The sequence below is a fragment of the Lissotriton helveticus genome, chromosome 3_1, assembly GCF_964261635.1.
Source record: "Lissotriton helveticus chromosome 3_1, aLisHel1.1, whole genome shotgun sequence".
In the NCBI taxonomy this organism is placed as follows: Eukaryota; Metazoa; Chordata; class Amphibia; order Caudata; family Salamandridae; genus Lissotriton; species Lissotriton helveticus.
In genome coordinates, this window is record NC_136061.1 from 1759792655 (window position 1) to 1759936833 (window position 144179).

The 144179-nt window shown below is 43.7% G+C and overlaps 1 pseudogene; it reads right to left on the bottom strand.

The window, feature by feature from the left end:
• Positions 1 to 44062: 44062 nt before the first annotated feature.
• Positions 44063 to 87218, bottom strand: LOC144824312 (protein ABHD15 pseudogene; annotated as a pseudogene).
• Between the last annotated feature and the right edge of the window lie 56961 nt (positions 87219 to 144179).

Here is a 144179-nt window from a genome sequence, read left to right on the forward strand (position 1 = left end):
ATTCCAAGATTCTGGCGAGAAGGTTAGCGGATGTAATAGAGGGGTTAGTAAGTCACACCCAGCATGGGTTTATCCCTGGTAAAAGTACCACACAACACATTAGACAGGTAGTTACAATGTTTGATGCGGCAGGAATCCTGGGAGACCCAATGGCGGCGCTTTTTTTGGATGCCGAGAAGGCGTTTAATAGGGTCTCCTGGGACTATCTCTGGCACACGCTAAGGTGGTGTGGTATCGGGAAAGGCTTTATAACAGCAATGCAGACACTCTATAAAAATCCGTCAGGAAGGATTAGAGTTAATAGGGGATATTCAACACCAGTTAACATTAGAAGCGGGACCAGGCAGGGGTGCCCGTCATCTCCACTCCTATTTGCTCTTTATCTAGATCCATTGATACGCAAGCTGGAGGGTAACTACAAGATCCCATCTATAAGGGTCAACGGCTATGAGGCAAAGACGTTGGCCTATGCAGATGATGTGGCCATTTTGACATCAAACCCCACCGAGGCGATAAGGGAAATTGAGACTGAGACATACAAATTTGGACAGGTGGCGGGATATAGCCTAAATAATTCTAAGACACAAATTGTTTGTAACCAATATGTCATTTGTAATGATCTAAGGGTGGTGGATTCAGCAATATATTTAGGGGTGGCAATAACAGCTGATCTAGATTTAGTAGTCCAGAAGAATCTTGCACCCCTGATGATTAGGGTAAAAACAGAGTTAGACCGAATGAACAATCTACATCTCTCACTAGTGGGATGTACTAATGTCATAAAGATGCTGGTACTGCCCAAATTTCTATATTTCTTTAGGGCAATACCTCTGTTTTTCGAGGCAAAATGGTTTAATGCATTAGAGAATATGTTGAATAGGTTCATCTGGGCTCACGGCAAGACACGCAGGGCCTATAGATTTATGTCACTATCGAGAGAAAGAGGAGTGGGGGGGGCGCCCGATTTTAAGCTATACTATTGGGCAGCTGTATTGCAGCACATGAGGAGTCTAATTGGAGCGGGTGTATTAGATCAGATAACCATCAATGATTCAGCTAGGATATACTCTGTGGTGTTGGGGCCAGAGGTGGATAACTGCTTCCTTAATTGTACCGACTTGGGATATTTTAAAAGGACACGGTTCAAAACAGTCCAAGCCGCAGTTAAGGTCTGGAATGCCGTTATGAAGAAGCTTGGAATTGGCCGATATAATTATTATACTAGGATGTATAAAAATGTTTCTTTTCCATCACAGATTTTTGGGGATACGACAATGGCGGGGTGGGCAGATAAGGGGATAATCAAAATTGGGGATCTAAGGAATACGGAGGGTGTGATGCAATTCTCAGATTTAACGTGTAAATATGGTTTGGATAGGAGGGATTTTTTTAAATTTTTGCAAATAAGAAGTATTCTTGGGGGTAAGCAGGGGGGGTCAGCGGGCTTCAGTAAGGTAGAAATTATGGAGAAGATAAGATTAGGCAGAGACTGCACTATCCGAAGCTTTTATGCATCCCTTGCAGCTGCAAAACCAGATGATTTAGACAAACATAGCGCCAAGTGGGCAGTGAAACTGAGCGGGGAAGTTAGCTAGTTTCAAGAGTCACTGGATCTAGGACGCACCCTATTATGCTCAGCACCACTACAGTCTCAACAATATAAAACCTTGTACTCGGTGTATTTTACACCTGCGAAGATAGCAAAGTGGGGAGGCAGTACAGGTATTACATGTCCAAGGTGCAGCTCGACTGATGCTGATTTGATACACATATTTGCTGTATGTCCACAGTTGCATACCTTATTGAAAGATATCGAGAACTTTTTGGATTCTTCTTTAGGTATCCAAATCACTTTAAACCCACCCCAAATATTACTAGGGCTAGTCGTAGATGGCAGCACTATTTATAGCGAATTTATTTTTGTGGCTATGGCAGTTTATATACTTTGCATTGCCAGAGCTTGGTTAGATAAGTACCCGCCAGTAATGCATGCTTGGTTGGCTAACCTTTTGGCAACGTATAATCTGGAAAAGAACATATACGCGCGAAAAGGCTGGAAAGGAAAGCGCTTAGGTTTAAGAATTTGGGACCCGGTTAGAAGATGGAGAGATGGCTTGGGGTTATCGTGAACAGGGGGAAGTAGGCTTTGATGAAGATAATATATGGGTTGAAACGAAATGTATTGCATTAGCTGAATGAAATTCAGGGTATGAAGTAATATGAAGTATTATTTTCATGAATTTATTATATATGTTGATTGATTTAAGCCGCTAGGAAAAGTACTGTTAAATGGATTTGAATATACTTGATGAAGTACGCTGTAATGTGTTAACTGTGCAAATGTAAGAACAAAATAAAAAAAGAAATAGAAAAAAAAAAAGAAATATAATATAGGAATTATTGCTGGTTAAGCTGATTTTTTTGTCTGCAGACCTCTGGTTGAGCCACTCAAGAAACAAATTCAAAGTATTGTCCTGACAATTCCAAACACAGAGTATATCATCAATAAATTGAAACCATTTCACGATCTGATAAGCGAAAGGGTTATTTTGATAAACACATTTTTCTCAACTTTGGCCATAAATAATACAGCCACCTACAGAGCAAAGGGACAACCCGAGGTTGTCCCTTTGATTTGCATAAATAACTCATCCTCAAATTTAAAAAAGTTTTTTCTCAGAGAAAATCGTGCCAGTTCCAGAATAAAAACTGGTAGGGACACGGTGTGACCTTTCCTGTTCATCCAAGAATGATTCAATTGCCTCGAGTATATCATCCTACTGTATTTGGGTATAAAGAGATGTCACATCCAATGTGACCAATCTTTGTTTGTAAGAGTCAAATTCCAAGTTCTCAACCTTATTTATAAAATCCATAGTATCCCTTAAAAAGGATGGTACTTGGTGCACCAAAAGTTTTAGGAATACATCCACATATTTTGCAATTGGTACCAGAACCGAGTCACAGCTTGAAACTATCCGGTGGCCTGGAGGGGCCACTGGATCTTTATGTAGTTTTGGTAATAAATAGAGGACCGGTATTCTAGGGATAGCTTTTTTTTACTCAGATTCATGTGGTCCAAAATAGCCTTCATCAAATGACTGTTTGATAATTCTTGCAATTTCATTTTGGATCTCTTTTGTGGGATCACTGGGGATTTTATGATAACATTCATCATTATATACTTGCCTCTCACTTTTCTTTTTGTAATCATCTGCTGCCCAGATAACAATCGCACTACCTTTGTCTGCCCGCTTGATTACGATTGTTTCATCCTTTCGTAGGTGTGCCAAAGCCACTCTCTGCTCTTTTGTGATATTGTTTTTAATGTGTTCTCTTTTAGTTCCCATCTGGTCAATAGCAGATAACACTGTTTGTTCAAAAGTGAGAATTTATTTGGGCATATTATTGGGGTATGGGCAAAAGGTGGATTTATTTCTTAATCCAGACATTTCCTTTAGTTGTGAGGATTCATGATTAAGGAAGAAGTCCTTGAGGCTGACTTTTCAACAAAACTCCAATGCTTCAGTTTTGAGCCTAACTAAATTAGTGTGTTTCACAGAGACAAAGGACATCCCTTTTTCCAAAACGCTCTGCTCAATTTTTGTCAAAGACCTTGTAGACAAATTGAAAATGGGAGATTTCATTGAAACTTGTAAAACTGGAGACAGGTTGGTATTTCCCATGGTTGACCCTGGAGCTTGTTTCGGGTTCTGTCTCTTTGTTGGCCTCTCCCTAAACAATGCTCTGGTTGATTTTTTGATTGTGGGTTTAGATTAGATGGTCCCTTCACCAGAGTTCGAATCCCTTGTAGAAGATAATGAAGTATCAGAAAAAGAAATAAACTTTCTTTTTGATCTATCTTGAAATTCCTGTAAATATCTCTGTGACTCTGGGCATGAATAAAAATTGTTTTGTAGATATGGGTAAACTGTTTCCACCTTGAATTATTTTTGACCTTCTCAAATTTGGTATTTTTTTTATTTATCATGAAGTCTTCTGCAAGTGTCTTAGCAGCCGTAATTGTTTGATTGTCCTTAATTACCTGTTCCAATACTGCAATCTCCTCAACTTTTTTTTGACAGTCTACAAGCTGTTTCAATAGTGAAAACCATTAGGTCTCTGCTGCATTTTGTACCAATGCAGCTGAAAGTGGGCATTTCTATGTGCTTATGACTCTTTGTGTTTTGCAACCTGACTCCAATCAGCATCTGGTTTAGACTAACAGAGGGTTGTTTGTGCATTCACTCTAGACATTCACACACAGGGAGCTGAGGTGTACCCTGCATATCCTGATGGCCAATCACCAGGCTGATGGCTCTTCCGGAGCTAGTCTGGTGGGAGGAGTTATCACTGACACCTGAATAGGGCTCTGCCTGTCCTCTTGCAATTTTGTCTCCACCTCCCTGTGGTGTGTCTGGAGCCACTGATAGGATTGAATGGGGGTGTTGTGTACTTCTAAAGTTCTTTCTTAATTTACCTTCACATCAAAGACATTTTTAGTATAATTACTGGGACTCTGACCCCATGATTTTAGACACTGCATGGGACTTGTAACCAGATACTGCTGACTCTACATATTGCACCAGAGGATTGCTATGTTGCCAGGAAGACCACCACTTGGACTTTGCTTTGTTGTGCTGACCTGCTTGGCTGCTAAATACACTACCACTTTGCTGAGCAAATCAGTTTGCTGGCCTGGGGCCTACTCTTGCTCCCCAGTGTTCTTACAAGACTGGGGCTGCCTCCCTACTTCAGTGGGGTCAGGAAGAATTCCAGTGGCAGCCCCGAACTGGCCATGGGACGCCGAGTCTGGCCGTCGACAACCTTTCTCCCCAGCACGTGTTGAGCATTGTGGCTCTGGTTCGGGGGTGCAAAGCATGGGGGATTTGCTGTTACCCTGAAGGCGAGTGCATTGTGAGCACCCCTCTTTTAAGGCAGCACGTCCGGAGGCACTATATTGCTGCCCAAAATTCTAATCGGAGATGTGTAGGCAGTGTTCTGAGGAAGTCCTTCACCAGCGCAGGGTGAGCGCAACTCATCTCCCCCAGTAGCGTGAATCCAAGCATGCTGATACCGGGAGAAGGAGGGCGTTGTTCATTCTTGGTGTGACCCCCCTCTGCAGGGGACCGCGACATACAGGGCACAAGAGAGCCACTGGGCAGGCAGCCCCAACCCGCCTCTTCCCCAAGGAGGAGCAATGCCACTTGGAAGCTGCCATGCCCCCAAAGCCATATTCTACTTGTGTGTGCAGCCCAAACAACAAGCATCTCCCCTGGACTGCCCCTCCTACAGCTGGGAGGAAATCCCTTTACCAGGACCCGCTCCTGATAGCTGGTATCTGCAGCAGGTGCGTCGCATGCTCACGGAACGTTGCCTTGGATTCCCCTGCACACGAGAGACCCAACGTGGTCTCCCAACTCAATTTTGGGGTGTGTATCACCCTTGTGTTGGGGCACTTTGGGGGAGGGCACTAGTTCTTAGTTGAAGAGCATTCTGGGAACCTTGATTGGGGCCCCTGTGGTTTAGATCCAGGAGCCATCAACCATTACCGTATTGTCCCCAATAGGAGTGCAGATGTTCCTGCACTCTACGTTAGGAATCTGGGATTACCACATACAACGAAATAAGATCACAACTCGATAGTGAAACTATCGGTATTCACGTGTATCTGATGATGCTTTGGTGACTCACTACGCGCGCCATCTAACTACTGCCTTTTCATGTTCTGATTTAATGATGTGTATTTGGATGGTTGCATTTTTAGTGCATCCACATTGGGGATAATTAATGTTTCATTACATGCTGCACTTCATGTTCACATGGATATGGTGTTTTATGCCTCGCATAGTCAGGATAAAGAGCAACATATAATGTGATTGTATGATATACCCCGTAATGGTGCCTTTCGCAATACTTTTATGACATGTGCAATATATAAATCTTTATCTTATTACACTAACTGTAATGTATGACAAATTCCTAGTTGGCAAGTGATTATTGGTTTATGTTGTTTTGGTCTATGTTTATATGTAATACAATTACGTATTTTTATATACTACTTTGTGGAGTCTCTTTTGTGGTGTATTTATTGTGTCACTGGTGTGTGGGTGTATGTGTTGTACAAATGATTTACACATTGCCTCTGGGATAAACTTGACTTCTCTACCAAGCTACCAATGGGGTGAGCAGGGGTTATTTTGGGTGTGTAAATCCCTTACCGTGACTAAAGTGGTGGGCTCTGCCTGGCTTAGGTGTATACCCTAGCCACCAGGAAACCCCATTTCTCAAAGCAGCCAAGTGCCAAACAAAGTCACCCTTGCACTATGGTTCAAGGGGACCTGCATTACAGGCAGAAATGTTTTTGTGCAGGAAGGGACACCTTCCTGCACAAAAACAATCCATAGAGGCATTTTTCTCTTTCTAAGCATGCTGCAGAATGCAGCACACATAGAAAGAGAAAATAACTGACGAGAAATAAAGATATTTCTCCTTGTTTCGTCTCACCTGGGAAGGTGTACAATTTTGAAGAATTCCCAGGTTTACAGATCCTTGTAAATTTGGGAGTGTGTCAAAAACCATGGAGTTGCATGGGAACTCCCACTGCAATGCCCATGGAACGCCTCCCACGTGCAGAGTAAGGCAACACAGAGATCTGCCCTGCTTGGAATTACTCCATATTTTTAAAGACCTTCAAAGTCACGCAAAGTGGCTTTGCTTGGCTTCATACATATGACTGAGAGGTTTGCATCATGCATCTACCACTTTGCGTGGTGCAAGTTTAACGCACTACCCTCTGAAATATGCCCCCTAGGCTTTTACAATACTTTTCATAGGGCATAAATCCTATTTTCACTAAACAATTGTGCTCACAATGGAAAAATACCACATATAGCCTTTTTGGTGACATAGAAATCATGCTGTGAAAGGTTTCAAATACCACCACAGTGAACATATGGTTGTTGGACTGATTGCCTCATGCCTATCTGATGCAATGTCATGTTCAGCTGTGCCTACCATCGCATAAGCCACTGGCCTCATTCTCCAAAGGCTTGTCTGTGTGAACTGTATGGTGTCTATTTACACCTGAAACACTGCATTTCACGATGTTATGATTATGGCTTGATGTGCTCTGCCTGTTTAAGGCAGAAACACTATGGGCCTCATTTACAACATTTTGAAGCAGGGCAGCACTACACGTCACTTTGCTGTGCTGGCCCTGAGTCTAAAGAAAAGAGAAGGAATGGCAATATCTATGAGATATGGCACATTCCTGTCCTCTTCCACTGCGCTGGTGCACAAATTGTGCCCGTCTCAGCAGTAGTATCCCCATCCTCTCACACCCTGAGGATGATTAGGACGATGTTGCCATACATTCTGGATAAGTCCAGAAAAACACGATAACAGCATTAGTCCTCTCAAAGATGGACTACTGCAATGGCCTCTACATGAACGTTCAGGAAAAGCTTGCTAGTAGACTTCAAATAGTTCAGAACTCTCTGTTGTTCCTCTTTTAGCTCTTTGATTTGCTTAAACTGCTTCACAAGAGGTTTGGATGGCCTGCAGGATCTTGTCAACCTCTGGGGAGCCCAGGTGTCTGGGGGCATGTCGATGCTTGTCGCTTTCAGGGTTCCAAGGAAATAGTGCTGTACTTGTCTATATTCAAATGAGTGTGTGTTTGGGGTACTTTGTCTTTGCCATTTCGGCCCCAGACAGGGCTGATGTTACTGGCATTCTGCCGAAGCCCCTAGGTCTGTAGTCGGGCAGTGGCCAGTCGAGCTCGTGTTGCAGTGCTGAAGTGAAACTCGTCCTCGTGGTGCCCCTTCAGCCTGCTTGCAAGCTAATCTGTCAGCAGTGAGGAATACGATGCTGAGGTTCAGGCGATGGGGAGTCTGCTGGGACAGCACTCTTCACATGCTCCCCATGCTGAAAGCAACATGTGGGCTCCCTTCGGACTGCTTACCTCAGAGAAGTACATGAGGTAGCATGAGAAGCCAAGGACACTGTTTGCTGCCACAGTTTCCATGTAGACAGTCATGCGATTTGCCCCAAGAGGTGTGGGACAGATTATTACCCCAGTGATATTGTCTCTCAGGAGAGTAACTGCTCCGGAAGGGCCGCACTGGTCAGGGGGCCTGGTTGGGGTCAGGCCCACTCAGGTTTGCCATGGACTCCCCCGACAAATCCATCCTCATTGTGGGTGGGCGTGGAGGTCCCTAGTGGTCTGGGTGGGGAGGCCCCTTGGCATCTGGGTCGCATCACAGGCCATTTACAGGTAGTCTTAGGGGTAGGGAGAGAGCAGCTGGTGCCCCCAGGCCCACCATCCCCAGGTGCTGGAGGGAGGTGGTAGAAGGAGCAGGCGGGGGCCTTTACTCGCAAGTAGCTGTCACCCCCATTTCTGCGGGTCTGCCACAACAGTTTTAGGTAGGACAGGCCTCCATTGTTTGTCCCCGCTACCTCCAGAGGTATCAAGTCCTCAAGGAAGGGCTGCACTCAGCCCCAAGAGTGGGGTGGGAGGTGGCATTAGGGTACCTGAGGGGAGCTTGGCATTAGCCGGTTCTCCCTCTCGGTGGCTTTGTGCAGGTGGCACATGGCACAAAACTTGTAGGGATAGGTCAGTGTCAAAAGGGGTGGGGTTAGGGAGTAAGGATTATTTAGACGAGGGGGAGAGGGTTTTATCTCCTCTTATGGCAGCAATTATTTGGAGGGCAGATTATTCCGGAGTGGGGGGTTTGTCTTTGTGAGGGTGAGCGCTCTAAGGTATACCCCCTTTCAGGATTTGGCAATATGGAGGGAACACCAAGACCAGGCCACAAGTCTTAAAAAAAAGAAGTTGGGGGACTAACCTAGTTAATCAGTATGCAAGTGGCATCGCAGCACGTGCCTTTGCAGCGTGTGACATCACAGCGTGTGATATCACAGCACGTGACATCACAGGAACTGGCATCACACGAAGTGATCTCAGATCTTAAGCCCTCACATATATGTTTAGCAGGTATATCATGAGTAAATTTGAGCACATTTCGAGTATACTTGCAAACCCTCCTGATTTAGGCAGAAGATCCACACTTTTGTACGCTACACATAAAACAATGTTACCTTTTGCCAGCGTTAAGCTTTCTATAGCCATAGTGCTTTAAAAGAAATAGTGATATTTAAATTATTACAACGCCTCTTCAAGGGTAGTAAGCATATATAAATGCTATTTATTTTGTGCAAATACTGGGAAAGATCAACACATCTGATGTTCTAACAGGGCATGCATATCTCCAAACAGAGAATGAACAAACTGAAAAGCTGCCTTTCTTAAGTATGTGTGAAGTGCTAACAAAGTGCGAGCCTTTGTTTCCCCTCTGCTGCATTTGCATCAGATGTGAGGCTCCTGACTGCTGCCAGCCAGGAAACTCCAACAAAAGGAGGCCTAATGACCCCGAAGACTCAGCATTTGTTAAGGGCCAGCAGGAGTCAGAAATAAGAGAACCCTGTCCCCGCCTGCACGTTGTTGTGATCGAAAGCAGACAACAACATGTAGGCGCTGCTGAATGTGTCCCGGTGTTTGGAAATTACACTGTGACAAATTCAGCATCTTTTTTAGTGGGGCCAACTTTTTGGCAGGGTGGATGGCATCCACCCTGTGAAATAAGTGGGGGGATGCCATCCACCAGCGTGGACTCCCGACTCGTGCCCTGTCCAAGACTTCCTTTGTGGTGAGAGCCAGCTACCTAGCGAGGGCAGTCTCTGGGGAGGAGGCGGACCCCTTCTGGTGCTCTGAGATGTGTGTAGACGGTACTGCGTTGTCGAAGTAGACAGTCCCGTCACATCAGGGGAGGTTTCTAATACTGGCTGAATCAGCCTGCGGACAAAGGCTCAGAGCGTTGGCGTGATGGCTGCGGTGACACCTCCTGCGCGCCAGGTGGAGATGCTATGCAGCGTGCAGACCTTTACAAGCCTAGATCAGCAGGGATTCTTAGGGCAAGTAGTTTCCCTCTGTGCTGGGAGATACTGCATTCAGGCAGTTATTCGGGCAAGGAGTATGAGTGAGTTTACGGAGCCTTTCGTGTTCAGCTGCTGGGGATATCTATGAAGTGTAGAGACCTGGCTAGGTAGGTTTGGATGTCCTTATTGAGTTCAGTATTCAGGATTAGTTAGGTGGAACAGTAGTGTGGGTCTGTTGGATATAGGGGCAGGGAGGTGGGTGCGTGCATCAGTTAAGGACACCATTTTTTGAGGGGGTGTCGGGGGCTAGGACGGCCAAGCAAGAACAGGGGGCGCAGTTTTCCTGTGACTTTTTGTGAGTCATGGAGGGCTGCCAGAAGCTATTCAGCCCCAAGGACTGTCACCAGGATGCAGTTCCCAACGTAGCAGAGGTGCGGCTCCTAGCCATTGGTTTGAAGATGTGGGAGAGTCTGTCACAACTTTTCCACCTCCAAGGGAGCAGCTTTCATTTTCTCAACAAACAAATGATGGACAGAATGCTGACAATCCAAACAATTTCCCCTGTCAAAAGATCAGGGTTAAATCCATCATTCTGTTGCCCACTATGCCACCCCAGTTTGGACCCAGTCCTATGCAAATCAGTCATGACCCTGTGCCTCATAAGAACAGTCCAGACCGAACTGCAGGCCAGGGCCTCCCTGGACCGGAAACGAGCATCCTGGGAATGGTTTCAGGGTATGTCATCCTTCTTCAGCCAGGCTAGCTTGAATCCAGTGGCACAGTGAGCAAGGGACACGCGTCTGGGCATACCCATCCCACTTAGGTCGAAAAGTTTTACAGCAAACAAATGATGGAAGGAATGCTGACAATTCAAACATTCTCCCCTAGTTAAAAGATCTGGATTAAATCCATTGTTCTTTTGCCCCCTACGCCACCCCAGCTTGGACCCAGCCATATGCAAATCAGTCTTGACCCTGTGCCTCACGGGAACAATCCAGACCGAACTGCCATGCCAGGTCCTCCCTGGACTGGAAACAAGCATCCTGGGACCAGATCTCTGTACTGGGGTGAATGTATGACATTGTTCCGCATTCTGTCCATCAAGTGTTCTTTTTGCATTTGTCATCCTGAGGGGACGGGTATGCCCAGATGTGGGTCCCATTCTCTCCATGCCACTGGAGTCAAGCTATCCTAGCTGAGGGGGGTTGAAAGCCCGAAACCGGTCCTAGAATGCTTGTTTCCAGTCCAGGGAGGACCTGGCCTGGCAGTTTGGGCTGGACTGTTCCCATTGGGTACAGGGTCAAGACTGATATGCGTATGGCTGGGTCTAAACTGGAATGGCATGATGAGCAAAAAAACTATAGATTTAGGCCCAGATCTCTTTACTGGCGTGAATGTATGACAGTGACCTTCATTCTGTCCATCAAGTGTTCTTTTTGCATTTGTCATCCCGAGGGGACGGGTATGCCCAGATGTGGGTCCCATTCTCTCCATGCCACTGGAGTCAAGCTATCCTGGCTGAGGAGGGTTGAAAGCCCGAAACCGGTCCTAGAATGCTTGTTTCCAGTCCAAGGAGGACCTGGCCTGGCAGTTTGGGCTGGACTGTTCCCATTGGTTACAGGGTCAAGACTGATATGCATATGGCTGGGTCCAAACTGGAATGGCATGATGAGCAAAAAAACTATAGATTTAGGCCCAGATCTCTTTACTGGCGTGAATGTATGACAGTGACCTTCATTCTGTCCATCAAGTGTTCTTTTTGCATTTGTCACCCCGAGTGGGACGGCTATGCCCAGACGTGGGTCTCGTGCTCTCCATGCCACTGGAGTCAAGCTATCCTGCCTGAGGAGGGCTGAAAGCCTGAAACGGTTCTAGTATGCTTGTTTCCCGTCCAGGAAGGACCTGGCCTGGCAGTTCGTGCTGGACTGTTCCCCTTGGGCGCTGGGTCAAGACTGATTTGCATATGGCTGGGTCCAAACTGGAATGTCATGGTGAGCAAAATAACTTTGGATTTAGACCCTGATCTCTGTACTGGGGTGAATGTATGACATTGTTCTGCATTCTGTCCATCAAGTGTTCTGTTTGCATTTGTCACCCCGAGGAGGAAGCGTATGCCCAGACGTTGGTCCAGTGCTCTCCATGCCTCTGGAGTCAAGCTATCCTGGCTGAGGTAGGCTGAAAGCTAGAAACCACTCCTAGGATGCTTGTTTCCAATCCAGGGAGGACCTGACCTGGCAGTTTGGGCTGGACTGTTCCCATTGGGCGCAGGGTCAAGACTGATTTGCATATGGCTGGGTCCAAACTGGAATGGCATGGTGAACAAAAAAACGATGGATTTAGGCCCAGATCTCTGTACTGGGGTGAATGTATGACATATTTCTGCATTCTGTCCATCAAGTGTTCTGTTTGCATTTGTCACCCCGAGTGGGACGGGTATGGCCAGATGTGAGTCCCGTGCTCTCCATGCCACTGGAGTCAAGCTATCCTGGCTGAGGAGGGCTGAAACCTGACACCGGTCCTAGGATGCTTTTTTCCAGTCCAGAGAGGACCTGGTCTGGCAGTTCGGGCCGGACTGTTCCCATTGGGCTCACGGTCAAGACTGATTTGCATATGGGTCCAAACTAGAATGGCATGGTGAGCAAAAAAACAATGGATTTTGGCCAAGATCTCTGTACTGGGGTGAATGTATGACATTGTTCTGCATTCTGTCCATCAAGTGTTCTTTTTTGCATTTGTCACCCCGAGTAGGACAGGTATGCCCAGACGTAGGTCCCGTGCTCTCCATGCCTCTGGAGTAAAGGTATCCTAGGCTGAGGAGAGCTGAATGTCCAAAACCGGTACTAGGATGCTTGTTTCCAGTCCAGGGAGGACCTGGCCTGGCAGTTCGGGCTGGACTGTTCTCATTGGGTGCAGGGTCAAGACTGATTTGCATATGGCTGGGTCACTACTGGAATGGCATGGTGAGCAAAAAAACGATGGATTTAGGCCCAGATGTCCTTACTGGGGTGAATGTAATACATTATTCTGCATTCTGTCCATCAAGTGTTCTTTTTGCATTTGTCACCCCAAGTGGGACGGGTATGCCCAGCCGTGGGTCTCGGGCTCTCCATGCCACTGGAGTCAAGCTATCCTGCCTGAGGAGGGCTGAAAGCCCGAATTGGTTCAAGGATGCTTGTTTCCAGTCCAGGGAGGACATGGCCTGGCCATTCGTGCTGGACTGTTCCCATTGGGCGCAGGGTCAAGACTGATTTGCATATGGCTGGGTCCAAACTGTAATGTCATAGTGAGCAAAAAAACGATGGATTTAGGCCCAGATCTCTGTACTTGGGTGAATGTATAACATTGTTCTGCATTCTGTCCATCAAGTGTTCTGTTTGCATTTGTCACCCCGAGAAGGAAGGGTATGCGCAGACGTGGGTCCCGTGCTCTCCATGCCTCTGGAGTAAAGCTATCCTAGGCTGAGGAGAGCTGAATGCCCAAAACCGGTCCTAGGATGCTTGTTTCCAATCCAGGGAGTGCCTGGCCTGACAGTTCGGGCTGGACTGATCCCATTGGGCGCAGGGTCAAGACTGATTTGCATATGTCTGGGTCCAAACTGGATTGGCATGGTGAACAAAAAAACGATGGATTTAGGCCCAGATTACTGTACTGGGGTGAATGTATGACATTTTTCTGCATTCTGTCCATCAAGTGTTCTTTTTGCATTTGTCACCCCGAGTGGGACGGGTATGGCCAGATGTGGGTCCCGTGCTCTCCATGCCACTGGAGTCAAGCTATCCTGGCTGAGGAGGGCTGAAAGCCAAAAACCGGTCCTAGGATGCTTTTTTCCAGTCCAGAGAGGACCTGGTCTGGAAGTTCAGGCTGGACTGTTCCCATTGGGCTCAGGGTCAAGACTGATTTGCATATGGGTCCAAACTGGAATGGCATGGTGAGCAATAAACGATGGATTTAGTCCCAGATCTCTGTACTGGGGTGAATGTATGACATTGTTCTGCATTCTGTCCATCAAGTGTGCTTTTTGCATTTGTCACTCCGAGTAGCACGGGTATGCCCAGACGTAGGTCCCGTGCTCTCCATGCCTCTGGAGTAAAGCTATACTAGGCTGAGGAGAGCTGAATGCCCAAAACCGTTCCTAGGAGGCTTGTTTCCAGTCCAGAGAGGACCTGGCCTGGCAGTTCGGGCTGGACTGTTCCCATTGAGTGCAGGGTCAAGACTGATTTGCATATGGCTGGGTCCAAACTGGAATGGCATGGTGAGCAAAAAAACAATGGATTTAGGGCCAGATCTCTGTACTGGGGTGAATGTAAGACATTATTCTGCATTCTGTCCATCAAGTGTTCTCTTTGCATTCGTCACCCCGAGTCGGACAGGTATGCCCAGATGTTTGTCTGTGCTCTCCATGCCATTGGAGTCAAGCTATCCTGGCTGAGGGGGGCAGAAAGCCAGAAACCGGTCTTAGGATGCTTGTTTCCAGTCCAGGGAGGACCTGGCCTGGCAGTTCGGGCTGGACTGTTCGAATTGGGCGCAGGGTCAATACTGATTTGCATATGGCTGGGACAAAACTGGAATGGCATGGTGAACAAAAAAACGATGGATATAGGCCCAGATCTCTGTACTGGGGTGAATGTATGACATTTTTCTGCATTCCGTACATCAAGTGTTCTTTTTGCATTTGTCACCCCGAGTGGGACGGGTATGGCCAGATGTGGGTCCCGTGCTCTCCATGCCACTGGATTCAAGCTATCCTGGCTGAGGAGGGCTGTAAGCCCGAAACCGGTCCTAGGATGCTTTTTTCCAGTCCAGAGAGGACCTGGTCTCGCAGTTCGGGCTGGATTCTTCCCATTGGGGTCAGGGTCAAGACTGATTTGCATATGGGTCCAAACTGGAATGGCATGGTGAGCAAAAAAACGATGGATTTAGGCCCAGATCTCTGTACTGGGGTGAATGTAAGACATTATTCTGCATTCTGTCCATCAAGTGTTCTTTTGGCATTCGTCACCACGAGTGGGACGTGTATGCCCAGATGTGGGTCTGTGCTCTCCATGCCACTGGGGTCAAGCTATCCTGGCTGAGGAGGGCGGAAAGCCCGAAACCGGTCTTAGGATGCTTGTTTCCAGTCCAGGGAGGACCTGGCCTGGCAGTTCGGGCTGGACTGTTTCCATTGGGCGCAGGGTCAAGACTGATTTGCATATGGCTGGGTCCAAACTGGAATGTCATATTGAGCAAAAAAACGATGGATTTAGGCCCCGATCTCTGTACTGGGGTGAATGTATGACATTGTTCTGCATTCTGTCCATCAGGTGTTCTGTTTTAATTTGTCACCCCGAGTAGGACGGGTATGCCCAGACGTGGGTCTCGTGCTCTCCATGCTTCTGGAGTCTAGCTATCCTGGCTGAGGAGGGCTGAAAACCCAAAACCACTCCTAGGATGCTTGTTTCCAATCCAGGGAGGACCTGGCCTGGCAGTTCGAGCTGGACTGTTCCCATTGGGCGCAGGGTCAAGACTGATTTGCATATGGCTGGATCCAAACTGGAATGGCATGGTGAGCAAAAAAACGATGGATTTAGGCCCAAATCTCTGTACTGGGGTGAATGTATGACATTGTTCTGCATTCTGTCCATCAAGTGTTCTTTTTGCATTTGTCACCCCGAGTAGGACGGGTATGCCCAGACGTGGGATGAGGAGAGCTGAATGCCCAAAACCATTCCTAGGATGTTTGTTTCCAGTCCAGGGAGGACCTGGCCTGGCAGTTCGGGCTGGACTGTTCCCATTGGGTGCAGGGTCAAGACTGATTTGCATACGGCTGGGTTCCAAATGGAATGTCATGGTGAGAAAAAAAACGATTTATTTAGGCCCAGATCTCTGTACTGGGGTTAATGTATGACATTGTTCTGCATTCTGGCCATCAAGTGTTCTTTTTGCATTTGTCACCCCGAGTGTGACGGATATGGCCAGATGTGGGTCCCGTGCTCTCCATACCTCTGGAGTCAAGCTATCCTGGCTGACATTGCTGTTTTTGATATTCCTACGAGTTTGGTCTGACCACTAGAGTGCAGCAGTGACCTGCTTTCCGGGACGCCAGAGCGCCATTTCCAGTGGTCTGCTGTAAGGGCTACTGTTGCTGCAGTGACGGGGCTGGGCTGCTTTCAGCTTAATTATACATCAACCGCCGCGGCCGTCCCGCAGCCCGCAGCCATCAAGCCGTTGCTACCACCTGGCCCCCCTTGCCGTCCAGCCGTCCACCCGTGCTGTGCTGTGCCTTGCTCGTGCTCCGGTGGGTCCGGGTCTGCCCTGCTTTGGAGTGAAGCACTGAGCTACGGAGCACTGAGCTACGGCGGAGCTGAGGCGGCAGTGGAGCGGCAGTCCCCGGCAGCCCTCGGCAGGGGGCGTAAAGCGGGCAAAGGATAGAGACAGCGACGGCCCATAGGACGGTCCATAGGGGAATCTGCAGGTGCTCCTGCCCTGCCCATGAGCAGGTGAGCTGGGCAGGTGAGCTGGCCGAGAAACGCTGTGTTCCTGCGGGGCTCCCCCCTCCCCCCGAGCAGAGAAAAATGGAGCAGTGAAGGAGCAGTGAAAGGAGCAAGTAAGGAGAGAAGAGTGGATTGGAGTGGAGGCTGTGGGGGTTATAGTGGCTGTTGTGGCTGTGACTGCGGATCCTGGGTCCTGCCTAGGTCAGTGGGTTAGTGGTTACGCCGCCCACCCCTTTTTACAACTGGACATTGGGGTCTTGTTGGTCCTCCTGTGCATTATAGGAAGGACAATAAAGGACAATAAATAAGCACAACAAACGCAAAACGCATCAGAATCAGTCTACGTATTTCGGCTCCTGCACCCTCAAAAAACCCCCCAAAGGACCTGGTTAACCCCCCGATAAAAGGAGCTCCTGCTGCCCCTGCGTGCGACTAATGACATAGAAGCGTGCTGAGTACAAGCGTGCTTGATAGTTGTAATCACCCTTTCGCCGTGAGATGTTTAACTGGCAGTGAAGGAGTAGCGACTCTCAACAAGTCGCAGACACGGTGCGGAGCGGCGGAGGGAGCAGAGCAGTGTGAGAAGAGGGTGTTGAAGTGACAACCGAGGTGCTAGTGGTGGTGGTAGTGGTGGTAGAAGCTGGTAGAACGGGTGCCTGACAGCAAGGGAGACGCAAATTATTTCTGACTTTTCACACTGATCAACTTGGAACCATATCCAAGCAACCATCGCCTGCAGAAGCCTCGAAATTAAGCCAGTTGGAATAATGAGGTCGGGGAGGACACGGAGGAACCCCCCAGTGATCACAAAACGGAAATCCAAAACTAAAAACATCACAGGCCCCTCCGAAGACATCGTAGTCAATCCTCCAACCACCCCACTGTTACCACCCATTTTTTCTATCTTCGGCCCATCGAAACCTACTGGAAAATTCACTTTTTTGAAAGATCCTGTAGCAGCAATCTACAAAATGCCGATATTATCAAATGGTCTTCAAAAACCCCTGACGCCGAGTAAAGCACCTGCACAACTAGCAGTGCCACAAATGTCCTTGTTTGGATTAAACACCACTTCATCAAAGGGAATAGAAATAGACGAACAAATCGAATGCGCGCAATTAGCGCAAGGAAACAGTAAATACAAGATCCAAACGCAAGCCCAAGTACATATGGAAAACAAAAGCTTTGACCAGGCTCAAGAACAAGAACAAAAGAAATATTCAGGGTGTTTAAGTATCAACAATAGGACAACGGATACCCTCAGTGAAAAATCCTCAGAAAAGAGTACACCAAAAAGCCAACAAAGAACCATAAGGCCATTAGTACTGGACATAGTCGACGACGAGGGTGGTCACAATATCAGTATCGCAGACCTTGCCTATAAGGAACAGCCAGCCAACGACTCGACTCCAAGAATGCAGTCATGTTTAAATCAGATCAAGCAAAAACCTAGTAATGGGAGTGAGAGGTGGCACTCCAGGCTGGAGTCTAAAACATTCCCAGAAGGGGGACAAGATAAAAGGTCCAGCGATGAAAAACGGGACAAAAAAACAGAAGTACCTGGCCCTAAGCAAAAGACACCACTTAACAAAATGGGAGAATTCGCAAAAGAGGCGCATAAAGGAAGTTTAAAAGCATGGCACCCAAGTAACTCAACGAACTTAATAAATCAGGAATCATCAAGCAATAACTTAATTGAGATATCCAGTGGGTCGAATGGTAAAGTGGAAATTTACGGTCACATAGATTTGTCCAACGGCTCTAATGTTGACCATCGCCAGGAACCTCTAATAATAGAAATCTCAAGTGTGTCAATACCAAATAATCAAACACTCATAAAAACCGTCGGAAACATTAGTCCTCCGAACCAATACAACGTTGATCGTCGAAATTCCGTGTTCCTCGATGAATATTCAAAATGCGAATCCAACACAAACATCAAAAAAGTAGATAAAAGCCAGCAAGTAGGAATGTCCGGCCTTAATGAAAATCTGGAATCCATAATCACTCTGCATAGTGCATTAGGCAATATACTGGAAACCTCAATCAAAACTTTGAATATGCAATCTGACAAACTCGATATTCAAATACATTTGATGAGCACAATTTCAGAACATATTTCCAGTATAAATGAAAAATTGGGTGTCATGGCAAATAAGTATGATACCCTACAAGGGCTATGTGTACAGCCCCCAAAATGCACATGTAGTCATATACTAGATAAATTAAAGGATTTGCCCTTGATTCTCAAAGACATTCTTCAGGTATGCAAACATGCAAACCATGGCCTCGATAGTACACTAAATGAAAGAGACCTCATTACCTTTGCCAACCACAAAGACAAGGACAAAGTAGAAATAGTTATATGTGATAAGAGCAATGAAGTTAAGACAGAATACAATGACCCATTGGCTGAATCAAACCAAACAAAGGGAAACATCTACGAACCCTTGGAATATGAACAGTTCGAACAGGGCGGCGAGAAAAATTCATACAATAAACAACCGCTCACTAAACGACAGAAAAAACGTGCGAGGAAAAATAGAAAACAGCGACTAAGCACCATACCAGCAATTAAGCAGCCTGTGACCAACTTCCCAATTTTCAATGGTCCAAACAAGCGATCAAAACCCAAAGTAGACATTAAAGAGGGGATACATCAGTCACCAATAACATCAAAACATCAAGGAAAACCTCTGAAGCACAGCTTAAAAGAAGAAGGGCAACAGTTCACAGCAATTGAAGCAAGCGCCAATGAATTAGCCCAAATTAAAAGGCAAAAAACAACAACGCACACAGAGGAGACCCTCCATGCAACAAGCACAGGTACGGAGAACTCAAACAAGGACGATTCAGCGACCTCATCTTTAACATCAAGTAACGCAGATTGGATTCTGGAAAGCACTGATGGTGATCGTTCACAATTGAATATAATAGAAGGGAAACAAACGGCTGAATGGAAAAATAATGGGAACAAGCTACGACAAAAACCTTGGCACATTGAGCAAGGGATTAATACCGACATAAGGACACAGGAGCGCAGCAGGCACGAACTAAATAGGCACGATGGCCAAAGGGTAGTGATGAAAGGTATGGATAACAAACAGAAAGTAATTCTAATCCCGGATATAACCATGAATGTTGATGTTACTCCTAACAAGTACAACAAAAACATAAGACAAGTTACAGCAAAAGCAGATAAGACCAAGCAGGATCGGATACAAGTAAAGATATTTACAGAGCACCATGTTGAACAACGAAGCATAGGACTGAAAAAAGATGTACGGTCTGATCTTGCTACTGCTAATGACCACACATTTCAAACTGAATTACGCGGTCAAAAAAGAGTAGGATTGAAAGTAAAAATTAATGCAGGGCAGACTGTGAACGATGATGATCGAAACCAGCAGAAAAGAAATACAAAAGACAGTGCAACGGCTAATGGAAGTAACAAATCAACGAGAATTGGGTCGTTTGACAACTCACAGCTCATTCTGGAGACGCCAAACATTACAAACCCCACAGTAATGGGAAAGTTACTCTTTATACCCAATTACGAAACACAAGGCGGTCAAGACTATCTAAACCGAGGAAACATTTTACATCTGATATCGGTAAATCGGAGTCTCACCCACATAACATCTACTGACCTAATAGCAATTGCATTTATTAACCTTGGCGATAACACAAACAAGGAAGGTACCCTCACAACTTGGAGGAATCCGGAAATCGTCAAGGACATACTGAATGAAATTACAAAATTTGAAGAGTGGGGGATTTCGCTCAAGGAAAAGGAAACCTTAGGTTATCCTTCGCCCCTGTTAAGAAAGCGGACAAAAAGAGACGATCATATTAGGACAAGTCGAACAACATACTCGGTCCTGCAAGGTGTCAGGGGTGCGGAAACCGAAAAAATTGAACAGCTGAACAGACAAAAACACAGTCTAAACGACCACTGAATCCATAGTTGTACGGGCAAAACAGAACGAAATATCGTAAAAGTTCTTTCCTGGAACATTGCCGGTGCTAGAGAAATACTAAATGACAATAGTAAAATGCAAATCTGGGGGTCCTACGACATCATAGCCCTACAAGAAACATGGCTAACAGAACCAATTGATGTTCCAGGCAGAATAAGTTTTTATGTCAACGCTACCCGCACACAGCGCTATGGTCGAGCTAAGGGGGGTCTGGCCGTCCATATAACAACTGCATTAAACATCAAGGTCTCGCAGTTGGCTGCCACCACAGAAGAGATGCAAGTTATTAAATTCGAGAGAACAACACACACCAGCATCAGCACTATTATTTTAATAAATGTTTACGCTCACCCAAAAATGAAAGCAAAAAAAGTCCTATTCCAACATATCAACAATATTATATCTGGGATTCGTCTTGATCAGCCTGCATGGGAGATAATCCTTACAGGTGACTTCAACACAAACCTAATACAGTTACCAGAAGATGAGGAGTATATTATTACGGCCAACGAACTCTGGGGAGTTGAAGAACAGGAGATTCCCCCAGCTAAGAAGACCGATAAAGCCGGCAGGCAGCTGATGTGGGACCTCGAGAATCAAGGGTTAAGAGTTTTAAATGGAAGAATTAAACAGGATAAACCCCCTTCAAGTACCTACATAGGCCCTAGTACAAGTACAATCTTGGACTACACAATAGTGTCGCTCCCCCTGTTGGGATTGATAAAAAGCTTTAAAATTATAGGTACTGCAGATAGCGACCACTCAATGCAGCATATTGAGATCAATTTGACACTGCGCCAACATTTAGAGGCCCCATTAAATGTGGGGGAAATATCAACAATTAATCTCAAACGTTTAAGGTGGACGAGTACCACACTTCCACAAATAGCACAGGAGGCAAAGCAACTAATGCAAACCATGAGCGAGGAAAACGAAATGTCTATAGAAAAATGGTCTGCCTTTGTAAAAAAATTACCTAAGACTAGCATCAACCTGAGTGAGAAGGCTAATCAAAAGAAATACGGTCATTTCAACAAGACCACACTTGTAAAAGAAGACGATTGAGGAAATCAATGAGAGCAGCGCGAGGCCATAGTTCAAATTCTCACGCCTGGCAAACAGTCCGACTAATAAGGAAACAATATAAGAAACAACTTTGGACAGAAAAAAAAGATCGAACTAATGATTTCTGGACCAAAATGCTATACAACATAAAAAAATCTGACTCCAGAGCATTTTGGGCACAGGTTAACTCATTAAGCAGACCAGTGCAAGTAATAAACATAACCTGTGTTACATCAAAGGCTTGGGTCCAACATATAATTGATTCTTTTTCGATAAACAGAGTGATGCCTCCACTCGTAACAGAAAACAAAGTACACTGCACATCTAATATGGAGAATCAGGAGAGTTTCGATCCTGAACACCCAAATAACTCAAGTACCGAACAGCAAGGCACTGATCACACATCTGGCTCACATGTGGAACAAGAAATATTAAGAATAATAAAGAAAAGCAAGCAAGACAGTACTCCAGGACCGAATGGAGTCCCTCAGGCCATCTATAAGGAGGATCCTCAGTTTTGGGCCTGTAAGTTCAATAGCTTGTTCTACACAATAAACAACACAAGTCGGCTCCCGGAAAGCTGGAGAGGGGCGATTATAAACCCGATCTATAAAGGGGGAGACCGTAAAAATCCAGCCAACTACCGCCTGATAGCACTTATAGACGCTGAAGCAAAATACTATGCGTCATTGGTGCTAATTGATCTCATAAAATGGTCCGAAGTCAAAAATAAAATTCCAGCCAATCAGACGGGATTTCGTTGTGGTACAGGCACCATGGCCAATGCAATGGCGATAAGTATGATCGCCGAAAAAAGCATACAAAGCCATCAAGCTCTCTATTCCTGCTTTGTCGACTTTAAGGCAGCCTTTGACCGGGTTAGCAGACAGCTACTCTGGTCAAAGCTAAAGCAGCAGGGTCTGCCAGACACAATACTGAATCCTATAATGGCTCTGTACACGGATACTTGGATGCAGGTCAAGATCGATAATGGGCGCCGGTTAACCAGGAAGATCACCACTTATGATGGACTAAAGCAAGGCTGCGTCTTAGCCCCGCATCTTTTCAATCTATTTATGGCTGACCTGACCACGAGGCTAGATGGGATTAATGCCCACCCACCCCGGCTAGGAATCTTACGGTTAACACATCTTTCTTACGCCGATGATGTTGTCCTTCTCAGCCAGACCAAAGTAGGCCTGCAACGCCTTCTGCACGAACTAGTGGCATATACAAAACAGAACCTTCTTGAAATAAATACCAAGAAAACAAAGATCATGGTAATAACTCGCCGCCGTAAAGCATTGCCACTCTTTATAATAGATAATAAAAAATTGGAAGTGGTTGATAGCTATAAATATTTGGGAATACAACAGGACAGGCGCCTTAACTTCTCTATGCATTTTAAGGACATTGAAAAGAAGGGAACTGCACTGCTGTATGCTTTAAACAGTTTATCGAAGCAACTAAAAGGTCCGTTACTCAGTCCCTTATTGACAGTGATTAAGGCCAAGCTGCTTCCAACAATATCCTATGGCAGTGTGTTACAGCACGGCAGAAGCGCCAAGCTTCTAGACAAAATTCAAACAAGTGTCTACAAGCGAATCTTTAATTTACCCTGTAATGCTTCACCGGCACAGGTTCGGCTTGAGTTCGGTCTGCAGTCTCAAGAACTGCAAAAAAAATATGAGACTGTCAAGTTTTGGTATGACATCTGGATGCACAGGGAAAAAGAAATTAACTCTGCAATGTGGGAAGCAATGCAAAACAGCCCCGATTCTCTATACACTAAGTTTTTAAAAACGTCCCTTGAAACCACCGAACTAACATCCCTGTGGCACACCATGCTACCTGTATCATCTTTCAAGTTGGTAGCTAAAAAAGCGGCAAACAGTCACTCTATGATTAATGATAAGTCAATACTCAGCCACCGCTCACATGCCTGGATGATTCTTCAATCATACAACAAGCCGAAACCAGTGGCCTATTTAGGACTCGCCATTCCATTATACATCAAATTAAAATATCTTAGTATAAGGATGGGCAGCCTTCCAACCAACGCTGAACGACCGGACTGGAGGACCTCTGGCACCAAGGAGTGCGACCTATGTGGTGCCAGAAAACAAGACTTTATGCATCTGATTTGCATCTGCCCGGCTTTGGACCAGGAACGTCGGAGCTGGTTAAAGGCCAAGTTAAATGAGCACGGAATACGTACTTGCCGCTCTGCTATAATATATGTCCTGTGTACAGCGGACCCACAATTGATCTGTAGAACAGTCAAATTCATTAAGAAGTTTGAGCATAAAAGAACATTTAATGTACAGAGCCAAGAAATAATTTCAAACTATACATGAACTTGATACTGATTTTAATTTCCAATCAAGCATGTAAACTGATCAATTTTAAATGATGTATTTTAACTTTGTAATGGTTTTTATTAACTACACAATAAATGTTTAATCAATTAATCAATCTATCCTGGCTGAGAAGAGCGGAAAGCCCGAAACCGGTCTTAGGATGCTTGTTTCCAGTCCAGGGAGGACCTGGCCTGGCAGTTCAGGCTGGACTGTTCGAATTGGGCACAGGGTCAAGACTGATTTCATATGGCTGGGTCCAAACTGGAATGGCATAGTGAGCAAAAAAACGATGGATTTAGGTCCCGATCTCTGTACTGGGGTGAATGTATGACATTGTTCTGCATTCTGGCCATCAAGTGTTCTTTTTGCATTTGTCACCCCGAGTGTGACGGGTATGGCCAGATGTGGGTCCCGTGCTCTCCATGCCACTGGAGTCAGGCTATCCTGGCTGAGGAGGGCTGAAAGCCAGAAACCGGTCCTAGGATGCTTTTTTCCAGTCCAGAGAGGACCTGGTCTGGCAGATCGGGCTGGACTTTTCCCATTGGGCTCAGGGTCAAGACTGGTTTGCATATGGGTCCAAACTGGAATGGCATGGTGAGCAAAGAAACAATGGATTTAGGCCCAAATCTCTGTACTGGGTTGAATGTATGACATTGTTCTGCATTCTGTCCATCAAGTGTTCTTTTTTCATTTTCTCAACATTGCCCTCCCAGGGCGTGGCATAGTTAAGATGATGATTTAAGTGATGGAGTCTGCCCAGGTGTGAGAGGTCTGTCTAGGGGTTTAAGGGATGCATTGGTTTTGATTTATAGTGGAGACAATGATGAATTTGAAAGGAGGTGGGTTAGTGTTAGAATTGTCCCTTTTTGCAGGGTTATCCCCAAACATTTTGCTTTTGCCTCCTATTTTTTTCGGACCGGATTTTGTTGGCTTTAGGACTGTAAGCACTTTACCACTGCTGATCAGTGCTAAAGTGCACATGCTCTCGGTGCAAATTGTGATTTTGATTGGTTATCCATGATTGGCATGTTTGATTTACTAGTAAGTCCCTAGTAAAGTGTAACGAGTGTGCCAGGACCTGAAATCAAATGCTACTAGTGGGCCTGCAACACTGATTATGCCACCCATATAAGTAGCCAATAAATGTATCTCAGACCTGCTACTGCAGTGTCTGTGCGTAGTTTTTACTGCCATGTCAACCTGGCAAGTGCACCCACTTGCCAGCTCTAACCTTCCCTTTTCTCACATATAAGACACCCCTAAGGAAAGTACCCCTGTAGGCAGGTACCCAAGGTACCCCTGTGGGCAGGGTGCAGAGTGAGGGAAAGGTAGTACATGTACTGGTGTTTGTGACATGTCCTGATAGTGAAATACTAAGCATTTTGCTTTTCACAATTGAAAAGCTATCTGTGCTATAGGGTAACATGGCAGTTTATTTGTAACATCTTACAAGTATAAATATCCATTGGGACAAGATAGAGAGATGGAATGTAGGCTCCTTAAACTCAGAATTTAATAACACATCTTTTAGTAAAGATGGTGTTCAAACTGTGTGTTTGAAAATGGCACTTTTTGAAAGTGGGCATTTTCTTGCTTAGCCATCTGCCGGGTTGTTTATTGACTGTCTGGGTTTAGAGTGATGGGAGTTGGAGATGTGCATTCACTGTAGACAGCTTCTGGGGGGTTGAGGTGTGCCTTGCCTTTCCTGGATCACTCAGAGCTGAGATTAATAGACCTGGGCTGCATTTATAGTAGTGGAATGAGTTCTACTTGCACCTAAATAGGCCCTGTCTCCTGTGCACAATGCTGTCTCCACCTCCTTCCAAGAAGCTGGACCAGAGAGGACAGAAATGGTGTGGACTGAGCTGAGAGACATTTTGCCACAAGAGAACAAAGGAAAATGTGGTATAAATATTGGGGCCCAGAACTTTAGAATACTTCTGGACTCAAGAGGAACCTCTGCCAAGGAGAAGAGCTGTAGAAGCTGAAGGAGGAGTACTGCCCTATTGCTGTATGGATGCTTTACTGGGTTAGCCTGCAGTGGATGCTTCTGCCAAGGAGAGGATGAAGGAATGGACTGTGCTATATATCCAGCTTGTGAGGTTTCTACGAGGACTTGTGTGTGCTTGCCTTCAGTTAAGAAGTCTCCGGGACACAAAAGAATTGCTGCAACTCTGCTGGTGCTGCTGAACTCTGCCATCTGTGAGTCCTACCCTTGCCTGAGGTGCCTCCCTCCAGTCAAAGGGCCTCAGAAGTGGCGTTTGCAGCTTATCTCTGTAAGAACCAGAGCGAAGCAATGCAAAGCCTTGCTGAGTCCTACCACACAGCTGCGCACTCCTCGGAATCGACTCCATATGACGTGAAGTGTCATCGAGTCTGGCTGCGCACGTCTTGAAGTAGATGCCAGATTTTGCAAAGCCCTGTGAATCCTCGCTGTGCAGGCCCTATCACCAACTTCAGATGACGCGAAGCCTCGGAAAGCAATGCCTCAACTCTGGGGCAAAACGCATCGCACCTGGGTGCCAAATCTACCACATCGCTGGGGATGCAGTAAGAAACGGACGCATCACCTCCCCACACAGTAAGAAACCGATGCATCACCTCCTCTCCAGTAAGAAACCAACGCATCACCTCCCCTGCATGACAGGAAGGAACCGACGCATCACCTCCCCTTCAGTAAGGAACCAATGCATCACCTTCTCTGCACGTAAGAAACTGACGCATCACCTTCCCTGTGGTTGTTTTTGCTTGTGATTTTTGATGCATCTCGGGTACTTTGCGTTGAAAGTGATGCATCCATAGTTCGTTATGGACAGAACTGTTTTTACCTTTTAAAAGTCATATTTTGATGAATGTATGGTGGATTTTTGTCGTTTTGGTCTTATTTGGTCTAGATAAAGATGTCCTATTTTTCTAAACTGGTGTGGTGTCCATTTGTAGTGTTTTCACTGTGTTACGGTATGTGTGCACAAATGCTTTACACAGTGCCTCTGAGATTAGCCTGCCTGCTCGTGCCAAGCTACCAAGGCGGTGAGCAGGGGTTGTAAAAGGGCTTAACTCCCTTACCCTGACTAGAAGCAAGGGTCCCTACTTGGACAAAGGTGCAAACCATTGCCAGCTAGAGATTCCCATGTATAACAGTTACATGAGGGGAACACATTGTCTTGCACGCAGGGTCACATTGGGGAAGATCTGTGAGGTAAGTAACAGGAAGGAGCGAGGCAGTTGGTGCTTTTCAGGTCAAGTGCGGACTTGAGGTGGACAGCCGTGACATCACAACGTTTCCAAGGGAGTTGCTTGGTAGGAAGATGTACAGTGGGAGATCACTGACTTTGCAAGGTATGAGCTCATAGGGTCAGTAGAGGATGTGGGGGGGCATAGAGGGGCTGCTTTCCTTATTTTTCAGTGGTTTGGGAATGGGGGTGAGGCCTGGGTGGTTACGGCAGCAGCCCAGAGTCATCAAGCAGGGAGATGGGGACTCTCGATAAAAAGATTAAACAGGGGTCACCATGGAGGGGTGATAAAAAAATATAATGGGATAACCAATCGGTAATGACCTAAGGAGGGACAAGAGGGCAGTGGGGGAGAGTGCTGAACAGCTTAAGACTAAATTGCTGTATTTGCACTTTACAATGACAATGGGGTCTCATTTATCACAAATATCATGCAACAGGTTTTTAGAACGTGAGCATATTGATGTTTTTAACCTTCTGGATAATGACATTCAGTCTAAGAAATGGGATAAATAAAAGGGAATGGGATGTGACACCCATATTGAGGGGTCTTTTTCACCCGAGATAAGTGGCCGTTTAATTTTTCTTATTTATGGGGAGAGGGCGGTGCTGTTTTCAAGTACATGGACAATATTTGCAAGCATGAATGCATTTTGGGGTTATACTTTGCTTGGCTGCGGTACAATGAGGAGTTCACACCTAGATTACGTATTAATATGGACAAGGCGTGGGATGACGTGGATCGGGAGTTTTGGCTTTAAAGGTTGCCCTTTAATCAATGCCAGCTACCCCTCATGGGCCTGTTTGGGTGTCAACATGGGATTCATTGGGGGGCACGATTGTCGATATCTAAAGGCAGGGGTCGGCTAGAACACCCTTTACCTAAGATCACCTACTCTGGTTAATGTATGTTGGGTTTTTCTGGTTAGATTTTCCTTGCAATGGTCAAGTAAAGCTGCCACGCTTTTTTTCCTAGTGTGGTATGTTTCGGTACCTGTTGCGACGGGCGTTGGCCCGTTTTGGCGTACACTGGCAGACTTGCCTTTATATGGGTCTTTTTTCTCTGTGATGGCTCGGGGGTGTGACCAGCGCGGGAATTTAGGTGCTGATGGTGGCGTTGCGGACGGTACAGACTCGGGGCAGATTTACAAGCTCCTTGGGACACATTTACGCCACCTTTGCATCACTTCTGTGATGCAGCGACGGCGTAGACTATGCACGACGTTGCGACTTATTTACAATGTGACGCAACTTGGGAGATGCGTCACGCTGTAATGCCCTGTACCACATTAAACCTGCATCACGTTTAATGTATGCAGGGTGGGCGTTATTTCGGAAGAAGCCTCATAGAAGTGAGACAGTGAAATCTTCAAGATTTCACTGAATAACTTTTCAGAGGGCGCTGCGACAAAACCTTACGCCTGCTCGAAGCAGGCGTAAGGAGTGGCGCATCATGTTAGCTATGGGTGGTCCCTGAACATTGCTGGAGTTGCGTTGTGCTTGCGACATGACTCCAGCAATGCGCCACCCTTACGCCATCAGATGTGACACACATCTGTCTATCCCTGTGCCACGGTGCGCCGCATTGTAAATGTGAAGCATCCGTGGTGATGCAAGGGTAGAATTGCGTGTCACATCTGTACTGGCGCATTTCTGCTAATATGCAGGGATGCGCCAGTCCTTGTAAATCTGCCCCTCAGTGGGGGTGGGTTCCTCTATTTTCAATATATTATTGTCAGTGTTGTCCAGTTCCTTATCGTTCCTGAATGTTCCCCTGTTTTTTTCACCAATACGTACCTTACTCTCTGCCTTGTCCACAGTGGCAGCAGTTTCTGTGTTTTAGCTCCGGGATAAAACGAGAACACTACTCCAGTGCCATATCATAGCTGGGTGTAGAGGGTAGGATGACAGTGGTATTGGTTGGTTTCAGCATCTACTCATAGGTCGTTTAACGTGTTTGGATTAGAGTGTTTTGCTTAGGTCATGTTCGGGTGCTGTTTCTGTTTGTCGGGATGCTGGGATGCGAAGGGGCTTTGTTGATTGCTTTATTTTGTACAAACATGAGTGGTTCTATGGCTTACCCGATTTCGGAGATTTTGCCGTGCTTGCTTTTTTGTGGAGCAATGTGTGGGGATAAACATCCAGCCGGTGGTATTCTGGGGTGGGGACTTTTATTCTCTTAGGAGTCAGGTGTTCCTGTGGGCTTAGGGGAAGTGGTTGTCCAAAGGGCTTTTTTTGCTGCAGCGCATGGGTGTTGATTAGACTTTGGAGTTACAATTGGATCCTGAGGGTGGGAGAATATGGTTTTGGCTGAGTACAGTGATAGAGGGGGGTGTGATGTGTTATGTTGGGGCCTGGAAGGCCACTGTTAGTGGTGACAGTGGAGTTGGTGTTTTTTTTTGTAATGCAGTCGATTCTCTTATAATGAGCTGGTTGGTAGTGTATGTTTGTGATTGGCTGTGGTCATCACGGTTCTACCCGAATCCCTATGAATTTCAATTGCAAAGCAGATTTGACTTGGAGGGAGGTTGGGTGTTCTTTGGTAGTGGGTTCTCATATATTTTTAGGGCGGAATTATTTCCAGAAATGGGTTTAGGGTGGGTAGGTGGATAACCAGTGGCCATTGTTTCTGGTAATGCCTTTTTTCCCTCTTTTGCAGGTTGCCTTCCTGGCTCTACTGAGCACTTTGTTATTGGCTGACTATCATTGGTATGGAAGATGACTGGCCTTGCCTTTCAGTCTACATTAAATGTTCTAGCAGAGCATGAGGATATTCTTGGGTGGGAAAATGTCAGTCTTTTTTTCTGGGTTAGTGGTCATCCAAAGGGGGGTCGTCATAATTTTACCACTCATTTATCTGGGGTTAAATGATCCAGGGCATCATGCGGCCTGAAACTACTACAGCAGAAGACAGTGGGATTGCAATTGCTCTGATGTATGGACTAAGTTCGTGCTTCACACACAAATACAAAAGATATTGACGGGGCTAAAGGGGGTATGTTGACATTTATGGCGTTCTTATGGTGTTGGCTCCTTCACTCATGGAGGACGATAAAGGGGTACGTTTTCTTGGTTTTGTCCAGTTCAATGTGTCTAAATTTGGGCCTGCATTTTGATGGAATTTAGGGAATTGTTGGCGGGGGTGCGATGAACTGCCTTGGGGCAGATGATTTGCTGTGTATCCGTGTTTGATCAGGGTGGGGCAGGAAAACACCTTGCATGGTTTTCCTGGGTGGTGGTAATTTGGGGGGTGGAGAGTCAGGTGCAGGCACATCCATCCCTCGGGGGGGACAGACCCAGGGGACTGGGAGAGGTGATTGGAGGACATGAAGCAATACATAGGGGAGTGATTTTGGTGACAAGGGTTTGGGGTGGGTGAGAGAAAGATTGGTTAATGTGAAGGAGGGGTGTAAGCAGAATGAATGACCTAGCGGGTTATGGGGTATTAGATTGGGGATCTTGCATAAGTTGGGTTTTCAATTGGGTCATTCATTAATTAACTTATTGTTGTGTAGAATAAAACACTGTTTATCTACAAGCCTGTCCTAATAAAGTGGCCTTTTCTGCTACAACAGACTTGTGGGTGTTGTCATTATTGTACAATGCTGCAGTGCCTTCACCAGTCCCTCCAGGCCTGAATCCCTGCCCCACCACTTCTCCCCTCACCTGTGGCCTCATGCTGCAGCGGTTTCAGTCCTCAGATGCTCTGGTGAGATCTGCATCCCACCTATAAGGCTCAGCCGCACAGCCACACAGATCCAGCTGTATTGAGGTCACCGGAGTGAAGCTTAACCTCAGCAATCGGGGGTCTCCATTTTGTCAAGTGCCCCGGGCAGTACCGTGGTCTCTCGCTCCAATGGCCAAATGCAGACGCGGCTGTTTTTCAGTAGAGCGGTCTCGTAAGTGGTATGCAGTCACAGACTAGTAGGGCCACAGGGCAGTTTGGTGAACAATAGCTTCAGGATGGCGATGGATGTTGGAGGAGGTCCGGGAGCGTCTGCCATCTTGGCCTCTGCGGACACGCCCCTTTTACCTCTTTAATTTACTTGCTAGTATGTAAGATCTGATAGCCAGCAAAAGGCTTTGCACAGCCAATCTTGCAGCACTCATTGTTAATGGTCAAAGCTGCTTTCTCCAAATACGAACAGTCGGTCAAAGACATGGCAAGTGTTATCCATGAGTGACAGTGAAGAAAACAAGTCCAGCAAGATTTCAGGTTACTAGGCTATGAGCCACGGTGATGAGAATCTTCGTATCCATTGATGTCAAGGAATTTCACCTTTCTCAAAAAAGAAAACACTGCAGAGACCCCAGAAATTGCAGATAAATTAAGGAAAATATCTGTAGTCAATTGAAGGCCCGTCCCTGGGTCACCAATAACCTCAGTAGCAGCTAGTCCAGTACAAAAAAGTGTCAATTGCAATTTTTTTTGCCCGTGGACTCTCAGAGGGGCCTGCCATGCACATGTATGTAACATCAGATCCTCCTGCAACGATCACAAAAAAATATAATACAAAAAGAGAATCACATATTGTTGCTGCCTCTTAAGCCTCAAATATAAACCAAGCAAGCAAAAATACCTCCTAACTAATCCAGTACCTTTCCGTAATAATGAAGGTGATGCGGGACACAAAGGATGAAGGGGCGAATCAACGGGGGTCAGAAGCAACACAGGGCATGGCAGGACTTTAAGTAGGATGAAAAAACTGAAGGGTCTCCCAAAGGGCCGTGTCCACTGCAATTAAGGGCGTGGCTTAAAACACATAAGCTAAACATCTGTGCTTAGCATAGTGTCCCGCCCGACTTGTATTTTGCTGTTTCTGTCATTGCATCCAGATGTATGATACAACAAGTGACATCATACCTATAACACAAAATGACTATTTGCTTTGTCAATGGTAGTTAGTTGTATAAGATAATAAGTAGCAACTATGGCTTGTATATAATATTGAAAAAGCTTCCACATAAAGCCCTGGTGACACCACGACAATGTTGCTGTTCCTGAGTTTCAAAAAGAGAAGGGAAATCCAGAGAGAAAATTACTCTTTAAAGGATTTCTCTTCCCCTACAACCTCACCTGGCAGGACGTCATGCCGTAACTTCTTCATTAGTGAGATGTGAAGAGTGTGAACACATGCACATCCATGTGCCTGCTGGTACTGCAGTCTGGGAAAAAAGAACCACCTGTGCCAGGGCACAAAACATAGGCCCCCTTTAACAAACTGCCGGTGCTCAGCACCTGTGAGACCAGGCCCACTTAAAGCCCTGGGGCAGGGGATATGCAGGAACCATGAGAAAGGGTCAGGGACATGGAAGCAACCGGTGATGGCTCCTCCACTAAAGCAGAGGAGCATCACCCAACTGCTTAGCAGCAGTGAAAGAAAGGAAAAATAAAATGATAAATTAATGTTATTATAATTTTATTTGTTCCGGCTATGGTGTCTTTGCTGGGCGGGGCGTGTCTGTTCTGCTCACATAGCAGTGGAGGTTCTCCACCCAGGCTGTATTACAGCCTGAATAGAGAACATGCCCAGGCCCCATTCCCTGGCTGAGCACCGAACCACGGCGCTTAGACCAATCACAACTCTGCATTACAGTGTTGTGTATGGCTCAGGGGAGCCTGGGTGCTTCCTGCTTCCTGTTGGTCCCAGACGCGGAGGAGAGACAACATGGAAGACATGCGGCGCATAGGTAATTTTTTTTTACTCCCCGTTTTTCCCTCCCCTCGCAACCTTCAATCCGTGCCAGCCACCACTGGAAGCAACAGGGGGAGGGCCAGTCTGGCAGTTGTGGGCACCAGGCGCTTTCCTGGGGGGCTGGTTTTGGAGCAGTGGGACTGCTTTTGTTAGAAGGGGCCACTTTTGAAGGAGTGCTGCAATATCGGCCCCCTGTAACAAAAAGCGGCAGCAGTGCCACACACTGGCGCCCACCCACACCCCTTACTAGCACCACCATTCCCCTCTCCTGCCCCACCCCCACCACAGGGCGGTCCGGATGATTTGCAAAGGGCTGGTTTGAGCTCCCAGTCCTGTTCTGCAAGGAAGAGGAGAGTGAGAGATGGGGAGCAACACAGGGAAGGCAGAGGTACACAGAAGTAACACAAGGGAGAGCAGATGCAGCACGGAGAAGTACACGGTTGAACGCAATGGAGCGGAGCAGGAAGCACCACATGTGGCCAGGTGACAGAACAAGGAGAGAGAGTAGTACATGAGGAAGACAGCTCAAAAACATATACACTCTCTGTGAGTGTTTACACAGAAAGAAAAAAGTAGTACCATAACATCGAGCACAGACACCAGGTAAACACACATATGATAAAGAGGAAAAGCTCCATGGGAGGGACAAACACAAGATTAAGGAGCTGGGGCACGAATAAGAAGCAGGAAAATGAGAGTGACAAGGAATACAAACCAATGATAAGCAATGACGGGCTTCAAGCCCCTCTTTTGTAATCCACAATATGCCACTCAACAGACTGTGCATTTGTCTCTCTAGTAGTCTAGGAGTAAGGATGAGGAAATAAAGGAGTGGATGTTCGTACTGTGGGTACAAGTACAGAGCCTAATATTTTATAGTCAGCGTCGGACTGGTAAAGCGGGCACTCAGGCAATAGCCGAGGGGCCGGTATCCAAGTTCCAGCTGTGGGCTGCTTTTCTGGGCAGCCTGGGGGGCTGTCTGTGTTAGGATGCTGCTAGCGGCCCAGTGGGTTTCTGAGTGGCCGTTCTGGAGGCAGATGGGCGGAGGTGTCACTCCCTTTCTCCCGCTGGGCCGGCCCATTATGTATGCAGATTGAGCGGGGGCAGAGGGCATGAGCAGACGTGGCCTCATTTGCATTCATGTGTGGCTCAGCAGTGTGAACTAATCCATGCATTTTTTTTTATCTAAGTGAAATTAAGAAAACATCCGCAAATGTGGCCCACTTTTTTTTTTAGCGTCCCCGGACCTATTTTTGATCCCAATCCAATCCTGTTTATAGTACATCTTTTGAGTGATAAAATGCATTATTTACCAGAATTAAAGTTCACTGATTGTAATCTGCAATGCAAATCCTCTAAAAAAAAAGAGAACAGCACAAAACAGGTTTTCTATCTAAAAAAATCTTTGTGTAATGAAATATATAAATTGCGCACATCCACCCAGTTAAACGAGTGAGGACAGTTTAGCGTGCACAGTGTGCATCTGGTTTCACAGCTCAACTATTTCTGTCACAACAAACGCGCAATAAAATGGCACATTAAGCTTCAGAGCAAAACTGAAGCTCATAATAAAATATTACTCTCATCTGCTTTCAGTGCAAAACTGCAGCCCGAATAGGCACTGAAAAGGTTTGGACATCTGTAGGCAGCGAAAAGCTGTTTCAGCTGCACGGTGTGCACACTATTCACAGGCTATAACCAGGGCTTTAAGTAGGGCGGTTCCATCCGGGTCTCAGACCCAGTCATAATTAAAAGCTGGTCTTCAAAGGGGCCCCTTTGGGCCACATGTTCACGTGCCAAGTGTTACAGAAAAAAATACTGACAGATTTCTGAACAATGACTGTAAAAACCGTTAAAGTAATCCATGTTATTGATGTAGTTTCTGTGAACATTTCACTAGTTTTATTTGACTTCTTCTAGCATTCCTTAAGCGGGCTTCCTTTTTCCAGGACTTTGTGATTCTGTAAAAAAAATAATCATATTTCATATTGTCGCCTCCAGGTGTCTGTGGGAGTTCAGGTTGTGAGTCAGTGTTTGTAAAAGACCATGACTGAGACCTCAGGAGTTGAGACTGACTTAGTTCAAGTTTCTCACAGTGCCTGTCAGTGGGTCATAAAGGTGTTCAGAAAACATGCTCATCAAGACCATGGCCTGCAGAAGTGTCTGAAGGGGATACACAGCTATCGAAATATTGTTTGGGCTAAAGTCAAAAGAATGTACTGCTTACAGATGAGTGGGTCTGTTCTGCGTGTGTTGGGGGATGGTGAAGTGAAGGAGAAGCAAGGCAGAACAAGCAGTAGAGAGTGAAAGGAGAGTGCTGAAGAGGAAAGAGAGATGGTGTAAGTGTTTAACACAAGAGATTGCAGATAAAGTTTGGGCGGAAGGAAGAAAGGTAGTGATAAGAGACACCTCAAAGATTACTAACCCTGCTACAGGCTGTAGCAATGTTCAATTCACAGGCTCATATTTTAAGAATATTAACATTTACAAATCTAATTATTCACAACAAAATTGTGAATAGTCATTTATTTGATCCTGCTAATAGGCATTGACAAAGCCAATAGATCTTTGTTGTATTAGAGGCACAATATCTGGATGAAAAGGCACCACATTACTGGTCAGGTGGGACGTTATGGTATGTACAGGATTTTAGTTTTAATCTTTTGAGCCATGCCCTTTTTTCCATGGGTCATGCCTCTTGGAAAGGATTCTAAGTTATATGTCTTAGGCCACGCCCTTTTAGGGACAACCCACTTTTCTATGCTGCTTAAAGCCATAGCTATAGCATTTAAGGGCAGTGAAAATCTTTTCCAAAGAAGAGGGACAGAGGCAAAACAAACTATACGTGAGAGAATAATAGAGAATCTTAGAACATGTTTGCTTTTATGATAAAAACCTTCACTCAGCTTGTGTCCTGGTGCCCCTCAGAAACACTATTGAGAAATGTTATGCAGCGGTCTGTACATACATAACAAACTTCTCTGTATTCCTGTGCAAAGAGGCTGTGTTGGCTGTCCTAAACTTTGAGGGTATGTGCAGTGGTGTCCAGCAACATTAAAATATGATGGGGCGCAATGCCGAGAAAACTCACCATATATGTTGCACAGAGCTACTCTGCGGTGACTCCAAAAGGCAGCAGAAGAGGGACGGACTTTCTCTGTTGTACAATGTGAATCCAACCTGCAGGTCCAGGATTGGTTGGAGCAGGCTAATCTAGTGCTCATTTTGTGGTTGGAGGCCTGTGGCTGCAATCCTTTGGCTGTTTCTCAGCCCTGGCATTGTGCAGGCTGAAGTACGCATGTCAGATTAGCTGGCTGTAGGTAACCGTCCAATCTAGCATGCACACTGGCAGGGGCTGCAATAATAGTGTTATTGCATGAATCAGTCCTGCCACCTGCCCTGGCGCTGTAACAGCGGGAGCCTGCAAACAAAATAAAATGCTATTTATTACCATTTTAATAATGTGTGTGCCTGCTGCGCTTGCAGCAGGTGGGGCGATTCTCCTCCATCATAACGGAGGAGCCACCACTGGGTATATACTATATGTGCACCCACTCACATCTTCTTGCACAATTTCTTTTCAGCCAGAATATTTATATCCTGATTAACAAGCAAAATGCCAATGAGCGGAGTGACACATATATTATTACAAAAAAAAAATATTAATGAACACTGACACAAAAACGGTACTTTTCAAGGTATATTAATATTCATATGTCGTGGTGAAACACAATGTTTACATATCAAGGACCCATGACTGCTATGCAACACAGATAATAACATAAATTGATAACATACGAAATGGGCTTCACATGAAACATAATACAGTCTACAAAACACTTGACAATGAACAGAAAATAGAAAATCTCTCAGTTGGGCATTCTCAAACATATATCCTCAATTCTTGGCAGTAGGTATGTGAGACATTGGTACAGAACACATACTCATATTGTCGACGTTTCAACCCTTTCAACAACATGTATTCATGAAAAACATCACAAAGGGTCTTCCTCAGGACTGGAAAATGTAAATGCAGCCTGGTTAGATTGGTAGCATCATGTTGCTTGATGCTGTGCTCAGAAAATTAACCCTTCATGTGATGCAGTAGAGGGCACTGGATCAATCGTATCCAGGAACAAGGCGGGTCCTAAATGGGGACCTCTTGAAAAATAGAAACCGCGTAGATTTGGATTTCTGGAAAACTAATGTATCTAATCTGAAAGGTGCTCCAATTGTTAGTGCCCAAGCAGAGATTCGGTGGTCAGCTGCTACATCAGAGATCCTTAAAGCATTCTCTTATTGACTTTCTCAAAGTGAGAGGGAATGAATTGGACCTCTGGCACCGCTTGCCACATCCAGACCCCTGACGATCCTTTCTGGATCTCTGAGGTATCAGCTGACCAGCGAAACCTCTGCTTGGGCCCCAACAAGTATAGCGCCTTTCAGATTGGATACATTAACTTTTCAGAAATTCAAATCTACACAGTTTTTGTTTTTCAAGCGGTCCCCATTTAGGACCTGCCTTGTTCCTGGATTCACTTGATTCAGTGCACTCAATTGTCTCATGCGGAGGGTTGCTTTACTGAGCACATCATTAAGCAACACAATGTTTTGACCAGGTTTCATTTACATTTTCGAGTTCTGAAGAAGCCCTGTTGTGATGTTTTTCATGAACACACATTGTTGAAAGGGTCGAAATGTCGACAATATGAATAGGTGTTCCATACCAATATTGTAGTGTAGTTCCTATATTCCCAATAGGCTCTGCGCATTGGAATAATATATCCTATAGATGTGACGTAGGACTTGTGCCTACCAGGTCTCTATTGAATATATTAAATTTAATTGTGAGTGCCAGCTAGTTCAGAGGTCACTAGAAACTTTTTCGAATTAACAGGAAGGGATTAGTTTCTGACAACCGCATAAACATGACAACTTTGTGTCCCCAAGATAAAACTGATCTTCAGAGTCGTGGAAACAATAGATAGATATTTTACTCAGTCAATCGTGCATTCTCCGTTTCACCAGAGGTGCAGAGAAATAGAGAGACAGGCGTTTTTCAATAAAAGGTAGTTATTGAACAGTCTTCTTTCTCATGCAGAAGAAATGAACTGCTACAATCGTAATACTGGCTGCAAAGTATAATGCGTACAGCAAGAAGAGTATTATAAAATAATACTGTAAAAGCCATAGAATACATACATGAATAAATAAAGATTAAAAGTACTCAACTGGTGCTTCTAAAATACGCCTACCCCGATGTACCTAACCTAAGTCTAGTACGAGGAAAGAAGTAAGTAAGGTGTAGCATAAGTTTAGTTTTTTTTTGCCAAGAATCTATCCAAGATTTCTCTTAGGGTCTAATCAGCTCCGTACCTTGGTTTAAAATGAAGGAGGTATGGTATCTCTCTGTCTCAGGACTCGATTTCCAACACCCCGCAAGGGGAGCTTGGAAACACTGGAGCTGGATTTCTCGGCAAGAGAAAAGACAGCGTCTCTCTCAGTGCGTCTGCTGGAGGGTCGGTTTCCTTCGGCACTTGCTGCAGCAGGATGCGTCCGGCAAGTAGATAGTTGAACTGCTCCAAACCACCGTGTGTTTGCTATGGCAACTGTGGGCATATTTACACCTTGAAGGTGCAGAGTTTGGCGTAAAGGTGGACATAATAACGTCACCAAAGAGTCTCAGTTCTTTGAAAACTCTTCTTGGACAAATCAATATTCAAGCAAGGGGAAGTCCCTAACTGCTGAAGCCGAGTTTTCCAAGAAATCGTTGTGGATTTTTGGAACTAGTGGAAGTAGCCATGCCGTATTTAGACTGCATGAGCTATGTCTAAATATGGTTATGATTTCTATGCCTATATAAGGATATGGTGATTTATACCTATATAAGGGCATGAATTGGGAAAATCACACTAGGGTCCTAAAATGCTATACAACAATATCTCACATATCCACCACCAAGAATTGGGGATATATGTTTGAGTATAATAAGGCATTGTAAACGGCTGCCCAACTAAGTGATTTTCTGTTTTCTGCTTCTTGTCAAGTTTTTGTAGACTGTATTATGTTTCATGTGAAGCACACTTCGTATGGCATCAATTTATGTTATTATCTGTGCTGCATAGCAGTCCTGTGTCCTTGATATGTGAAAATGGTGTTTCTCCACGATATATGAATATTAATATACCTTGAAAAGTATAGTGTTTGTGTCAGTGTTCACTATTATTTACTTTTTTGTAATAATATATGTGTCACACCATTCATTGGCAATTTCTTGTTAATCAGGATATAAATATTGTGGCTGGAAAGGAATTGTGCATTTTCCTACAGAACCAATGTTATTATATAGTTCTCCAGGTTCTGTGGGACACTGGGACATCCAATTAGTATTAATGGTCTTTAGCACAATCAAGCAGTGCCTGATGGGCTGGTCTGGCAGCTCAGTGTGTGGGCCATTTCTTTGGTCTGCTGGGCCGGTTTTTCTTGCTGGTTTCCTCGATATTAAAACAAGCAGTGCTTGCAATACCCTTATATTGTATGCTAGGTTTACCTTATCCATGAGCATATAGCAAGTATCACAAACTGAATTGTCTCTTGACACTACAATGCTGCTTATCATAGTTTCCTCACTCAATGCTACCTTTCCATCGACCTTATAGCAGCGACATTTGCTTTGGCTTTTCATTTCTTTGAAGTGTGCTTTAAAAAGAGCCTCAATATCGCTTTTTGACCAGCAATACAATAGGGCGACTCTATGTTTTTATGTTTATCACTAAGGAGTGAGTATACAGATTGACCGCTATGGAGCACTTGCTGTGCTAGTCAAGAGAAACTAGTCTAAAACAGGGAACCAGTGTGTATCATTTCTTACACAGTTATGACTGACATTTCACAGAAAATCCTTAGTAACTTTGAATCCCCTTCACCAATTTACACTAACATTGGAGGATGTGGCGTTCCGAGGTCAAGCCTTGGGCCTGCCAAATTTTGTGCAAATTAGTCAAATCGATCGGAATTTATAAGGAGTGGTTCCAAAACATGTCAACATGAGTTTTGACATTGGAAATATACTCTGCAATAATTCAAAAAGTTTGATCGCATGGTGAATATTATACACTAGGGTATCAGAACAGCCCTTCTGAACCTTATTCGGATACATCAAGGCAGGGAGGGCTCCCAGCTTTCCAGCTCCCATATGAAACAAGCATTTACAATGCAATGGTTTTGCCTTTGACAATGTTAGAGCTATTGGCATTGTAAATGTTAAAATTTCCATCTATGTTTTTTTTGAGTAAACAGATAAATAAATGGTGTTGTTGTTTAGTAGTAAATAGCTTTATTTTTCGAAATTGTGAGACTTATTGCATTTGCACTTATACACACACACAGAGGTATATGTACACAGAGCTATACATACAGAGAGAGAGAGAGAGAGAGAGAGCTAGAGTGAGAAAGACAGAGAGAGAGAGCTAGAGGGAGTAAGAGAGAGAGAAGGAGCTAGAGAGAGTAAGACAGAGAGAGAAGGAGACAGAGGGAGCTAGAGGGAGTAACACAGAGAGAGGGGGAGCTAGACAGAGAGAGGGAGCTAGAGGGAGTAAGAGAGAGAGAAGGAGCTAGAGGGAGCTAGAGCGAGCAAGACAGAGAGAGGGGGAGCTAGAGGGAGCAAGGGGGAGCTAGAGAGAGCAAGGGAGAGAGAGGGAGCTAGAGGGAGCAAGACAGAGAGAAGGAGCTAGAGGGATTAAGACGGAGAGAGAAGGAGCTAGAGAGAGTAAGACAGAGAGAGAAGGAGACAGAGGGAGCTAGAGGGAGTAAAACAGAGAGAGAGGGAGCTAGACAGAGAGGGAGGTGGAGTAAGAGAGAGAGAAGGAGCTAGAGGGAGCTAGGGCGAGCAAGACAGAGAGAGAGGGAGCTAAAGGGAGCAAGGGAGCTAGAGGGAGCAAGACAGAGAGAGGGAGCTAGAGGGATTAAGACAGAGAGAGAAGGAGCTAGAGGGAGTAAGACAGCTAGAGGGATTAAGACGGAGAGAGAAGGAGCTAGAGGGAGTAAGACAGAGAGAGAGGGAGCTAGACGGAGCAAGACACAGAGAGAGGGAGCTAGACGGAGCAAGACACAGAGAGAGGGAGCTAGAAAGAGCAAGACATATAGAGAGGGAGCTATAGAGAGTAAGACAGAGAGAGAGAGAGAGAGAGAGAGCTAGAGTGAGAAAGACAGAGAGAAGCTAGGATTTATCATGTAGTTGGGGGAGTCTTAAATGCCAGTGCCCAGCACATTTACTCAAAATGGCCTTCCCTGTTCACTTGTAATATCTAGGAATCAACTTAGACATCACAGAGGCAAACTGTCCCCGTCTGCCTAAAAATGTCACGTTTCTACCGACAGGGGCAACCTCGGATGCCGGGATCCCAACGAGCCAATTGCATTTTTTCCTTGTTTCCCAGGAAACAAGGAAACTTTGTATAGGCCGGGCATGGGACCATGGATTACCAGGCTAAAGTTAAGATAACATACACATGGCACACCACAAACTTCTTCAGCAGGATCGCATTTTTCATTAAATGTAGAAGTAACACGCTTTTAGATTTTTTTTTTCATACCTATTGCACAGGACATAGGGATGTCATAAAGAATGTAACTGATACTTTCGAGAGGTGTACCAAACAGGAAAGTCTATTCAATTTTTATGGTGCTCTTATAGAATGTAGCTTACCTAAAGCCTAGAGGTGACCCAATGCTCCTAATTGAAACCTGTCACGATGGTTCCCATGTAATATATATTAGGGGAGTTTGCGATAGAATCAACAAAACAAGTAATGATTTTTATAGTTAATTTAATAAAAAATAAGAATGCAAACTGAGTGCACTGTGTGAAAAAACACAACCTTTTATGTACTTTTGAAACTAGTAAAAAGACAAGGGGATGATCAGTTCATTTTTATATTGATTTTGATTTTAGCATGTTGGCATCACATTCAGTTTTAAGCAGGTAAGGGAAGCGAGGCCCAGAGATCCTGTAACTTAAATCGAGTAGGAGACTCGGGATTCCATACAAGAGCATTTAACCATCGGTACACAGCTGTTGAAAGTATTACACCCCACATTGTCCTCTAGTAAGTAATATGCAGAGGAATTTAAAATTCCTCTATCTTTTAGGACAACTCCTGTGTGGTAGATGTTGGGTGTAAATTCGGACATCCATATACTGGTCTTGTTTACCAGGAATGCAGCCTTATCCGAGTACAAATATTAACTCACTCTGGTACAAAGTGCAGGGGACAGTTGGAAGAGACACCAGTCTGGAAAGGCAAACAGTGAAGCAAGATCAGAACAAGCTCAACTACTGCTTCGGTTCAGGCCTAGGAACTACAAAGGCCCTATATAAGTGCATTATGATGGCTTTTCTTTTTGTGGTGGGCTAGTACACTGCATTTATCTTCTGACTCTAGGAGATTGAGGGCGGTGGTAGGGTGCAACCACAAATTGGTGGTGGAGATACAACATTGCAGGAGGAGGCATGCAGGTGTCATGGAGAACATAAGATCTCTTCTGGGGATCCCGCTTCAGCCGGAGGGGGTTGGATGGATGTCTGTGCCCTTTTCAGCTCAGTTTGAAGCAGCCTCCCTTTGCCCTCTTGTGAAAGTGCCTGGAACATGGATAGGCATTGTTTCGCACTTGGGACCCACATGCAGCTTAGGGTGCACGACCAGAAAGTTTGGGGGCTTCTGTACAATGACAAACATTTCGAGGAGCTTTGGTCCCATGGATGTGCTTTATATGATGCTCAGGACATAGGAGACCACAGGAGTAGCATGTGGCACACTGAGAGACGTTCTAACCACAGCGAAGACCTTGGAGGACATGGACACTGTATCAGGTTCTTATGCTGCATGGAAAGAGCATGTAACATGGGCAAACATGTTACATGCATGAGAGCAATGCCATATGAGGAGCCCTGACGGCGCCAGACAGGAGATGAAACACTCCAAGAAGAAGGAAACCAGAAGACATGCCTTTGTTGCACATGATTACAATAAAAAAAAATACTAATAACGATTCGCTAGCTTGACATCACCAGACCTATTAGCTTCACCTATCCGCTTGGTTTGAAAAAATTCTGTGGAGGTAGCACGTTTTTAGATCATTTTGTTCATGCCTCTTGCACAGGGCATGCCCTTTCGCTTTTAACAGGCTCTCCTGCATTGTAAATCACAAAGGACTACAAAAGAGACTGAGCTTGGAAGTGGAGGCATTCCAGAGGGGACAAAACCACTTTCAAGGGTGGTTGAAGTTGAGGAGACTAACAGCAAACACAAAAATAATGAAGTTACTTTTTAGTGTATGCAATCCGAGCTGACATTATTTTATTTTATAAACACGGCGAGTGGGACATGTTTAGTGAGGGGTAATTCAGCCATGGGAGGTCACTGTAATGACGAAACAACAGCGGATTGCAGCTGTTCGTATGACCTTAAAACGTATTTAAAATAAACCAAGCTGAGCTTTGGTTGGGGGTGGGTGTTTGAAGCAGGCTTCGGCCCTTTTGCTCAGGGCAGTGGTGGCCTTGCGGATTTCATTCTTTTCGTTACCATATGTGGTTGTCTTGCAGCTAGTAACTTTTGCATTTGTCAGCATGAAAGTAGGATAACCGTCGGCTGCGTGGAACCCCCTCCCCCCTCCAAAACGTGGGTGGAATTTGATTCGCCTAAGGAGCCTTTTAAATTAAAACAGTGGGTACACCAATCTGGCCATACATTGTCCTCGGTTGTAGTTAATTCATGGGAGATGCCCCAGAATGTTAAGGGGTCATGCATCAGAGTGGTGTCCCTGGACTCACCATCCTTCAGACTGGTACCAGAATAACTTCTTGCTAACATGTAGGCCCCAACCAGTGCATCAATGGGGCCTTGATTTGAAGAGCCATGATCTATTACCCGCTACTTTCACCAAGCTCCAGCCTGTTTTTTTATTTTGGATCCGATATAAGCTCATGCCCAGGGTCGTACCTACCAATGGTGGAGAAGCAGCCCCAGGCCCCTCAGGGGCCCGTTGAGCCCTGATAACTGCTGTAATTTACTACCCAGCAGCAAGCAGTCAAAGGGGCAGGGGCTTACTGCAAAATGACACCCCCAGCCCCTTTGCAGAATGGGACGGGGGTCCCTGAGTCTCTCCTATCTCACAAATATTCATGGACCTTTGGCTGAATGGGTTAACCTAGAACGGTTGGTACCCCACGGGCGGGTTGTGGACCCTGCACTGCAAGGGCTTGCGTTACACCCCTGCAAAGGACGATTTTCCTTCCTTGCACCTGAGCCCACAGCATCCTTGCTACATGCACTCCTGCTCATGTCCCCACAGATCGAGGCTCATGTTTCTCTCTCTTAACTGCCTATGATGCACGTACCTGGAAAGGCTCATCTTTTGCTGGATCACGAGGGCCCACCTGTACAGCCAGGGCAGCCCGGCCTCAAACCACTCCTGGCACCGGAGGACCGGCGAGATGCAGACGGCGGCGGTCAGGTAGCTGGACGAGCCGCACTCTCCCAGGTAGGAGAGCAGGAGGCCAGACTCCAGGCCTTCACTCATGGCAAAGAGCGCGGAGCTCGGGTGCCTGTACCGGATGTACGCCACCGCCTCGGCCAGGTCTGCCGGGTCCCCGAACTGTTGGAGCTTCAGAGTGGTCAGCGGGCATCCATTCTGCCCCCTTCTGTTGAAGATCACGGGGTAAAACCCCGGCTCCAGGGCTTGCAGGCAAAAATCCTGCACGTTCCTGGTGATTTTCCCAAAGGCGTTGGGGATGACGAGCAGGACCGAAGGGGAAGTGACGCTGTTGGTCGCCCTCCGGTGTTTCAAAGAGGTCCAAGGCCCCACCACCCAATCCAGTGCAACAATCCCCCCATCCGGCAGCTGCAGGTGGTCCCTGGCGGACTCCAGCCGCCGGTCCCCGGGCAGAAGCTGGTGGTAAATGGTCTGGACGTGCGCCCACTTCCTCCAGAGCCAGCAGGCCACGTCGGGGTCGGAGAACCGCCGGAGCACCTTCAGCAGGCAGTTGGCCAGAGCGGAGGGCTTGCAGATCAGCCTGCAGCCGCAGGGGAAGCGCAGAGGGGGGGGCAGAACGGACACACGGGGAGGGGGGAGGGAACGGCAGCACTCACCTCGACTTCCTCCAGCGGCGGTCGGCCGCGTAATAGGGAAAAAAAACAAAATTTAAAAAAAACGAAACTCCGCCCACCGCCGCGATGACGACATCGCAGAGGCGGAGAGGGAAAAAATGTCGGGAACGCCCCCGAATCTGGTCCGGCCTTTGACGGACAGATCCGGCTCCCAATGGCTAGCCTCCATTTATGGAGCTAGCCAATGGGAGGAGGGGGCGAGGAGGGGGCGGATACCCGACCCAAACAGAGAAACATAAGGATTTTGCTAGCGCATGCGTACTTCGTACGCATTGCCAGCAAAACCTAAAAAGGGCAGAGGGGCAGCTGTTTGCTGCCTCATCTGTGTCAAGCCCTCTTCTCCTTGGACTGGGAGGAGAGGCTAACAATAAAACCCCCTTCCCGTGGGCAAGGTGGTGGGATCCTGAGGGTCCTATTGACTCCCCTCTGCAAGCACCAAGTTGCTGGAGATACTGAAAAAAAACTCCTGGCCCTATTTTTTTATATTATTTCCACAATGTTCATAAACATAAGTAGACACTAAAAAATAAAAAAATAAACCTGTTCAGCTTGGGCAATACAAGGAAAGTTAACGTGGAGCGCAGTACATTAAATACAGCGCATCCATCGTGTCGCAAGTAGGGCGCAGTGAAAACGGTTGCATCACTGTTTTATCGCAGCGATACAACAGTTTTCATAAATGAGGCCCCTCGTATTTTAAAGCAACCGGTTCCAATGAGGCGTCATTCATCAATATTCCTGTTTCAGAGGTATCTGCTACTATAAGATTTACAAAAAACAATTTTATAAACCCACTGTAATCCATGCAAACATAATATAGCTGATACTTTCAACTAATAGTTCACAAGATATTCTGCTAGAAGTCACAATGCACACTGCAAGCAAAAATTAACACACGGCGCAATGAGGATAAATAACACACACACAAAAAAATGCGTTGAAAACAAAAAATGATAGGCCCTGAAATCTAATGCCGCTTCCGAGACCTTGAATGTCCATTACTGGGATGCAGCACTCTCCTAGAGTGTATTTAAAGTGTGTCTTTGAAGTCTGTGCGTCCACACCACACTTCTATTCCTTGCCCAGTGGTAAAAGGGATGGTCGATAAAACAGGACAGCGAGGCTGCTAACTGCTGCATTGCTGTCCTTTTGTTATTTCGAAAGAGGGTACAGCACTTCTCCCGAGCATCAAACAGCTAAACACCTTACCATATAAAACAGGAAAGTTACACGTTGCACAACATCAAATATTATATTCGTAATGAAGTAACACGGAGGGAGAGTGCATTTATATGACTGAAAATGTTTAATAACACAACTCAATACACACAGTATGAACATACACTGGCATATAAATCATATTATAAAGTACAATTATACCTCATGACTATTTCAAGAACCTAACTCTCACGTCCTCAGTGTCAGACGCTCTCCCAAAATACTAGTCCCTTCAAACGATCATAAAAACAAAACGCGCAATCAACGTTTCAGACCTTTATCGCTGATTCTACTTAGATACACTATCATCAAAACTCTTACAGGGTCATCAACATACTTATTTTTGTCTCATTAACTTCACATTTTCACCTGTCACAAGGGGTAGGAGCTAAGGTTAATCGTGTACGGAGGGGTGGAATGCAAGTTTATGGTTTTCAGTTTACGTTTTTGGTGGTCTGGCAACGTTTGCATCCCTCAACCCCTGGTTTCTTTTAGAGAATGTTATTGTAATATCTTGTGCAACACATTTTGACTTACGGGTAATTCTGTACAGTTTGTGGCAAATGAAATGAGGAACTAGATTCACTTAGGCAAGAAAGGCACTACACGTGGGTCACTAACTTGCCCAGATGAGGGCATGAAAGTTCAAGGAGATTGCAGGAGGGAAGTTCGAAAGCTGAATTGGGTATCATTCATTGGGTGTTGGAGAATTTTCGGAATAAAAGCACATGGTTGGATTGTTCTCTCTGAGTAGGATAAAAAATTTGAGTTGGGGGAACTCACACCAGTTTGGGAATGCCTGGGTATCTGATTTGATAAAACTTAGCCTGGTAAACTGGACCACAGTTTCCTTCTAGGGTAATGGTGCTGGGAAATGTATGTTAATTGGTGCATTTTCTACTGTTCCATGACTTCATGTAGTGTTCTATTTGAAGCTTTTAAGTGCGGCTCAGAAGTGGTGAATAAAAGGTTATGCATAATGCCAGCCTCCTGTCTCACAGGTTTTTATTTTTGGGATTTAGATCAATGTCTTGCTCATGAAATGATTTGAGATGACAGGCAGAATTGATTTCTCTGCATTGCCTTCGTCCAGAGGTCATTGTGATGCAGTTATTCTTTGTTGGTGGACCGTCTCCCGTGTCCCACTCTATAACAAGATGCAGATTTCTGTGGTATTCTGTATTTGCAGATGTTGATGTTCCATCACCTCCTTTATGGTACACATGATTGTATTGAAGCATTGGGATGCCAGAGTGGATCCAATGGGAATCCCAGAGCAAAGCCCTTCCTGATGGATCTATCGGTGCCCACAGTTATATGTTGACTGTTGGCCTCCCTCTTGTATCATCTGTGAGATTCAGTTTCAGGAGTATTTTAGGAGGATATCAAAGAATACTGTGTCTTAGCCTCCGAAAATTCAGAGCATCATTACTTCCTCTTCAAAGGAGAGACTTGTTCCTGTCTATGGATGGTCCACTGGTTCACACAGTCTTGCTTGGAGAGACTGAAGCATGACTCTTAATGATGGAGCAGTTTGCGAAGATCAACATGTTCCTGAAGCGGTATGGGTACTGTGATTTATTTAACATTGCTGGTGTATGGTAGATTTTAAGTGAAGCGTGGTAAGAAGCCACGTCCTTTTGGGCTGATGTGTGCTTTCAAGGTCTTACCTAAGACAGAGCATGCAATGTCTCTTGTGAAACCTTTTGTTATTCGACAGGAGGCTTAGAGGCTGCCCACTGCTCACCATTGCTTGTCTTCATTGTCACTCTCATTATCGTGCTTCCTATTCAGCAGCTTCTGTAGACTTTACTTCCTTTTCTTGTGCTTGTCACTCCCCTGGAGGATGGGCACATTACTGTGTCATTTCCCTTCTCCCTTTCTGAGGTACTACTTTTTTCATTTTGTTTAAGAACTCTACAAGATCATTTATTTTCCAGCTGTCTGTAATGTGTACAGTGCACAGACAGAATATAGTGCTTTTAATATGGATATACAAAAATATTGAGTTGCAAATATTGTGATACGGGAATATCGACAGCAAGAATATTGTGGTCCAGAATATCAACTTTAAGGTAAGAAATATAGTTTTTTTAAATACCAAAGTCAGTAATATCGTTTGCAAAAATATTGTTGTTTAATATATCGATTTTTATATTAGTGTTATGTATTTTAGTATGTATTTTAAAAGTATGTGTTTTAATTTTTGTAAATAAGGATTGCTTTTGTTTTTAAATATATATGTTATATATTTAGTAGTGATTAATTTTATGTTAATAATATTTTGCGTTTTTCAGTTCTGTGGCAGGTTGTGGTTTTATAGGGGAATAGGGTGGGAAGTAATTTCATTTGAATAAATTAATTAATTTATTTTTTATTTATTATTAATTCATTATTAATTGGTTGCTAATTTCTTTTTTAATTAATTGATTGATAATTATGTTAATTGAGTTATTTTTTTAGGAATGGGTTGTGGGTTTATAGGGGAATAGCGTGGGAAGTAATTTAATTCTAATACATTAATTACTATTTTTATTTATTAGTATTTCTTTGATTTAGATTTTCTAGTGTTTATTGTGATAATTAAATTTTAATTAATTAATTATTAATTGGGTAATCATTTTTAATAATTAATTAATTGATAATTATGTTAATTGTGGTATTTTTATGAGCGGGCTGTGGGTTTATAGGGGAATAGGGTGGGAAGTAATTTGACTATAATAATTAATTAATTAATATTTTGTATTTATTAGTATTTCTGTAATTTAGAGTTTATAATGTCAATTGTGGGAATTAATTTATTAATAATTAATTATTAATTGGTTGATAACTATTATTACTTAATTGGTAATTATGTTAATTATGTCGATTTTGAAGAAGCCGGTTGTGAATGTATAGGGGAATAGAGTTTAAAAATAATTAATAATTAATTATTAATTAAGGATAATTACATAATTAAAAATTAATTATGGAAATTATGTAATTAATTTGAGATGTGAGTTGTGGGGTTTATAGTGGTAAAGGGTGGGAAGTAAATTATTTTCAAATAATTAATACGTTTTTGTTAATTGATAACTATTTAATAATGTAAAATGCGTTATAGAAATGATGTAATTATTTTTATGTGTGTGTTGTGGTGTTTGTTGGGATAGTGGATGGAAAGTATGTTAAGGTGTATTAATTAATAATTATATGCTCATTATTTTTCATTTATTGAAACATTTTTATGGTAATTGTTTACTTTTGTGTGTGGATTTTGGTTTTATAGGGGGAATGTTTGGTGAGTAAATTAATTTCTATTATATGTTTTTATTAGATTTTTAATTAATAATATTTGTTTATTTGATAATTAATTATATTAATTATGGAGGTACCGTTTTTTTTTAATTTTAGATATGTGTTGTGAAATGTGTGGTGTTATAGGACAGAAAATAAAAATATTGATTTTGTGTAATAATTCAGGTTTTTGATTATAATTAATTTATATTAAATATCATTATTTGTTTGTAAAATCTTTTAAAAAATGTTATAGAATAATGTTTGTAAGTAATGTTTAGATTTTTTAAACCTCATAATATATTTCTAACTTTTGTAATTTTTATATTTTTATATAATGTTTATTTTTGTGTTATTAGCAAAATGATATTTTGTTTCTTTTTTATTTTGAATTGACTTTGTTGGGAATATTAATTTTAACCCTCTGATATCCAACACTTTCCCTACTGTTGCACTCACTGGAGAGGGAATAGTAATTTTTACCCCTCCACTATCCAACACTTTCCCTACTGTTGCACTCCCTGAAGTGGGAATAGTAATTTTTACCCCTCCGCTATCCAACACTTTCCCTACTTTTACACTAACTGGAGTCGTAATACTAATTTTTACCCCTCTGCTATCCAACACTTTCCCAACTGTTGCACTCACTGGAGTGGCAATAGTAATGTTTACCCCTCCGCTATCCAACACTTTCCCTACTGCTACACTCACTGGAGTGGGAATAGTAATTTTTACCCCTCCTTTATCCAACACTTTCCCTACTGTTGCACTCACTGGAGTGGGAACAGTCATTTTTACCTCTCTTCTACCCAAAACTTTCCCTACTGTTGCGGGAGTTGGAGTGGGAATAGTAATTTTTAGCCCTCCGCTATCCAACACTTTCCCTGCTGTTGCCATAGCTGGAGTGGGAATAGTCATTTTTTATCCTCCGCTATCCAACACTTTCCCTACTGTTGCAGTAGTTGTAGTGGGAATAGTGATTTTTACCTCTCCTCTATCCAACACTTTCCCAACTGTTACACTCACTGAAGTGGGAATAATACATTTCTCACCGCCGCTATCCAACACTTTCCCTACTGTTGTACTCACTGGAGTGGGAATAGTTTTCCCCTACGCTATACAACACTTTACCTACGGTTTCATTCACTGGAGTGGGAATAGTGTTTTTTACTTCTACGCTATGCAACACTTTTCCTACTGTTGCAATGTAAGTTTAAAAATGATTAAATATTTAAATAATTTAATTTATAATACATTTTTTTTAAATTAGATGTTATGTTATAGGTGTGTGTATACATACACCAAATCCAAGTTGCCTTGCATAGAGACGCCTGCACAGTTGGAAATGAAGCCATAGTTTATTGCAGGTAATATGCACAGCGCGTTTCAAAGCCGCACAACCAAAGCGCCAAACATGTTTCGGGCTCCACGCCATTGTTCACTGGCTGCATGCACAAAGTCCCAGCAGCTGTGTGGACTCATAGCTTTAACCCCGCCCAAGGTGGGACTTTCTCAAGCACAGTGGTATTCTGGGGTAAGCAGTCCGTAACTTCACCATAGTGGTTGCTGCCAAGTCTCAGTCCATAATATTATACATCCCGTAGTGGGTGTTGTGAGGAGAAACTGCAGCAGTGCACATCAGTATCCATCCTGACAATACTGGCATTTCCAGCTCCTCCTGGTGCACTCGGTCATCAAGCACCAGAGGTTCCACATCCTACGCGGCGGGGCATCTCTGCGGCGAGGCACGCCGCTTTAAAATCACCAAATCCAAGTTGCCTTGCATAGAGACGCCTGCACAGTTGGAAATGAAGCCATAGTTTATTGCAGGTAATATGCACAGCGCGTTTCAAAGCCGCACAACCAAAGCGCCAAACATGTTTCGGGCTCCACGCCCTTGTTCACTGGCTGCATGCACAAAGTCCCAGCAGCTCTGTGGACTCATAGCTTTAACCCCACCCAAGGTGGGACTTTCTCAAGCACAGTGGCATTCTGGGGTAAGTAGTCCGTAACTTCACCATAGTGGTTGCTGCCAAGTCTCAGTCCATAAAATTATACATCCCGTAGTGGGTGTTGTGAGGAGAAACTGCAGCAGTGCACATCAGTATCCATCCTGACAATACTGGCATTTCCAGCTCCTCCTGGTTCACTCGGTCATCAAGCACCAGAGGTTCCGCTTCCTACGCGGCGGGGCATCTCTGCGGCGAGGCACGCCGCTTTAAAATCACCAAATCCAAGTTGCCTTGCATAGAGACGCCTGCACAGTTGGAAATGAAGCCATAGTTTATTGCAGGTAATATGCACAGCGCGTTTCAAAGCCGCACAACCAAAGCGCCAAACATGTTTCGGGCTCCACGCCCTTGTTCACTGGCTGCATGCACAAAATCCCAGCAGCTGTGTGGACTCATAGCTTTAACCCCGCCCAAGGTGGGACTTTCTCAAGCACAGTGGCATTCGGGGGTAAGTAGTCCGTAACTTCACCATAGTGGTTGCTGCCAAGTCTCAGTCCATAAAATTATACATCCCGTAGTGGGTGTTGTGAGGAGAAACTGCAGCAGTGCACATCAGTATCCATCCTGACAATACTGGCATTTCCAGCTCCTCCTGGTGCACTCGGTCATCAAGCACCAGAGGTTCCGCTTCCTACGCGGCGGGGCATCTCTGTGGCGAGGCACGCTGCTTTAAAATCACCAAATCCAAGTTGCCTTGCATAGAGACGCCTGCACAGTTGGAAATGAAGCCATAGTTTATTGCAGGTAATATGCACAGCGCGTTTCAAAGCCGCACAACCAAAGCGCCAAACATGTTTCGGGCTCCACGCCCTTGTTCACTGGCTGCATGCACAAAGTCCCAGCAGCTGTGTGGACTCATAGCTTTAACCCCGCCCAAGGTGGGACTTTCTCAAGCACAGTGGCATTCGGGGGTAAGTAGTCCGTAACTTCACCATAGTGGTTGCTGCCAAGTCTCAGTCCATAAAATTATACATCCCGTAGTGGGTGTTGTGAGGAGAAACTGCAGCAGTGCACATCAGTATCCATCCTGACAATACTGGCATTTCCAGCTCCTCCTGGTGCACTCGGTCATCAAGCACCAGAGGTTCCGCTTCCTACGCGGCGGGGCATCTCTGTGGCGAGGCACGCTGCTTTAAAATCACCAAATCCAAGTTGCCTTGCATAGAGACGCCTGCACAGTTGGAAATGAAGCCATAGTTTATTGCAGGTAATATGCACAGCGCGTTTCAAAGCCGCACAACCAAAGCGCCAAACATGTTTCGGGCTCCACGCCCTTGTTCACTGGCTGCATGCACAAAGTCCCAGCAGCTGTGTGGACTCATAGCTTTAACCCCGCCCAAGGTGGGTCTTTCTCAAGCACAGTGGCATTATGGGGTAAGTAGTCCGTAACTTCACCATAGTGGTTGCTGCCAAGTCTCAGTCCATAAAATTATACATCCCGTAGTGGGTGTTGTGAGGAGAAACTGCAGCAGTGCATATCAGTATCCATCCTGACAATACTGGCATTTCCAGCTCCTCCTGGTGCACTCGGTCTCAAGCACCAGAGGTTCCGCTTCCTACGCGGCGGGGCATCTCTGCGGCGAGGCACGCTGCTTTAAAATCACCAAATCCAAGTTGCCTTGCATAGAGACGCCTGCACAGTTGGAAATGAAGCCATAGTTTATTGCAGGTAATATGCACAGCGCGTTTCAAAGCCGCACAACCAAAGCGCCAAACATGTTTCGCGCTCCACGCCCTTGTTCACTGGCTGCATGCACAAAGTCCCAGCAGCTGTGTGGACTCATAGCTTTAACCCCGCCCAAGGTGGGACTTTCTCAAGCACAGTGGCATTCTGGGGTAAGTAGTCCGTAACTTCACCATAGTGGTTGCTGCCAAGTCTCAGTCCATAAAATTATACATCCCGTAGTGGGTGTTGTGAGGAGAACTTGGACTGAGACTTGGCAGCAACCACTATGGTGAAGTTACGGACTACTTACCCCAGAATGCCACTGTGCTTGAGAAAGTCCCACCTTGGGCGGGGTTAAAGCTATGAGTCCACACAGCTGCAGGGACTTTGTGCATGCAGCCAGTGAACAAGGGCGTGGAGCCCGAAACATGTTTGGCGCTTTGGTTGTGCGGCTTTGAAACGCGCTGTGCATATTACCTGCAATAAACTATGGCTTCATTTCCAACTGTGCAGGCGTCTCTATGCAAGGCAACTTGGATTTGGTGGTGTGTGTATACATATATATATTTAATTGTTAATTTTTATATATTTATAATATTCTAAAATAAATTAAAGTTATTAGTTTATTTTCACAGTACATATATGCTAACGCGGGATTACTGGTTACTAGTTACCTTACCAAATCCCAAACTAAGTCGACTGAATCGTTGGTACCTGTCATTGAGTAAAAGGTAATCTATCAATAAGTCAATCAATTTAAGAACTTACACCACTCTAAATGACCACTGACCAAATTTAAGTTTCAAAGATTTAATATAAAGTCAAAGATAACTGAAGATACAAACTTCTCAAAATAAGATTCAGAAGATAAATTGGTATCACTATGAACATGAACTTTTTGAATAGTCTGAGTCTGAAAAACAGAATAATGAGTACAACTTCCAATAACATGAGCGTTGCCAAAATGGATACAAGTTGCAACCTCAAAGTCATTACAGAAAAGAAAATTAAGGTTAATCTGTCCCTACACTATGCTAAATGACATCCCTACTTAACAAGATCTTTACCCTCTAGGTGTCAGCCGTGGTGACTTCCTAAGAAGATCACGCACTTCTCTTTGTCTCTTCTCTGATAATGGGTCTCTCCTGATCAGCCTATCTGCCTACCCATCCGCTTCCTTAGGCTCCCAAAATCATCTGCTCTGCTCTCCTCCCGGGTCTCTTTCCCTAATACCAAATCACATTTCTGATAGGAACGCCCCTTGGGACGCCCCTCACGTGGTACATCTTTGCGCGGTAAACTCCATGATGGTACTCTTCAAGACCCTCGTTAAAGTTGACCTTGGTTCCCAGGCTTCTTCTCCAGTGCGCCAATACCCCCTGAAATTCCTGGAGACTCCTACAGGCCTGCGCCAAGCGCCACTGAACAAAGCCCCTTTCATTCGAGCTGATTAGGACCCTCGCACCTGCATACAGTTCGTCCTGCAGTGGGCCTCAAATTCCAGACTCCACCATATCTTTAGGTCGTAAAACACACTCAAAGCTCTGTGCTGGACACCTCTCGACTTCTTCCCTAACGAGCACATGGCAGTTCAAACGATATGACATTATCAGTTCAGGCCTACTTGATTTACATGAAGCGGGTCCCTGCACTCTTAAAACATTAACTTGATTTAAACAGCAAACATTCTTAACTAGCATACGTTTCTAAAATAACACATCTATAAAGCATATATTTTAACCCTAAATTCAATAATACATTTGGAAGAACCACGTCAACCTCATCTCACATTATTTTAGCAGCACGTTTAGGTTTGCTGTGAATTGCCCTGAGGCCTACACATTTAACTGGATTTCAGTGTTACATTTAATTCTGACATGATTCTTTTAACATGAGAACGTGAGGTTTTCATATTCATTCCAACATTTCTACATTAATCTCACACAGTTATGATTATTGTTACACTGCTTAAACATTCGAAACCTTTCACTACTGAATATAGAACACTCTGTATATTTCACTCCTAGATATAAAACACTCGTGTGCAAAACATGTTTAAACTAACTACGTGCTTGTAAATATGGTGCACTTATACATTTTTTTCAAACTTGTGCTCTCTCAATCCCCCCTTTGATGACCTTCAGGGGTCATCACCATCAAGACACCATCACAAAATGTAGAACCCTTCAAAGTGAAGTCGTGGCAGTGCCACCTCTTTTCATTGTCTCCAATGCTTTCAGACTCCTGTATTGAGTGTCCTGCATCGCTGTCAACTTTTCCTCCTGTTTCCTCATAGATCTCTGTAACCTATTTGCTCTATACCATTGATACAAACGCACCAATCCCCACAAAGTGATTACGCAAATCACAATTATGATGATGGGTTTCGGTATGTACCAAACGATACCCTTTCCTAAGTTTGCAAACCAACCTCCAACTTTACCCATTCCATGACCTACTTTTTCCCACACGTTTATCTTTGTCAGATCCTCAATTTCGTAGTGTATGGCAGTGATGTTTCGTATGTACTTCTCTAGAGGTTTTGAATTGTCTGGAATGTAAGTGCAGCACTCCTGGACCTTCAAAGCCTTACAGACTCCTCCCTCTTTAGCTAACAGAACGTCTAAAGCAAGTCGATTCTGAAGAACCATTGCCCTAATCGATTGCATCTCACCTTCCACCAGCATCAATGATCTAGCAGTACTGGCAGATAGCCTATCTACGACTGTAGCTAACCTCCTGATCTTAATGTCATTCAATATCACTCCTAGGATAGGGAATGCAGCACCGAATACATCTCCAATTACTTCTGCTGCACCCAGCCCTCTCTTCCACCTAGTTGGTATTTCTTTCTTCGTCGTTTCTAAATTCTCAACATGATATATTTTAGGGAAGACAACAGCCAGATAGCATGATCCGTACCAATTATCTGGTAGCTTCACATAGGCATTTCTTCCACATACAAAATATACGTTTGGAATTGCTTGCATCCCTTTCAAAAAATCCTTAGAGTAATACTCCAGTTGAAAGGCATGTTCACAATTGACCTGACCTACATACAAATTCTCATAATAGGAGTAACTCCTGTGGATGCACAGTTTCCCCCGTTTCTCCTTATCTAAAGCAATTGGACCAAAACTACCCTTTCTTTGATGTAATCTTTCCTCCTTGGTCCAATCTGTTTCCCATTGTCCTGAGGCCTTCAGAATCTTCTGCCTCCTGTATCTAGTATCTACCTGCCCTATAAACTTTTTCTCAATTTCTGACACTTGACAAGTCAGATTGTTTCTTCGAGCATGTGAAGTATCTAACGTTTTCCATGGAATAAACCATTTGTGTAATCTGTCTTCGCTTTTGTAATAGTCCCACTTGTTCAAATGCTTGTAATTCGGGACCTCTGGCAATGTCGAGTCGAAATTCGAGAAATAATACTCAAATCCTTCTCGTCCATAAAATATGCTCAACAACAAACTGCACGTAATTCCATATGTTAACGGAAGATGATGGTATCTGATACCCTCCTCTACTGAAGCTGGTAATTGCATACAAACGTAGCAATTCTTCACCTCCATGACATCAATGTATTCATAAAGCAATTTAGCATAAGCATTTGACCTGAAATTTCCCTGTGACTCATCTGTGTGTAACCTTTTTATTTCTGCATCTAACAACGCTTTGTCTTTATCATTGATGTTTCCCTTATCATTAATAATGGTAGTTCTCGGTGTTGACACTCCCTTGGCCTCCTTTACTGTAGTTCCATCTCTCTCGTGTCCCACTATGTATGAGACAGTAACCACTAAAACTATCAAGGAAATCACTACTCCCAACAATGTGCCAACTATACATTTTGCCCTGCGGTTCGGGTTGCCAGCCTCCATGTTCTCAAACAGTATGGTTCTGGACGCTCTTCCTGCACCAACTTCTTCCTCTTTTCGAACAAAGTCTTTCTCTCTTGCAATGTCTCTCTTTTTGAACACTTGGAAGCTTGACAATTTATTTCCGCAAAACAGTTCAAAGTCCAGTAGAAAATGGACAACCCTAGCCCTTCTCCATCCGCTAAAAGGAAACCCCTACCATTTTTTCTTTTTCCACTCGGCGCTAGGTTATCTTGCAGCAATTTTACAATTTCTTTTCAAGAGTCTTATCTCCGTCTGAAGTTATGTATGGCTCAAGGAGTGACACTACGTCTTCATAAATATCCATCTGAAGAAACATTCCCTCAAGTTCTGGGCAGTTCGTACAACAACATGGAAAGTCAACTGTTTCTAGGATTATTCTCCTTATTTCGCTCTGGACAAGTGGACGGACGAAATTGAGAGTTAACGTTTTTTCAATTTCTACTCCTGGTACTATCAGTTCTACATCCACAATTACAAAGGGGTCCGTTCTAATCAGGATCACTTTCTTCACCTTTCCAGTTCTGCGCCCCTTTGAAGACATTCGCAATATGGTATTAATCCACAACAATGAGCATTCCAAGAATTTCTACTACTCGCTCAAGCATTTCCAAACGAAGAAGAGTTCCCTCCAATATTGGATATCGTGAACAGCAAACTGGAAATTCAACTGTCTCTAAAATCAATTTTCTTATTCCGCTCAGGAGAGGAGGATGAACGATGTTGAGTGTCAGCAACCTTTCGGTCTCCGCTCCTGGCAGAAGAAACCTTATTTGCACTGTGATGATCGGGTTAGTTCTGACCAGGTCCACTTCCCTGATCCTCCCGGTTCTGTGCCCCCCCGACATCTGCAACGAGGTAGGTCCAATCAGGAGTAGAGTATCTTCTACTAGGCACTTGCACCCTCCTTGATCTTCTAAGGCCCTCCTCGGTTCCCTCCTGGGTATCTTCTTCCTGATCCGAGTCTTCAGATATAGGAGCACGGGTTTCTTCCTGGGCCGACCTCAAACTTAGCCTCCTGTCTCTTCCCGGCCAAGTGGCAGCCTCACACCTTGTTCTCCGATATCTCGTCCTCACACTCGGTTCTTGATCACTCTGGTACTGATCCGTGTCTGTTTCGTATTCACTGCTGCTCTCTCCTTCAGTTGCGTCTTCAGTCTCACTGCCGTCCTGCCTTCGCTCTTCTTCTGAATCCGATGCGTTCCCAACTTCTTCCGACACCCCCTCAGCTGCCTCAATCCCTTCTTGCGACTCTTCTTCCACTTCCGGGCTTTCGTCTGGGATAGGAGCTGTTCCTTCTAGAGGTGCTGGAACTCTTCGAGTATGGGATGCATGGATCCAATTTGGCAGCCCCCCGCACTTCACCGCGGTGTTCGTTATCAGGATTACCTGAAAGGGCCCACGCCAGCGAACATCTAGGCAGTTCTTCCGGACGTGCTTTTTAACCAACACCCAGTCCCCTGGGTTCAGGTCATGACACAGGTTCCTCGATGCTGGAACTTCAACCACATGCACCTGAAGGGACACAGAATGGATGGCGTCAGACAGTCCTTTACAATAATCCAAGATCAGATCATCTGTAATATTCAATAGGGCAGCAGTTGGAACTGTGGGAAGTCTCATGGCCCTCCCCATCAGAATCTCGTGTGGAGAGAGACCTGTCCTCCTGTCAGGGGTGCTGCGCATGCTCATGAGCACTAAAGGAAGAGCATCTGGCCAACTCAAAGATGTGGATGCCACTACTTTAGCCAATCTATTCTTCAAAGTGCCGTTCACTTGTTCCACAATTCCTGAAGCTTCTGGTCGATAACTACAATGCAGCTTTTGATCGATATTCAGTGTGGAGCACAACATCTTCACTATTTCGCTGTTAAAATGTTTTCCTCTGTCCGATTCCAGAGAGGCAGGCACCCCGAAGCGCGGTATCAACTCCCTGAGCAACAATTTAGCCACTGTGAGTGTATCGCACCTACGTGTAGGGTACGCTTCAACCCATCTGGAAAATACGCATACAATCACCAACACATACCGAAGGCGATTGACTCTTGGCATTTCGATGAAATCTAGTTGCATTCTATTGAAAGGCCCCCCCGACCTCCCAATGTGACTCAATGTGACTGGTGTTCGTTTGCCTACGTTCAGTTGTTGGCAGGTAACACATCGCTTACATACTGATTCTGCTGCTATTCTAAATTTAGGGCAATACCAAGTTTGCCTAAACACTCTCATCATAGCATCCCTTCCTAGATGTACTGGACCATGTATTTCTCTCGCCATGGGATTTGCTAATTCTTCAGGTAACACAGCCCTCCCATCTGCTGAAACCCAAAAATCCATCTCACTTCGCACACAACCTGCTGTTTCCCATGCCTTTTTCTCGGTTTCTGGTGCATTCTCCTGCATTACCCTCAAATCTTCCCAGGTATCCACGGTCTCTAACATCATGCTTAATTCTGTCCTTTCTTCCGCACCTTCTATTTCCACCTTTGAGAAAGAATAATTTTGTTCAGCACAATAACGTGCGACTTCATCAGCGTATCTGTTGCCTTGTGACACAAAATCTGTATTCTTAGTATGAGCTACACACTTTACTATTGCGATGTCAACTGGACCTTGTAATGCTTCTAACAACAGCCGCACAAATTCTCCATTTCGAATGGGCGAACCAGAGGAGGTCATGTAACCTCTCTGAGACCACAACTGCCCGAAATCATGAACCACACCGAAACCATATTGGCTGTCCGTGTAGATGGTGACTCTCTTTCCGTTTCCTGCTATACAGGCACGAGTTAGGGCAATAATTTCTGCTACCTGTGCGGAATGTACTCCTTCCAGGCAAGCGGCTTCCACAACTCCAGTAATAGTACAAACAGCATAAGCTGCTCTCAACCGACCAGTATCGTCTCTTAAACATGAGCCATCAACAAAATAAATCTCATCAGGGTCAGACAATGGCTCATCCACAATATCTGGTCTGGGTTTCGTGCATAGTTCAGTCACATCAAGGCAATCGTGGTCTTCACATCCTTCGCCTTCTATTACAGTAGGTAATGGCATCAAAGTAGCAGGATTCAAGACAGAGCATCTCCTGAGGGTCACGTTCTCCGCGGCAAGAATAACTTGCTCGTAGCGCGTGAGCCTACTATTGGTCAGATGCTGCGTCTTCGTCCTGGTCATTAACAATTCAACTGAATGCGGTACATACACCACTACTGGATGTCCCATCACAATACTCTCGCTCCTTTCAATGCTGACACCCGTTGCAGCAACGGATTTGAGACATCCGGGCAACGCTGCGGCTACTGGATCTAATGTAGCCGAAAAATATGCAACTGGTCTACGGGCATTTCCGTGGGTCTGTGCCAAGACTGACAAAGCACATCCCTCTCTCTCACAGCAATAGAGTGAAAATGATTTCTCGTAATCGGGCATTCCCAAAGCCGGAGCACGACATAAATCGTCTCTCAGCTGTAAAAACGCCACCAGACATTCTTCATCCCATGGTACCGGATCACTCACCTCCTTGTGCGTCAGTTTCTGTAAGGGCTTTGCTTTCAGTGAAAAGTTAACTATCCACTGTCGGCAGTAACCCACCATTCCTAGGAACATTCTAACTTCTCTCTGTGTTGTAGGCGCATTCATCTTCATTATCGCCTCAATCCTCTCTGGGGACACCTTACGTTTCCCTTTTTCTAACCGGTGCCCTAAATACTGTACTTCTGTCAGACAATACTGCAACTTGCTCGGAGATACCTTATGTCCATTTTCAGCTAAATGGTTCAGTAAGGCAATTGAGTCTGCTTTACAGGCTTCCTCTGTCTCTGACGCAACAAGTAGGTCATCTATGTATTGGACCAGAACCGAGTTCTGGGGCAGTACTAGATTTTCGAGATTCTTTTTCAACAACTGATTGAAGATGGGTGGGCTGTCTGTGAATCCTTGTGGGATTCGACACCATGTTAAAACGCGATCTTCCATTTTAAAAGCAAAAAGATACCTGCTCTCTTCATCCAATGGGATGGAAAAGAAAGCCTGGCAAAGATCTATCACTGTGAACCATTCTGCTTGACATGGTATTTGAAACAGTATCACTGAAGGATTCGGTACCACGGGACAACATGAAACGACTATGTTGTTAATTTTTCGTAAATCCTGCACTATCCTGAATTTCCCACTAGGTTTCTGCAATCCCATAATCGGGGAGTTACAAGGACTACCCACGATTTCTTTCAGTATTCCCTGTTGTATCATTGACTCGATCACAGGCTTTATTCCTGCAATCGTTTCCTGTGACAATTTGTATTGAGGCGTTCTTGGAAACTCAACATTTGGTTTTACCAATATTTTTACCGGTTCTACCCCTTTTATCAATCCTATTTCCTCTCCGGTGAAATCCCATACCTCTGACGCCACTGCATCTCGTAGGTCTTGGGGAAGATCTTCTACTGTCAGAGTAGGATATAGTTCTACACAGGATTTTGAATTGGTCACCTTAAAAGTAGCATCTTCGTCGGTAGTCTGTACCTCCACTCCTTGCGGGGTGCAGTATATTGTGCAGTTCAATTTGCACAACAAATCCCTTCCTAACAGACATACCGGACTCGAGTCGCAAACCACAAACTGATGCTCGTTCATGTGGTTTCCTATTTTCACAGACACTGGTTCTGTCAAGGGACTAGTCATCCTTTTATTTGCGACTCCTACCACCTGAATTGTTTCCCCTGACATCGGCAAGTCTGGAACCACCGCCGATCTCAGTGTTGATCGGGTAGCCCCAGTATCCACCAAGAACGTAGTGGGACACCCTGCCACTTCTGCCTCAACAAATGGCCCTCTCTGATCCACTTCTAGGACTGCCCCGAGGGTACAGTCCTCTTCACTGCTCAGACTAAGAGCTGCAAAGGAACACAGTGGTAGTGGGACTTCCCTGTTCTATGCTGTGGCCGAGGTATGGAACTTTTCCTCTAAAGCAAGTGTTGCACTCGGTACATAGTAAGAATGAGTGAAGTTTTACCAAAACCGACATTGGAAACCAGAAAGGTAAAAGGACAGTTGTGGAGCATTTTGGGAGTTGCAGTCCCGGTAACATTTGTTAAGAGTCATTGGAACATTTACAATGAGGGAAAAAATGGAATGTGAAACCATTTGGGGGTTAAGAGGACTAACCTAAATAAATAACTGTACTTACCATCGTTGCATCCAAGATACATGGTAAAATCCAGAATAATACTTGAAAAATTTAAATTGACTGTTCCTTTAAAACTGGAAGAATGTCCCCTTTCAATGTCTAATAGTTACGTTATTTAAATGCAAATGAACCCACCGTAACAGCAGCAAGTGGCATATGATTAAGAGTCATGGGACTCAAAACGCGTAATGCCTGTTTGGCTTTTATTGAATTAAAGAATCTGTTGGAAGCAGTTGGTGTGGCCTGTCTGACCCTGCTGTAAGAGCACGCGTTTTCTTTTTGATATATATATATATATATATATATATATATATATATATATATATATATATATATGTATATATATATATATATATATATATATATATATATATATATATATTGAGTTTCACAAGTTGCCCTTTTGGATAGCACTCCCAACAAGATTTTCAAAAGCACTGGGACAACCTTCGTGCAGCACAAGTAATTTAATCAACACACCTTGCCTGACGCGTTTCAGAGTTAACACTCTTTCTTCAGAGGCAGCATGACAAACAAAGTTCTTTCCGTGAGCACTCCAACTGACAAATCCCTACTAATTAATATCCTGCCCAGCTGGGCCTGGAAACAAAGAATCACGGGAGTTGGAGTCATATTTATATCCCAAGTGGGTCCGGACACAGAACCTGTTGAAATATAAAGTACATATTTTCCTTTTGTTAGCATTGCTTGCACAAACACCAAAAGATTGTTCCAAACATAAAGCGCCGCTTGTTGCTCCAAAGCGTCACTCACGCAGAATGTCACTGGATTTGCATTTCATATCCGCAAAGATGCATATCCACGACCTGGCAGGCCGTAATACATTGAGTTTCACAAGTTGCCCTTTTGGATAGCACTCCCAACAAGATTTTCAAAAGCACTGGGACAACCTTCGTGCAGCACAAGTAATTTAATCAACACACGCCTTGCCTGACGCGTTTCAGAGTTAACACTCTTTCTTCAGAGGCAGCATGACAAACAAAGTTCGTTCCGTGAGCACTCCAACTGACAAATCCCTTCTAATTAATATCCTGCCCAGCTGGGCCTGGAAACAAAGAATCACGGGAGTTGGAGTCATATTTAAATCCCAAGTGGGTCCGGACACAGAACCTGTTGAAATATAAAGTACATATTTTCCTTTTGTTAGCATTGCTTGCACAAACACCAAAAGATTGTTCCAAACATAAAGCGCCGCTTGTTGCTCCAAAGCGTCACTCACGCAGAATGTCACTGGATTTGCATTTCATATCCGCAAAGGTGCATATCCACGACCTGGCAGGCCGTAATACATTGAGTTTCACAAGTTGCCCTTTTGGATAGCACTCCCAACAAGATTTTCAAAAGCACTGGGACAACCTTCGTGCAGCACAAGTAATTTAATCAACACACGCCTTGCCTGACGCGTTTCAGAGTTAACACTCTTTCTTCAGAGGTAGCATGACAAACAAAGTTCGTTCCGTGAGCACTCCAACTGACAAATCCCTTCTAATTAATATCCTGCCCAGCTGGGCCTGGAAACAAAGAATCACGGGAGTTGGAGTCATATTTAAATCCCAAGTGGGTCCGGACACAGAACCTGTTGAAATATAAAGTACATATTTTCCTTTTGTTAGCATTGCTTGCACAAACACCAAAAGATTGTTCCAAACATAAAGCGCCGCTTGTTGCTCCAAAGCGTCACTCACGCAGAATGTCACTGGATTTGCATTTCATATCCGCAAAGGTGCATATCCACGACCTGGCAGGCCGTAATACATTGAGTTTCACAAGTTGCCCTTTTGGATAGCACTCCCAACAAGATTTTCAAAAGCACTGGGACTACCTTCGTGCAGCACAAGTAATTTAATCAACACACGCCTTGCCTGACGCGTTTCAGAGTTAACACTCTTTCTTCAGAGGCAGCATGACAAACAAAGTTCGTTCCGTGAGCACTCCAACTGACAAATCCCTACTAATTAATATCCTGCCCAGCTGGGCCTGGAAACAAAGAATCACGGGAGTTGGAGTCATATTTAAATCCCAAGTGGGTCCGGACACAGAACCTGTTGAAATATAACGTACATATTTTCCTTTTGTTAGCATTGCTTGCACAAACACCAAAAGATTGTTCCAAACATAAAGCGCCGCTTGTTGCTCCAAAGCGTCACTCACGCAGAATGTCACTGGATTTGCATTTCATATCCGCGAAGGTGCATATCCACGACCTGGCAGGCCGTAATACATTGAGTTTCACAAGTTGCCCTTTTGGATAGCACTCCCAACAAGATTTTCAAAAGCACTGGGACAACCTTCGTGCAGCACAAGTAATTTAATCAACACACGCCTTGCCTGACGCGTTTCAGAGTTAACACTCTTTCTTCAGAGGCAGCATGACAAACAAAGTTCGTTCCGTGAGCACTCCAACTGGCAAATCCCTTCTAATTAATATCCTGCCCAGCTGGGCCTGGAAACAAAGAATCACGGGAGTTGGAGTCATATTTAAATCCCAAGTGGGTCCGGACACAGAACCTGTTGAAATATAAAGTACATATTTTCCTTTTGTTAGCATTGCTTGCACAAACACCAAAAGATTGTTCCAAACATAAAGCGCCGCTTGTTGCTCCAAAGCGTCACTCACGCAGAATGTCACTGGATTTGCATTTCATATCCGCAAAGGTGCATATCCACGACCTGGCAGGCCGTAATACATTGAGTTTCACAAGTTGCCCTTTTGGATAACACTCCCAACAAGATTTTCAAAAGCACTGGGACAACCTTCGTGCAGCACAAGTAATTTAATCAACACACGCCTTGCCTGACGCGTTTCAGAGTTAACACTCTTTCTTCAGAGGCAGCATGACAAACAAAGTTCGTTCCGTGAGCACTCCAACTGACAAATCTTGAAATTTGAAAATCTTGTTGGGAGTGCTATCCAAAAGGGCAACTTCTCCAACTCCCGTGATTCTTTGTTTCCAGGCCCAGCTGGGCAGGATATTAATTAGAAGGGATTTGTCAGTTGGAGTGCTCACGGAACGAACTTTGTTTGTCATGCTGCCTCTGAAGAAAGAGTGTTAACTCTGAAACGCGTCAGGCAAGGCGTGTGTTGATTAAATTACTTGTGCTGCACGAAGGTTGTCCCAGTGCTTTTGAAAATCTTGTTGGGAGTGCTATCCAAAAGGGCAACTTGTGAAACTCAATGTATTAATGCCTGCCAGGTCGTGGATATGCACCTTTGCGGATATGAAATGCAAATCCAGTGACATTCTGCGTGAGTGACGCTTTGGAGCAACAAGCGGCGCTTTATGTTCGGAACAATCTTTTGGTGTTTGTGCAAGCAATGCTAACAAAAGGAAAATATGTACTTTAAATTTCAACAGGTTCTGTGTCCGGACCCACTTGGGATTTAAATATGACTCCAACTCCCGTGATTCTTTGTTTCCAGGCCCAGCTGGGCAGGATATTATCTAGAAGGGATTTGTCAGTTGGAGTGCTCACGGAACGAACTTTGTTTGTCATGCTGCCTCTGAAGAAAGAGTGTTAACTCTGAAATGCGTCAGGCAAGGCGTGTGTTGATTAAATTACTTGTGCTGCACGAAGGTTGTCCCAGTGCTTTTGAAAATCTTGTTGGGAGTGCTATCCAAAAGGGCAACTTGTGAAACTCAATGTATTACGGCCTTCCAGGTCGTGGATATGCACCTTTGCGGATATGAAATACAAATCCAGTGACATTCTGCGTGAGTGACGCTTTGGAGCAACAAGCGGCGCTTTATGTTTGGAACAATCTTTTGGTGTTTGTGCAAGCAATGCTAAGAAAAGGAAAATATGTACTTTATATTTCAACAGGTTCTGTGTACGGACCCACTTGGGATTTAAATATGACTCCAACTCCCGTGATTCTTTGTTTCCAGGCCCAGCTGGGCAGGATATTATCTAGAAGGGATTTGTCAGTTGGAGTGCTCACGGAACGAACTTTGTTTGTCATGCTGCCTCTGAAGAAAGAGTGTTAACTCTGAAATGCGTCAGGCAAGGCGTGTGTTGATTAAATTACTTGTGCTGCACGAAGGTTGTCCCAGTGCTTTTGAAAATCTTGTTGGGAGTGCTATCCAAAAGGGCAACTTGTGAAACTCAATATATATATATATATATATATATATATATATATATATATATTTATATATATATATATATATATATATATATATATATATATATATACATATATATATATATGTGCTCTTTGTTGTCTTTAGGGCAAGGGGGAGCCCAATAAGTGCTCTTTGTTGACTTTAGGGCAAGGGGGAGCCCACACCGTGGCCGAACGAATGTCCAGTGCTCACTCAGGGTGCTTTGGGAAACAAAAATAAAAGCGCTTAGCCTATCTCCACTCTGGAGACACGAAACATGGCACATGCTGCGCTCACAAACAATACGTTCTCTCCAGCCCAGAATAGCCCCCAGGAGCAGTCCACAGCACTCCAATGTGCTGGGCTCCTTTGAGGGCACTGTGGCACTCAGTTGTAGGAAAACAGGCAGCAGGCCTGCACACAGGGTCCTTGGGCAGAGACGCAATCCCTCCAGCAGACTGGCACACAAGGTAAAGTCACAGTTGCGGGTCCCTGCCAGCACAGCAATCCTCTGGTCCCAAGCAGTGTCTTCTCTACATCATGGGGTAACAGCCCCTATACTTATAGTGCCAATGTCTTTGTTCTGGGGGGAACTTCAAACACCATATTGAAGACCACAACACCACCATTCACATTTCCAGTCCAGGCCCCAGACACACCACAGGGCGGTGGAGCCAGCATTGTGGAAGGCAGGCACAGCCCTAATAAGGCGCAGGTGCAACTCCTACCACCACTCCAAATAAAGACCAGGCCTATTCAGGTGCAAGGGAAACTCCTCCCACTACTCTAAATGCAGCCAAGGTCTATTCAGCCAAGCACTGAGTCACCCAGGAAAGGCAGGACACACCTCAACCCCCATTGTGACTGGCTGGCATGAATGCACATACCCTCTCTTCTGTCAGTCAGAACCGGATGGTCAATGCACATCCAGGCAGGGCACAAAGACACATAAGCACATAGAAATGCCAACTTCTTACAGTGGTATTTCTAAAATAGTAATAATAAATCTACTTTTACCAATAATCAGGATTTATCGCTACTATTCAAAAAATACCAAATATGGTCACGCTACCCCTCTCAGATCAGAAATTGGCACTGAAGCACATATCATGGAACTCACAATGCAAACCTATGAGAGGACAGCCTCACAGCAGTGAGAAACCAAATAGGCTGTTTGTCACTACCAGGGTATGCCACACAGTAAAGACACATGTCCTACCTTTTACCTTTACAGCACCTTGCCCATAGGGCTAGCTAGGGCCTACCTTATATGTAGTAAAAGGGGAGTTTGGACGTGGCAACCACTTGCCATGCCACGTCACTGGGGTGGTAAACTGCTTGCACAGGCCCTGAAGCAGCAGAGGCCTGCAGCAGGTTTCAAAGGCTACTTTGGTGGGTGGCACAAGCAGCGCTGCAAGCCCACCAGTAGCATTTCATTTACAGGCTCTGGGTATATGGGTTACCACTGTACAAGGGACTTACAGGTAAATTAAATATGCCAAACAGGTGTAGACCAATCTTAGCAAGTTTACAAGTGAGAGCACATGTACTTTAGCATTGCTCAGCAGTGATAAAGTGCCCAGAGTCATAAAACCACCAACAACAGGTCAGAGAAAATAAAGGAGGAAGGCAAAAAGTTCTGTGATGACCCTGCAAAAAGGGCAAAGACCAACAACTGGTATGTGATATTCTGACACAAATGCCTTTGATGCCTCTGACATAGTAGTGTAACTTTGGCCAGCCGCAGCCCCCGCTGTGCGGGGGGCCAGAGCTCCAGGGGCCACCATCAGTACAGTACATTGGCCTGAGATCTCCTGGTTGAGTCCAGTGGGGGGGGCTCCATATGCCTTGCAGGGGTCCCCCTCAAGTTTTGTAATGCCACTGCTCTGTCAGTTGAGTTTCTAGTCTCCACCCACTCACTTCCTGTACTTCTGTAGGAAGGTTTCGCAGAAATGAATACACCCCCACCACATTACCACGTTTGTACCTTGAAGACTAGTGCCAATGTTTCTCGACAGATGCTTCTCACGTGGCACCATTCTGCGCAGATGATTTTTCAAGCCTACGAGTGGGTAGTGTAGGGGAAAAACAAGCCTTATGGTGAAGATTAAATTAGCAACTAATTAATTTAAAAAAAGAGCTAATGGCTCACAAATAACAGTTTATTTCTCAGCTGTGCATCGCAGGTGATTGAGAGGACAACAGCCTCCTTGACTATCAGAGACAATTATGATAATTCACAAGACCAGAGCGGAGTCCAATCGGCAGAGCTGTGTGTGAGTCATGAACTAAAATCTAGGGGAACATTTGGCAAAGAGTCAGGGGTGGGGTCTGGGGTGGCGATGGGCGGAGAATGATAATGGCAGATAGAGGGGTCAAAAGAAATGGCATTGATGGTGACCACCTCTGTCTAGGTCATTGAAACTCTCTTTTTTGCCTTCCTGGATTTTTGTGTGATAGCCTTATGCATTCTGGGTATTGTAGTCTCGTTTTGCTACCATTACACCCATTAGACTAACACACCTAAAATCAAAGGCCAGGGCTGGAGACATTGACTGTAATGAGTGACAGTGCCCTTAATGAGACAGGTAGTTACCCTATCTTCGAGTCCCCAGAGTGGTATATCTGACGTTTGTGTTTGATGAACGCTCGTATTTGGTGATGATGGTGGACTGCACGCCCAGCAGTTGAGTCAAGTGTGTGGGGTGACTATGAAGCGGGCTAAACTCATGTACCCCAGTGTCTTAAGGTACGCCTGAAAATCCACCTTAGCTCAAAACATATGACATTCTTGACCCAGCTGTGATCAGAACATGCAAGCAATACTATTCAGATCAGATGTATTCATGTAGTTTACATTAAAGAAAATATCACTTTTATATACTTAGGTATGCATGCCTACCACTGAATGAGGGAGTGATAGAGACAAGTGAATCTATGCTACTGATGTGACTTTGTAGTGTGAACGAATATTCGCTGCTGGCTAAGTTTTGTGAAGATTGCCATTTTCACCTTTCATGAATCCTGGTAGGTTACCCACTGGGGCGGCTCCTCCATGTGGGTGGAGGAGCGTTGCCCCACTGCTATCTCGAAGTGCGAGAAGCAGAAACATAAAATGGTATTATAAATACCATTTTATGTTTTTACTTCTCGCACTCAGAGAAAGTAGAAGAAGGGTTTGGTTGGGGGCGGGCAGGTTGGTGGTCCTGCACCAGGGTAGGGGAGGAGTGGCTAGCCCAATGTTGCTGGACCTGACTGTTTGGTCAGACCTCTGGGGCAGACCAACCCGTCATGCTCACTCTACATTTTCTCCATATGGGCTGCATGCAGCCTACATGGAGAAAATGGCCTCCCCATAGACGCCTGGGCAGTCGGTGTGTCTGCCAATCACAACGCTGCTATTGCAGCGTTGTGATTGGTTTAGGGAGGGGAGGGGGGCTGCCTGCCTCCTGTTCCTGCAGCAGCAGGAAAGCAGGAGCAGTCGCCGGAGCCAGAGCCTGGAAAGCGCAGGACCCGGTAAAGGTAAGCTTTTTTATTATTATTCAACCCACCTGACTCCCCCTTCCCGCGCAACCACTCGCCCGTACCTCCCCCTTAATCCCTCGCGCCCACCCCGCAGCCCATGAGCCATGCCGGCTGCGACTGGTTACCCAGTTCTCCTTAAACTTTGCAAAACAATGCTGTGTGTGTCTCACCACGAAGTGAGACCATTTTCACTGTAACCGGACCAGCTAAACTAGTTAAATGTGTGCAGCTTTTTTGCTCTGCAAGTTTACTTTTCCAGAGCTTTCCTACGCAAAGTGGTATTGCGCAAGAGAAGAACACTGATAACTACTTCACACACTCATAGAACCTCCCATCTGGTTTTTGTGGGGGGGCAGAAGGCCCTACACCCCCTGGTATTTTTTTGGGTGTGTGGTAGGTTGGGCGAGTGGCAGCCCTGATTGTTGGGGGGTGCGCCTGAGCTGGGCTTTGACAGGTAGTTAGAGCCATGGTAACGGTCGCCAGGTGCCATTTTATTTTACGGGCACCTTTGGCTGACAGGGATAGTTAGATAGAATTTTTAATCACCCGCACTGTTTTTCTTTTAGTCAGGCAGGTGTGCAAGGAGTATGATTTGTTAATTGTTATTGTTGCTGTTTATGAGCAGGTGCTTGGCGGGGTTAGATACGTTTTTTAGTTATTGCAACTAAATGTTGGTCATGTTTAGACCCAGTTCAGATTTCAGGGGGGAGGGGAGAGGGGAGTTTCAGGAATGGAGCAAGACAACAACAGTGGGGTAGGCATGAGTTTGGGATGGGGAGAGTTGAATGAAGACAGTTGTGATTGGGTTGGTTTGGTTGTGAAGGGTTATTTAGGGTTAGGGAAGAGGTAAGGTTTTTGGATAGTTACAAAAATTATAGTGAGGACAGATTGTTTAAGTCCTGTTGTCGGCATTTTGCGACGTGTGCTAATGTCAGCATGTGCTCCACAATCTTCAGGGACAAAGTTTACACATAAGAGAAAGAATGTAGAGTCTCTTGAGGGGAAGGATATCCTACAAATATCCAGAGCAAGCCTCCAGCAGATGATCGAGCAGGCTGTGGATACAGCACTTAATGAAAACGTCTAAAATTTGAATCAGGTGACAACCAAGATAATTTTCCAAAGGGGAAATATGTTTAGGGCAAAGCTTTCCAAGACATGCTAGCCCATGTTAGGGATGTTTTGGGACTTGAGTCTAAAGCCCAGGATGATGCAGAGTTGTATGCACAGTAGAGCGGGTCGGTGATGGAGATGCTTCTTTTTCATTATGAAATTAGAGACATTAAGGAATAGAAGAATATTGTTAGAAGTCAGGTTCTTGGTTGAAGAGGAGGGGAAACTCTACTCAATCAGCAACCACAATCCTTTTCAGGGTGAAGTTACAAACAAACCTCAAATTAACCTGAGCGGTAGCTGGCACAGAGCAGCCAGGCTTAGCCTAGAGGCAAAGTATTTATGCCATTACAGAAGACACCAGGATACCATACAATATCGTGATCAATGCTTTCGGGCCAAAAGATGACACCCAGGTAAAGTCCGATCAGCTTATTAAAAAATGCATGTTTTTAATGATACAATTAAAACTATAAAGTAGGGGTAACTACCCCTACAAGGCACACTATCACAGGTAACAAACACAAATACAGGTAAAAAACAAGACAGTGATGCAAACATTTACAATAATCTAAATCATTATTATATACAAAGTAACATAACTGCACCCTGAATCCAATGAAAATAATCTAAAGGTTCAGTGTGTTTAAGTTGACGATGTTTAAACAGACCTAAAATTATGGGATCATCATAAGGGCAAATCAATGCATGCCTAAAGAAAGGACCAAATCCAACATATGAACCGTATGAGAGAGTCTAACACATAAGAACCAAGGTCACATTCCACGGGGCATGAAACGCCCAATCCAGGATTCACAGATGCACTCCCGAGGAGTGTGCACTTCCAATTGAGTGTGTCCCACAACCTGTACAATCTGAGGGAACTGTTGTCAATTACTCCAATCTACTCGATAATACCTGTTGGCCAGGATCAACAACCTTACTTAGGAAACATAACCATTTCAGACTAATAGTCCATAGACCGGGTCAATCACCGGGACCAGGAGGCCAGCCAAGTGCATGGCAAAGAAGGGTCTCAATGCCTGTGAGGTACCTTCGTGATATGCAAGTGTGGTAGATGACAACTTCTCCCCTACATAACTCAGAGTGGCCCATCCTCCAACACCTATCTTCTCTTTGTCTCACTGTCTTAGAGCAATATACAAAGACCAACTGCCTGCTATCTAGTCAAGGACCTTGGATCAGGCTGCAGGCACCTAATGGTTAGGACAAGCCAATGCCAACTAAAAGTAACATTTTCAGAACTGTGATTAACAATCTGACTACACCATTAAAGAAGACTTTTAATTCCAATTTTATAGACACTAAACTCAACCTGTCCACCTGCTCCCAATTTGAAGTTACAGCTTTTTAAATGTAATAAGGTAACTCCTTTGTTAATCAATGGGAGGGACAGGCCTTTTAGTAGTGAAAAACCAATGTAGGAGTTTTTTACTACGAGAATTTGTAAAACTTGAAAGTACATGTCCTACTTTTTAAATACACTGCACACTGCCCTATGGACTGTTCATGGCCTACCATAGGGGCACTGTAAAACATATGTAACAAATGTGCCCAGTTAGTGTAAAATGTTCCTGAAAATACTGCAATACACCCGACAGCCTTTTTCAAATGTCAACTTAAAAAATAATCCTGAACACCTTTCTTTTTTCTTGTTTTTAAGTTCACTGATTTTTAAGTCACTGGCCTATGATTGATGAACAGCAATTGTAGTTCTTGTAAGCTGATGACTTTTGCAAACTGTAATCATCCTTGCTTTACCAGAGATAGGTATGAAAAATGTAATCTTTGGAAATAAGTAATTTGTACCCCTTATTAAGTGTACATTATTCAAATAAGGGTCCAGAAAATATTTTTCTTGCCCAGAGCTCTAATAATCCATAACATCCCTGTGCACTGGACTAAGAGGGTGTGAAATGGATAAAAATTCGAAGTTGCTTTGAAAAGGGGATGGATTCTTAGGATGTTCCTGCATGTGAATTGAAGTTCTGTCGATCTGTAGCTTGTGACTTATGCCCTCAAAGTGATATACAGCGATGTATAAAAGGCAGAAGTACTTTTTTTCCAGGCTCGCAAAAAAAGTTGACCAGTAGCTCTGTTTTACCCTAAAATAAGAGCCACCAGTACAGTACATTTACATTTAAGACTTTAGCAGCAAAAGATCCCTAATTTACTTTTGGTCCCCAAGCCCTCACTAATTAAGATTTTGCGTTTGTGACGGGGATTCATAACTTCTCGGTAAAAGGAGGTAAAATACTAATTTTAAAAAGGTCAGCAGTCTGTATAAAACTGAAGCTCTTTGAGGCATTTCCACAACTTTTTGCTCATTAAAAAAGTATTTTTTAAAGAGTTTCTTTTGCCGCATAGTGACAGACAACGTTCATCAGTGCACCGGCATGAAGAGCCCGGTAGGGATGGAAGCGAAAGCACCAGATAATTTGCAAAGCGGTGTGGAGGGCTGCATTCTTACTGAGGATCAGATTTCTTCCCTATACATTTTGTTCAGGGCCATAATTACATTGCTGTTAAAGATTAATGATGCATATATAAATGGTATTAATTTTAATTTTAAATTCCGTAATGCCTGGTCAATTGCTTGGCCTACATAGATTTAAAAAAATCGTTTTATAGAGTCGGCAATAAAGTTGGCCTTTTATACTTTATTTATTAGGTGATCAGTCCAAGCTACTGTATGGTCCACTGTTACTCCGAGGTAGTAGTATTCAATTACATGTTGAATAATATTACTATTGAATTTCCAAGAACCTTGTCGAGTTCCCAAACAACATTACATTAGTTTTTATCAAATTGACCTTTGAATAATTTGTATCACTACATTCTTGTAGCTTTGGTAACTGAAACTGCGACCCAGCTTGAGTTAATGGGAAAATGACAATATCTGCGTATGCTATGTAGGACATGCATTTTCCACAGATATTAGGGGGTAGCCCCTTCGGATCATTGAGATGTAAAGACAACTCAGAGCTAGAGAGTGAGAAAAGTAACGGGTACAACCTTGCTTGAGACCATTGGAGGCTTTTATTTATGGAGAAAGAGGTCTCTCTGAAAGTTTGACTTGTAGTCAGGAGTTGTCGTGTAATGCTAGCAAGAAATGGAGCAATGCTTGTTTGATTCCTCAGTTCTTGAGTTTTTTTCGTAGAGTTTAAACCGAGTAACTTTGTCAAAAGCCAAGTTATTAGTCATTATGACAGACAAATAATGGCAGGTTGTGTTTTGAGGTGTAATTGACTTAAATATTCAAAGCCACAATATTATCGAATGCGGAACAACCTAGCTTTATTTAAATTATTTATTAAATTATTTATTAGCCCCTGCGTCACTTTCGCGCCACCGGTGCGTCACTTTTTGTGACGCACTAGTGGCGTAAAAAATGTGCCATGTTGCGCCATATTTACGAAGTGATGCATCTAGGTAGATGTGTCACTTCGTAAACCCCTGCACCACATTATACCTGATCCCCGTATAATGTATACAGGGGGGGGCGTTCTGACGCAAAAAAGGGTCATAGAAGTGACGCAATGAAATCTATGAGATTTCGCTGCGCCACTTCTAGGACGCCAATGCGTCAAAACATTACGCCTGCCTCAAGGCAGGCGTAAGGGTGACGCAGGCCCTTTCACATGGGGCTTGCCCATGTGAAAGGAGCATTGCAGGAGTTGCGTCAGGCTTCCGACACAACTCCAGCAATGCGCCACTTTTTGCGCTGACAGATACGTCAGTTATACTGACGTATCTGTCTTTCCTTGCGACATGATGCATCATATTATAAATATGACGCATCATTGGTATCGCAAGGAGGGTGGACTGAGAAGTGACGCATCGCTGCTTTCACGCAGCGATGCGTCACTTCTCATAAATGAGGCCCACCGTATGTAAAACCTGCTATAATTGGTCGTCACACTTCATAATCTTTCGGGAGAGCTCACACTCTGTTCCGAATAATTCTGTTGTCTGCATTCCATCCACAATATACGTGCATCCTTCTTGTCCATGCTGTTGCCTCTTTCTGCAGACCTGTATTCATGGCACAGAACTTGTGTATGGAAGGAAATACAGGCTATCTGTTCTGCCCCTGCAATCTCTTCCTTTGTCCTGGTGGATCCCCTGTATTTTTATTTTTTATCTCAATTTAAGCTCCTCCCCTCCACTCCCTCCCCTCCCTTCCCCTCCCCCAGTCTCAAGCAGGTAGTCATGGGCAAAGGTTTTAGGGCTTATTGCTGCCACCCCACATAAGATAAGTCACGTGGCCCATTGGTAAAGCGCCCTTTTGTGTTTCTGTTTTGAATTACCACACCTGTCATTTAGCAGATACTTTTTGAAATAATGATTGTGAACAATGGAACAAGAATTACATAAAGTCAAAGCACAATCGCTTTTGGTGCAGCTTTTAAGGTTTACTCTCAACATGCCACAAAGATGTTTCGATTTACATTGGTGGATACACTATGGCTGAGAAGCACACATGCCCCCCTTGTTTATTCCTTTTCTCTACTTCATCCATCTCACTAGGGCTGACAGAGGGAATGCACGAGGTTTCCAGCCAGAGAAGTCCCCTGCTAATTCTACCTGCTTGGTGTGATCTAGGCACCACCCTGCACAATGTATTCTGGGAGAAAGACGAGGTCTCTTTTGCCCAGAAACCCCTATGAGTAAGAAAACCCTGCTCCAACCATATTGCTTGGAATTTAGAATGTTTTATTATATTGAAAGCATTTGGCAGTAGGTTTCCATGCCCAACTTGGTTGCCCATGTTTGTAACTGTGTTTCGTTGTGCTAGTTTATTGTTTTATTCGAGTTGTGTGATTTTCACAGTTTGACTGCATTTACACAGCACATGCTTTTGCATAATTGAGATAGTATTAAAGTGATGTTATTTTATATAAAATGACTATTCGGGAAGGACATCACATCCCCTTCGTTAATGTAACTTTATTTGACTTCATCTCAATCTTCACACTGCCCTGACAGGGTCAAAAGGGCTCCTGAGGCCAACCTTGCATTGCAGACCTGAAACTGAATGTCTGGGTCAATGGGAAATACCTGCACTTTTACCTTTGAAGCTTCAAGATTGTCCATTTAAATGCAAGGGCTGGGAAAAAGACAGGCAACAGGCATCATAACATGAGCGATAGCAGGGATAGTTTGTAACAACTGTACAGACATTTATGTCTGGAAACTTAAGCCTACGTCACCACCCCTTCACACCAGGCAACTTATTACTGAATCCTGGCTTGAAGCACAGTGATCAGCAGTGGCCTATCCATAAGGACGTAGGGGCCACGCCCTCTCACCCTTTTTCCAACAAAAAGAGTGTCTGTCAGGCTGAGGAAAGGTGAGTCTGATAGACACTCTGTATGTTCGGGTCAAGCAGCCAGGTGCTCTACATGCGATAAATGTGCAGACGCTTTACTGCCTGAGCTGAAATCTGCAGGGCTGAAGGTGTGACAGCTCCTGCGGGCATGGCCTCTGCTTGCCCGGCAAAACACTTGGATGACCACCCACCCTCGTGATGAGGGGAGTGTCATTAATTGCCTCCAACCTGAGCACTTCAGTTTTCAGCCCGGAAGTGCCCAGGACCTAGGGCCTCATTTATGAGGCCGTGCGTCATTTTTACGGCGCCGGTGCGTCACTTTTTGTGACGCACCAGCAGCGTAAAAAATGTGCCTTGTTGCACCATATTTACAAAGTGACGCATCTAGGAAGATGCGTCACTTTGTAAACCCCTGCGCTACATTATACCTATGCCAGGTATAATGTATGCAGGGGGGGCGTTCTGACGCAGGAAAGGGTCATAGAAGTGACGCAGTGAAATCTATAAGATTTCACTGCGCCACTTCTAGGACACAAATGCGTCAATTTCTTACGCCTGCCTCACAGCAGGCGTAAGACTGATGCAGGCCCTTTCACATGGGACTTGCCCCATGTGAAAGGACACATTGCTGGAGTTGCGTCACTTTTGTGACACACTCCAGCAATGCGTCACTTTTGCGCCATATAGATACGTCAGAAATACTGACGTATCTGTAACTCCTTGCGCCATGATGCGTCATACTGTAAATATGACGCATCATTGGTGTTGCAAGGAGAGCGCAGTGAAAAGTGATGCATCGCTGTTTTCACACAGCGATGCGTCACTTTTCATAAATGAGGCCCCTAGTGTCTATCACTGAACCTCATCATAGAATGGGGTGGGATCGACAACTCTCACGGACCCCATCCTACTCTGTTGCGAAGTAGGGACTGTTGCTTTCTCTCATTGGCTGTCCTTGAGAGAAGACGACATTCTTAACAATCCTGGTACCTGCGAGGCTTCCCTCTATAAACACTGCAGAAGGTAAGTGTTCCGTTTTATTTAATGTTGTATGCATGTGTGCGTGTCTGTATGAATGTATGTGTATATATGAGTGCGTGATGCAAATGGGTGTGTTCGTTTGAGTTAATGCATGGATGTCAGTGAGTGTGCACGTGTACCTGCGTGCCCCCTCATGCTGTAATTACTGGCCACCACAGACAATGATAAGTAGAGTCAGACACACTAAGTTCCACACATATATTAGCTGTTGATAAAGAAATATGTGCACAACAGTCAAAAACTGGGAAGTTTAGTGGCAAAAAAAGAAATACTTGAATAAAAGAGTCAGTCAGACTGGGGACCTCAGATCCGTAAAAAATAAACAGTGTGTGGAAGCAAAGGTACGAACCCTATACACCCATTTTATTATCTCACAACAGCACTTGAAAAGATTGTAGCATTTACAAATCTCACTTTTGAAGCTCCTTATTGCAAAATTGCATATCCTAATTTATGCTACTGAGCTCCAGCAACTCGGCACCGAACAGTAAAAAAAGCATCAGTCTTTTAAGAGATTCAAGCTCTTTCAAGACTTCAAGAAAGCCACATGGAGCAGCATTAATGCACTATTTACTCTCCACCGAGAACCAACCACAGCACAGAATCAATACAATCATCTGAATTCCATTGATCCATCGGACAATTGAGTGCTGATGGGTTCTATCGATCTGCTTCTCTGGTTGAACTTTGCGGTATTCTTTTGCTCGCTTATTGATCTCTCTATGGCAGGACTTATCTTGCAGAGACCCTCCCAAAACGAACAGGGCGCCAAAGAAAATGGGCTTCCTTAATTATGCCTGAACTGCATATATTAATGAGAATTCAGACAAATCGATTGCAAATAGCAGTCAGATCCTTGATGTGTGTGTGGAGGAGCTTGATCTGAGCTAGTTCCCCTCTCGAAGGCTTAATTATGGTCTTATCGAAAAATAAGCCAATCAGAAGATCAACCGATGGCACGGAGAACTCTTCAAAGGTGTAAGTTAGACCAGGCTTCAGCTATTAGGATTCACTTGAAGAAGACTTGCAGCCAGTACTTAGGGGCATATTATCAACAACTAGCAATATTTATCACTAAATAAGCTTACCGACATTTTTTTATCGCTGCGCATCGCCGGATTTTATTGCAGAGATAAAGTGCTATTAGCAACGTTTATCTCCAATGCGATAAAATATCTGGCGATAGCGTGAATATCGCTGGAAATCCAGCAATTTTCAGGCATTATCGCTAATAGGGTCTTAACCTGAATATCCACCTCCCATTGGATATACAGGCTAAGAAGTGGTCTGAGCAGGTGTTAGGTTTTTGCGATATTCGCGCTTAGCGTGAATTGTTTCATCGCTACGCCTGCATTGATAATAAGCGATAGCGATGTTAGCGACTGCTTTCAGTCGCTAACAGGTTGGGTACGCCCACTTTGCATGTCAGTAGCGATAAATATCGCTAACATGCAAAGCGGGCCCGAAACCGCTCGCTATCACCTACAAGCTGTCGCTAACTGCTGTTAGCGACAGCTTGCTAATAGGGCGATAAAATTATTGCCGCTTTGCGGCCGAAAACGGCCGCTAAAGCGGCGATAATCTCATATCGCCCACCTTGATAATATGCCCCCTAATTTGTGAAAAAATAAAATAACTGGCAGGCCCTTGTCTCTATTTTCTGTCTATCATACCCTACAGCTTTCTGAGTTACTGTCTGCGTCCACCCTGTCTGAGCCTCTTTTTTTGCCTTCATCCACCTTTTATTCTCTTTCGGCCAGGTTTGGAGTGAATCAAACATTGGCTGCCTACTTCTTTTTGCGAATAACTTATCATGCAAGAAATTCAATTTTTGTTCATCAAAGGTGCCAGTCAACGGCCACTTCAACTCGGCATTGTCCCTCGTATATTTGTGCAATAATGTACTGAACATAATAGGGCCAATGCCATGCTTTACATACATTTCAAAATTTGGCGTGCCTTCCGAAGCCGCAGGCTGACTCTCTTCCTATCGAGCATCAGTAGAACAACAACGACATCCCATACAAGACAACTTGCTCAGACAAGGCATTCTCTCCCACAGACGCACATTCACTATGTATACCAAACAAGTATTTGCAAATAGCTTCACCAAAATTGGGCCACAGACCTCGTCAAGTACACTTCTCAAATAGTACCATGTTCAAAAAGATACTCCCATGTCCTTTGTCCAGTTTCATGCCAGAGCAGGAGCTAACGGCTCCCAAGACTGGTTTGAACTGGACTATTCACAGGGACACCAAGTGTGCCCCAGATGCAGACTTTGAGGCACTTTGGAAGTGCTCCTACCCAGCCTCAATACTCTAAAACCTGTCTGGGAGGTGGTCACACCTCCCTGTGACAGGATGCCTATAGCCCTGCCTTCTCCTGCTTGAGCTTGGCTCAGCAGCAGAAGGGCAGAAATGTGCCTCTGGTCAGCAGCATCCATTTTGTGTTGCCCGGGTTGAGAAGGTTGGCACTGGAAAGACCAGGGACCCCATGAAGATCACTTCAGAAGAGTGGAAAACATACCTCTCACACCGGTTAACAGTGTGGAGGTATGATTCCAAGGTGTTTGATACCAAACACGACATGTTTTGTTTTAGTCGTTTTCGAGATAGCATTTACAGCGAGGTTATAATGCACCTCTACGTCTGGCTGTGTGCCACACAGAAAACCCGGGAGAAGGGTCTCTGAAGGCTCCAGAGGGGCTCTGCTCATGCAGGGTCACCTCCTCACATACAACACAGCACCCTGCATTCAGGATTGTTTTTTTTATATATATTTTTATTAATAGAAGAAAAACAGGAGGAAATAGTACACATATTGGGCATCAAACAATAGAGTACTTTACAATGGTGAGTAGGCGAATAAACCAATGTGTTAAGATCAAGCACGGAGTATGAAATGTCAACATTAATAGGCATGTGAAAGAAGAAAAACAGTACGATCAACAACCCCGTTACGCTGATACCTTCAAGGCCCGCCCACCCACGACTCAGGATAATTAAGACTAGAGTAGACACCCAGAAATGTGAGAAAGATCGAATCAGGCTAGGCAAACACCTCTCGTATAAAGGGGAAAGGAAAGAAAAAGGCCATAGAACTAAACAAAGACAAAACAAACCCCCCTCCATTCCCCCCACCCTGCACCCCTGCAATGGCTACGGCCTGACCCCACTAGCAGCGTGACTATTGCCCAAAACACTAAGACCTAAAAGATGGTAAGAGTGGAAGAGGAGATGTCATACAGGCTCCCGGTCTCTTTTACTCCCCGCCAGAAGCAAATCACCCCTAAGTATAGTCAAAACATTGTATAAGCAGCGATTACAAGCCAAACAAACCGGGGAAGTTTAAAAAACTGCCCGACTCCCGCATCATTATAAGCTGCAAGTCCCATTTCAAATGAAGTCTTTGTATCAAACCCAGACAATCAAACTCATCCCTGGCCCTGCCGATCTTTCGTGCGGGCTCTCTCTGCTCGAACCGCCATCTTGGCAGGAGAAGCAAATTGCTCAAGAAAGTCAAAACCAATACAGTGGGATCAAGTCCAAAGTTTTAGCACTTTTAGTCCCCAAACCAAACGAAGATATCCGCCCGTCAACAGTAAGTCACGATAATGTAGTGGAACCAACTGGGAGGGGAAGAATGATAAAGCAGTCTGATAGGCACTGAGGATGTTATCCAGGAGTATAAGATTGGCTGTGTCCATCTTGGGCGGTATCGCCATTGAGAATGATGAGATTTTGGTAGTTCCAAGTTCGTAAGCTGTTGTTCAGGAGCTGACAAAAAACACTGGATCAAGTTTCCGTATGGGGGCCTTCTGTCTTAGGCGAGATCTGCTTCGTGGGTAACACAGCGCGTTTCAAATCTGGCAAAGGGTCGTAGTCCGGTCTCGAGCACATATTTTCAGCTGTTACGACCATTTAATGGATGGTGGCCGTGACTTGCGAGTGAAGCGCCCCAATGGCGGCCATTCCGGTCTGCAGCGACGGCGTATATTCCGCCCGTTCCATCTCCTCTCGCAAAGCGACAGATCAGATCTTTAACCCCGGAGGTCGACTACTCCGGGGTAACAGACACAGGCGTGGTAGACGGTAACGGTGTGCACCCGTTAAATTCGTAGTCTCAACACCATCGCCGCAGCAAGGATCCAAACCCGTTGACCCCGAGGGATCAGCAGGGTCTTCGGGCAACAGACCCCCGTCCACAGCTACCGATGTTTCTTGCCGCCCTACCCTTGGTATCAACCTGACCACAGTACCGCCATCCAAACCAGTCAGGATATTCTCCACTTTGGGAGACCTGACGCCGCCCAGGTTCCGCGGCCGATGTTGTACAACTCCAACCCGGATGGGTCAGAAATCAAGGCCCCGGCTGCCACGCTGGGTTAGGCTGAGAACGAAAACACGGCGTAGCTTCACCATTCGAGATGATAAAAAGCTCGGGATTGCAGCTTTAGGCTCAGCGACACTTCAGCCACACGGGAGTCCGGTGCGAATTCAGGATCGATATCAGGATTTATAAGCAACTGGCGAAGGTCGGCGGAGCCGGGAGCTTACGCGGCCATCTTGGATCCTAGCGTAGCTCCTCCCCTCGCATTCAGGATTGTTAAGGCCTGCTATAGGGGTGTCATAGGTTTTAAGTGTAGTGACCTATAGATGTAGTAAATCTGTATCTAACGTAAGTGGTGCACGCACCAGCTTACACGGGCTGCAGTGGCAGACCTGGTGTTCCATTTTGCATGGCCTCTCATGGGTGGCATAATACATGCTTCAGCCCATGGGAGGCGTATGGGGAACCTATGCCCTGGGCACATGTGTATCATATACTAGGAACGTATAAGGGTACCCCAGTATCCAATCTGGAGTGTACCTAAGTACATGTCTAACATTTTAAGGAGAAAGAAAATAGACTTGTAGAAATGGGAATTTTATCTATCCCACTGGTGCAGGGACACCCTCTGTCTATGGGGTCACAAATGAGGATCAACCCTGGGGTGAAACAAAATACAAGTTTATTACACTCATGAGCGGGCTCCGTCTTACAAACACTGCAAGTGTCTGAGAGGGAACTCCTAAGAATAGGTTCCAACACAGTATTTATACAGTCTTGGTGCAGCATGACACTCACTAAAACCCCTCTGTCATGCCCAAATGTAGAACTGTTAATTCCTGATAAACCCCCACCCACGTTATTTTCATAGATAGATAGGTAATGTTACAAGCCTTTATCCTGGCACCCAAGTATTTTCAGTGCAACCTACTTCAAGTTCCTACACCGCCTATACTATAATCATGTTACACTACACAAATACTAACTACGCAAAACAAACCACTGGGACAGATGTAGGAAGGAAGCTGCCGACTTCCTTCACCTTGCTTGGGGCTGTAACTCGATCTTCACTTACTGGCAGCAGATATTCACTGCGCTGGAATCGAAAACCTCACTGCAAATCCCCTTATCCTCGCTCCCCGCACTCCTTGGATACACGGCAGAGATAGCTGCAGCGCACCGCAAATTTATCTCATTCACTCTCCTACTAGCCAGGCATCATGTGGCCTGCAGGTGGGGCCGCTGGCGTGCACCCAAGTTCAAAGACTGGATTAATGATATTACACACTGGCAGAACCAAACTTGCACCAATGCTCAACTACTCCCACTATCGTCCTGTCCCCGGGATAACTGGGACCCACTTAAATGCTATCTCCTTGAACACTCTGTACAGCCTGGTCATGTGTCCTAACTGTCCTCTCCCATCGGAAAATGTTCTCCCTATATTTGAATAGCCGAGGATTTTTATTTTTTGCACTTTGTATATCTGGTCTTTTGCCTCACTTAGAGGAGTCACTCTACATTGTGTTTCTGCATTTGGGGTATGGTTGAAATGTACAAATGAAACAATTGCCTTATGTCTTAGAAATAGTTAGTGGCCATTGGAAAAAACTCTACTCATAGATGCACCTATACAGGTATTTGTAATATCGATATCATGCATCATGTCACTCCTGTTGACAGTGCTTGTGATTATTCTGCTTGCTATTATGAAAACTCAATAAACAAATTGGAAAAAAAAGTATTATCAGGACAACCAGCTTTCGGAAAACACCAAACTCCCTGACCTCACAAAGTCCCCCGCAGACACACAAAATGGATGTTCATAGACCAAATGGCTGAGAGCAGAGGCTAAGTTAGCAGGATACATTTTTACAGTTTAACAGTCCCTCTTGTTAGCCTCTGCTAGATACATTTTGTCTAATTGAATAACAAAAAATACATTCAGGCACATAAAAGCTTAGACGTACAAGAAAGATCAAGAATAGTGAGCTAGGTCAGTGTGTGGGTGGTTGTACTGCAATAGCTTTGGGCACTTCATCATCATCATTCTAATTTCTTATATCTATATTCATAAAATCGTATACTTGTTGCTGAAGCACAAGCTGTCTATTAACATTGTGGTTGTTTATTTTCTTAGGGATACAGGACATTCATAAAAAAGTGCACAGGAAGCATATAATGGGCATACACTGAGTGCAATGGCAACATCCTATGATAGCGCCTACTACACAGGCTGCTACAATGAGTACAATGAGTAATTTAAATCCCCATGACATAATAATACTCCAGAACCAACTAGACCAAGTCCATGTTCCAGTCGGTTGGTGTATTTCAGCTGCTATCTTATGCAATTTAAAGATAGCCTGATAAACACAAGGAGCGTTATCAGGTATGAAAACACAACATCCGGCACCTATAATCAATGTTCCCTCTAATTTTTTACCTCTGTGTGCATCAGTGTAAGGTCTCTGTGCGCTGCAGCCAAGGTTATGTGCACCAGGAACCAGACCACGCGTGTGGGTGCAGCGTCTACAGAAAGTGGTGTGGCCAACATTAAGGTGAAAGTGCGTATGGGGCACTTTTATACAAACTGTATTAAAAATAAAGAAAAAAAAGAAAGCTTTTGTAGCACGGCAGCTAAAGTGAAAGTGGTCATGCTGTGAATTAAATAAATAAATAAGGCCCTCAGGGCACTGTATCTAATGTAACCCCCAGAGACGGTTCCTTTAAAAGGCCAGAGGAGCGAAGCCCCGCCTGCGGCGACTCTCCCCCACCCTTTAGACCATACCATTGTTACTACTTTATAATTATCACAAGCTACCGGTGATATAATTTTTGCTGCCCCTCAGTTTTTGGAATGTGAGCTTGCCTCTGAACTGAACTGGGCTAGCCGGAAAGAAACAATCCAACAATAGAGCTGGTGCCCATGTGCCCTGCCAAATAAGAGGAGTCACTATACCTCATGACTCGAACTACTTCTTCGAAGAAATTTTTTATGCAAATGTCTGAGCTAACACTAGATAGCAGGAGTATGCAGTGCATGTGAACTTACAGCCACACATACTACAAACAAACCTCTCCTAACAGTCACAATTCTTTTTCAATGTTTTTTTGCCTCACCGCATGAATGTAATTTCTTTTATATGTTATGGTAGGGTTTATTTGTAGAGTTATCATACAAAGATGCTTCTTGGTGTTGGAAGACAGCTATAAAACCAGTGTCTGAGAAATAAAGCTTGGAAGATAATTATTAAAAATCTGGGTTTTCAGTTAGTGTCTAAAACAGTAGGTTTGTTTCTGCCTGCAAACCAAACTTAATGAAGAGAGTTCCTCAGTGTGGCTGCTTCTGTACAAACAGCATGGTCTCCATAAGTGGCTGTTCTGGTTTTAGCGCTGACAAGCATCAATTGGTTGAGGGAGCATGACTGTTGACAGAAGTAGAATTTATTGGCCAGAAAATATTGAATTCTGAGGTGTATCTTGGTTTTCTTTAAATGCTTTCTTTTTAAAATGAAAATGTCATGGCATAAACCATATTTGGAGAGTAAAACATGGTTGGCGCCAATTACAGTACAATTATATGAAATCATTTGTAGTGTAGAACAGCTTAAACAACTGCAGTTGTGTAAGCTTCATTATGATTTTTTGATTTTTTTTAAAACTCCCCTAAGTGTCAATCCACATAGCTATTGACCTAACACACATGCCTGACAGTAGTGACAATCATTCAAAAGAAAATATGTTTTCTGCATCCTTCCATATTTAAACATAAATACAGACTGAAATAAAGATTTTTTCTGTCTGCATGTATCTGTAAAAAAAAAAAATCAGTTGAAAAATGAGTGAAAACAGAACTGGGAACTTTAATCACGACCAGCTTGAAGTTTTGCTTCGCATAAGTCAAGACCCTTGCCCACACCTAACCATGCAAATTAATTACATGCACATGCCATGTTAGCATTATGTCAAAGCCATTATAAGTGCACATGTATGCGGAATGTTCTGCAATGAAAGTGGCAGAACACAGGGGCATATTAACAAGAACCTCGTTAAAATTATCGCCGTTTTAGCGGCAGTTTCCTGCCGCTAAAACGCCGATAATGGGCTTGCTAATATGCGTTATAGAATTCCAATAGAAGCCCAGGTTAGATGTGCAGGACATATAACCTCGGCTTCTATTGGAATTCTATAACGCATATTAGCAAGTCCAGTGGAGAAGCGTGGCTCAATGGTTAGAGCGGCAGACCCTGATGCAGTGGTTTGGCCTGGGACCAGGGTTCAATTCCCACCTCGGCGGTTCTTGGGCTCAATTTCCCCAGACCTGATAATTCTCGCCTCTGTGCCTAGTCTAATCACGGGTCCCACTCTGTGACTCTGGGCAATAGCTTGCTCAATCTCCACAATGGCCCCAGCAGCGCTTGGATGCCTGGCTTCACCTTGGGGGTGCCCAGGAGTGGACATTTCACAGGAAAGCCAGGATGAGTTCCACAGCGGTATGAATACAGCGCTACGAGACCTCTGGGTAGAAGTGCGCTATATAAATACAAACACATTTACATTATCGCCTTTTTAGCGGCAGTTTCCTGCCGCTAAAAAGGCGATCATTTTTACGTGATCCTTGCTAATATGCCCCACAATGTAGCCTGTCATCGCAGATATCAAATGTTCATGTTCTTTTCACTGAGAAAATACAACAGTGCCTTGTAACATGAAAAATAGCCTTGCTAAAGCACAAGTTACTACAATATTGTACCTCATCACTCGTAAATTCAAAATATCATTTCAGAAATTATTAGCACACAAAAAAAAGTTCAATTTGTCAGTTTTTTTCTTTCTCTTTTTTTAATTGGTCTTCTTCTTGTTTGTTATTCAAGATTTATTTCCCAAGCCAAGCCAACACGTGTTTTGTCGCCTCTTGTGGATAGTACATGCGACTTGTTCACGGCTAGGTAAAATACATACATCCATGCTATGAGACCTTGCATAAATTCCGTTGAATATACAAAAGTGAACATTTGTTTAAAACTATAAAACAAATGTGCTCCCAGGGAAGAAACCGTGTATTTGTCGTGTGTGCATTCCTCTACACATCAGGCACATTCGCATGCACAAAATGATGTATGAATAATTGGACTGGTTTGCACAAGCCTAGCTAGAAATCCTTTTCTTTTTTTAAATGGCCATCGTGAATCCTCACACCCACCTTCAAAGCTCAGATCTGTGTTGTGAACTCGAGCTAAAAACTTATTTAATAAGACTGCTAGTTTATTAGGTAGTGACAGGTTATTTCAGACGATTTAAAGCCTGCAAGTCGTTACTTCGTACGAGATGCTTCCCAAATTATTTGGAGCAGACCAAGACACCGGAGAAAGGACCCTGGTCATAGATAGCCCGTAGTCAGTGTGTCATTTGAAAGGGGGTCCCTTGGACACCTTCATGCTTCTCGATGCCAGTGAGTGCAGTCACTCACAGCGCTCACCTGCATGGGAGTCTTTGTCCCCCTGGAAGTGCAGGTTGGTTTCACCCACACTTTGAAAGGCTGCTTCAGTTTGGTGGTCCATCTTTAACGGGCAGCAAGAGTAAGCGGCTAACCTGGGGGCAGCACATTATCACATTTGCAATGCAATAGGTCTTGCATTTACGCAAGTTTGAGCTATTGACATTGCAAATAACTGCTTTTTTTTTTTTTTTTTTTTTTTTAAATATAAATAAAGGGCATTGTCATTTACAATGCCAATAGCTTAAACCCACATAAATGCGAGACCTATTGCATTGCAAATGCTTGTTTGCTAATGGCACGGCTGCGGGCTGAATGTGGGCCTTTGTGAAAGTGTTCCTGTTAATTGCAGCACCATCATGCGCTGCAATTAATTAGAATGTACTTTTATTTTTCTTTAAATACAAACATTACACTTTAGTTTGTGAACATCCGGGTCGATTAGGATGGCGTACGGACAAAGGCCGTCCGCCATCCTGTTGTAGGAAGGGACCGTCCGCCACAGGGGCGGAGGTCCCGTGCATGGAATTAGGATGCACCCGCCACAGTGGCGGGTGCATCACGCATTTTTAACATTGCGGCGGGCGGTGCTGAAAGCCCCGCCAGTCGCAATGCTAAAAATGCATGTTGTGTGTTTCAAAGCACAACATGACGGGCACCGCGCGGTGCCTGCCATATTGTACTTTGAAATGCAAGGGGGTACCATAGGTACCCCCCATGTGCACCCCCCACCCCCCTTCACCCTGGGGGCCCGCAACGTGCCCCCAAAGCAATCCGTCCACCATCCTAATCGACCCCTTAGTTTGATGTGCATGCAAATCCAGCATTGCCAATCCCTGGTGAATTGCAACTACTACTGCTAAAACAAAGCCAATAGAGGTACCAATGGATGAGGCGGACTGGCCTCAAGGCAGGGCCAACTTTAGCACTGGCAGAGCCCTGTGCGACAATATTTGTTGGTGCCCCCAATGACCACCTCCGTCATGGATTTCCTCCAGTGCCAGCTGTAGCTCTGGTGGCACCCTGTGCGACAATCTGTCTTGACGCCCCTCTTCCCCATGACCTACTCCTTGGAATCTCTCACTGCCATCTGGCCAAAATGACCCTTATCGCTCCATAGACCCTCTCTCACATACATTAAATTAGTTTTAAAGTGCTGGTGAAGGCTGGCTTTACTAATACACTCAGCTATCCACATAAAATATAGATCTGTTCTTTGCAGCAGGCATATTACCCTGCTGTGTTACTTTAAGGTGAGTCAAAACTGCTACTAGACAAAACTCCATCTCAGTCTCCCTAGCAGGAACATTAACTACAAGAGTTATCATGACATTTTTATTGGTGCCTGAAAGCTGGAGGCACAAGGAACTCGGCAGCAGGTGATTTTAAATTGTAAGTTGTTTCTAAACACTGTACCCCCCTCCCCTCGAGGTCAGTGCCCCCCAACAGGTCGGCACCGGTCGCTCCACCCTAATTTAATTAATTTAATTGTGGGTTTATATAGCGCTAGAATCAACTCCCGGAGAAGTATCTCCGCGCTTCGACCGCTGGGGAACCCGTCCTGGCTCACCCTGAGAGATGGTCCCTAATGGGTATCTCTAAGGTGCGACCAAGCATCCCCGGCGGTCTGGGGGGCCGTTGTGAAGATGAGGCAAGCTAATGCCCAGAGTTGCCGAGTGTGGTCCCTGACTGGAGTATGCACCGAGGCGAGAATTATCGAGCCCGCTGACCCTGGTCCACGACCCTGCCGCGTCGGGGTCCTTGGCCGTCCTCTGCTTACGGGTCTGCCGCCTCTAACCAGTGAGCCACACCACTCCACTCCCTAAAGCCAGCCCACCATTTAACAGTGCTCCTCAAGTCTCCATAACCACACTCTCTCTCTCAGATGCATTTAATTTGATGTACAGCACCACTGATAGCAGTGTAGGTTGTCAGAGCGCTTTACATCACATACATTACACAGAGACAATCAATCATACATGTGTAAATCACTGTATAGGAAATATTACATAAGACAAAAGATTACAAGGTGTAGGAGTCTCATGTCAACCATACTGGTAGGCAGTGTAGTTTAATAGTGGCTGGTCAGGAGAAACACAAACTCTGAATTTAGAACGCAACAGCATGGTTTGGGTTTCTCTTTAATAACCAGAATTGATTTCTATCCAAATGAATTCTTTTTGAAACATTAGGATAATCAAAGACTGGGGAAAAAAACAATGCTCTAATTTATACCTTGCAGTTTGCATGCAGCTCTTAAAAGACAGTTAATAGCTCACTGTTCTATGTTAGGTTTTCGTCAGGCAGGTTTTTTCCCTTTGGGACACCTTAATGTAGAAAACAATTTCTCAAAGACACATTGACAAACCCATACAGTACCATGACGTAATACTTATAAAGCAATGTAAACAACAACTGAATTATGAGAAAATGCTACACAGTTTATTCAATTACAGTACAATAATTAAAATAATTAAAAGAGGGGGACAGACAAATACGATAAGGAAACAATAGAGTTCCTATTGGTAAAAAGAAGGTGCCAAACAGAAAATTAATTCAGCGAAAGCGTCAGAATTATTCTCTAATTGATATATGACATATTCCTTCTTTGTTTCTTGCATTGACGCGTTTCGGCAGACCTTAAAATAAAGCCACCTTCACCAGGAATACATAAAATTTCTTCCCAGTTATTTCTGTAATAAATTTTTTTTTCCATACATTAAAAAAAAATGTGTCTATTTTTTTTACATATACATAATGAACATCCTATTAAGCACACTTCTCAATTTACATTGCATTACAAGTTATTATACAGATTTTTATTTTAAATCATGGGTACAAATATTCACACAATAAAATACACATTTAGCAGCGTACAGAAAACACAAAGCGACATTTCTTAACATTCACATAGAACATACACATGATTTTAGTAAAGACAAGGGAGACCCCTTAGTTCCATCCTTACAAAACAGTAATTTGACCTTCTATTTGGACTCTATAATCAAATAAGGTGCCAGTTTTAATAATTTGCTACCCTTTTAGACTCTTTTTGAGAAATTAGTTCATACACTGGTTCAGTTTATTCTTAATCGGCCCCATAGCATATGTGGACCAGAACCTAAAGTCCTCAGAAGAAGCCCATTAATCAAGTCAAGAGCTATTGACAAGAATATCTCTTATAGGATGTACAGGAGATAAGAGATAAGCAAGAATTCATCCTAGTAGGAATCAGGTATTGGATCACAACAATGTCACCCTACCGCACATAGCCTGGCAAAGCCACTATGACAATCACATACTTTGCACAGCCTACCCTGGCCTCAGTGACAATCACATACCTTAATAAAAACCAACCTGTCTCGGTGGAAACCAAGGGATAGATATCTCCTATGTCCACATAGTAACTGCCACAATGTAGCAGAACCGCATCCTCTAGACGGTGATCTATAATTATAAAAATTCGAGGATAAGGAGGGTGTATGCATATGGCGAGTTCGCTATACCCTACAGCAAAAGACTGTTTATACAAACCCACCTCACACAATATTCTGCGCTGCAGATTCATACGAATCCAGGATCAATATCTCTGGTTCTGTAGTAGTGGGTAAATCGAGATTCAAATATACACTATAAAACAAAACAAAGAGGATGGCCCATAAATAAGTGTAATACTCAACCTCCTTTAAAACATTCGTCCCCAGATAGCCTTTAAAGGTACTTACATCTTTGAAAATGTAAACGCTCCTAGATACGCGGTACAAGGACACTCTCCGTTATATTTCTTAGTGTTGAGCCACCTAAAAACATAAGTAGCTGCACTAAATAACTCGAAATCTCAGACTGTATACAAATTAAACTAGACGCCAGCAGAATAATACTCACACTAATCAGTCATGGCGTATATCCGTGTCAGCAGGCGGTTCTTATGTGGAGTATTTTTCTAATAATAAAGGAAATAAAAACGGACTACTTTTAGGATTAAGTCGAAGCCCAAGTTTACGTAAAAAATCCTAGCATCCAAAGTTATATGAACCGTTTTAGCTAGTAGTTCCGTCGTCCCGCGTATCGTCTCAATGAAGCCTGCAGAGTCGAAAGGTCCAACAAACACCGGCTTTAAATAGCCTGAGTAGAAGTAACAAAAAACGACGACACCCCCGGATATCTGGGTTGTTAGAGCGCAAAGCAACACTTCCTGTCATGCGTAAATGCATCGTGGTAGAGACAGGACTATTCACTCTCTTTGTTCATGCATATAACTAATAAAGTGATATGCACAAAAAGCCCCGTATTATGTTCATAAACAATTATATTTGCAAAAAAGCATCACGCAAACAGCATGTCACCTAAAAAGGTGCCGATATATCAAAAGAATTTCCACGTGTTGAAAATACATGTTATTTTGTAGAGCAAACAACAAACCGCAAACTTACAGATGGATGTCGCGGAATTATGCATTTTCAACAAGTAAATGCATCTTTCTCAGATCAAAATGAGATCCATAGATAGTGAGGACATCCCTAACAGGGTCATACAGTGGATTCCAGGGTGACATGTACCCAAGTATTTAATATATATTTGTATTACACTAAACACCATCGTTACAGATGGTAATTTGTGAGTTCGCTTAAAAGCAGCACAGACGGTGAACTAGTTAGACATATCCCCATTCCTCTACAGCTCTACACAAGATGACATAAAGTCTAACAATAACCGTCACCTCAAAAAGTTAGGGTAGGCAAATGTTATATTATCTACACAAGATAAGATAAACACCTATTCACATCAAGACAGTGAAATTAGAGTGCTCCAATAATCCTGTCCCACTCCTCTCCTCTCCTCTCTTTCAAACCCTTTCTCACGGTATTGAAGTACGAAATGTACCATTGTTCTCTTTGTTTGCGCATGGTGACAATGTTGCCACCTTTCTTACCAATCTTCACTTTTTCCAGGATGAACCATTTAAAATCCTGCTCTCTATGTTTTTTCTCTAAGAAATGCGTGACTATAGGAGCTGTGATCTTTTTGGTTTTTATTGCTGATCTATGTTCTTGGAATCTGGTGGGGGCTTCTCTTCCTGTCTCACCAATATAACAAAGCCCACACGGACACACAAGGAGGTAGATAATATTTTTGCTCCTACAATTATTGTGTGTCCTACATTTCACAGTCATTCCATTGTGGGTGAATTCAGAAGCAACTATACATTGGGGGCACATATTACAGCTGCCACATCTGAAGTTCCCTACCACTGTAGTATTGTCTAATGTTCTCTGCTGCTCTACAACGGTATCCCTATATGTATGGACCAGCAAGTCACGCAATTTTTTATTTTTCTTAAACGCATTGAGAGGTTTCTCTAAGGCAATTTCCTCACCATGGTTTAAGATGTGCCAGTTCTTATTAACCACATTCTTAATCTTATTGCTCAGATCGGAGAGTTTGCTAACAAATACAATTTTTTTCATTTGGCCTCTATCTTTTTTAGTATTCTGGATTAAAGTTTCACGATCATAAAATCTCGCTTTCTTGAGTGAGTGTGATAGCAACTTTCTCGGGTACCCCCGATCTTTAAATTTATTTTTCAGCACCTCTGCATGCTTATAAAAGTCATTGATATCTGAGCAATTTCTTCGTAGGCGAAGAAATTGGCTAAATGGAATACTCTCCTTCTGGGACTTCGGATGGAAACTCGAGAAATGAAGGAGAGTATTCTTAGCCATGGGTTTAGTAAATAGCTCCACGGATAGTGCACCATTTGAATTACCAATGGTAAGGTCCAGAAAATCAACCCTATTGGTACTATAGGAAGATGTAAACCTAAGATTAGGGTCTCCTAGATTAATCCAAATCAAACATTCCTCCAGGAGGTCGGTAGAGCCTTCCCAGATAAAAAAGAATTGGTCAATGTAGCGGTACCAGCCCGCTACATTTTCGAAAAAGGGACCCACTTCATTGTATATGTGTTTGGCTTCAAACTGCCCTACATAGAGGCAAGCCCGACTGGGGGCACATGTGGCCCCCATACTGGTCCCCTTAAGCTGCCTGAAATACTTGTTCTTGAAAAGAAAGATGTTGTTGGTAAGGATTAGCCTAACACAATCAACAATGAAATCTTTATTGGCGCCACCCAGATCATAATCGGTCAGCAAAGTCTCAATCACATCAACTGTGTCAGACTGAGGTATGTTCGTATAAAGGGACTCAATGTCAAGGGTAACAAGACACTGAGTCTCTTCACAGAACGGTAAACCCTCTACCAATGAAATGATGTGTGCAGAGTCTCTTACATAGGATTTAAGGCCACACACTAAAGGTCTAAGGAAGTGGTCCACATATTTACTGACCGGCTCCAACAGGGAATCTATGCTGCTAACAATAGGCCTCATGGGAGGGTTTTCCTTGTGTTTATGCACTTTCGGAAGGCCATAAATAGCCAGAGTCTTGGGTTCTAGGTTGTTTAAGAATCTAAATTCTTCCTCACAAATGAAGCCTTCCTCTTTTGCATCAGTTAACAAGTCTAGACATTCACGTGCTATTTCTGTTAGGCAAATGGCATTAACACGCACATAGTGTTCTTCAACATTTAGTAATTTGAGCATCCTATCCTCATAGTCAGTAGTGTCAAAAACAACAACACCACGCCCTTTATCTGCAGGCTTTATTGGGAGGGTGGAATCATTCTTTAATTTATTCAATGCTACTCTTTCATTTGTACTTATGTTGAAGCTGAGTGGTCTGTTGTTGTCATCAAGAAATTTGTGGATACCACTCTCCACTGCTGCTTCAAATTCTTCCACATTTTTACCCACCATCCCTAGGGTGGGTGTAAAAGTTGATTTTGCCTAAGTCCCGAGATATTCCTTCTGTCTCTGCTCTCTCTGTTTTAAAAAAACCTCCTAAGTCTTACTTTCCTGAAGAAGGATCTAAGGTCCTTCTCCAGTTGGAATTTGTCTAGATTAGTAGATGGGACAAAAACTAAAACCTCTACTTAAAATACCAAGTTCAACTTCACTAAGAACTAAGACCTTTGGTAGATAGATTGATTACTGGTAGTCGGCTGGACGCCAGTAGCGTTTGCTCCGGGTGCTGATGTATTCCTGTTGAGGAGGTGCCCGGTTGTATTGTTGTTGGTGACCACGATTGAATTGGCCCCTCCCTTGATTCCCATAGAATCGCTGGGCTCTCCTCGGGCGTGACTCTAAAAAATGCCCCTGATCACACACATTTCTGCCCGGGTTTTCACTTCCCTGTCCACTCTCATCTTCACTACTTGAGACGGATGACTCCGAAAAAGTAACTTGCTTTCTACCTCCTCTGGAGTAAATCTGTTTATTGTGTGGTTTATCCCAATTTCCATAGTTTCTCATTTGATAATAATTCTCTCTCAAATAGGGATATGCTCTTTCTTCTGAAAACTGCTCAATATCTTTCTTCAGTTTGTTAGTCTTCTTATTTAATAAATAATCGCTATATCCCTCCACATCTCCATTGATATCATCCAGTTTTCTCTTTGCCTCTTCTAATGCAGGGCAATTTTTAAGTTCAGCCTCTAACTGGTCTATTGCATCTTTTTCTATGACAATAAGATGTTGAGCCGTCTCGATGATTAGGAGCATTCAATCTCTACTGCATCGGTTAGAGATCAATGCCCAAGTCTCGAGAAACTTTTTAATATCAATAAATAGGCCAGGTTCATTTCGTACCTGTAAGCCAATAGGAATAGTACCAGATTTGACATATTCAACCAAAAAATCTGCATGAGCCTCAGTACGAATAAGCTTTTTCTTGAGATTAAGTAATTTTCCCCAGTTTTCTCCTTTTCCTGAAACCACAGTGATCTTATTCCCACTTTTTGTATTGATTATGCGATTTAACTGGTCTTCACTGAACCCAAAGGTCCTAATCTGATCCAGCGCCATCTGCAATTATTAACACTTCAATAGAAAGCAAAACTTTCCAGCCAAGAAGGCCGTACACAGTATCTCTAGTAAAATAGAGGGACCCCAGCAACCAAAGGGATGGAGTACCACAATAGTCAGGCAGGTTTTTCCCTTTGGGACACCTTAATGTAGAAAACAATTTCTCAAAGACACATTGACAAACCCAGACAGTATCATGACGTAATACTTATAAAGCAATGCAAACAACAACTGAATTATGAGACAATGCTACACAGTTTATTCAATTACAGTACAATAATTAAAATAATTAAAAGAGGGGGACAGACAAATACGATAAGGAAACAATAGAGTTCCTATTGGTAAAAAGAAGGTACCAATACCTGATTCCTACTAGGATGAATTCTCGCTTATCTCTTATCTCCTGTACATCCTATAAGAGACATTCTTGTCAATAGCTCTTGACTTGATTAATGGGCTTCTTTTGAGGACTTTAGGTTCTGGTCCACATATGCTATGGGGCCGATTAAGAATAAACTGAACCAGTGTATGAACTAATTTTTCAAGAAGAGTCTAAAAGGGTAGCAATTTATTAAAACTGGCACCTTATTTGATTATAGAGTCCAAATAGAAGGTCAAATTACTGTTTTGTAAGGATGGAACTAAGGTGTCTCCCTTGTCTTTACTAAAATCATGTGTATGTTCTATGTGAATGTTAAGAAATGTCGCTTTGTGTTTTCTGTACGCTGCTAACTGTGTATTTTATTGTGTGAATATTGGTACCCATGATTTAAAAAAAATCTGTATAATAACGTGTAATGCAATGTACATTGAGAAGTGTGCTTCATAAGATGTTCATTATGTATATGTAAAAAAAAGACACATTTTTTTTTTAATGTATGGAAAAATTCTTTTTAATTACAGAAATAACTGGGAAGACATCTTATGTATTCCTGGTGAAGGTGGCTTTATTTTAAGGTCTGCCGAAACGCGTCGATGTAAGAAACAAAGAAGGAATATGTCATATATCAATTAGAGAATAATTCTGACGCTTTCGCTGAATTAATTTTCTGTTTGGTACCTTCTTTTTACCAATAGGAACTCTATTGTTTCCTTATCGTATTTGTCTGTCCCCCTCTTTTAATTATTCTAATTATTGTACTGTAATTGAATAAACTGTGTAGCATTTTCTCATAATTCAGTTGTTGTTTACATTGCTTTATAAGTATTACGTCATGGTACTGTCTGGGTTTGTCAATGTGTCTTTGAGAAATTGTTTTCTACATTAAGGTGTCCCAAAGGGAAAAAACCTGCCTGACGAAAGTCTATTGTGGTACTCCATCCCTTTGGTTGCTGGGGTCCCTCTCTTTTACTAGAGATACTGTGTACGGCCTTCTTGGCTGGAGAGTTTTGCTTTATATTGAAGTGTTAATAATTGCAGATGGTGCTGGATCAGATTAGGACCTTTGGGTACAGCGAAGACCAGTTAAATCGCATAATCAATACAAAAAGTGGGAATAAGATCACTGTGGTTTCAGGAAAAGGAGAAAACTGGGGAAAACTACTTAATCTCAAGAAAAAGCTTATTCGTACTGAGGCTCATGCTGATTTTTTGGTTGAATATGTCAAATCTGGTACTATCCCTATTGGCTTACAGGTACGTAATGAACCTGGCCTATTTATTGATAATAAAAAGTTTCTCGAGACTTGGGCATTGATCTCTAACCGATACAGTAGAGATTGGATGCTCCTAATCATCGAGACGGCTCAACATCTTATTGTCATAGAAAAAGACGCAATAGACCAGTTAGAGGCTGAACTTAAAAATTGCCCTGCATTAGAAGAGGCAAAGAGAAAACTGGATGATATCAATAGAGATGTGGAGGGATATAGCGATTATTTATTAAATAAGAAGACTAACAAACTGAAGAAAGATATTGAGCAGTTTTCAGAATAAAGAGCATATCCCTATTTGAGAGAGAATTATTATCAAATGAGAAACGATGGAAATTGGGATAAACCACAAAATAAACAGATTTACTCCAGAGGATGTAGAAAGCAAGTTACTTTTTCGGAGTCATCCGGCTCAAGTAGTGAAGATGAGAGTGGTCAGGGAAGTGAAAACCGGGGCAGAAATGTGCGTGATCAGGGGCAATTTTTTAGAGTCACGCCCGAGGAGAGCCAGCGATTCTATGGGAATCAAGGGAGGGGCCAATTCAATCGTGGTCACCAACAACAATACAACCGGGCACCTCCTCAACAGGAATACATCAGCACCCGGAGCAAACGCTACTGGCCTCCAGCCGACTACCAGTAATCAATCTATCTACCAAAGGTCTTAGTTCTTAGTGAAGTTGAACTTGGTATTTTAAGTAGAGGTTTTAGTTTTTGTCCCATCTACTAATCTAGACAAATTCCAACTGGAGAAGGACCTTAGATCCTTCTTCAGGAAAGTAAGACTTAGGAGGTTTTTTTAAAACAGAGAGAGCAGAGACAGAAGGAATATCTCGGGACTTAGGCCAAAATCAACTTTTACACCCACCCTAGGGATGGTGGGTTAAAATGTGGAAGCATTTGAAGCAGCAGTGGAGAGTGGTATCCACAAACTTCTTGATGACAACAACAGACCACACAGCTTCAACATAAGTAAAAATGAAAGAGTAGCATTGAATAAATTAAAGAATGATACCACCCTCACAATAAAACCTGCAGATAAAGGGGGTGGTGTTGTTGTTTTTGACACTACTGACTATGAGGATAGGATGCTCAAATTACTAAATGTTGAAGAACACTATGTGCGTGTTAATGCCATTTGCCTAACAGAAATAGCACGTGAATGTCTAGACTTGTTAACTGATGCAAAAGAGGAAGGCTTCATTTGTGAGGAAGAATTTAGATTCTTAAACAACCTAGAACCCAAGACTCTGGCTATTTATGGCCTTCCGAAAGTGCATAAACACAAGGAAAACCCTCCCATGAGGCCTATTGTTAGCAGCATAGATTCTCTGTTGGAGCCGGTCAGTAAATATGTGGACCACTTCCTTAGACCTTTAGTGTGTGGCCTTAAATCCTATGTAAGAGACTCTGCACACATCATTTCGTTGGTAGATGGTTTACCGTTCTGTGAAGAGACTCAGTGTCTTCTTACCCTTGACATTGAGTCCCTTTATACGAACATACCTCAGTCTGACACAGTTGATGTGATTGAGACTTTGCTGACCGATTATGATCTGGGTGGGGCCAATAAAGATTTTATTGTTGATTGTGTTAGGCTAATCCTTACCAACAACATCTTTCTTTTCAAGAACGAGTATTTCAGGCAGCTTAAGGGGACCAGTATGGGGGCCACATGTGCCCCCAGTCTGGCTTGCCTCTATGTAGGGCAGTTTGAAGCCAAACACGTATACAATGAACTGGGTCCCTTTTTCAAAAATGTAGCGGGCTGGTACCGCTACATTGACAACATTTTTTTATCTGGGAAGGCTCTACCGACCTCCTGGAGGAATTTTTGATTTGGATTAATCTAGGAGACCCTAATTTTAGGTTTACATCTTCCTATAATTCCAATAGGGTTGATTTTCTGGACCCTACCATTGGTAATTCAAATGGTGCACTATCCGTGGAGCTATTTACTAAACCCATGGCTAAGAATACTCTCCTTCATTTCTCGAGTTTCCATCCGAAGTCCCGGGAGGAGAGTATTCCATTTAGCCAATTTCTTCGCCTACGAAGAAATTGCTCAGATATCAATGACTTTTATAAGCATGCAGAGGTGCTGAAAAATAAATTTAAAGATCGGGGGTACCCGAGAAAGTTGCTATCACACTCACTCAAGAGAGCGAGATTTTATGATCGTGAAGCTTTAATCCAGAATACTAAAGAAGAACAAAATTGTATTTGTTTGCAAATTCTCCGATCTGGGCAATAAGATTAAGAATGTGGTTAATAAGAACTGGCACATCTTAAACCATGATGAGGAAATTGCCTTAGAGAAACCTCTCTATGCGTTTAAGAAAAATAAACATTTGCGTGACTTGCTGGTCCATACATATAGGGATACCGTTGTAGAGCAGCAGAGAACATTAGACAATACTACAGTGGTAGGGAACTTCAGATGTGGCAGCTGTAATATGTCCCCCAATGTATATTTGCTTCTGAGTTCACCCACAGTGGAATGACTGTGAAATGTAGGACACACAATAATTGTAGGAGCAAAAATATTATCTACCTCCTTGTGCGTCCGTGTGGGCTTTGTTATATTGGTGAGACAGAAAGAGAAGCCCGCACCAGATTCCAAGAACATAGATCAGCAATAAAAACCAAAAAGATCGCAGCTCAGATTGTCACGCATTTCTTAGAGAAAAAACATGGAGAGCAGGATTTTAAATGGTTCAGCCTGGAAAAAGTGAAGATTGGTAAGAGAGGTGGCAACATTGTCACCATGCGCTAACAATGAGAACAATGGTACATTTCGTACTTCAATACCGTGAGAAAGGGTTTGAATTCCAGAGAGGAGTGGGACAGGATTATTGGAGCACTCTAATTTCACTGTCTTGATGTGAATAGGTGTTTATCTTATCTTTTGTAGATAATATAACATTTGCCTACCCTAACTTTTTGAGGTGACGGTTATTGTTAGACTTTATGTCATCTTGTGTAGAGCTGTAGAGGAATGGGGATATGTCTAACTAGTTCACCGTCTGTGCTGCTTTTAAGCGAACTCACAAATTACCATCTGTAACGATGGTGTTTAGTGTAATACAAATATATTTTAAATACTCGGGTACATGTGACCCTGGAATCCACTGTATGACCGTGTTAGGGATGTCCTCACTATCTATGGATCTCATTTTGATCTGAGAAAGATGCATTTACTTGTTGAAAATGCATAATTCCGCGACATCCATCTGTAAGTTTGCGGTTTGTTTTTTGCTCTACAAAATAACATGTATTTCCAACATGTGGAAATTCTTTTGATATATAAGCACCTTTTTAGGTGACACGCTGTTTGCGCGATGCTTTTTTGCGAATATAATTGTTTATGAACATAATACGGGGCTTTTTGTGCATATCACTTTATTAGTTATATGCATGAACAAAAAGAGTGAATAGTCCTGTCTCTACTACGATGCATTTACGCATGACAGGAAGTGTTGCTTTGCGCTTCAACAACCCGGATATCCGGGGGTGTCGTCGTTTTTTGTTACTTCTACTCAGGTTATTTAAAGCCGGTGTTTGTTGGGCCTTTCGACTCTGCAGGCTTCATTGAGACGATACGCGGGACGACGGAACTACTAGCTAAAACGTTATATATAACTTTGGATGCTAGGATTTTTTTGCGTAAACTTGGGCTTCGACTTTATCCTAAAAGTAGTCCATTTTTATTTCCTTTATTATTAGAGGCGGCATCTCTTTAAAATACTCCACATAAGAACAGCCTGCTGACACGGATATACGCCATGACTGATTAGTGTGAGTATTATTCTGCTGGCGTCTAGTTTTAATTGTATACAGTCTGAGATTTCGAGTTATTTAGTGCAGCTACTTATGTTTTTAGGTGGCTCAACACTAAGAAATATAACGGAGATTGTTCTTGTACCGCGTATCTAGGAGCGTTTACATTTTCAAAGATGTAAGTACCTCTAAAAGGCTATCTGGGTTCGAATATTTTAAAGGAGGTTGAGTATTACACTTATTTATGGGCCATCCTCTTTGTTTTGTTTTATAGTGTATGTTTGAATCTCGATTTACCCACTACTACAGAACCAGAGATATTGATCCTGGATTCGTATGAATCTGCAGCGCAGAATATTGTGTGAGGTGGGTTTGTATAAACAGTCTGTTGATGTAGGGTATAGCGAACTCGCCATATGCATACACCCTCCTTAACCTCAAATTTTTATAATTATAGATCACCGGCTAGAGGAAGCGGTTCTGCTACATTGTGGCAGTTACTTTGTGGACATAGGAGATATCTATCCCTTGGTTTTCACCGAGAGAAGTTGGTTTTTATTAAGGTATGTGATTGTCACTGAGGCCGGGGTAGGCTGTGCAAAGTATGTGATTGTCATAGTGGCTTTGCCAGGCCATGTGCGGTAGGGTGACATTGTTGTGCTCCAATACCTGATTCCTACTAGGATGAATTCTTGCTTATCTCTTATCTCCTGTACATCCTATAACAGACATTCTTGTCAATAGCTCTTGACTTGATTAATGGGCTTCTTTGGAGGACTTTAGGTTCTGGTCCACATATGCTATGGGGCCGATTAAGAATAAACTGAACTAATTTTTCAAGAAGAGTCTAAAAGGGTAGCAATTTAATAAAACTGGCACCTTATTTGATTATAGAGTCCAAATAGAAGGTCAAATTACTGTTTTGTAAGGATGGAACTAAGGGGTCTCCCTTGTCTTTACTAAAATCATGTGTATGTTCTATGTGAATGTTAAGAAATGTCGCTTTGTGTTTTCTGTACGCTGCTAACTGTGTATTTTATTGCGTGAATATTTGTACCCATGATCTAAAAAAAATCTGTATAATTACTTGTAATGCAATGTAAATTGAGAAGTGTGCTTAATAGGATGTTCATTATGTATATGTAAAAAAAATAGACAAATTTTTTTTAATGTATGGAAAAATTATTTTTAATTACAGAAATAACTGGGAAGACATTTTATGTATTCCTGATGAAGGTGGCTTTATTTTAAGGTCTGCCGAAACGCGTCGATGCAAAAAACAAAGAAGGAATATGTCATATATCAATTAGAGAATATTTCTGACGCTTTCGCTGAATTAATTTTCCGTTTGGTACCTTCTTTTTACCAATAGGAACTCTATTGTTTCCTTATCGTATTTGTCTGTCCCCCTCTTTTAATTATTTTAATTATTGTACTGTAATTGAATAAACTGTGTAGCATTTTCTCATAATTCAGTTGTTGTTTACATTGCTTTATAAGTATTACGTTATGGTACTGTCTGGGTTTGTCGATGTGTCTTTGAGAAATTGTTTTCTACATTAAGGTGTCCCAAAGGGAAAAAACCTGCCTGACGAAAGTCTATTGTGGTACTCCATCCCTTTGGTTGCTGGGGTCCCTCTCTTTTACTACAGATACTATGTTAGGTTTTCAACTTATTAACTGCAAGTAACAAAAAGATCTCTCTGACAAAAGCAGTAACCCACTGACCTATTTGCATTATGTGCAGTTTGTGATCTGCATGGTACATGTTCTCTGCAGCAGACATATTAAACCTCTATGCTCCCTTTCCATGAGTCAAAACTTCCACTTGACAAAACTCCATCTCTCTCTAGGAAGAAAATTAATCACCAGAATTATCACAGCATTTTCACTGTTGCCGAAAATTGCTGGAGGCCAGGAAGGAGGCAGCAAGTGCTTTTAGAAACATAATATATTTGCCCATAATCCTCTGAGTTTGCAATCCTGTAGATGACTCCTTGTGAAAATAAAAAAAATACAAGTCTTTATCCTTAAACAAGTTTTATATGGGAATACTTCCCTGATTCCAGACATGTATTTTGATGACTTCTCAGACTAACAGGCTACACGAATTCTAAATTCGAAACATCTGCACAGCTGCAGCAACTATGGATCACAATTGCCTTAGCAAGGATGCTATGGAGCAGGACCACAAGGAACTTCAGGCGTTTACAGTGGTGGCCACCGTTTAAAGTCTTGGGAGAGTCCTGTGACTCCTTAGACATAAGCTGTTATATTGTTTCCTGGGCTGATTTTGAAACGTGCTTCACTTTTCCCGACCTTAGTGTTCTTGAAAGAGTAGAGCCTCCTTATAAAAACTGCCATGTATTCATTCAGCTGTTTAGTGTAGCGCCTCACTCTGAGATGTGAGGCTTGTCTTCAAGTGGTGCCCACACACTGAGGAACCCCCTCTCCCCCCATCTTTTTCCGATCTTGGAAGCATGCATGTTTGGGAGATCAGGTGTAATACTGCACACAGAGGTGAGAGCGTCATATGCAGTGTCCCAACAGTAAGCATATGTTTTTCAACAGCACCCTTTAAGGTCGCACTTGGAATTTATTGTTATAGTCATAATCATTATTGTAATTATTGCTGCTATTGTTGTTATTATTTTTACTTTTATCTCTGAATAAGCCAGTGTCTCGCTGAGAACCTGTTTAACAGAGAGGAACAACTGTAGCGCAAGGAGAACGTGGAAAGGAGCTGGCCCATGTAACTCCCGACTCCTTCAAGAGGTGAACTGAGTCCTAACAGTTGCCACAAGTCACCCAGAGTTCTCCCTGCAACAGTGATGCACCGATCAGGCTCCAAGTCTAGCTTTCTGGCCAGTGCATAGTTTTACATTGTGGTGCTCTTAGTCTCCAAGATCTCTTTGAAGCACCTATAAAATAAAGCAATATGTGTTTCGTTATTTTTTCACATTTCGAACCATTTATTTCTCTACGTCCCTTAGGAATAGAAAAATTTCGGAAAAATGCATTTTGCAGCTAAAGTGTTTTTCGTTTTTGGATCCATTTCACGGAGGAACAAATAAACTAAAGGAGAGGGTGAGAAGACGTTTCTTGAAGTCATGGTGTCCAGTAAGTAAGGAGAAGCAAGACAGAAAGAGAGGGAGGATGGGTGTGAAAGAGAGGGGGCACCTTCTAGTGGCAGAGCAGAGGTCTTCTCTGAGGAGTAAGGAAGAGATGTTGCTGTTCCTTCTCTGCCCGCCCCGCCCGTCCCTGGATGTGTGTTTAAAATAATAAAGTAGGGGAACGGAATCAATCAAAGTAGGGGCACGCCGTGCCATGCCGATCCCGCCTACTTCAGCTGCTGGTTAATGGGAATATTTTCACAAAAGCTCACAATTAGCGCGCAGCAGCGCTCCACTAACAAAAAACATGCACCAAGTCCAAAAACACGATGTTTAAAGCACATGTCGTGGTTTTGGACTTGCTACATTTCATTTCCTATTGGAGCGCGGCTGCGGGCTGATTGTGGGCCTTTGTGAAAGTATTCCCGTTAATTGCAGCACTGTCATGCACTGCAATTAACAGAAATATTTTCATAATGGCCTAGAATCAGCCCCCAGCCGTGCCCCATTCGAAAATGAAAGGCAGCAAGTGCACCAGCTTCTAACTGCTGAATGCGTGCACAGGCTGCCAGTAAAAAAATCAAACTTACCTCCTGTCAGTCCCAGCGACACAAACTCTTCAAGGGATCTGCTTTGTGTGTGCTTCAAACAGGAGACTGCGCGCTCGGTGTGAAAGATGTGCGCGCAGCTTCTTGGGAACACTGCCTATAATGCGGCATACACCACCATGATCTGCGTCTAGAACCCTCCAGTTCTGCAAAGTTATGAGTCTTGTAGCCTGAAGCTCCTCTGTAATGTTACCTAGAGCTAGTGTGGTCTGATTTACAACTGCTTCAACTAGCCCTAGTGAGTCTTCGTATGTTCCTACTATTAAGAGGTGGACCAACAAATAAAAATATTCCGAAGTTCACATCAACATACATTGCAATGAAGTGTCAGTCTGATCTACTGTATTGACACATATCATTCTTTTAGTTCTAGCTAAGGAAGGACTGTGAGACAGTAATAGAGTTTTGTGATAAGAAGCAAGACAGGAGGGAGGAGAAAGGACACATAACATGTCCTTGACCACCCTTGTGGTAGGAAAAAATAACCCTTGGTCCCACAAATAAAGTAAGTATTATGGGATGCTAAAAAACTACCGTGATTGGGACTTGTCAACGTCAAAATATTGTGCTTCTGTTACTGTTATAACCGAGAACTCTTTCTCCAATTTCTATCTTATTTTTCGTGGAGTAAAAACATACTTAGTGGCAAGATGATTATGGCCACCGTATTTCCCTAATTTTAAATCCGTTCCTTTCGGCTGCGGGTTACCATCGTCCTCTAGATAACAATGCGAATTCAATTGTTTATTAAGACTTCCTTCTTCAAAGCTACAAACTTTATTAACATATGCTGCCATAGGACTCTGAACCAAGCCGTGCAGGAACAATTATAGGAGAATGGGAGTGGTATGAGAGGCATTCCCCCTGCTCTTTGGTGTACAGGTAACAGTCCACATAACCAACAATTAGAAACATTAGCAATACTGTGAGTATGGTCAACATCTGAATGAATGAGTTATTTACGTAAGAAAGCCTATGCCTTTTTTTCTCGTGGCAGAAGGGTAAAATTATGATGTTCGAGGGGTGTAGGTGGTGGGCATACAAGCATGTGCACAGGGAATTTCACATGTAAAAACCAAACTATTACAAAAATACTTATGACACCAAGGAGATTCTCTATCAAACAAATATTTGTCTGTTTCTGCTTGATTCTTTTAGATGTAGGGTGTTGAATATTCTGTCAATCTTCCTCCATGATAGGCATTTGCAATATCAAAATGAAATGTCTCTAACCATATTTTCTCTTATAACTTGCCGACTTAGGGGCCGATTAGGATGGCGGTGAATCCGCATCCTCCGGGCCGGCGGAAGCCACCGCCGGCCTGGAGGATGCGGATTCACCGCCGCGGACATTGGAAACACCCACCGCCACATTAGGATGGCGGTGGGATCAGCGGCGGATGGCAAGTCCGTCTGCCGCTGATCCGCGGTGTATGCAGGCAAATATGGTGGCGGTGTCTGCAAGACACCGCCAGCCATATTAGGATGCAGGCTGAAACATGCTTTTCCACGGCGGCTTTTCCGCCGTGGAAAAGCATGTGGTCTTTTGTGTTTGGGGGCCCATTGCGGGCCCCCAGGGTGTCGGGGAGGAGGCATGCACAGTGCGTGCGGTGCCTGCCACTTTGTGCATGTAAATGCAAAGCATGCATTTTTAACCTTGCAGCGGGTGCTGCTTCAAGCAGCACCCGCCGCAAGGTTAAAGATACAGGATGTGACCGCCAGCGTGGCGGTCACATCCTAATTGGTATGGAGGGACCGCCGCTGCCCATGCGGTAGGTCCCTCTGATAGAGCGCGCAGGTCACCCAACCAACAATTTTACCACATACGTATCGGGCCCATATATTTCAATTCATCATATTTATTGATCGGGTAACCTTACACTCTACTACCAGTATCCCTTGTTCCTTCCTATTTATTCCTACTGTACCCGACTTACCAATCCACCGTTACGGGTACCTATGATCACAACGATCAGGGAGCTAGCTGTAAATGAAAGGCAGATACCAAAACCTTTTCTACATTTGCACTCATAAAATAATCACAGACTCGGGAAGTTTAAAACCTTTATCTAGTTTTCATCAAGATCAGAAAGCATAAGGTTTACAGCAAGGAAACTGTCAATAACTAAAATTATAAAGAGCACATATCCGTACAGAAAGTGGATGAGACCAACCATTTAAGAGTCTAAAGGAAGGTAAAAACAGGGAACATACTAATATAGGTTTCAAGGTTTAGACTCCGTATGTTGTCTAAAGGACGGGAAAAATAAGGAACATACTAGAATTTCACAGTGAAATATTTCCCCATGAAGAGGAACTATAGCTAAAGTAAGAATAGACCATACTAATAAAACAGTGCAATTACTTGAATCGACTAAAGGATGGGTAAAGAAAAGGAACATCTATATATTGTATGAGTAGTATTTAGAACCGTGCTTATAGGATGGGGAAAGATTGGAACATGCTAGTATAACAACTACAATGTAGGACTTTAACATTTGTCAGCAGAGGGAAGGTAAGAAAAAGGAACAATATGCAAGTACGATTTTATTCAAAGCAAGAAATGGAGAATGCAACTTAGATGGGTACCCTCAGACTTATATTTACCTAGAACGATGTGAAGACCAACCCTGGCCACGGGTCAGTTAAGGACAGGAGGAACCCCAAGGAAGGACAGTCGCCAGTAGGCCAGCAGGTGCAGAATGGACACCCCAGGACAGGACAGGAAAACCAGATTAGGATCAGGACAGGACCACCAAGGTAAGACCAGCACCCGCAGTTCGGAAGCAACGCCTGCGCTCCACCCTCTCTGCAGCTATCAGTCAGAACCCCGAATGGGGTATCGAATTTCCAAGCAAAGTGCTCCGCCAGCACTTAAGGTTTCCAAAACCCGCCTGGGTCTGTGGAAGTTACGGACAGAGTGCTCCACAGGTCTCTGTATCAATCACCTATTGAGTGCGTTGGGTCAGTGACAGGTCAGCTATTCGTGCAAGTCGGACAATTTCTCTAGCTAAACCTAGGCTAGTTATACTGTTTTCGGGTCAGTGTACCACCCCCCAAATGTTGCAAGTGTAAGAATCCCCAATTTCGATTGGTCCCCAAGTAGGCCAGGTCAACACACCAACCACATTTCATTTCGACAAGCCCTAATTTACATACTCTGGGACCGCCTATTGAATTTGGGGTTCCCATGACATGTTCTACAGAATACAATGAATTTAATACAATTGTTTCATTTGCAGGACAGTTAAGCTTCGTTCTGCTAGGTCGCAGGTCCCTTTCTCATGAGCATCTTGACTGTGGCTGCCAGCTGGCTGAGTTCCACTGGTACAAGGTTTTCTTCCCTCTGCCAGGATGACATGCGCAGTAGCGACTTCTAAGATGGGGTTTGGACTCCCTCCCAGGCCCAAGGGTTACAATATATGAAAAGTAAGCGAAAACAAATCAAAAACAGAAATAAATGAATACACTGTATACCAGGAATCCCTATATGACTCCCCTTACTTTATACTAACTTATAGCATTAATATTAATGCAAACGAACAGTAGTGCAAAAGCAGCAGCGCAAGCTTCGGCATGTGAGAACACAAAGCGGCCATCTTAATGCTAGTGCGCAAGCGCAAAGATTCCCACCAGAACTGCGAGTACGTCACGTCACGTGATTGTGACCAACGCATGCGCAGAAGAAACCCCGCTAAGCAGCGGCCATTTTAATGACAAGCGTTGTTAAGGTTAATACACACATATGCAAGCGTCTCTGGGACACCCAAAATGTCAGAATAACGGGGAAATTAGTAAGACAAACATGTTGAGTTAATTCATTATAGTTATTCGAGGTTCATGAGTACAAGCAAGTCGCGTAACGTCGAATCCTTGCTCCATCCATCCCCTCTTTGATGATATTTACTATCATCACAAAACCATAGAATCAGATGCCAACTTTTTCACATTTTGCCAAATTCAATCTCTTCCAACAATCGATTCAATTTCTCTTTATTTTCCTTGTTAGGGTGAGAATTCTTCACCCTTTTATAAATCTGATTATTCAGTTCCTCTAATTCAAGTTCATCCACATTCCGTTTCACTCCTCTTTTGTTCACAGTATATTTCTTTTGGTGTTTGCGACATTTGCAACAGACAAATATGAGGAATATGATAAAACCTATTTCTGCAATTGGCATCAGTACCTTAATCAGAAGACTTCTACCTAAATTAGCAAACCAATGACCTACAGCGGAGAGACCATCAGTAAGTCTCTTCCAGGCACTGTCAACCTCCAGTGGTTTGAGCTCTTTTTCCAAATTTGTAATGTTCCTTACATACCTTTTGATTTCCACACTTTTGTCAGGTATGTAAGTGAAACAATGTTGCGCTTTCAACATTCTGCAGACTCCGCCCTCTTTTGCCAATAGATTATCAAGGGCAAGTCTGTTTTGTAAAACCATTGATCTGACAGCAACCATTTCGGTATTGACCATCAGGAAACCTCCAGCAGTGTCGGTAGATAACCGATCTACTACTGTAGACAATTTGCTAATTCTGTGTGTGTTCAAAACCACTCCCACTGCAGGTATTATTGCGCTAAAATATTTCCTACAATTTCGCCAGCAGTTTCTCTTTTATTGCGTACTAATTGGCTAGTTCCTTCATTGCTTCCAGTGATTTCCCCCACATGGTATATCTTTGGGAAGACAATACCAAAATAGCAACTCCCGTACCAATGGTCGGGCAATTTTAAGTAAGCCTTGTTCCCACAAATAAAATAAATTCCAGGAAACACAGGCTCCGTCCCATCTTTGAAACCCCAACCTCCAATTACCTTGTAATTATGTTCGCATTCACTGGAACCAATGAAAACATTGTTATAATAACTAGTCTTTTCCCTTTTAAGACAAAGCTTCCCCTTCTTTTCGAAATCAAGGAGCATAGCAGCATTTGCTCCACCATTTGAGGTGCTCCCTATACTCTCTGCCCATTTAGGAACCTTGTGGTTCTTGTCTTTGGCCTTCTTTTGGAAACTCTCTCTTCTCTTCTCTACCATGTCCAGGAATTCCTTTTCCTTTTCATGTAAAGAACAGGTCAAGTTATTTTTATGTGCATCATCTATATAAATTTTTCCTACAGTTAGAAAATAATCACTCATGAATTTGGCTACATCTCTAGTCGTATGTACAGGGTTCAGGTTTCTTCGAACAGGAAGTTCAGAAAAAGTTACGTCAGAGGCTCTACAGGCAGGGGCATTTCCTTGATATCTGGGCGTGGTTTGGTACTAAACTCAGTCAGGTCAATGCAGTCATGCTCGACCTCTCCTTTTGCTTCGGCAATTAGTGAATCTGGTAATAGGGTAGCTGGATTCAATATGTTACACCGAGTAATGATGACATTTGCCGCACCCACAAGAATCCTCTCATATTTAGTCAGCCGACTAAGTGTGAGATACTGTGTTTTAGTTCTGGTCAGTAAGATTACAACTGCATGTGGAACATACAGTTACAGGATGTCCCATAATGATGGATTCGCTCTGTTCAAGACTCATGCAAGTTGCAGCTACCGCTTTCAGACATCCAGGCAATCCAGCAGCCACTGGATCCAAAGTAGCAGAGAAGTATGCTACTGGACGTCTAGTCAAACCATGCTCTTGGGTTAGGACTGACAGTGCACATTTGTCTTGTGTATCACAAAATAGTGCAAATTCTTTCGAATAATCAGGCATTCCTAATGCGGGGGCTGTACATAGTCATTCTCGTAATTTAGTAAATGCTGTCATGCTTTCTTCATCCCATTCTACTGGGTCCTTTGCTCCTTTCCTTGTCATCTTTATCAAAGGCTTTGCTAGGACTGCAAATCCCACAATCCATTGTCTGCAGTATCCTACAACTCCAAGGAACATTCTGATCTCTTTCTGAGTGTTGGGTAACTGCATGTTTCGAATTATCCTAATTCTTTCTGAAGTAACTCTCCTGATACCTTTCTCTATCTGGTGCCCCAGATATTTTACTGAAGAGGTACAGAATTGTAGTTTGTCAGGTGATACTTTATGTCCTCCTTCACCTAAGTGGTTCAGTAAGGCAATGGTGTCAATGACACAGTCTTTCTGACTTTTAGACGCCACCAAGAGGTCTTCTATATATTGTACCAAAACTGATTCTCCAGGTAAAATCAAGGATTCAAGGCACTTTTTCAGAATCCGATTAAAGATTGAGGGGCTTTCTGTATACCCCTGAGGGACGCGATTGCAAACGAACATGTGACTGTCAAATTCAAATGAGAATAGAAATTTGCTGTCTGGATGCAATGGGATTGAGAAGAATGCGTGACATAAATCAATTACGGTGAACCACTCAGCATTCCATGGAATTTGATACAAAATCACTGCTGGAACCGGAACAATAGGACAGCAAGGAACAACGATTTTATTTACCTTTCTTAGGTCCTGCACTACCCTGTACTTCCAACTAGGTTTCTTGATTCCGATTATGGGCGAGTTGCAAGGACTACTCAACACTTCTTGTATGATGTTTGCTTCTAGCAATCTTTTTATTTCAATGGCAACTCCTGCCTTCACTTCTGCACTCATTTTGCATGGTTTAGTATTTGGGTAAACTGCATCTTCCTTTATGGCTATTTTAATTGGGTCTACATTTGCCATTAATCCTACACCTTTTCCAGTAAAATCCCATACTTTTGGTTTCACTGTCTGTTGAAGTTCTTCAGGTAAGTCTTGTATTGTCAGTCTTTTAATTTCTGAGTCAGGCCTTATTAGCATTCATTTGTATATTCCATCTTCGTCTGGGGTTTGTATCTCGAACATGAAGCCATCCACGAGTTGGCTAACAACCGAGACATAACTATCAAACCCGCGGACAAGGGGGGAGTGATAGTAATTCAAACCACAGAAGCCTACAGAAGAGAATGCCTCAGGTTGTTAGCAGACCCACGCAACTACACAACTCTACCCCAAGACCCAACACAATCAATCAGGGCTACCATCGGGGTCATGGTAGAGGAAGCACTGGCACATAACTGGCTATCTAAGAAGGAGGCCGATTTTCTGATCCAGAAAACACCAAAGACACCCTATTTCTACTGTATACCCAAAATTCATAAGGACTTGGAAAACCCACCTGGAAGACCGATTGTCTCAGGAATAGGCTCCATCCTTGAGCCCCTGTCTAAATTTTCAGACGCCTTCCTACGCCCTCTAGTGCAAGGGACGGCCACATATCTCAAGGACACAAAATCGGTCCTACAATTAATACAAGACCTCGACTTCAATCCAGACAACCAACTACTACTAAGTCTGGACGTGGAAAGCCTGTACACGAGCCTCCCTCATGACGAGAACATATCCATCATCGAGGAGGTCTTGTACAGTGCTAACTGGCAATACCAGACTCCCAGAGCTGTGGTAATGGAATGCATCACCATAGCATTAACCAAAAATTTCTTTGAGTTCCAGGGGACTCTCTATCTCCAACGCCACTGGACCAGCATGGGCAGTACATTCGCCCCGAGCCTGGCAGGTCTATACGTACACCATCTAGAAAGTACTAGAATTCTACACACCAATAACCCATACCAACATCACATCAACACCTGGAGGAGGTATATTGACGATGTGCTTGTGATATGGCATGGGAACCAGGAATCTGTATTAGAATTCATGGAATGGCTGAACCTGCAGAACCGTTTCCTGAAATTTACCCACACAGTATCAAATGAGACTCTTGTGTTCCTTGATCCGAACATTTTTCCCAAAGATGGCAAACTGCATACCAATACCCATTTTAAACCCACGGCAAGAAATTGTCTTCTCCGATATGACAGCTTCCAGCCACAACATCTACGAACCAACCTGCCTTATGGACAGTTTCTGCGACTAAGACGGAACTGCACTGAAATTCAAGACTACAAGGCTCAAGTAATGGACTTAAAAAACAAACTTCAGAGAAGACAATATCCGGTGAGGATCATTGATAATGCCATGAAGAGGGCAAGAAATAACCACCGTGAAGCACTTTTGGAGAACAAAATCGAAATGGATCAGGCAGTCACCAGACCAATCTGTGTGACTACTTACAACACCCAAACAAATGAGGTTTCGAAACTCCTGAACAAACATTGGCGCATCCTGACAAGTGGCACTCTAAAAATCGAAAAACCACTGTTTGCACACAGACGAGGCAAAAACCTCAAAGACATGCTGGTACACACCCGTCCGAAACAACTACAACAACCACAACTATCACAACACGGTCTAGGCGGTCACTACCCATGTGGAAATTGTGCTAGCTGCCACCTCACTCAGAAGAGTAAACATTCGACTTTTGCCAATGGAACTAAATGGGAGCAATGAAAATTAACCAACTGTAATAGCAAAAATGTTATTTACATGATCACGTGCCCCTGTAATTTGGAATACATTGGTATGACCAAAAGACCAGTGAAAGTGAGTATCGGCGAGCACAAGAGCAACATAAGATGCAGAAAAGAAACAACGAAGATGGCCACGCACTTCTTGGAAAAGGGACACTGTGTCAACAACATCAAATGGACGGTAATAGAGCAACTACTTTCAGAAGAGGGACTCTTTGAGAAGGAACAGATATGGGTCTTTAGACTGGGGACCAACATCTCGGGCTTAAATGACAATATCCCTTGGGGCCAGCTAACATAGTCAGTCGTCGGGACACTCCCACAGTCGGATGTCTTTAGATTACAGAAGGGACTTTTAGAGGGGCCACCAGGAATCGGGAACATCGAACTCTCTATAAAACTACAACCTCTACCGATCCCGCAGTAATCCAAGACCAAATATATCAGCCAAATCTGTACATAATCATTTTTGTAGGCGATACGTAACTCATCCAACACCTAAAACGGAAGAAATAACGAACCCATTGAAACGCACATGCTTTTAGGAAGAAAAAGCCCTTACAAATGGTGTATACAAGTGTTTGACGGGGCAATTATATCAGAAGAATCGGCAACATGCATGTTTCTCTGTAACACTTCTTTAACAGAAGTTGCAGCAGGGATCCCACATGGAGTGTAGCAGAAAGTTCAGAAACCGCTTCTGATACGCATGCGCGTAGGCATGACACTGGCCCTACAGAGGACAAGCACAAACGGATCACCAACGCGAGCAAGGCACATGCGCGCAGAAACCTGTATTCAGGGTTCACATTGTGCGCATGTGCGAACTAGAGTCACTAAACTAAAGCGTCGCGAGCAGAACCGGTAAAACTCCATATATGAGCAGAAGGAAATACCAATTACCCAATTATTCAATTTAACATGACCACGAGGAAGGTATAAAAACCCAGGTCTTGGGACTCTTCGTGACACAATCGTCGGAGCCGCGTAGGGGTCGATCGGGAGGAATTTCCTTGCTAAAATCGTGAGTAACATGTGACACCAGACAGCCTTCACGACGCAAATGTAAGTGGAGAAGGGATTTAAACATCCCCCGCCCCTTTTTTTCCAAACAGGTGCTAAACAGCACACCAGACCTCGACGTCTCTTTTGGCTCATGAGGCACTTTCGTCAACTCCAAAACAGTATGTTGTGAATACTTACAACCCCTTTTGCCTCCCTTCTTTACAGGGGTATTTCACAATCCTGCCCAGTATTTGATCACAGATGGCGATATACTCAGATACCACGCTATTACTCCGCAACTATAGTACAAAAAGTGTGTGTTTTATGTTAAATGTCAGTAAGTCTAGTTTGTCCTTTTACTTATTTGTATCCCACTATAGGCACAACAGGCACCTATAGTATTTTGCTGACCAACAGTTTGTCACTTGCAACCACCAGTCACTTTTGCCTCTGGATATGGAGAAGTAGACTACCAAAAAAAAAATGTTGTCTTCTTTTCTTTTACAGGTGGACCAAAAAAACTTCTTTTTTGTGCGGTACATTGATTTACCTGCACTTTAAATTTCACTTTTTATTGTAAAACTGATACAAATTAGTGAAACGTGAGTAAGGTGGGGATTTGTGTCACTCTGTCCTGAAGAAGGTGTTTTTACACCGAAACATGTCGACGCACACAGAGAGGAGGTAATGCACATTATCTGCACGACAACCTCCCACACTTTAATTTTAACAGCACCAGCCCGGGGGCATATTAAATAAATATTTTTTAGTCACCCCACGAGCCAGGTCCTTTTTAACCCTCACTTAGTATTATAACCTCACCATACACTCACATGAAAATCATCCCCTCATCCACACCACACATAGTCCATTAAGTGCTCCCGAGTATCCGTAGGTCGCAGCACGCCGTACTCCGTAGAGGGGTACGATGACCCCGATGATGAAGCATGACACCAAGGGGCCTGTTGGTGTGTCAGGGGACCTAAAAACAAAGAAGGTGTTCCCCAATTGCTGAGGATACACCCCAAAAACAGGCTGATTCTGATTGTTTATTTAGTTTCTATCGCGACGCCCTTTGGTGTGCAAAAGATGGTACAGTTCATTTTACACAACAAATCACGTCCCAATAGGTTTACAGGACTGGAATCACAGACAACAAATCTATGCATTTCTTTGAAATTCCCTATTGTAATCTCCATGGGCTCAGTAACTGGGGTACTAATCAATTGATTAGACACACCCACTACTTGGATCGCTTTTCCCGAGAGGGGTAGGTTTGGAACGTCTGCTGTTCTTACAGTAGAACGGGTAGCCCCAGTGTCCAACAGAAAGGTGACATCATTTCCTTCAACCTTTCCTTCATTGTATGGCCCTGACTGGTCTACCGGCAAGGAGGCGCCAAGTACGCACTCCTCGTCCTCCCCCCTCAGGCACCGTCATTAGGGTTCATCACAGAGGAAAGTATCATTCAACAAAAATTGTGAGGTTGCTGCATTTCTATCCTCCTTTCCTCCCCATACCTCGATGTCTTCACCCTGTTGTGCTTTTCCCTTAAAATTCGGTCTAGGTGCACGGGGCAACTGACTCTGTTTTACCTGTTGCTGGGTCTTTCTTGGTTTTTCATTCTGCGTCTGTGGATTTAAATCATTAATTTGGGGGTTACCATTCTGTGCGTATGGACACTCGTCTCTCCAGTGCCCTATATGTCCGAACTCGTGACAGGGGAACTTCTTTTTGGCCTCCTCTCGGCTAATTTTTACTTTGGGCTTCCCTCCACCCCCAGTACCTTGGTTTTGGGTATTATTGTTCATTTTACTCAACTGCTTTTCCTGCTGTTCAGCTAGTTTTACTTGTGCCCACATGACCTTTTCCTTTAAAGCCTTTCGTTTGTCAGCCATCTCATCCTCGCAGTATTTGGCATACCTTAACACCTCATCAATTTTCTTAGACTGCCAACAGATTTTATTGTCTTTGATCCATTGGCAAATTTCAGGTTTTAAACCGTTTAAAAACCTATAAATGAAATAGGTCATGTCCTTCATCTCAATGTTATCTATGCCGCTGTACGTTTTGAACACCTGTAACAATCGTTCATAATAAGAATGCACAGTTTCATCTATATCCTGGGTAGTTCTATCTATTCTGGCCCAATCAGTTTCTTTTGCAGGCACCTTTCCTTTCAGATGTAACATTACTAGCTGGTATTTTTTCATTACCTCATCGGAAGGAGCTCCTGTAATAGGGTCCCTCGGGAATTTCTCACTAGGCCAACCAATGGCAATTTTACATTCTGTCCACAAGTCTACGGGAACTACGATATCGAAAAACCCATCCAGATCTTTCCACAGGCATTTTTGTACTTTCACAAACCTTTCTACCTGCCTATACCAATCCACAGGTTTCTCTCGTAATTTTGGGAAATCATTGGTAAAGGACACAATATCCTGTCGGGACCATGGAACATGGACATATTTTCCACCTGGCACTTCTCGCATAGGGTATAATTTTTCTGCTTTGTCTACCTCTTTTAAGACTTACTCTGAAGCCATCTCTTTTGATCTAATTTCCTCCTTTTTCTTTGCCCATCTGGCTTTCCATTTTTCTAATTCTCCCCATTTTTGCAACAGATTCACTAATTCTTTGATCTGTACCTTTTTCCCTGACACATTCATATTTTCCAGATCTTTGTCTGAGTACTCTGCTCTGTAGGGTTTTTGCAATGATTTAGATTTCCCAATATCAATTCCCATACTAGCCGCGGTGTCCACTAATTTCTCATGGAACCCCCGAGTATTACGGGTGATGCTCTTACAGATAAACAGCAGTTCTTCTTCAGAAAAGGTATTTAGTCTGTCCAACCCCACATTTCCAGCCATCAGTTCTTCCAATTCTATTCTTAATTTGTAAATATCTAAGGGTTTTGACTGAGGAGTTTGTCTCTCTAATTCTCGACTCCATCTCTCGATTTCTTCAGGAGTCACTACAGTGGCACTTTTAGTACCGGAAGTTGTTTCAATTTGAATTTCTCCTGAAGTGAAAGGAGTGTTTCCTCTCTGCGGGCGCTTTCTGAGTTCTCTGATCGGTAAATCCATTAAGGAAATTTCTGATTCACATTCACTCGCCTGATCATCTACAATTAAGGGCTCTTTTCTCGGCTGTACTACAGCTGGGGTAATAATTGGAGTCTTTGGACACCCCTGTTTATCCCCATATAAAGGACCGACTGGTCCAATAGTTACTGGGATGGTCAGGGCTTCAGGACTTGTATTTAGCTGGGAGATTTTCTGAATTAATTCTGTTCTTTGTTTAGCTATAGCCTCTCGCTCTCTTTCCTGCAGTGCTCTTTCCAGGGTGGATTCATGTACTACTTGTGGAGTCAAAGTTGGGGCATAAGTCGGAGCCGTTGGATGCGTCATACTGGGTCCCTCACCATAATTTGGTTTCGTGAACGGGTTTCCTGTACTTAAAGGTCTCGGCATCTCTAGGTAAGGAGGTATCTGACAACCGTCTCTTACATTTACTGGTCTTGGCCCTTCCTGATAAGGAGGTCTTAGGCAAGCATCCCCTACACTTGAGGATTTGGGTCCTTCATTATAAGGAGGTGGATTCTTCATGAACAATTCCTCCAAATAATCGTCATCCGAGTCCCCACTGGTTACCCAATGTTTGGTCTTTTCTGTCTTTTTCCCTCACACGGGTTCTCCTAGTGCCATCATAGGGCACAGTCCTTCTACTATCATATTCTGTCTCCATTGTTTCATTTTCTTCTCTCGTGTTTCTTGTTTTAGTTTTGGATACCATTTTGTCAAACCTTTGTCCAGTCTAGGTTAGTCTCGCTCAAAAGCCTCTATTTCCCACTCTTCTAAGGCTTCATATTGCGTTAATCTGGGTCTGGGATGCAAATCGTTTATTTGGGTTCCCAAATTGAATAGAATCCTGCCATTGAATGTACCTTCTAATGGAAAAGCCAAAATTCCGTCATTCTTCGTGTATTCCACCCAATTTTCCAACCATACACACGAGTGGTACCCTTTACCAAACATCATGAAAGATGCGGGAGTATTAGGTGGCGGAATGACAACACCCTCTCTAGTTTTTATAGGTTTGTCCTTTTTGAAATAATTTTTCACTTTGTTTACAAGAGTCAATTTTCTCTTATTTCCGTACATAATGCTGGTGTTATGGCCTTTCCACTGATCTTTCTCAAACCCTAAATGTCTTGGATCAGGTCTAGTCTCTGGCCTATACGTATGCCACATATAATTTTCTGCTAGTGACTTTGTTTACAAAATCACTCCCAATCCAAATGCGTCTTTTATTCCTCAGCAACCAATCAACGCGGTGGTTTCAAAAATTCTCTGACCAATGGGTGCGCGGCCTTTTCGCGAGACAAGTTCTCACGCTTCTGCGCTCACCCCTCCTTTACAATTCCTCCTCAAGTATACGCCGCCGTCCTGACCAATACCAGCGCGGCACGGCGTGACGTCAGTGCAGCTTTGCGACTGACTCTCTCCTTCACAAGGTAAGAAACGCTTCGTTCTCTACCCTTTAAAGTGCTAGTGCTCAGTTTAATTAACAACGTAAACACATTCGCCACTGTACTCGAGTGTCTAGAAAGAAAAGATTTGTTTCATTGCAAGTAAACTACTTCCATTTCCTTTTCAAATACTGCAAGTAGATCCCTTCTGCCTACTCTTCACACAAGCATTAGTGAACCTGCTACGTCTTCGACTCATCCACTGCGGGATATATACTAAGCCAAAAGTTTCACCAGTGAACTCCGTTGCTATCAATCAAGCTTAGACGAACCTGCTACTCCTTCCGTGTGACCCTTACTAGGTTATATCACAATAGAAGTTTTGCCAGCGAACTCTTTGCTACCACTTATCCAAGCATACATTCAGAAAACCCTAATTAGTGCTTCCAGTTCTGCCTAACCTGCACCAATTTTCCTCTAGAAAGTGACCTCTCTACGGCGTGGTTTCTCCTCCCCACCCGTTATTCAACTTCCCCGGGGATTCGGGACAAACATATAACAGTCACTAACGAGTAATATTAGTACATTTATCAATATAACAGCATGAAAAACAATTTAAAACAATACATAGCAATGTCAAAACAATTTTCAAAACAGTACGATTGATCAATCTTTTAGCAGCAAAATAAATGTTAGCAGCATATAACCTATCTACCTATCATAACTAGTCCTACCTAATTTTAACTAGTCCCTAACCATAGCTCTGCTACCAGAAAAATACTGATAGAGCGCGCAGGTCACCCAACCAACAATTTTACCACATACGTATCGGGCCCATATATTTCAATTCATCATATTTATTGATCGGGTAACCTTACACTCTACTACCAGTATCCCTTGTTCCTTCCTATTTATTCCTACTGTACCAGACTTACCAATCCACCGTTACGGGTACCTATGATCACAATGGATCAGGGAGATAGCTGTAAATGAAAGGCAGATACCAAAACCTTTTCTACATTTGCACTCATAAAATAATCACAGACTCGGGAAGTTTAAAACCTTTATCTAGTTTTCATCAAGAAAGCATGAGGTTTACAGCAAGGAAATTGTCAATAACTAAAATTATAAAGAGCATATATCCGTACAGAAAGTGGATGAGACCAACCATTTAAGAGTCTAAAGGAAGGTAAAAACAGGGAACATACTAATATAGGTTTCAAGGTTTAGACTCCGTATGTTGTCTAAAGGACGGGAAAAATAAGGAACATACTAGAATTTCACAGTGAAATATTTCCCCATGAAGAGGAACTATAGGTAAAGTAAGAATAGACCATACTAATAAAACAGTGCAATTACTTGAATCGACTAAAGGATGGGTAAAGAAAAGGAACATCTATATATTGTATGAGTAGTATTTAGAACCGTGCTTATAGGATGGGGAAAGATTGGAACATGCTAGTATAACAACTACAATGTAGGACTTTAACATTTGTCAGCAGAGGGAAGGTAAGAAAAAGGAACAATATGCAAGTACGATTTTATTCAAAGCAAGAAATGGAGAATGCAACTTAGATGGGTTCCCTCAGACTTATATTTACCTAGAACGGTGTGAAGACCAACCCTGGCCACGGGTCAGTTAAGGACAGGAGGAACCCCAAGGAAGGACAGTCGCCAGTAGGGCAGCAGGTGCAGAATGGACACCCCAGGACAGGACAGGAAAACCAGATTAGGATCAGGACAGGACCACCAAGGTAAGACCAGCACCCGCAGTTCGGAAGCAACGCCTGCGCTCCACCCTCTCTGCAGCTATCAGTCAGTACCCCGATTGGGTTATCGAATTTCCAAGCAAAGTGCTCCGCCAGCACTTAAGGTTTCCAAAACCCCCCTGGGTCTGTGGAAGTTATGGACAGAGTGCTCCGCAGCTCTCTGTATCAATCACCTATTGAGTGCGTTGGGTCAGTGACAGGTCAGCTATTCGGACAAGTCGGACAATTTCTCTAGCTAAACCTAGGCTAGTTATACTGTTTTCGGGTCAGTGTACCACCCCCCAAATGTTGCAAGTGTAAGAATCCCCAATTTTAATTGGTCCCCAAGTAGGCCAGGTCAACACACCAACCACATTTCATTTCTACAAGCCCTAATTTACATACTCTGGCACAGCCTATTGAATTTGGGGTTCCCATGACATGTTCTACAGAATACAATGAATTTAATACAATTGTTTCATTTGCAGGACAGTTCAGCTTCATTCAGCTAGGTCGCAGGTCACTTTCTCATGAGCATCTTGACTGTGGCTGCCAGCTGGCTGAGTTCCACTGGTACAAGGTTTTCTTCCCTCTGCCAGGATGACATGCGCAGTAGGGACTTCTAATATGGGGTTTGGACTCCCTCCCAGGCCCAAGGGTTACGATACATGAAAAGTAAGCGAAAACAAATTAAAACACAGAAATAAATGAATACACTGTATACCAGGAATCCCTATATGACTCCCCTTACTTTATACTAACTTATAGCATTAATATTAATGCAAACGAACAGTAGCGCAAAAGCAGCAGCGCAAGCCTCGGCATGTGAGAACACAAAGCGGCCATCTTAATGCTAGTGCGCAAGCGGAAAGATTCCCACCAGAACTGCGAGTACGTCACGTCACGTGATTGTGACCAACGCATGCGCAGAAGAAACCCCGCTAAGCAGCGGCCATTTTAATGACAAGCGTTGTTAAGGTTAATACACACATATGCAAGCGTCTCTGGGACACCCAAAATGTCAGAATAACGGGGAAATTAGTACGAAAAACATGTTGAGTTAATTCATTATAGTTATTCGAGGTTCATGAGTACAAGCAAGTCGCGTAACGTGCGAATCCTTGCTCCATCAATCCCCTCTTTGATGATATTTACTATCATCACAAAACCATAGAATCAGATGCCAACTTTTTCATATTTTGCCAAATTCAATCTCTTCCAACATTCGATTCAATTTCTCTTTATTTTCCTTGTTAGGGTGAGAATTCTTCACCCTTTTATAAATCTGATTATTCAGTTCCTCTAATTCAAGTTCATCCACATTCCGTTTCACCCCTCTTTTGTTTACAGTATATTTCTTTTGGTGTTTGCGACATTTGCAACAGACAAATATGAGGAATATGATAAAACCTATTCCTGCAATTGGCATCAGTACCTTAATCAGAGGACTTCTACCTAAATTAGCAAACCAATGACCTACAGCGGAGAGACCATCAGTAAGTCTCTTCCAGGCACTGTCAACCTCCAGTGGTTTGAGCTCTTTTTCCAAATTTGTAATGTTCCTTACATACCTTTTGATTTCCACACTTTTGTCAGGTATGTAAGTGCAACAATGTTGCGCTTTCAACATTCTGCAGACTCCGCCCTCTTTTGCCAATAGAGTATCTAGGGCAAGTCTGTTTTGTAAAACCATTGATCTGACCGCAACCATTTCGGTATTGACCATCAGGAAACCTCCAGCAGTGTCGGTAGATAACCGATCTACTACTGTAGACAATTTGCAAATTCTGTGTGTGTTCAAAACCACTCCCACTGCAGGTATTATTGCGCTAAAAATATTTCCTACAATTTCGCCAGCAGTTTCCCTTTTATTGCGTACTAATTGGCTAGTTCCTTCATTGCTTCCAGTGATTTCCCCCACATGGTATATCTTTGGGAAGACAATACCAAAATAGCAACTCCCGTACCAATGGTCGGGCAATTTTAAGTAAGCCTTGTTCCCACAAATAAAATACATTCCAGGAAACACAGGCTCTGTCCCATCTTTGAAACCCCAACCTCCAATTACCTGGTAATTATGTTTGCATTCACTGGAACCAATGAAAACATTGTTATAATAACTATAATAACTAGTCTTTTCCCTTTTAAGACAAAGCTTCCCCTTCTTTTCGAAATCAAGGAGCATAGCAGCATTTGCTCCACCATTTGAGGTGCTCCCTATACTCTCTGCCCATTTAGGAACCTTGTGGTTCTTGTCTTTGGCCTTCTTTTGGAAACTCTCTCTTCTCTTCTCTACCATGTCCAGGAATTCCTTTTCCTTTTCATGTAAAGAACAGGTCAAGTTATTTTTATGTGCATCATCTATATTAATTTTTCCTACAGTTAGAAAATAATCACTCATGAATTTGGCTACATCTCTAGTCGCATGTACAGGGTTCAGGTTTCTTCGAACAGGAAGTTCAGTAAAAGTTACGTCAGATTTTGAATAGTAATACTGTAAAGGTCCTCTTTTGTAAAATAAACTAGTTAGTATACTACAGGAAATTCCATAGGTTAAGGGCAGGTGATGATAAGTCACGCCTTCAGCTACAGAAGTAGGTAGGTTCATGCAGACATACCAGTCGTCTATTTCCATAGTTTTTACATAATGCAATAACAGGTTTGTGAACATTTTTAAATGAGTCTTGTTCTTAATCTTGTTAAAGTGTAATACTTCCTCATCTGGTGCTTCTAAATCTAACTGTCTCCGTTTTAGGCTAATTGGTTTGTCCAAAGTGTCTACTCTTCGTGGTGTAATTCTAGTGTGTGATCCTACAGTGTCGTCAGGTAAACTATTATTTGGGTACAAACTTGTGTTCTTACTTATCATAGAAGGAAGGGTTACTGTTAGTCCTATCCAAAGGATCAGTACTATTGCTACACTACATAAACATACTTGGCAGCATGTATTACAAAAACTTCGTCTCGGTCTTCCATTCACATCTGAATCAGACATTTTCGCTCAAAAGAAGCTTTCCAACCCCTCTTTGTAACTTTGCACAGGTAGCTTACACTGGGTAACTTCAGGTTGGTTCTTCTTCTTCGGCAGACTGGTCAGCAGTCAATTCTTCATCACTTTCATCACTTATATCAAGATCCTCAAATTCCTCCAACACCAGGTAAGTCCTTTCAGGTTCCCGATATTTATCGTTCAGTTTTTTTATTCGGGCACTTCTTCGTTTGGAGTTCTCTTCAGTTTGCTCTGTTTTACTGGAACCTTGCTTTCTTTGCTCAATCTTTTCTTCTACTGTCTTTAGTCTGAGTCTCAGTCTTTTGATGTACCTTGGTTCTCTATTCTTTTTCTTGAATCTTTTAACTGGCACTGTGGTTTGGCTTTCTTCTAATGCTCTTTTATTTTCGTTTTGTTGTGGCACTTCTGCTTCTGCTTCCTCCATTTCTATCTGACTAGTTCCAGGTCTTATTTCAGTTTCTTCTGCCTGGTCGCTAAGCTGGCCTTGTTCAGGTGTATGCTGGATTTTACTTTTGGACGTTTCAATTTCTGTGTCCTGAACACATTCGTCTAATTCTATCTGATCCTGTTCAAACACTTCGAACCTTTGATTTTCTTCCGCTTGAACTTTCGCCCTAATTTCTATCTGTCCCTTTTCAATCTCAGGAGTTCTTGGAGGTGTGTCGATCACCTGTTCTGTCCCTTTATGATCTTCCTCCTCATCAGATTTGACATGGATTTCGATAATCTGATTGTCTCCTCCTATTTCTGTCTCTTCCTCACTATCCCACTCTCTGTCTGAGTATGTTTTGCTTCTGGTTCTTATGGGATCAAATGTCAGGTCGATTACAGGTATCCATCCATCTTGACTGGTGCTCGGTTGTTCGTCATCAGCTACCTCAGGACCAACGTCTGGAGACCCCTCAGCTGGACAACCTCCAGCGTCAGTTTCTTCGTCTTCAGTTACCTTTTTCGTATGGCTGGCATGGATCCACTTTGGCACACCGGCACACTTCACCGCTGTTGTGGTCACCAGAATCACTTGTCTTGGTTTTCCACACTTCGGTGCAAGGCAACTTGAACGGGTGTGTTTCTTTAGTACCACCCAGTCACCTGGATTCAGATTATGGACTGGAGTTGCTGGGCTGGCGACGGCGTCTTCCCCAATCTGGAGAGAGATAGAACGCACTTGGTCACCCAGTTGCTTGCAGTACTCTAGTACCAAATCATCAGAAATGCTTATCAGTTTGTGTCCTGGTACCCATGCTTGTCGCATTACTCTTCCCATCAGGATCTCATGGGGACTCAGGTCTGTTTTTCGGTCTGGAATGCCTCTGATCCTCATTAGGACAAGAGGTAAAGCCTCTATCCAGTTCATGCCAGTAGATTCACACATCTTTCCTAGTCTCAACTTGATAGTGCCATTTAGTTGTTCCACCACTCCAGAAGCCTCTGGGCGATATGCACAGTGCAGTTTTTGAGTAATTTTGAATGCTTCACAGATCTGACCAATTATTTCATTCTGAAAATGCCCACCTCTGTCTGATTCAATTGTGACTGGAACCCCGTACGTAGGTATTAGCTCTCATAATAACAATTGAGCTACAGTGATGGCATCATTCTTCTTGGCCTGGTAAGCCTCTACCCATTTTGAAAACAGGCAAACAATGACAAGGACGTATCTCATTCCTCTACAAGGGGGTAACTGAATGAAATCAATTTATAATCTTATAAAAGGACCTTCTGCTTTCCCAGTTTTTCCCAGTGAAACTACTGTTTTCTTCCCAGCATTGGATTGCTGACATGTCAAGCACCTATGGCAGAGTGCCTCTGCTACTTTCCTGAATTTTGAGTTGAACCATGTCTGTTTGAAAACACGAACCATGGCATCTCTACCAATGTGTGCATCTCCATGTATTAACCGGGTCATAGGAGCAAGCAAGCTGTCAGGCAACACAGGCATACCATCAGAGCAAACAATGACACCATCCTCGTTCCTTTGTTGACAACCAAACTTTCTCCATCTTCTCTTTTCCTTTGGTCCTGCTGCATTCTGTAAATCTCTCAGTTCCTCCCATGTTGGCACATTCTCAAACACCATAAGTTGGCAGCTGTTTCCATTTCCCCCCAATTTGATGTTGACTGACATTTGATGTCTTGCACAATGTTGGGCCAGTTGGTCAGCATATCGATTACCTGCTGTCACATTGTCATCGCCAGATTTGTGAGCAGCACACTTGACCACTGCCAATTCTTTTGGTAACTTGATTGCTTCCAGTAATTCCTGTACCACTTTTCCATTTCTGATAGGAGTACCTGAAGAAGTCAGGAACTCCCTTTGTAGCCATAATTGGCCGAAGTCATGCACAACCCCGTAACCATACTGACTGTCAGTATATATGGTTACTCTTTTATTTTTCCCAACGTTACAGGCTCTTGCCAATGCAATCAATTCGGCTACTTGTGCAGACTTTACTCCAAATAGATAGGATGCTTTTACAGCACGGGATACTGTGACTACAGCATAGGCAGCACTTAAGCCTCCATTCTCATGTCTCAGACATGAGCCATCTACAAACAGCTCGTAATCCTCTACAGGCAGGGGCATTTCCTTGATATCTGGGCGTGGTTTGGTACTAAACTCAGTCAGGTTAATGCAGTCATGCTCGACCTCTCCTTTTGCTTCGGCAATTAGTGAATCTGGTAATAGGGTAGCTGGATTCATTATGTTACACCGAGTAATTATTACATTTGCCGCACCCACAAGAATCCTCTCATATTTAGTCAGCCGACTAGGTGTGAGATACTGGGTTTTAGTTCTGGTCAGTAAGATTACAATTGCATGTGGAACATACACAGTTACAGGATTTCCCATAATGATGGATTCGCTCTGTTCAAGACTCATGCAAGTTGCAGCTACCGCTTTCAGACATCCAGGCAATCCAGCAGCCACTGGATCCAAAGTAGCAGAGAAGTATGCTACTGGACGTCTAGTCAAACCATGCTCTTTGTTAGGACTGACAGTGCACAATTGTCTCGTGTATCACAAAATAGTGCAAATTCTTTCGAATAATCAGGCATTCCTAATGCGGGGGCTGTACCTAGACATTCTCGTAATTTAGTAAATGCTGTCATGCTTTCTTCATCCCATTCTACTGGGTCCTTTGCTCCTCTCCTTGTCATCTTTATCAAAGGCTTTGCTAGGACTGCAAATCCCACAATCCATTGTCTGCAGTATCCTACAACTCCAAGGAACATTCTGATCTCTTTCTCAGTGTTGGGTAACTGCATGTTTCGAATTATCCTAATTATTTCTGAAGTAACTCTCCTGATACCTTTATCTATCTGGTGCCCCAGATATTTTACTGAAGAGGTACAGAATTGTAGTTTGTCAGGTGATACTTTATGTCCTCCTTCACCTAAGTGGTTCAGTAAGGCAATGGCGTCAATGACACAGTCGTTCTGACTTTTAGACGCCACCAAGAGGTCGTCTATATATTGCACCAAAACTGATTCTCCAGGTAAAATCAAGGACTCAAGGCACTTTTTCAGAATCTGATTAAAGATTGAGGGGCTTTCTGTATACCCCTGAGGGACGCGATTCCAAACGAACACGTGACTGTCGAATTCAAATGAGAATAGAAGTTTGCTGTCTGTATGCAATGGGATTGAGAAGAATGCGTGACATAAATCAATTACGGTGAACCACTCAGCATTCCATGGAATTTGATACAAAATCACTGCTGGGTTCGGAACAATAGGACAGCAAGGAACAACGATTTTATTTACCTTTCATAGGTTCTGCACTACCCTGTACTTCCCACTAGGTTTCTTGATTCCGATTATGGGCGAGTTGCAAGGACTACTCAACACTTCTTGTATGATGTTTGCTTCTAGCAATCTATTTTATTTCAATGGAAACTCCTGCCTTCACTTCTGCACTCATTTTGTATGGTTTAGTATTTGGGCACACTGCATCTTCCTTAATGGCTATTTTAATTGGGTCTACATTTGCCATTAATCCTACATCTTTTCCAGTAAAATCCCATACTTCTGGTTTCACTGTCTGTTGAAGTTCTTCAGGTAAGTCTTGTATTGTCAGCCTTTTAATTTCTGAGTCAGGCCTTATTAGCATTAATTTGTATATTCCATCTTCGTCTGGGGTTTGTATCTCGACGCCCTTTGGTGTGCAAAAGATGGTACAGTTCATTTTACACAACAAATCACGTCCCAATAGGTTTACAGGACTGGAATCACAGACAACAAATCTATGCATTTCTTTGAAATTCCCTATTGTAATCTCCATGGGCTCAGTAACTGGGGTACTAATAAATTGATTAGACACACCCACTACTTGGATCGCTTTTCCCGAGAGGGGTAGGTTTGGAACGTCTGCTGTTCTTACAGTAGAACGGGTAGCCCCAGTGTCCAACAGAAAGGTGACATCATTTCCTTCAACCTTTCCTTCATTGTATGGCCCTGACTGGTCTACCGGCAAGGAGGCGCCAAGTACGCACTCCTCGTCCTCCCCCCTCAGGCACCGTCAGTAGGGTTCATCACAGAGGAAAGTATCTTTTTTTTTTTTTTTTTACTTTTTTTATTGAATTTTTTCCCCTGCTTTATTCTCACATGAGCAGGGCACAATAATTGCATAACCATACATAGACAGGCATATCTAAACATTTACAAATCAATAAACCAAGTATGTGCTATAAATACAACGTAGACAGTGACTTAATGCCTTAAGCTTCTAATCCATACTTCCATCGTATAAACGGTTCCCATATTTGCGTGCCCATCTTCTTCCCCTTTTTGCCCTTCCTAGCATATATAGCGGTTTCTAGTTTTTGTGCCGACATTACTTTTCCTAGCCATTGATGATATGATGGTGGGTTAGGTTCCAGCCAGACAGAGGCCAATAGTAACCTCAGGATCGCCATTGACACAAATATAAAACTTTTACATCTCGTTTGTTCTGAACTGATCCCCAACAACATAATAGCCGGTGTTAATTCTATTGTTATTAACATTGCCCTTTGAAAGAATTCCACAATGTCCTGTTTCAATTTGTCTAGATGTGGGCAAGATGCGAAGATGTGTACCAGATCAGCATTGGTGCTTCCACATCTAAAGCAGGTAGTGCCTGATGTACCACCCCACTGAGCGATCTTCGCTGGTGTGTAATATAGGTGGTATAACATCTTGTAGTGCTGGGCCTGGAGGGATGATGAACATAACATTGTCTTCCCCATTTCTAACGATTCAGTAAAGATATCCCCATCCAGTTCCAGATCTGCTGACCATCTGTCTGTCCACTTCTCTAAGTCATCTTTTTTTAACATAATCATTTCTGAATAATATCTTCTAATAGTACAGTCAGAACCATTCTCTACGAGATCTAACAGTGCACTTCTTCCAAAACCCAATATACCCCCCTGCTTTTTCAGAAGATAACTTCTTATTTGGAGGTATTTGTAGAAATGTTTTGTGTCTAATGAAAAACTGGTTTGTAGATCCACAAATTGCAAAATCCCTTGTGGGCCCATCATGTCACCAACTTTTCTTATCCCATGACTGTACCACTCTTTAAAGACAGCACCTGAAAAGATCTCGCTAGGTAAGGAAGGATTATCCTTCAATCTGGTATAGAAATTGAACTTCCCAACTCCCGCCTTTTTTGAAAACCCTTTCCAGATATTATGCGCCGCTGTTACTGTCTTAAAACGTGTTCTTTTGAAGTAGCTGCCTTCTGTAAATCTTAGAAACACATTTTCGGCATTCATGCCTAAAGCCAGACCATATATTGCTAGAGACCCTAGTTTATCCCAGCCCTCCACCTCAGCCCCTCCGATCAAACCTCCCATATACTGCAGTGCTGCGACCCAGTAGTATAACTTTAGATCTGGTAGTGACCAGCCTCCTCTCTCCCGCGGAAGTGACATGTATCTCAGCGCCCTCCGCGTCTTGCCTTTTGCCCAAATAAAACGGTTAATCATTTGCTCACAAATCTTAAACCACTTATTGTCAATAGCTAATGGAATTGCTCTAAATATGTACAGAAATTTTGGCAAAACCAACATCTTAATAATATTAACACGTCCTACTAGAGATAAATGCAGATTCTCATACCGGTCAAGATCTTTTTTAACCTTCTCTACTATTGGAGCTATATTTTTTTCCACAAGATTGTTAAGGTCGGCAGAGATGATAATGCCTAAATACAATCCCTGTTGGACCACCCGATTATCTCTGCACATTATCTTAGAGTTTTTAATGATCTGTGTCTTTGTGGTATTCAGGGCATAACCCGATATATGCCCGAATTTACAAGCTTCCGCCTCTATCCTCTCGATTGCCTCCGTGGGGTTTGGTGTTACCACCGCCACGTCATCAGCATAAGCTAGTATCTTGCAAGGGCCGAGCAATGTATTCAGTGGGGGAATATCCGGAGATAACTCTATCCTGCGAATTAGTGGATCCATATACATGGCGAATAACGGAGGGGAGCATGGACAGCCCTGTCGTGTACCTCTCTTAATATAGAATTGATCCGTAGTCCCCCCATTAACTCTCAGCGCTGCGACCGGATCCTTATATAATGTCTGTATAGCTTTCACGAAACCCCCCTTTATACCTACTCTTGTTAAAATATGCCAGAGGTAATCCCAGGAGACCCGATCAAACGCTTTCTCTGCGTCTAACAACATTACAGCCATCGGGTCTCCTGTGACTTCAGCGGCATCAAACAGAGTTATGACTTTTCTAGTATGGTGGGTTGTCCCTCTACCAGGAATAAATCCATGTTGGTTATCGCTAACCAAAATACCTATTATCCCTGCAAATCTTGTTGCCAATACTTTCGAATATATTTTCGTATCGTTGTTCATCAATGTTATAGGTCTGTAAGACCCTGGGTCAGTCGCCTTTTTTCCCTTTTTTAATATTAAGACAATATCTGCAGCTCCCCAAGATTTAGGAACAGACTCACCAGTTTGTGCAAGTTGGAAGGTATTGATTAAATCTTGACCTAAACTCCCCCAAAATGTTTTATAAAACTCCAGAGGGAGTTGATCCGGACCAGCGGCCTTTCCAGATGGGAGATTGGCCATGGCTTCTTGTATTTCTATTTTATCCATCAATTTCTCCAGACTTTCTGCGTCTTCAATATCCACCCCTTTAAACGGAATATGCTGAAGATAATCGCTTATCTCTTCTGGATTACAAAAGTGTTGCTGATCATATAATTTCTGATAAAATTTCCTGAAAACTTCTCTTATTTCAATCGAATCTGTGTGTGTCCTTCCGTACTCATCCCTAATCTCTCTGACAGTGCCAGATGCAGCTATCTGTCTAGTCCGCATAACTAAGACATGACCAACTTTTTCACTATATTCATAGCACCTTTCCCTCTTTATAGTATAGTACTGCGCTGCCCTATTTGCTAACTCTTCCTCAGCTTCACTTTTTGCCTTCATCAGATCTATTCTTGATTGTTCAGACGATTTGCCCCTTGTTACACAATTATAAAATTGTTCCTCTGCATCAAGTACAGCCCTCTCCAAATTATTCTCTCTGATACGCGCAGTTTTTCGTTTATACGCGCTAAAACTGCATGTCTCTCCACGGACACCAGCCTTAAATGCGTCCCATACAACCCCTACGGGGGCGCTTCCTCTATTATTTTCGAAGAATTCGCTAATCCATTTAGTCATATGCTGTATATAGTTATCATCTAAAAGAAGTGTTCTTTCAAAGGTCCAGGTCCTACTTACTCTAATTCCTTCCCCTATCTTAATTGTTAAAAGTAGAGGGTTATGGTCACTGAGAATTCGTGGTAGCCTTTCGATTACTACTCTGGGCAATAAATCATTAGAAACTAAAAAGTAATCTAATCGAACGCAAATACAGTGTGGTGCAGAATAATACGTATATCCTGCTTGGTCCGGTTTAGTACTACCCCATACATCTCGCAGAATATTATTCTCTAGGAGTTTAGTCAGTGCCTTATAGACTCTTTTCTTTCTACCTTTGTAAGACCCTGGCTCCAACCCGTCTGCCCCATTAATGTTTAAATCGCCTCCTATAACTACCTGTGTGGGCCATCCTGCTAGTTCTGCGTCTAGAAACTGCAAAATTTCTGGATCATCCTGGGTTGAACCGTATACTGAGACTAGGGTTGTCCATGCTCCATCTATTAATACCTCGACTATTGCCCATCTACCCCATTTATCTTCTAATTTTCTACCAGTTACCACGTTTTTGTTTCTTGATAGAATCGCTACTTCCTCAGAGGAAAGTATCATTCAACAAAAATTGTGAGGTTGCTGCATTTCTATCCTCCTTTCCTCCCCATACCTCGATGTCTTCACCCTGTTGTGCTTTTCCCTTAAAATTCGGTCTAGGTGCACGGGGCAACTGACTCTGTTTTACCTGTTGCTGGGTCTTTCTTGGTTTTTCATTCTGCGTCTGTGGATTTAAATCATTAATTTGGGGGTTACCATTCTGTGCGTATGGACACTCGTCTCTCCAGTGCCCTATCTGTCCGAACCCGTGACAGGGGAACTTCTTTTTGGCCTCCTCTCGGCTCATTTTTACTTTGGGCTTCCCTCTACCCCCAGAACCTTGGTTTTGGGTATTATTGTTCATTTTACTCAACTGCTTTTTGTCAGATCTTATAAAAGGATACTCTTGATTACCGCACAGGAACAGAGATGCTGGCTTCCGAATCCTTTCAAGGCAACCGCCCAGAGCTCAATACGATAGAATGAGACTCCAGACTTTTACCTCAAAGGGAAGGGGAATTGGATAAAATAATAAACAACAAAGAAGAGATCCTCTTGGATGGCTCCCTCGTCAGTCCGACCCGCAGACCGTCTCAATCTTTTGGAATACCTGCAAGGAAAAATATTACAACTGTCTAAACACACTTGTTATCCTTCTCTAACTTCTTATGAACTCAAACCATTACTTTTACCTACCATTTCTACCAAGAGATTTGACCCCTCTTCTAATGGATGTAACTCTAGGTTTCTTCTGTTCTTTTCTTTTGTGTCTTTTATTCTGTAATTAACAATAACACTACTTTACACCCTTTCTCTTTTGTGTTCTCTGCTATTTAATACCTGTTCCTTACTCACTTTCTGTTCGTACTCTTCCTCCGCTATTCTGTAAATCTTTTTCTATTTCTTGTTATTCTTTTCTTGTTTAACTGTAAAACATATTTAATGCTAGACCGTTAACTTCTGTCCCATGTCTCTAAGGTTCTGCTATGCTACTTAACAGATGTTTTCTTTTTTAACTTACTTAGTGTCTTCTTATCAATTCTCTTCTAGTAACTCCTGGCTTCACTAAATTGTTTTCTTGTACTCTTTCATAGGTCTCAGCTCTTAACTGCCCAAGAAACACCACGTACTATCCGGTACTGTAAGTATCACTTTAAACTTGGTTTGTCTCTGTAGTTATACGAATTTCACAATGTCTATTAATATTCTTATATGTCACTTATCTCTTTTCTGCTTTCTTCAGGTACGCTTCGCAAGACTCCTGTTCGGATACTGCCGTCACTGAACTTCCTTCTTCGCTGACGCGCAGATTGCCTTCGCCGTCTTTTCTCGAAGCACCCAGGCAAATACTTTGTTTTCTTCCTGGAATTGCGCTTGACTCTAAATTGTCGTCGAACACGAAAGATTTCTAAAGATTTCGATAAATTCTAGCCCCTAACTAAGCTTTCCCTGAACTAACTAACGCCGAACTCCAGATTTGCTGCTTCTCCTTGAAATACCGTTAGTGAAGTGCGCAGTTCTTCATTCTCTCGCGCCTCACCTGAACTCGGTCGTTAAGGCTTCAAACACTAGACAGCTGACCGCGGCACAGACCAGCGGCCATCTTGAGATTCCAGGCGCTCCACAAAGCGGACCAGGAATCGACTTTAGACTTCTCTTTTGACTGATAATTTCTGTCACAGGCAGTGATTGCTACTTGTAAATTAGGAGTCCTGACACTTTTCCTGCTGTTCAGCTAGTTTTACTTGTGCCCACATGACCTTTTCCTTTAAAGCCTTTCGTTTGTCAGCCATCTCATCCTCGCAGTATTTGGCATACCTTAACACCTCATCAATTTTCTTAGACTGCCAACAGATTTTATTGTCTTTGATCCATTGGCAAATTTCAGGTTTTAAACCGTTTACAAACCTGTAAATGAAATGGGTCATGTCCTTCATCTCAATGTTATCTATGCCGCTGTACGTTTTGGACACCTGTAACAATCATTCATAATAAGAATGCACAGTTTCATCTCTATCCTGGGTAGTTCTATCTATTCTGGTCCAATCAGTTTCTTTTGCAGGCACCTTTCCTTTCAGATGTAACATTACTTGCTGGTATTTTTTCATTACCTCATCGGAAGGAGCTCCTGTAATAGGGTCCCTCGGGAATTCCTCACTAGGCCAACCAATGGCAATTTTACATTCTGTCCACAAGTCTACGGGAACTACGATATCGAAAAACCCATCCAGATCTTTCCACAGGCATTTTTGTACTTTCACAAACCTTTCTACCTGCCTATACCAATCCACAGGTTTCTCTCGTAATTTTGGGAAATCATTGGTAAAGGACACAATATCCTGTCGGGACCATGGAACATGGACATACTTTCCACCTGGCACTTCTCGCATAGGGTATAATTTTTCTGCTTTGTCTGCCTCTTTTAAGACATACTCTAAAGCCATCTCTTTTGATCTAATTTCCTCCTTTTACTTTGCCCATCTGGCTTTCCATTTTTCTAATTCTCCCCATTTTTGCAACAGATTCACTAATTCTTTGATCTGTACCTTTTTCCCTGACACATTCATATTTTCCAGATCTTTGTCTGAGAACTCTGCTCTGTAGGGTTTTTGCAATGATTTAGATTTCCCTATATCAATTCCCATACTAGCCGCGGTGTCCACTAATTTCTCATGGAACACCCTAGTATTACGGGTGATGCTCTTACAGATAAACAGCAGTTCTTCTTCAGAAAAGGTATTTAGTCTGTCCAACCCCACATTTCCAGCCATCAGTTCTTCCAATTCTATTCTTAATTTGTAAATATCTAAGGGTTTTGACTGAGGAGTTTGTCTCTCTAATTCTCAACTCCATCTCTTGATTTCTTCAGGAGTCACTACAGTGGCTCTTTTAGTACCGGAAGTTGTTTCCATTTGAATTTCTCCTGAAGTGAAAGGAGTGTTTCCTCTCTGCGGGCGCTTTCTGAGATCTCTGATCGGTAAATCCATTAAGGAAATTTCTGATTCACATTCACTCGCCTGATCATCTACAATTAAGGGCTCTTTTCTCGGCTGTACTACAGCTGGGGTAATAATTGGAGTCTTTGGACACCCCTGTTTATCCCCATACAAAGGAACGACTGGTCCAATAGTTACTGGGATGGTCAGGGCTTCAGGACTTGTATTTAGCTGGGAGATTTTCTGAATTAATTCTGTTCTTTGTTTAGCTATAGCCTCTTGCTCTCTTTCCTGCAGTACTCTTCCCAGGGTGGATTCATGTACTACTTGTGGAGTCAAAGTTGGGGCATAAGTCGGAGCCGTTGGATGCGTCATACTGGGTCCCTCACCATAATTTGGTTTCATGAACGGGTTTCCTGTACTTAAAGGTCTCGGCATCTCTGGGTAAGGAGGTATCTGACAACCGTCTCTTACATTTACTGGTCTTGGCCCTTCCTGATAAGGAGGTCTTAGGCAAGCATCCCCTACACTTGAGGATTTGGGTCCTGCATTATAAGGAGGTGGATTCTTCATGAACAATTCCTCCAAATAATCGTCATCCGAGTCCCCACTGGTTACCCAATGTTTGGTCTTTTCTGTATTTTTCCCTCCCACGGGTTGTCCTAGTGCCATCATAGGGTACAGTCCTTCTACTATCATATTCTGTCTCCATTGTTTCATTTTCTTCTCTCGTGTTTCTTGTTTTAGTTTTGGATACCATTTTGTCAAACCTTTGTCCAGTCTCGGTCTGTCTCGCTCAAAAACCTCTATTTCCCACTCTTCGAAGGCTTCATATTGCGTTAATCTGGGTCTGGGATGCAAATCATTCATTCGAGTTCTCAAATTGAATAGAATCCTGCCATTGAATGTACCTTCTAATGGAAAAGCCAAAATTCCGTCATTCTTCGTGTATTCCACCCAATTTTCCAACCATACACACGAGTGGTACCCTTTATCAAACATCATGAAAGATGCAGGAGTATTAGGTGGCGGAATGACAACACCGTCTCTAGTTTTTATAGGTTTGTCCTTTTTGAAATAATTCTTCACTTTGTTTACAAGAGTCAATTTTCTCTTATTTCCGTACATAATGCTGGTGTTATGGCCTTTCCACTGATCTTTCTCAAACCCTAAATGTCTTGGATCAGGTCTAGTCTCTGGCCTATACGTATGCCACATATAATTTTCTGCTAGTGACTTTGTTTACAAAATCACTCCTAATCCAAATGCGTCTTTTATTCCTCAGCAACCAATCAACGCGGTGGTTGCAAAAATTCTCTGACCAATGGGTGCGCGGCCTTTTCGCGAGACAAGTTCTCACGCGTCTGCGCTCACCCCTCCTTTACAATTCCTCCTCAAGTATACGCCGCCGTCCTGACCAATACCAGAGCGGCACGGCGTGACGTCAGCGCAGTTCCGCGACTGACTCCCTCCTTCACAAGGTAAGAAACGCTTCGTTCTCTACCCTTTAAAGTGCTAGTGCTCAGTTTAATTAACAACGTAAACACATTCGCCACTGTACTCGAGTGTCTAGAAAGAAAAGATTTGTTCCACTGCTAGTAAACTACTTCCATTTACTTTTCAAATACTGCGAGTAGATCCCTTCTGCCTACTCTTCACACAAGCATTAGTGAACCTGCTACTTCTTCGACTCATCCACTGCGGGATATATACTAAGCCAAAAGTTTCACCAGTGAACTCCGTTGCTATCAATCAAGCTTAGACGAACCTGCTACTCCTTCCATGTGACCCTTACTAGATTATATCACAATAGAAGTTTTGCCAGCGAACTCTTTGCTACCATTTATCCAAGCATACATTCAGAAAACCCTAATTAGTGCTTCCAGTTCTGCCTAACCTGCACCAATTTTCCTCTAGTAAGTGACCTCTCTACGGCGTGGATTCTCCTCACCACCCGTTATTCAATTTCCCCGGGGATTCCAGACAAACATATAACAGTCACTAACGAGTAATATTAGTACATTTATCAATATAACAGCAAGAAAAACAATTTAAAACATTTCATAGCAATTTCAAAACAATTTTCAAAACAGTACGATTGATCAATCTTTTAGCAGCAAAATAAATTTTAGCAGCATATAAGCTATCTACCTATCATAACTAGTCCTACCTAATTTTAACTAGTCCCTAACCATAGCTCTGCTACCAGAAAAATACTGATAGAGCGCGCAGGTCACCCAACCAACAATTTTACCACATACGTAACGGGCCCATATATTTCAATTCATCATATTTATTGATCGGGTAACCTTACACTCTACTACCAGTATCCCTTGTTCCTTCCTATTTATTCCTACTGTACCCGACTTACCAATCCACCGTTACGGGTACCTATGATCACAATGGATCAGGGAGCTTGCTGTAAATGAAAGGCAGATACCAAAACCTTTTCTACATTTGCACTCATAAAATAATCACAGACTCGGGAAGTTTAAAACCTTTATCTAGTTTTCATCAAGATCAGAAAGCATGAGGTTTACAGCAAGGAAACTGTCAATAACTAAAATTATAAAGAGCACATATCCGTACAGAAAGTGGATGAGACCAACCATTTAAGAGTCTAAAGGAAGGTAAAAACAGGGAACATACTAATATAGGTTTCAAGGTTTAGACTCCGTATGTTGTCTAAAGGACGGGAAAAATAAGGAACATACTAGAATTTCACAGTGAAATATTTCCCCATGAAGAGGAACTATAGGTAAAGTAAGAATAGACCATACTAATAAAACAGTGCAATTACTTGAATCGACTAAAGGATGGGTAAAGAAAAGGAACATCTATATATTGTATGAGTAGTATTTAGAACCGTGCTTATAGGATGAAATGAAATGAAATGAAATGAAATTAAATGAAATGAAATGAAAAAGAAATTTCCAGAGCGCACTGCGGCCAAGCGGCTTCCTGGCGCTAAGGAACACAACCGTATCTGCCAAGGGGTCCAGGGGAATTAGCCAGGGAAAGCCTGAAGAAAAAGAAAAGTTTTAAGAGCTTTACGAAAATGTGAGAAGATAGGAATGGAGCGAATAGAAAGAGGGAGAGTATTCCAGATCTGGGGAGCCCGCACCGAGAAGCGGGTGCCTCCGGTGCGGGATTTGCGGAAGCGGGGAACATGAAGAAGAGAGAGAGAAGATGAGCGAAGAGAGCGGGAGGGGGCATGAGAAGAGATTAAGGAATTGATAAAGAGAGGAGCAGAGCGGGCGTGCGCCTGAAAAGCCAAACAGGCAAGTTTAAACTGGGACCTGAAATGAACGGGGAGCCAGCGAAGGGATTTGAGGGCGGGAGTGATGTGGGAAAACTTAGGAAGACGAAAGACAAGACGGGCCGCCTGGTTCTGGATGGCCTGGAGCCGGCGAGTTCCGTAGGCTGGAATGCCTACGTACAGGCCGTTTCCATAATCCAGGCGGGATGTAATAAGGGCAGAAATGATGACTTTAAGGGCATCAACAGAAAAAAACCGGGACATTTTTCGAATGAGACGGAGGGAAAGAAAACAGGAGGAAACAACGGAACTGATGTGCGCATGCATAGAAAGATCATTACTGATCTTGATGCCCAAGGTCCGGACAGAAGAAACTGGGGAGGGGGGAGGACCAAAGGAAAGGGGCCAGTGAGCGGAGGACCAGGGGTTAGAGGGACCACCGGTGAGAACAAGCTCTGTCTTGTCAGGATTGAGCTTCAAATGATTGAAGCTCATCCATTGGGAAATGAAGACAAGGGTAGAGCTGAGCTTGGGGAGAGAGTGAGTAGGAGAAGATAGGTCAAAGATGAGCTGGAGGTCGTCTGCGTAGTTGTACACCGAGACCCCCAGCTCAAGAAGAGAGAAAATAAGAGGGCGGATATAAAGATTGAAGAGAAGAGGGGAAAGAGAAGAGCCTTGGGGTACCCCACAAGTGACCGGGAGGGGGGGTGCAGAGAAATCAGAGAGGTGAACTGCCTGTGATCTGCCCTGAAGAAAGGACGCGATCCAGGAGAGGGCGGTGCCCTGGATGCCCGCTGCGCTGACACGGTCGAGAAGAATGGCATGGTCGACCGTATCAAACGCAGCGGACAGATCTAAGAGGACTAAGGCCTGGGGGAGATTGGTGTCAGCCTTCCCTTTCAATTCATCCAGGACCGCAAGGACCACACTCTCAGTAGAGTGGCCAGGTCGAAAGCCGGCCTGGTGAGAGGCCAGGATGTTATTCTCCTCGATGTAATTGGAGAGACAAGATGTCACGTAGCTCTCAAGAATCTTCCCAAGATAGGGAAGAAGGGAGATCGGCCTGAAATTAGATGGAAGGGAGGGGTCCAGGCCAGCTTTCTTCAGGATGGGAAGCACAATGGCAGATTTAAAGGAAGAGGGGACAGAACCCAGAGCTAAGCAAGAATTGAGAAGAGTTAAAGGAGGGGTAGAACAGCTAGTATATAAGGTTCTAAGGATCCGAGCGGGTGCACAGTCCACCGGAGAACCGGACTTGACTTTAACGAGAAGAGCTCAGGTGGAATGGGTTTAAAATGGTCCAAGACAGAGGAAGAAGAGAGGGAATGATCTGGCAAGTTAGGTTGGGGCACGATGGGGATGTTAGCCTTGATGGTGATTATTTTATTGATAAAATAATCATTAAGAGAATGACAGAAAGATTGAGAAGGAGCAGGGGAAAGGCTAGCACGGTCGGAGGTGGCAAGACTACGCACCAGTGAAAAAATCTCGCGGGATTTATTGGCCGAGAGGGCTACGCGCTCCGTAAAATATTTGGATTTGGCCGCTAAGATGGCCAGTTTGTAGTTATTTAGAAGAGCCTTATAATTAAGGCGGAGGGTGGGGCAGTAGTTACGACGCCAGCGGCGCTCAGAGCGCCTGAGCTCTAATTTCAGGGATCTGAGGTCGTTGGTAAACCACTTGTGAGCATCGTGAGGGCGGGCTGATCTGATCTTTTTAAGTGGAGCAGCCCGGTCACAAGCCGAGGAAAGCCAGATGTTAATGGCAGCCGCCTGATTCTCCACAGAGAGATTGGTCAGGGTGGGAGCTGATGAGGACAGAGAGGAAGAAAGATCATTAAGATCAGTCTTATTCCAACTCCGAGCCCAGATGTTTTTGGGCAGGAGGGCTTTCTCGGGATGACCTAGGTGAATGGAAAAAGAGATCAGAAAATGATCTGACCAGGCGCAAGGAGAGATCGAATTGACCGAAGGACTGCAACGTAAAGACCAGATCTGGTCCAGGGTGTGACCATGAGTGTGGGTGGGAACCGAGACGTGAGGCAGAAAATTAAGACAACGAAGGGTGGCAGAGAAGTCTTTAGAGGAGGAATCCTCCCTCGGGTCGCCCGGCCAAAAATTGAAATCCCCGAGCAGGAGTAACGAGGAGTTATTTACAGCCAGAGTGGCCAGGAGATCCTGCAGGGTGGACACAAATGAAGGCATATTTTGAGGGGGGCGGTACAGAAGGATCACCGTGAGGGGAACCGGGAGGTTGAGCGAGCGGGCCACCAGAAAATCAACGCCAAAGATACTAGGATGCGGCAGGAGCTGAAATTGTAAAGAGCGGCGGACTATCATAGCCACTCCACCTCCAGTTTTTCCGTCAGGGCGGTCAGCACGGAGGGCATAGTGGGTGCCAGGGAGAGTGGCCAGAAGGTCAGGGAGGGAATCCGAAGAGAACCAGGTCTCAGTGAGGAAAAGGAAATCCGGGGAAGCAGTATCCAAAAGGTTGATTTTTTACGGCAGAACGAGTGTTGAGAAGAACAGCAGAGGCAGCAGGGAAGCCAGGGGTAGCACAGGTGAGGGGAGGCGTGAAAGGAGTTAAGGAAGGGGGGGTGGGTAGAACTGAACCAGTAAGGGGGGGGACAAAGATGCCATGCGAGGATAGGTGTTCGACGGTGGAAGGGGAGAGAGGGGTAGAAACAGAGATAGAAGACAGTTGGGCAGAAGAGTACATCAGAGAAAGGGCAGAGTCTGTGGCCCCTGGTCCCGGCCCGTCGCGGACGGGCGCAGACGGGCTTGCCTTAGGCGCGCCTTCGGCACGCAAACGGCGCGCCCGCTGCGCCCGTCCGCTGCGCGAACGGTAGAGGCACATGATTTATGAGACAACTTGAAGGCGTGGCCTAGAAGTGGGCGTGGCCGGGGGAGCGTCCGCTGGAGGCGGCAGGCGGGAGCTAGTGAGGCCGCGGCAGCGATCAATCGACTGCGCGGGAAAGCTGGGTCGAGGGAGAGGTCCCTGTACACAAGGTGAGGAGGCTAAGTTAAAAAAGCGCGAGTTAGCGCTGGAATGGGTCAGTGCAAGGATTAAAAATCAGGCGTTAGGCTAAAAACTCCTGCGGAGGCAGGGGAGTGATCCAGTAGGCGAGAGCTCGTTTGTCAGCTCCTAGGTAACTGCAAAGTGGGCGTGGCCTAGAAGTGGGCGTGGTCGGGGGAGCGTCCGCTGGAGGCGGCAGGCGAGAGTTAGTGAGGCCGCGGCAGCGATCAATCGACTGCGCGGGAAAGCTGGGTCGAGTGTGGAAAAGTAAATTTTGCCATGTTATATGTGCCTACGTGTTCCCCATCCTATGCTATATGTGCATGATCGATATGCATGTATCCCCTATGATCGATTAAAGACGCAATTACAGTTGTGTCCAACTCTAGTATGCCAGTTTCCAGTTCTCGTGAAAGCAACGAGTATTAGGCCTATGTTGCCACGTTTCACAGTGTGCACGTTAATTCATCGCATTGTCCCCGTTCCTAGGCCTCAAAAGGGCCCGGACACCAGATTCAGCTCCAGTCTCCTGAACCCTCTCCGAGGAGCGATGCAGCCCCCACCTGCATCCCTGACCCTTCACTTATTTCCTGCCTCGCGGTGCTCGGCCCGGCCTGGCTCTGCCTGCCTGTCTGCCAAGAGTATGTTATGCTTCTAGTTATCAGTCCAGCCCTCCTTCTCTGCATTCCTAAGCTACTGAATCGCATCAATAGTTCCAGCTATGGTCTAGTCTTTCTGTCTCCATGTAAGAGAAATACTGTATTAATATTCATAGAATATTCCTAGCACACGCAATACATGTAGAATACTGCATGCACCAGTCTTAGTGTCAAGTAGCCTTTGCCCTGATAACTTTTGGATTCTATCAACATGTACTCCAAACACCAGATACCAGATATGCTATAGGTACATGTCGTCCTGACACCGCAGACTTTAGTCTCCTCTTCTAGCGCAGAAGTCATAGCCCCAGTTCTCCCTGGTAACACGTCATTGCCCGTTTGCGTGCACCACTAGGTTAAAGGTCCCAGCTGCTCAGGTAGCCCCTCCATGTTTCCGCCCCATCTATGACACTTCTGTGACGTCTTCATCACATGTCTATGTACACTCCCTATACACGCCTTCTTGTTACACCCATTTTGTTCTTATCTTTCGCGACTGCTACGAGTTACGCCTACTGCTACGCCTATTGTATGCAATGTAATGTAATGTAGTATACTATATATATGCTGCACTGTCGATGAGGCATTGCAGCTGCCATCCAGTCTATTTCCGTACAGGCTATCCCGTTCCTGTCCCTTCCCTTATGCCTGATTAAAGCCTGTTAGACTCAGATACCTCGAATCCTGTCTCTTATTTATTGAGCTATCTGTTTTATTCACTGTATTCAAAAATAGTACCGGTAATTAATTATTTATTTATCACATAATGGCGCCCGAATAGGGACTTGCCCTTTCCCCACGCGCCGGCGAAGCCACGCAGGCCCCCTGACCCTCTGCAGCCGTGACGGAACCATACCGTGCACGTGCAGATATTTCTGCTTCAAGTATCCCTCAGGCCCACGGAGGAGACGGAGGTTGCGGTCCAGCATCCAGACGAGGCGGTGAGGAACGCGGCGAGTCCCGACCAGAGCCCAAGCTGAGAGTACAAGGTCCGAGGTATCCGGAGGCCCACCTGTAACTGAAGTCCGAAGTTCGTAGTCCGACGTCGTAGCAGTCCAGTTCAGTCCGAGGCCTTCCGTTCTTGCTGCCCGGTGAGTACCGTTGCTGGGGTAGTATCTAGACAGGGTCAATTAATTTGTCTCTGGTCCAGTGGGTTTGGGTACACAGATCCAGTCCGAAGTGTTCACCTAGGTGGATACGGGTCCTGACGTGTCTCTTTATGGGACCGGTATATTTCGTACTGTTTTAGCAGTGCATCTAGTAATTCTAGTAAGTTTCGTTCTCGAGAAATTCATGTGTTTCTGTTTTCAGTATATCAGGTAATATTCTGTCCGAACTGTTATTCTAATGTTATTTAATGTGTTTTCAATGTCGTGGTATGAGTGATTTGTTTTTCTATTCATTACTGTGTTTCTCGTGTATTGTATTGTGTTCGGATTCAAGTCTAGAATGCCTCTGTTTTCGAAGTTACGTCAGTTAAAGACCAGAAAAGGGTTACTCGAAGAAGCAGTTCCTGTCCCGCCTAGGGACAGTCCAGGACATTTTATGTATCATAAGCATGGCTTAGGTGCCATAATATATCTAGACTTGTGGGCGGATTATACCAAGGAACTAGAAGAGAAATATAGATGGCCCATATCAGGTACATGGGATGCCGAGTGCATCATGCGAGTAGAAGAAGCATTATGGAAAAAGAAAGCCAGACAGTCCCAGAAAGATGCCATCGAGTTATGGCGCAAAGAATCTCATAAAAGAACCGAAAAAGAAATCAGAAAAACAGAATTAAGTAGGGAATCCTCAGAAAGAGCCCAAGAAAGGGAATTAATCGAAGTAGGTGAACGAGTTAAAGCAGAACAGTCAGACAGACAGAGAAATGCCCTTATTAAGGGTATGTATCCTCTTCTTGCCGAGGGCTTGCCAAAAGCAACCCCGGAAGCACCATGTAATTTTCCGCCGCCATTGGTCCCGACTAAGCTACGTCATAAACCGACCGCAGCTGATATTTTTCTCTCGTCCTATTTGGACGATACAGTCCCAGAATATGCAAATCCTGTTCCGCCTGCTCCCGTAAATAATGTAATTCCTGCTCCTCCAGCCACTGGTCCCGTGGGTCCAGTTAATGTTACAGCACCTGTTACAGCACCCCCGGCCCAGCCCACAGTACATGTACCCGTTTTACCAGTCACTTTACCAGCACGTACAGTACACACCGACGATTCTAGTTTAGGAGCCGCGGGGGGAGATTCTCCTGGTACCCCGCCTCAACACAGACGTATGACGCTACATGAACTAGCGTTACAGCGTACGCCAAAAGTGAATACATACGTAGATATCAAGCGAGCACTGATCCAGTTCCAGGCGATGGTAACATGGTCATATATTCATTACGTTTAAGACGGGTGACCGACTATTTGGACACCCTGCCCGATATGAGAGAACATCTAGACAGAATATATCGTTTTATCCGTACAGAAGTGAATCCAGAAAGTGTTCACGAAGCCATGGTTCAAAGAAAAGTCGAGACTCAGCTCATGCTTTTAAAGTTTTTAATTAACTGTTTAATTAGAGAGCAAGATTGTCCGGAAAAAGATCAAGAAGAAATGAAAGTCCTGACCAGGTGGAGTGACAATATAGCCGAGGGAAAACACAAGACACAAAATTGTATAGAGAGTATGTACAAGAAAATTCGTAGGGAAATAATAAAGTTACACGAGAAACGAGAAGCAAAACAAGCAACCGAGAAAGAGAATGACTCTTCTACTGAAGAGGTAGACGACGAGAATCCCTCCAGAATAGCGTATGTAGGTAGAACTAGACTTTCCGACCGACACTCACGCCTAGATTACAAGAAAGCTGTTCCTCCTCCAGCACCAGAACAGGGATCTCTTGAGCAAGTGTTCCAAGCTACCGATCATATTCTGAAATCACGAATAGGTTACAGTGAGCTCAGTACAATGCATGAACAAGAACTAGCCCGATCGGCAGTCCGGTGGACTACTGATTCTACCACTTTTCCAGACGAAATAGTGGCTCAAATGTTTCTGAAACTGCCCCCAGCCGAGCAGCGACTGGTGGGTATGTATATGATCCAGCACCTCATTACACTGTATGAGGAACAGCATTCTGATCCAGGTCCACTACATGATGTCTTGAACGAGTTACTCCAGTACAGATGGAAAGGTCTAGGTACCGATTTAATAAGT